The 140,061-nt window shown below is 33.5% G+C and overlaps 15 protein-coding genes and 2 non-coding genes across 18 annotated transcripts; 11 read left to right on the top strand and 6 right to left on the bottom strand.

Moving 5' to 3' along the window:
* The first annotated feature begins 9,222 nt into the window (after positions 1-9,222).
* Positions 9,223-9,307, top strand: TRNAM-CAU (transfer RNA methionine (anticodon CAU)). The gene is given in 2 exon segments: positions 9,223-9,260; positions 9,272-9,307. It is a non-coding gene; the product is annotated as a tRNA-Met (tRNA).
* Positions 9,308-13,348: 4,041 nt separating this feature from the next.
* On the top strand, positions 13,349-15,200 carry LOC118031655 (uncharacterized). The gene has a single exon (XM_035036144.2). The coding sequence runs from the start codon at positions 13,516-13,518 to the stop codon at positions 14,902-14,904; it is 1,389 nt and encodes a 462-aa protein (XP_034892035.1). The 5' UTR covers positions 13,349-13,515; the 3' UTR covers positions 14,905-15,200.
* Positions 15,201-24,758: 9,558 nt separating this feature from the next.
* Positions 24,759-29,368, top strand: LOC118031643 (uncharacterized). Its single transcript, XM_035036133.2, has 4 exons — positions 24,759-25,078; positions 25,822-26,822; positions 27,983-28,859; positions 28,950-29,368. Exons 2-4 carry the CDS (start codon positions 25,854-25,856, stop codon positions 28,994-28,996), a joined length of 1,893 nt encoding a protein of 630 aa, XP_034892024.1. The 5' UTR covers positions 24,759-25,078; positions 25,822-25,853; the 3' UTR covers positions 28,997-29,368.
* Positions 29,369-36,797: 7,429 nt separating this feature from the next.
* On the top strand, positions 36,798-51,578 carry LOC118031634 (ABC transporter D family member 1). Its single transcript, XM_035036121.2, has 25 exons — positions 36,798-37,198; positions 37,745-38,015; positions 39,116-39,340; positions 39,689-39,886; positions 40,035-40,489; positions 40,679-40,814; positions 40,906-40,984; positions 41,134-41,372; positions 41,504-41,808; positions 41,890-42,001; positions 42,103-42,240; positions 43,069-43,168; positions 43,250-43,358; positions 43,996-44,086; positions 44,378-44,502; positions 44,622-44,771; positions 44,957-45,029; positions 47,119-47,299; positions 47,372-47,530; positions 49,073-49,234; positions 49,337-49,573; positions 50,388-50,548; positions 50,661-50,713; positions 50,809-50,887; positions 51,066-51,578. Exons 1-25 carry the CDS (start codon positions 37,137-37,139, stop codon positions 51,150-51,152), a joined length of 3,987 nt encoding a protein of 1,328 aa, XP_034892012.1. The 5' UTR covers positions 36,798-37,136; the 3' UTR covers positions 51,153-51,578.
* Positions 51,579-57,361: 5,783 nt separating this feature from the next.
* On the top strand, positions 57,362-58,778 carry LOC118031625 (uncharacterized). The gene has a single exon (XM_035036110.2). The coding sequence runs from the start codon at positions 57,442-57,444 to the stop codon at positions 58,330-58,332; it is 891 nt and encodes a 296-aa protein (XP_034892001.1). The 5' UTR covers positions 57,362-57,441; the 3' UTR covers positions 58,333-58,778.
* Positions 58,779-63,457: 4,679 nt separating this feature from the next.
* LOC118031616 (uncharacterized) lies at positions 63,458-66,607 on the top strand. The gene is made up of 5 exons (XM_035036096.2): positions 63,458-63,628; positions 63,712-63,785; positions 64,770-64,893; positions 65,013-65,327; positions 66,104-66,607. Exons 1-5 carry the CDS (start codon positions 63,512-63,514, stop codon positions 66,374-66,376), a joined length of 903 nt encoding a protein of 300 aa, XP_034891987.1. The 5' UTR covers positions 63,458-63,511; the 3' UTR covers positions 66,377-66,607.
* An 857-nt stretch (positions 66,608-67,464) lies between these two features.
* On the bottom strand, positions 67,465-70,127 carry LOC118031607 (annexin D2). Its single transcript, XM_035036084.2, has 5 exons — positions 69,856-70,127; positions 69,023-69,168; positions 68,643-68,861; positions 68,201-68,413; positions 67,465-67,955 (listed from the first exon to the last, which is right to left on the bottom strand). The coding sequence occupies exons 1-5, from the start codon at positions 69,929-69,931 to the stop codon at positions 67,659-67,661; spliced, it is 951 nt and encodes a 316-aa protein (XP_034891975.1). The 5' UTR covers positions 69,932-70,127; the 3' UTR covers positions 67,465-67,658.
* Positions 70,128-72,274: 2,147 nt separating this feature from the next.
* Positions 72,275-72,347, bottom strand: TRNAR-ACG (transfer RNA arginine (anticodon ACG)). Its single transcript has one exon. It is a non-coding gene; the product is annotated as a tRNA-Arg (tRNA).
* A 156-nt stretch (positions 72,348-72,503) lies between these two features.
* Positions 72,504-76,827, top strand: LOC118031599 (uncharacterized). The gene is made up of 8 exons (XM_035036072.2): positions 72,504-72,888; positions 73,823-74,346; positions 74,477-74,549; positions 75,002-75,079; positions 75,152-75,215; positions 75,960-76,047; positions 76,136-76,220; positions 76,385-76,827. Exons 1-8 carry the CDS (start codon positions 72,760-72,762, stop codon positions 76,466-76,468), a joined length of 1,125 nt encoding a protein of 374 aa, XP_034891963.1. The 5' UTR covers positions 72,504-72,759; the 3' UTR covers positions 76,469-76,827.
* A 1,085-nt stretch (positions 76,828-77,912) lies between these two features.
* Positions 77,913-84,055, bottom strand: LOC118031588 (asparagine synthetase [glutamine-hydrolyzing] 2). Its single transcript, XM_035036052.2, has 15 exons — positions 83,838-84,055; positions 83,605-83,743; positions 83,288-83,383; positions 82,770-82,911; positions 82,410-82,505; positions 81,797-81,891; positions 80,914-81,075; positions 80,409-80,489; positions 80,106-80,327; positions 79,837-79,971; positions 79,304-79,384; positions 79,110-79,196; positions 78,766-78,873; positions 78,313-78,613; positions 77,913-78,149 (listed from the first exon to the last, which is right to left on the bottom strand). Exons 1-14 carry the CDS (start codon positions 83,915-83,917, stop codon positions 78,383-78,385), a joined length of 1,755 nt encoding a protein of 584 aa, XP_034891943.1. The 5' UTR covers positions 83,918-84,055; the 3' UTR covers positions 77,913-78,149; positions 78,313-78,382.
* A 6,169-nt stretch (positions 84,056-90,224) lies between these two features.
* Positions 90,225-95,054, top strand: LOC118031580 (UDP-N-acetylglucosamine transporter ROCK1). Its single transcript, XM_035036041.2, has 7 exons — positions 90,225-90,508; positions 91,121-91,169; positions 91,331-91,557; positions 92,181-92,379; positions 92,459-92,602; positions 93,445-93,519; positions 94,570-95,054. The coding sequence occupies exons 1-7, from the start codon at positions 90,381-90,383 to the stop codon at positions 94,729-94,731; spliced, it is 984 nt and encodes a 327-aa protein (XP_034891932.1). The 5' UTR covers positions 90,225-90,380; the 3' UTR covers positions 94,732-95,054.
* Positions 95,055-97,271: 2,217 nt separating this feature from the next.
* On the top strand, positions 97,272-98,058 carry LOC118031570 (uncharacterized). The gene has a single exon (XM_035036032.2). It carries the CDS (start codon positions 97,351-97,353, stop codon positions 97,897-97,899), a length of 549 nt encoding a protein of 182 aa, XP_034891923.1. The 5' UTR covers positions 97,272-97,350; the 3' UTR covers positions 97,900-98,058.
* Positions 98,059-98,361: 303 nt separating this feature from the next.
* Positions 98,362-102,504, bottom strand: LOC118031561 (BTB/POZ domain-containing protein DOT3). The gene is made up of 6 exons (XM_035036020.2): positions 101,941-102,504; positions 101,648-101,717; positions 100,649-101,547; positions 100,279-100,543; positions 100,067-100,195; positions 98,362-98,785 (listed from the first exon to the last, which is right to left on the bottom strand). Exons 1-6 carry the CDS (start codon positions 102,126-102,128, stop codon positions 98,411-98,413), a joined length of 1,926 nt encoding a protein of 641 aa, XP_034891911.1. The 5' UTR covers positions 102,129-102,504; the 3' UTR covers positions 98,362-98,410.
* Positions 102,505-107,226: 4,722 nt separating this feature from the next.
* Positions 107,227-110,113, top strand: LOC118031555 (ras-related protein RABH1e). Its single transcript, XM_035036007.2, has 6 exons — positions 107,227-107,524; positions 107,665-107,735; positions 108,324-108,412; positions 108,643-108,754; positions 109,347-109,437; positions 109,561-110,113. Exons 1-6 carry the CDS (start codon positions 107,408-107,410, stop codon positions 109,702-109,704), a joined length of 624 nt encoding a protein of 207 aa, XP_034891898.1. The 5' UTR covers positions 107,227-107,407; the 3' UTR covers positions 109,705-110,113.
* Positions 110,114-115,516: 5,403 nt separating this feature from the next.
* Positions 115,517-125,714, top strand: LOC118031543 (calmodulin-binding transcription activator 3). The gene is made up of 13 exons (XM_035035985.2): positions 115,517-115,875; positions 116,541-116,660; positions 117,615-117,730; positions 117,929-118,017; positions 118,807-118,849; positions 120,283-120,490; positions 120,637-120,750; positions 120,848-121,242; positions 122,119-122,631; positions 122,759-123,450; positions 123,896-124,472; positions 124,622-124,945; positions 125,378-125,714. Exons 1-13 carry the CDS (start codon positions 115,836-115,838, stop codon positions 125,483-125,485), a joined length of 3,339 nt encoding a protein of 1,112 aa, XP_034891876.1. The 5' UTR covers positions 115,517-115,835; the 3' UTR covers positions 125,486-125,714.
* A 5,552-nt stretch (positions 125,715-131,266) lies between these two features.
* LOC118031536 (uncharacterized) lies at positions 131,267-133,142 on the bottom strand. The gene has a single exon (XM_035035974.2). It carries the CDS (start codon positions 133,016-133,018, stop codon positions 131,513-131,515), a length of 1,506 nt encoding a protein of 501 aa, XP_034891865.1. The 5' UTR covers positions 133,019-133,142; the 3' UTR covers positions 131,267-131,512.
* Positions 133,143-133,660: 518 nt separating this feature from the next.
* On the bottom strand, positions 133,661-138,712 carry LOC118031526 (ubiquitin carboxyl-terminal hydrolase 4). 2 transcript variants are annotated; one of them, XM_073409093.1, is made up of 7 exons: positions 138,279-138,712; positions 137,593-137,709; positions 136,357-136,455; positions 136,060-136,248; positions 135,680-135,861; positions 134,594-135,017; positions 133,661-134,105 (listed from the first exon to the last, which is right to left on the bottom strand). In XM_073409093.1, exons 1-6 carry the CDS (start codon positions 138,393-138,395, stop codon positions 134,609-134,611), a joined length of 1,113 nt encoding a protein of 370 aa, XP_073265194.1. In that variant the 5' UTR covers positions 138,396-138,712; the 3' UTR covers positions 133,661-134,105; positions 134,594-134,608. The 2 variants fall into 2 exon arrangements, with proteins under 2 accessions (XP_073265194.1, XP_034891852.1); XM_035035961.2 differs by lacking the exon at positions 133,661-134,105 and having other exon boundaries at positions 134,301-135,017.
* Between the last annotated feature and the right edge of the window lie 1,349 nt (positions 138,713-140,061).

The raw sequence follows: 140,061 nt of genomic DNA, 5'->3' as shown, positions 1-140,061 counted from the left end.
TGAATCTTTGTGGAAAAGATATAATCAGATCAGCTTTCTTCATATATTGAAATTATTTCTTAAAAATCTTAAATACATCATCAACATCTAAAAAATATATACTTAAAAAGAAAATTATGCTTGTAGCAGCATATGAATACATTAATAAAATGCTAGGAGGTATTTTTTTTTTTTTTTTACTTTATGTGAAAAAATAAAGCTTTAAGAAACCATGGACAGGCATTAGAAATTGCATAATCTCGCTTTCCAAGTGTTCTAGTTTGCATTTGAGGAATATTTCTAATTAGATATCGGAACATATGATTTGATTATCACACCTTATAAAAGTTTACATTGAAAAATATTGGTGCATTATCAGCTAAAACCAAATTTTGTGAGATTCGCAGACAAAGAATGTGTGGACAAGAATAATATTTAGCTGCAACTTCGCTTTTAAAACACCAGTAATACGGGATATTAGTAATAGTACACGTATTTTTTAGGTGTATTACAGCTTTCTAGATACTTGATTGAAAGTAACATCATGTTCATCAAGGGAAGCAAAAATATATTTTTTTAAGGCTTCATAAAGTTTGTCGATATTGAACTTCTTGCGCACGCCCTGTTACCACCAAGATCTTCACTGATTAAATCAAACTGCAAATTTACTTGAAGGCTCTAGAAGATTTTTATTCTCTGTAATTAGTCGTTCTCATGCACAATATGTTCTGAATTCTAATAGATATTCTGTGTTTTCTCAAATAAACTACTCCATATATATTTAGAAATCCAGTGATAATTAGTTACTCTCTTTAAATGCCAAAATCCATAAAAACTTGCGAGCAATATTTCAAACATCAAATCAACCATGGGAAGGAAGATGCTAGTTTGTAAAAAAAAAAAACTCAAATATTTACCACCCGTTCAATTAAATGCAATGCATAAGCATGCAATCATGCCAAATCCACTGGTTTTGCTTCCATAACTAATACCATCATTCTTGGTTCGAGCCACCCATGCAATGGATGCGAAAGCTTAAGCAATGGCTAGGTCTACCATTTAAAGGCACTTACTATCGTATAAAACAAAATTATAAATATTTTGTCAGATCAAATTGTAATCTTATTTTTTAAAGAAAAAAAAAACCGTGTAGATGTAGTCAGAGCATGAAACCTGACGACAGATCATTCCCGAGAAACGATTTTTTTTTTTTAAATCGAGAAGAAGCACAGGGCCAAATAGTAGAATTTCTCAAAATAAAAGAAAAGGTTCACCTAGCTAATTAAGCAGGCACTCCTCTGAAACAGTTATCATGATCAAAAGGGGGCAATATCTTTTGCATGAAATGGAGATATAAAACTAAAAAGTAGATAATCTTTTTTTCATCCCATTGATTGATAGATCATGATCTTTTTCACTTCAACCATACAATATCTACCACTGCCATCTTTGGTATTTAAAATTTTGTGAATCTTTTTGCTAAAGGGGAGACATGTATGCATATGAATTATGAATGGCTAATTATAAATAGGATTCTGGCTGTAAACTTTTATAAAGGGTCCCCTTCCTTTCTCACTATTCATCCATGTTTTATTTATCCAATGCTTTCTCAAGGAAAATAAATTTCAAATGATTAGCCATGGGATTTTGGGAGTTATAAAGGGCCAGCCACAGGCAGGCATTTTGCTGATAGACGGAGAGAGAGGAGGGTGGTGTGACTTGTGACCCTTCTTTTCGCATCATGGCGTGGTCCATGCCAGTGAATTTAACCATAGCCTTTGCTCTCTAGCAATGATGGCTCCTGGCTCTCTTGCTCAGCTCTCACTCTTCACCATCTCTCAGCCCACCAAAGGCTGAGCAGTTTCACAAACTGGCAAAGACATCATTCTCTCACCCTCTTTCTCTGTACAGAAATATTAAAATGGTAGTGCCCTACATTTTCTAGCTAGCCAAGCTCAAAAAGATGTACAGCTTTTGACATCCTCGTCAAATTAATGGCTGGCTCCCTCCATTTCCTCTCTTGAAGCAATTCCCTCATTTGAAAAGGCATATATGCAAGTGCCCAATACCGGAAACTCTCAAACTTTCATATTTGAAGAATAATAGTATCATATTCGAAAGTCCACGTCTCATGTTTAATTTAGGCCAAGTTTCTTTCCTCATACTATATATTAAAAAAGAACAGAGAAGAGAAGAAACCAGTTATGGTTAGAGCTAGCCCCGGTGCGCAGATCCAATCTTACTTACCTTTTGACTTATGTGCACCTCAACTTTGTAGCATGGGTCTCCTAATCAACACATTAGCTATGCATCTATGTATGTAACACATGTCACGTCCATGCCTACTATCGTGTGTGTGTGCGTAGACTATTTAACCAAAATGCCTAATCATCTAGGAGCAAGGTCTTGCTTTTTATTGTCGTTTTACATTATGTTTGGGAATAGAATTGAGAGAGAAAGAAATTGGAAGGAAAAAAAATAAGGTGATGTGATTGATATTTTCAATCCATGCATTGTTTGGATAGAAGAGGAAAACAAAGAGCGAGAAATTAAAAAGAAATCAAATTTTTAAAAAAATAAACAAGGGGAATATTCTACAAAGATTGAAATTATTATTATATCTCAATTCCTAGATCCACCAATCACCTATAAAAGATAAAAATATTAAAGTACAAGAAGCAGCGATTGCTTGCTTTTCTTTCCTAGTGTTTAGGATACAAAAATATTATGAGATCTATAAAAAGTAAATTATGGTTTTTACTTTACCAAATAGGTTGCATTTGTGTTTTAAGTAAAACGCAAACACAACCTCTTAAACAATTACTACCTAATAAAAAATAAATTTTAAAATTTAAATCAAACCGAACATCAATTTGTCATCTACCTTTTGTGTCTTTTGCTCCATAGTCCTTTGACTTCTAGTTTTTTTTATTTTGGTAATTTTTTTTTTCTTTTAATTTCTTTCATTTCAAACCTTGATTGAATTAGAATATGTTTTCTAAATTCTCCATTTTATTCATTTCTATCATTGGTCCTTCAATTCCTCATATTTAAGCCAAATTCAAAAATAAAATTCTTTCATTAAACCCTTAAATGAATTTTAACATGACTATTTATTTCAAAATCATCCTTGAACTTCAAATTTTTTTCAATATTAGCCAAATTAAATTAAATTAAGCCCTTTTATCAATTTCTTCTTCAATTATGGCCCAAGATTTATTTTTTATATTTGTATTTTTTTATGATTTTTCATGATTTAAAAATAAAGTAAAAATAATGAAACGGTTGAAATTAACTAAACTGGTTGAAAATACATATTTTTTGAAACGTGTATAAAAATGAATTAGGTTACAACAGACATCACATATAATTTGACGTTAAAAAACCCTTTACATGTTTTATAAACTAATTCCAACAATTTAGTCCTTCAAAGATAGAAACTTGACTCTCTATCTCTTTAAGAAATTGACACGCGCGTTTGGCTCTCTTTTCACAAAACAATTTTAGTTAAATCCTTAAAAACAAATTTTAATTATTTTTTACCTATAGAGGATATACACCTTAACACATTTAAATATTTATCTGTATATTTATGTTAAAAAAAACTTCCCTTTAAACAATTGATTTTAGATTCATCTTTACTAACAAAAGAGAAACTCCACAGAGACTATAAATAAGTGAGACAGTCTAGTTGCAATTACAAATGTCAATATATAAATCAAACGACTAGCTAAGATGCCTCATTGTGTTTTTTTTTTTTTTTTTTTTGTCATTGTATTTCCCTTCTTGGATGTATCTTTAGAATGAAGATTTTATATTTTCATAATAAAACCCATTTTTGTATAATTAGTTAGGATTTTTATGAAGCTAATGTGCTTATAATGTCTTAACTCTGTTTTTTATTTTTTTTCCTGAAAGCTAGCTTGTCCCTATTCCCAACTAAAATGAATTGAAAATTCGATATTAACCTAATTATCATATGCTTAATTAGCCTCAGTTTCATCATCAAATCTCATGAAATTTATTTTTATCATGTTATCATAATTTTATTATTTAAGCCATAAATTTTATGGGTTACCTCATCTTTTATTATCTAATCCATAAATTTGCACTATTTTAGGTTCGCTCAGGCCTTTTATCATCCAATTTTGTACCTCCATGAATTTTTTTCCCCATTGCTTCATCTTTTTCATTTTAAAAAATTATTTCATTGCTATTATTACTTATTTTTTTATCATCTAATTAAAATTAAACTAACTTATTAAACTTGATTTTTAAAAAATCTTTTAAAACACTCTTTGCTGTCTAAATATTATTTCTTATATATACAAAAAAAAAAAAAAACATAGATTCACAGTGTAGCTTAAGCAACACCTAGTTTAGGACTAAAATTAGTCAAGTAGGTACGCAAACGAAGATCCATAAAATGAACTTAAAATTGATGAGGTGTCGAGGCCATCGAATTGCCTTTTGAATTCATCCCATTTATCACATCATCTATTTCATTTGATAATACCGACATTTCTACTGTCGGCTGTAGCAATATATTCCTGTGATTTAAATTATAAAAAGTTACGAAATTCATAGAAAACTAATTGGGGATAATTGGGGATAATATTTTACCGACATTTGATAAAAACTCTCACAAGTCAAATTTCTTAGCTTCTCTGGTTTGTACACCTTTTAAAAGTTTTTTTTATTTATTTATAATCAAACAAGTTTGAAAGCATGGTTAACGCTTCAATCTTTTCAAAGACAGAACAACACTTAATACTAAACTTGGTGCTAAAACTAGAAAAATTATTCTTCCTTTTCTCAGATTCGAGGATAAAATCCCAATGGCATGCACCTTTTTTGGGATTGTGTTGTGTATATTGTATACACGGTTAGAAATAATATAAATCATATTATATGACTTTACTTAACAATTTAAGCTATTGAGTTGAGATAATTCTTTAATATGATATCAGAATTTTAATGACCAAACGATTACAAGTTCGAATCTCACAATTTCTATTTATTTAATAAAAATTAAGCACAAAGTAATGTGAACATATGCAAGTTTCAAGTTTAAAAAGCTTTCACTTGAAAAAATATGTTAAAGAATAATATAAATAATATTATGAGACCTTACCTAATAACTTAAATTATTAGATTGAAATGGTTTTTTAACATACACCACTACTTCTTTCTTTGCTTTTCTTTTCTTTTCTTTTATTTTTTTGATTCGAGAATGTTTACACTACTACTTAAGACAGGACGTGAGGATTTAAATTCTTTCAAAAAGATGAACATGCTGAATTTCATTGCTTTATTTCTTTTTTCCCCCTATTCCATATGCTGATGGAGCTTATGTTCTTGGATTCGTTTCAAGCATCCGTGGTGAAATAAAGAATTATATATGAAGATACTCTTGTGCACTATCTGACAATCTAAATTTATATTGATTTTATTAATCGTCTGATTACACTACATGTTAAAACTGATGATGTGATGCCAAGAAATATTCCCCCTTTGATCAATCTAATTGCTCCGACTTCCTTCGGGAAGACTTTCGGAAGTAAAATTCAGTTTAACAGTACCTCCAACAGTGTGTTTTTTATTTTTATACTTTTTTAATTTTAAAAAAATAGAAAATAAATATTTTTAATATATCCTCCAATAATCTTAATATAATAATATGAAGAGTAAAAATAAATAATATTATTTTAATCAAAAAAAACTTTTTATAAAAACAAAATAGCATTACAACACACGGATGTGGTCCTTATTTAACATCATTGCTTGTCTGCCTTGGTGGGATCCACAATTGTCTGCCACTACCATGAAGTTAAAACGCTGCAAGCATAGTTTCCACAAAGCAAGATGTCCCTTTTTATTCCCTCCAAATCAACTAACCTCCTCGACTAGATTTAACCACCAGAGTTTAAGGTTACAAAGAGACGTTTTACATCATTCGGAAACAGATCATGATGCTACCCATGTACAAGTCTCGCAATGATTAATGACAGTTTCTGGGCCTGGTTTCTTGGGATTTTGATGGCTTTCTGCAGAATTCCACATAATAAAGCTAACTGCGATGAAAAGGGTCTGCTAGGTTTGTGGAAAATCTTGGAATCAATTCTTTGAAACTCTTCAGATTTGCTAGTGGCCCGTGTAGGTGCCTTGTGATGAGGAGATAATATAATGGCATAGGCCGGCTGGATGCTTGGAATCGAACAAGAACATGGATGTTTGCAGCTGAGCTTTACATGATCGATCACAGTTTTTCCAAGGCAATAAAGCTTTTTGTAGGGTAATGAAGGTAGAGTTCGAGGAGAAAAGAGAAGGATGGTATCGCTGGAAGAGAGAACATTTACCAGTGACGACTTTCCTACAGAATCACAGAGGCATGTCAACTTTGTAATAAATATTGGAGTGCTGTTTGGATTAGATTTGTCTGCCAGCAAAAGCCCACAGCAAGAACACATTGAGAATGCGGCACCGATCAGAGACAGAGGGTTGTGTGGACCCTTCTCAAAGCCACCCCGTCCTTTCCCTTCATCATGCCATTTCCCACAGCCCATTAATGTATCATGGCGTGTGAGTCAGCTTGGGAAGCCACGTCATTCCTGGGACCCACTCTATCCCCTTGGGGCCTGGCCACACATATATTAGGGCAAACCTGAAAAATGTCCCCGTGGTAATTATTGGGTTAATATTAATTTTAATTTCAAAAAGAATTGTATCGATTTATTTCCAGATGATTTTGATTTTTAACCGAACTTTTTCGTTAGAATTCTGACACAAAACATTTGAATGCTTTAAAAAAAAAGTCTCCAATGAAACAAGTCCACTCTTCCAATAAAAAAGAGTAGAATGTGTTGTACGTGGATATTTTAGGCATATTTTTTTTTATATAGAAAAATATGCTTAATTGAGTGCTTTAAAACCCAAACACTGATTTTAAGATAATGGATAAGAAAGATGCTTGTGTTAATAATTGAAAAAAACAATCCTCAGGTCATCCAAAATTGTCTTGCGACAAAAAGTTGTTGCAGGCTTTAGGAAATTCATTATTAAGTTATTGTTTCGTGTTATCTATGGATTAGATAAAAAACAATATTTAATATAAAAAAACTAAAATGAAAAAAAAATATGTGAGTTTGTTACATAAAATTTCAAAATAATATTTTTTTATAATAAATATCAAGACATCAATTGAATCTAAATATTCATTTTCAGCCATTTTTTCTTAAAAACAACTAAAAAAACACCATTTAAACCTTTTTAAAGCATCTAATAACCCTAAAAACCTAAAAATAAGTTAAAAAAAATAAAAAATCAATCCAAATTAAAAAAACTTTTCAAACTCAAATATATCATCCCATACAAGTTTAAAGACAAAAAACCACCGCATCCAACTTCTCTTATTAAATAAAACTCGTTGATAGCAATAATGATAATTTTCATTGCCGAAAAATAGCCAGACTAACAAATTTCTCTCTCTTTGTTATTTTCAAATGATTTTCTCTCTCCTTTCTCTAACTCGTGGACCAAAATGCAACAAAAATGGATTTTCATACCAAAATAAAATTATGAGGATTAAAAGTTTTTTTTTCTAAAAATTATAGAGTGGCCATGTTATGTCTCTTTGCTTTGCACTTCAATTCTTCTTCTTTTTTTTTTAATTTTTCTGTCCTTGAAATATTTTTACAAATTAATTACTAGTTTGGCTATTAAATACTATGATAGAAAGAAAAATATTAAGGACCGAAAAAAAATTGGTCAGTGAAGCTACTGACGTTTTAGTATGTTTAATAATTTGCCAAGTTTTTCTGGCCTTACTAGCGACTTTAGGTTATCAAGGTCATTACAAACCATTCCTAATTATTTAATTGATTTTTGGATTGGGCTTAAAGGCCCCAGCTCAACGTTCATTTCAATGACGGGCTTTGAGCCCAAATAGCATAGAAACCATTTTGTGTTTTAAGTGTGTCCGAATTTTGGAGAGCAATCCTTGGACCTCAAACCCTACTCAAGGCTCAATGGGTCTACGAGGATTCAATTGAACACAGCCCAAAAACGAGCCTTAAATGAACAATTTATATTGTAAATCTTAAAACCTCTTCAGAGACATACGATATTTTGAGTATTAAAATTAAATATAGGTTTTAAGTCAAGTGCCTTCCTATCAATCACATTCAAATTCAAATTTAAATATATCCTAAAGTCCTAGGCTCATCAGCGAGTTCAGCTCACTCCATTTTGATTACGCCTCAGGCTCAATGAGAAGGCAAAGACATAACCCACGAAGATAACCCGCGGAAGAGTACCATGAGCAAAATTACAAAAACAGTCCCTGAAGTCTTACCAACATGTCAAACATAAAATTCTATTAACACACGAACACCAAATAAGCACCTCTAGAATGGGTAAAGGTGAAAAAATTCCAAAAAAGTCCTTTAACTCCAATGACCATGTGATAATTAAATTCATGACATTTGAAGTCTTGAGAAACTTATCACAATAAATTAGGCTTTTTATGCTTGCGAAACACATATGAGCTAGGCTTTGTGGTTGGACTTGTTTATAAACTTAAGTATTTCTAAAAAATAAGTTTTATATGTAACGAAAGACTTTTCAATGCTTAAATTAAGTCTTATGTGAGAAAAAGCATCTTGCAATGTGAGAAAGAATATAAAGAAATATTTTGTGAAAACTTGCCTCAAACTAAAGTATTTAAAGATTTATGTCACATTAACTTATCTTAAATGTGAAGAGTGGCATAACAAGTACTTGGTGGAAACGTTGATATCCTATATTGATTGTAAAGTCTTGCACTATTGTTGTTGGGAATATGAGTTAATGTTAATGACATGTTGACTTAGAAATAGCTATTAGTTAAGAAATGTGTCACCTCCTTTTCATGGAAATAGATGCAAATTTCTACTTTGATTATTGGTAAAAAGTATGGGCGCTCGACCCACGAGGGAGTTTGTGCCAGCATGGAATTTGTAGAAAATGTATAAAAAGTTTGCATTTTCTACAAATTCATGTATCATGGCGTGTGAGTCAGCTCAATAGTGTGATTTAACTTGAATAAGAAATCAACTTGATGATCATTGTTTTCCAATACATGAAAGTCACCTGGTCCTGTGCACACACTATTTAAAGTGTACAAATAAATAAGAACGAGGGAGCACCTGATGCTGGAATAGATATATATTTAAATATATTTAACGGAAAACGAAGACACAAGACGGGGTGGTGGCGCAGTTGGCTAGCGCGTAGGTCTCATAGCTTCTGAGTTATCCTGAGGTCGAGAGTTCGAGCCTCTCTCACCCCAATTGTATTTTTTTCTTTGACAATAACCAAGGTTTTCTTTTTCTTGTTTAAATGGCTTATCACGAGGTTCTTCAAACCTCACAGCTCAAAATACAAGCACAAAAGGTAAGGTTGTTGCACATGTTTTAGCTATTATCCCAAAGAATAATTAATAAGCAAGTAGAAATACCTGTTCAACAAAAAAAAAAAAGACATTAAGAGGGAAAAAACCTGAGGTAGAGCCTCTCTCACCCCATTTTTTTGTTTTAATGTGCAGAAGTGTCTTTATGAATATTTCGAACTCTCTCTTTTATTCTTTTTGAGGGTCTCGATATCTAAGAACTCTTGTAAAGACCATATATGTTAGATTTCGGAGCACATAATTCCAAACTCTGTATAATTTCCTCGATTTTTTAAAAAACTGGACAGCTTCTTTAACTACGAGTAAATTGACCGAATATATCCGCCGCAGTCTCACAGCGCAGGCCCTCTTGCTATAAACTGCATCAGCACCGACACTATAAATGCTGCTATAATTTGGCAGCATTAATTGGAAGTACTTTCACTGTGCGTGGATTCAAAGTGGTATTATCATGAGGGAAATCTATCCCACTTTCACTTTTAATTTACTTATAATGAGATCACATACAGCTTAGAAGATCGGTTATGCTCCCTGGAAAAAAAATAAAGGAGGCAGTGCACAGAGGAGGCCATCACTTGGTGTCAATCGTCCTCCTCGTATTTTCATTAGCTCTCCTCGCCATAAAACGACATCGTTATATACACCTCAAACCAGTTTTCTATTCTCGGAAACCAGTAGAACCATAAGGGACGGAATTTATTAGAGGTGTAGTAGGTCCTGTCAGGAATTTATTTATTTTTCAACTTTTTGTTTCAATAAATTAGATTTTTATCTTCATAAATAAAAAAATTTAAGTCTTAACCTCCCTAAAAACAAAAACAAAAAATAATTTAGCTCTTTCAAACTAAAATTCCTAACTTCACCCCTCAAACCACCCTCCCGCCACCTACCAGCCACACAACCCTGGTCCTCTGTCTTTGAAGATCATAGCACGCAGCCTAGGCATGAACAACACATCCACTTGACAGTGCTGTTTTTGTTATTTGGGTGTTTGATTATAAATCTTTAATCTTCTCTTTGGCTTAAGATTTTTGCATTTTAGGTTAATTTTTTTGTCTTAGGTTTTGAACTGTGCTTTCTTTTGTTAAAGACCTCTTTACTGTTTGTGGTGTTTACAAGGCTGCTGGAAATTAGGTTACTAAACTGGACTGCACATAAAGAACTACAAAAAAATAGCTTTTGTTCTTGCTTCAATCGTTAGCATGTCTTGATCATGCTCCTATGTTTATGTGGTTTGGGCTTTCTATATTGATTTGATTCATTTGGATTTATGAGCTTTTAAGGACTTTAATGGAGGTCTTGAGTATAGCTTCAATTCCAATCAGAATCTGTGAAAGTTATAAACAGATTCTGATATGAAAATAAATAATCTAATGTTTTGAACGAGAACCTCGTACACTAAATAAATAACGACGCTAATAAATAAATCTCGTAAATTTAATAATTCCGTGGAAATGTTTGGTTCAAAACCTCAATGGTGAGAAATAGTAATGGGATTCACATAGATTGCATGGAGGTTTCATGGATCCTACCATACTTGAAGACGATCGATGGATGATTTATATATGGGCCACTAGACACTGGTTTTAATACTTTTCCTTTTCTTTTTCCCAACTGGGACTGCAAGTCGTCTATCAAGTAGAACTAGGCGTCCACATGTCTAACGATTTCAGCTATTTGTCTCTTACATTTCCTACATAAAAAATTCCTGGAATAAAATTTACAACACGAAACAGAAGGGGAAAAAAATAACAAAAAGAATCGTAAGAGATCTTGTGGGTGTAGATCATGCTTTGGTCTTTTAACAATGAGACCACCATCGATTCGATGTGTTTCTAATATTTTAGCTAAGGGTGATAATTTAATTTGAATAAGTTAGATATGTATTGATTTGACTTGATTTAAATAAATTAATATTTTTTAAATAGTTATTTTACCTGATAAATAATAAAAATAGTATAAATATAACCTAAAATATATATTTATATTATATAAAAGTATTTTTAAAAAGTAATTATATGTTTTTTAATTCAATAGGATATATATACATATCTTAATAATAACATAAAAAAATATTATATATTAACCATTTTATTTTTTATTGAATAATAAATAATAGTTAGATAATAAATACCAAAAATCTAATACATAATATATAATCTAATAAATAAGATATAAACATCAAGAAGTTTTACATATCCCTTAGAGGTGGTATAGAAAAAAAAAGACAAAAAACAATAAAACCTTAAATAATATCAATTTGTTTTCTAGTAATTAAAGAAAAAAGAAAAAAAGCTTATACAGTGCAATTATGTTAGTAATCATTTAGCTATCACATCAACAGGTGTGCTTAATTAAATTAATTATGTTTAAAGATTAGTTGAGCATTAATATGTAGCTGTAATTATTAAAAAAAAATTAAAAATTAGATATAAATAATTTTTTTATTTTTAAATTATAAAAACAGTGTCATTTGACATACATATGATTTCATTATGATGATTATTTTTTTTATTAAAAAATATGTTAGCAATATCTTTATATTTTTATTATGTTTTTTTATAATAAAAATTTAATCTAACTTGGAACGAAGCACAAATTAAAATATAGTTTAAATACTACTTTATATATCTATACCTAGCTTAATTATTTTCCTAATGTTTTTGTTCACAATCAATGAAATTGCTACTGGCATATAATAATTTTAATTTGAGATCAACTTGCATTTATATATATAGTTAGGTAACAAATATTTTTATAATTAATAAAATTCAAATGTCTTTCTCTTCATTTCATCATTTGAAATTATTAAATGACCAACAGTACTAAACTATTTGAAGTTTTGTTTGGAAGGATAATAATATAATTGTGTAACTGTCAATCTTCAATGATTGCATATGGTACATATATTTCATCCAAATTTTTTTCTATTATATTCACATGGTAAATAGTGTTTCATATTATTTGTATTTTTATAATTGATTGAAAAAACAAGCATTTTTTCCACACAAAAAAAGGCATTAATTAAGAAAACTGCGAGTGTTCCAAAGGAAATGAAGTTATATCTTGATCCAAGAAACTTGGATATATTTCTGTAAAAATCAAAATAAAATTGATGTTTTTTTTATATATAAAAAAAAAAAACTATAATGATCCGAAACAACACAAAGGTTTGAATACACCTAATTTCTACTAACATTGCCCACTTCCAAGAAAACAATAAATCAAAAGCATTCCTCAACTCTCACATTTCAAGATGAGATTTTCACGTGAATTCATTTTGTTTAGTCAAATCAGGTATAATAAAGAGGTATGGTGGAATTCGTAACGAATTGATGCAGTAAATTACGATAGTGGGATCCAGTTGAAATTAATAGACTCGGTTGATTTAATAATTTCTCATCATGATCAGATCTCAGCTACCCTGCCGGTGATCCATCCTGTGAGCAAATAAATTCTTTATTCTTTCAATAAATGGCAAAAAAGAGAGTCAATTCCTCACCCTGGATATTTGGTCAGATCACCCTCTTCACACTACAAAGAAAGGGTTTTGTCAAACCCAAAGAAGGAACATGATAAGCTACTGCCTGTTCTGCAGTCAGATTTATTTTATTAACGTTGAAGAAACAGATGCTGACCAATGGAAGTCATGGTCTCGCAGGTTGAGGAATTGCTTAGCCTAGAAAATTGTGACCCGTGAGTGGAAGTATGGAAAAATAACTAGGGCATTATTTCTGGGCCTACACAGTGCCAGCAGAGAAAGCAGGCAGCAGCAACACCGGGACCTGTGAAACCGCGTTTTTTAGGAAGGGAACTTTACATATTGTCACCATGTGACTGCCTGACCTCATCTTCTACTAATTTCTCATCTTAAGTCTTCACTTACTTACATGAACATAAATAATACTATATAAATCCATACTTTCACTTAATGCTCTCTCTGGCTCCCCCCATCTCCCTCTCTCTCTCTTCCTCTCCCTCTCTCTCTCTTTGAGTTTTGGATCCAGCAAATCCAAGCTCTAGTTCTTACAAGTCCGTCCCCATTAGATCTTTCAAGGCCAACACAAACCTAGGCTAGATTGCACAGAATGGCTCCACCCAAGTACTTGATCTGTTTCAGTCTCAGACAGGTACCTCTGCTTTATCTTGTTTTGTTCTTGTTTACTTCTCTTCTCCTCTGTGCCTCCTCAGACAGTGATCAACAACAGCAGCTTCAAACCGATCGATTTCTTGTTAGAAGAAGAATGTTGGGAGTGGAAACATATGAAGACCAAGTACCCAAGAAAAAAAACACCAATTTATCCACCAAGAATCAAACCAAGCTCACCGACCCTAGCCTGTCTACAAAAAACCAAACCAAACCCATCAAGACTGGCAGCCTATCCACCAAGAACCAAACCAAGATTACAAACTCAACAAAAGCAACACTCACCGCTTCCCAATCCAAGAATCAGCTTAAGAAGCTCAATTCCACTTCTCAGCTCAAAAAGCTAAACTCCACTTCGCAGCTCAATAAACTCAATTCCACCTCGAAAGCCTCCAACTCCACCAAATCCATTGCTGGTTCCACCAAGAAAACACCAGATCTACTCAAACTAGGCTCATCCACCGACAAAACAACCAAACCCACTTCCACAAAGCAAACACAATCCCTCGTAGACAAGAAAGTCGGTAACCAAGAATCCCAAAAACAAAACAAAAACCAAAAACAAACCAATGAAAAAAAGACCACTCAAACTAAAAAACAACCAAGCTGGATTGGACAAGATGATGAAGATGATTTGGTTGCTGAATTCAGAGATCTTCCATCGAAGTTTCATCAAACTCTCATACCAGACCTTGAGAGAATCTCAATAACTTCCAAGAAGTATCTTACAAAAGCCAACAATGATTTGACCAGAGGGTTCAAGCCAATTGTTGGAAACAAGTATGCACCTACCATTGCCTCTATAGTCTCTTTTGCATTCATTCTATTACCTCTACTTCTGGTTTCTCTTATCTTTAACCACATCAAAGCTTATTTCTCTATACAAAAGATCTTGATTTTCATCCAAGTTTATCTCTCAATCTACTTCACCATTCTATGCCTCTCTTCATTAGTTACTGGGCTTGAGCCCTTGAAGTTCTTCTATGCTACTTCACAGTCCACTTACGTTTGCTTAATGGTTCTTCAAACCCTTGGCTATGCACTGTACTTGTTGTTGCTATTGATGTATTTGATCCTGGTCTTTTCCACGGAGTGTGGGTTGAGCTCAAAGTTTCTGGGCCTTGGTCAGACCCTGGTGGGCTACGCAATTGGGCTGCACTACTACGTGGCAGTGTTTCATAGGGTTGTCTTGCACCAACCACCCAAGACTAATTGGAAGGTCCATGGGATTTATGCCACGTGTTTCCTCGTGATCTGTCTGTTTGCTAACGCTGAGAGGAGAAAGAAGGCTTACTTGGAAGAGGGTGGTGAAGAGGGTAAGAAGAACTAGTTCATAAAGATTATGAAGAGAATGCAATAACGCTCGTTTTCTCATCTGCTTTATTCCCTCTAAATATGTCTGAATTCTAGATAGTTTCATTTGCTTCCATCTCTTGTTATCAAGAGGGAATGGAGAACACCACCAGAATGTACGGTGGGCACATGTAACGCCACTGGCCAAGCAACCATGGTGTTACACCAGAGCCTCATAAGTAGAATAGAAGAATCTCGCAATTGTATCAAATTTCATATAATCCTTGCATTTGTATTACAAATAAGAATGAAACTAGTAATTTTACACTTTAATCTCTCCATTGTTACCATTTTGCATATGGGAAGGCAGGAGACGGTGGATTGTTTTTTCTATCTGCCGACGGTCTCGGTGTGGCCTGTCGGTGGGGCTTGAATATTCTGTATATGACACCTCGTATTTCCCTTCGACAATAGTCTCTTGCCACGTCTCTCCTCTCATGTACTTGTCGTTGCAAGTAGTTTTCCACTGAAGATAGCATTGGTAAGTAGATGGTGAGAGCCCCAGCTAAGATCGATGCCCGGCGACTCTGATGTGATGTTGACTTTTAACCCACATTTGTTGACCTTTAAAATTGGACATTTCGAGCTCTTAAGATTTGAAAGTTCATAGCACCAAGAGTTGAAAGAAACCTAACTAAAAAGATAGGATTACATTAAAATGGCGACTATGATGTGACCTTTTGAATTTGTTTTTGTTTGTGCATGGAAGTTGAATTCAGAATAATATGCTAGAATGTAAAAGATATACCTAAAAAGTGCAGCCTCTATGATTATCCTCAAGAACTGTTCTCCAAGGACTATCTTATCTCCATTGAATAACTTGATAGGGCATAAGAAGATGTGCATTATTTTTTCCTATCAGTCAAGGATTCCTGTAGAGCGGGCTCCATATTTCTTAATTCATCCTATTTGTTTTCTTTTTTTAATTTATAACATCAACACCCGTGCTTTTTAGCTGGCTGTCTCTCAATATATATATATATATATATATATATACATAGTAAATTTTTTATATAAAAAAATTATATAAAAATAAACTAAAATCTAAAAGTTAATTTTTTTGCAAAACTATTTAAGAATCTTTTTTATAATACCTGAACTAAAAGTAATATTTATAATATTAATAATAACATTAAACTTGCATGACCCTTGTAGGTCTAGCTCCAATACCAGATCCAATAGCCTTATATGCAGATCTGACTGTAAGGTCATGTCATAAAAATATGATAATTAAATAAATTAATTTTAAAAAAAACCAATAGAAAGAAAAAAATTAATGAAGAAAAAGAAAAAAAAATCTAAATTAACTCGGTTAACCCGTCAAATCTTGGATTCGTGTCGTGAAAGTTTGATAACTAAATAGAAAAAAAAAAATTTACGGATTAACCCAGAATTAACCGGACTAACCCGTCAAACCAGGTTACCTGTCAAACCCGAGATCCGTTTTATGAAAGTCTGATAACTAAATAGTAAAACAATTGAACATTAACAACCTAAATTAAATGAAAAAAAATAAATTAAAAATAATAATAAAAAAAACAAACAAACAAAAGACATAAGCCTGTTACTAATGAGGAAAAAGAAAAAAATCTGAATCAATTGAGTTAACCCTTCAAATCAGGTTAACCAGTTAAATCTGGGATTTCGCGTCATGAAAGTTTGATAACTAAATAGAAAAAAAAATCGATGGGTTAAACGAAAAAAATTAACAAACTAAACTAAACAAAAAAAAAAATCGGGTTAACTTGTCAAACCAGGTTAACTCGTCAAACCCGAGATCCATGTCATGAAAGTATAATAACTAAATAAAAAAAAAATTACATTAATAAACTAAATAAAAAAAAATCATTAAAAAAAAACACAAAGAAAAAAGTAAAAAAAAAAAAAAATCAAGTGTGAAACACTTATATCAGTTATATGTAAAAGGCATAGGGAAGTTACTATAGTTTCACACGGCTTTTAAGTATTCTATATATATATATATATATATATATATATATATAATCATGTATATTTTCTTTAAAATAAAAGGTCATAAATATTTTTTTATTATTCAAATTATCTGCTCATCTTCATTTATGCAGCTAAATCAAGTCTTCCATTCCAAAGCTAACATTGTAGTTATTAAATCCGTTCAAGTTAATTCCAGATTAATCTAAAAAAATTAAAAAATATTTTATGTGAATGTAATTTTTTTATATGTAATTATCCGATAAAAAAAATTAAAAAATTAAAAAAAAAATTATATGAATAAGATATGTATATATATACACACACTCCTCATGAAAAATTAAGAACTAATAAACTTTCCATGTAAATGGAGGTTCATATCCACCAAACCAAATTAAATTAAATACTCCTGTGATGCTATATTTTTTTTTAGAAGTGTATTACATCTCATCCATCAGATCTAATTAAGAATTTATGAACAGTTTGAAACACTATCATTAACAAGTTATTAAAATTCTAAAGACCACAAACCCTATTTCTTGCCTTTTTCGTATGTAATAACCCAAAATTTGCAATCTCATTGTTTATAAAGAACTTACATGTCAACGAGCAATGCCAGTATCTTGTTTCTTGATGATAAGAAATCAAACAAAACCCAAAATAATAAAAGATATAGTTTAATCAAAAAAAAAAAGTAAATCCCTGATAAAATTAAGAGAAACCCAGAAACAAAGGGACAACTTAAAATGCTTTGTAACAACCAAAAAACCATGAAAACATATGAAAACCAACGACTTCACAAATAAAGGAACTTCACTACTTAATGATTCTTTTAACGCTGGAAATAGAAAAAATAAGAGAAACCCAGAAAAAAGAAGAGAAGAGAAATATACAAAGTGTTCGACATAAAGCCTCTAAAAGAATAAAAGGGATTTGAGATGAGAGCGAGAGACCTATAAAAGGGTGAGAGATTTGAGACGAGAAATTAATTGTGTTTTACCTCTTAGGAGTATTGTCTGATGAACTCTATAGCACCACGGATCCTGATGAACTCTCGTGCAGGATCGCCATCGTTGAACTATTGATTGCTAGGAAAATTGAAGCCAAGAACAAAAGACAGAATCCAGATGCCATGTATAATCTCTCTTTTTCTCCCGTGACCTTCTCCTCCCTCGCGCCTTCTTTGGAAGTCAGTTGAGGAGTGCTACAGTAAGAGAGCAACAGTGCTCTTTTTTTTTATTCACTTCCACTTTGCTGTTATAGCTAAGGATTGGGCTAGGCTAGCAAGGACGTGGATTCTCTAACGAGGCTTAGAATAAAGACTAGATAGGTGGTATCCATTATGTCACATGGGCCGAGCTAACATTCTTTTAGCGCAAAAAATATGCTCGAGCGATCAAGGTGTTCTCGAAATAGATTTGTTTAATAAATTTATTAATTTAATAATATAATTAAAAAAAGATGAGTTTACCATTTTTTTTTATAATTTGTGTGGGTACGGTTAACTTACATTGCGAAATACATAATATTTTGTATCTTATAAGACAATGTTTTCATGAGCTAATTTAGCTTTTTTTTTTTCTTTTTTTTTTTATAATAATTGATATTCATTTGGCAGCAGCAAGATTCTTAGTTTATCTCCTGCAAATACAAGTTTCCATGGAAAATGGTGCATCCTTTTCTTCCATGAAATGGAGGCGCTTAAGTTTTCAGCTTTTCAGTTCTGCCATGTATGTTCGAAGGGTTTGGGCACAGTTCTACGGCCATGAAATCGAACAAAAGCACACCGATCTTTTCCATCCACGGTGAAAGTCAAGAGTGGGCGGCCCCAATTGAAATCATATGTAACACAACCACATGGGTCTGAAGACAGGCAATGAGTGGTCTGGAAATAAACGGCGACGCCCAAATCCTCTAAAAAGAGAAAAGGAAAAAAAAGAAGCCCGTCGTGGTCATGGTGGTTTCTGGCAAGTCAAGTTTGGAGTTGATGGGCTCTGTTGCTGGATGGGTCCTCCACGTTCAAAACCACCTTTCTGTTCAACGGTCAGACCTTCACTTTATCTAATAATATAAGAAAAAGTTTTCACCTCCCCGCCGATCAAGAACTCCTCTGCTATTGGAAGCACATTCAATCACTTATTATTATTATTATTATTATCATGGTTTAACAAGTTATTTGATACAAGCCTGAAACACGGGTCTTTTACTTATTTATTAACAGTAAAAATATGAGATTGCCTTATGAGTGAAAAAAAACTGAAAAATCGAAAAAATCAAGAAAAAAATAATCGAAAAAAACCGAACCGAGAAAAAAAACCGATTAAAATTTTGAAAAAAAACCGACCGGTTCGGTTCGGTTTTAAGCTTATAAAACCAAACCGAACCGGAAAAAACTGAGCCAAACCGGGAAAAAACCGAGCCAAACTAAAAAACCGAGTCAAAACCGAAAAAACCAAGCTAAACTGGAAAAAACCAAACCAAACCGGTTTTTTCCCTAAAAAACTGAACGAACCGAAACCGGTCGGTTTCGAACCTGTTTCCTGTTCCGTTTCTTTTTTTAAAAAAAAAAAAATTTTTTTTGATTTTGTTATTTTTTTAATAAAAACTAAACCAAACCAAATTTGTTCATCCCTATATTACCCTTGCAGCCAAAGGTTTGGAGCCGGCATCTAGGGGCATTCTTTACTTCTTAATTTTAAATGCACGGTAATTTCAATGGATTGCCCTTGAAATTAAAAAAATAATCACTTTTGCCCAAAAATATTTTTATTTTTTCATGTTGGTCTTTTTTTTATATAGTTTTAGTGGGTTAAGGGGTAAAATTATCTCTCACCTGGTAATAAATAACATATCCGATTATGGCCGAACAACACTTTCCAATTGACAAGATAATTATTCAATCAATTTTATTAGTGTTTTTATTTTTATTGTTATTTTATCAACTGAAAAATTAATTTTAATAAGTATAGTTATTGATATATTGTAAAATTAAATATCTTGATTTTCATTCATTTCTTGAATTTTCAAAGCACTTATTTAATTTTTTTATTGATAGACACAAATAATTTTTAATTTATTTAATTATATGTATTTATAAACTTTTTGATTCACACTTAATATTTTCTATGTAATATAAAAAAAAACTTTAATGTTTAATTTTTTTATTGAAAAAATCCAACCTGCAAGTTTCTCCTGTATATCTATCCCAGGCAGCTAACACCTGTGATGATTAATTAATAATAGTCATCAACAAGCCTTTTTTTAAAATAAAAGGTTAACATACTTCCACTTTATTTATTTATTTATTTAATTTTACTCAATGGTGCAACGAATTTCTGCAATTCCAGAGATCAACTAGACATAAACGATCAACAGTCGCCCATGCTCAGCCCCGAAGTGAATGTTCTCCAGAAACTTTGATGCATGCGTTGATATCACCGTAATTATTTTTTAGAGTCAAGTTACGATGCAGAACGTCCTGGTTCATCCATGGAGTGATTATTTCTTGTTTCCTGGCAACTTGTCAAGATGTCCAAGTGCATGCACACCGCCATAAAGTTAGGTCTGGAAGGGACAAGACAACAGAGACAAGACAGGATGGGACTACTTTGTATTTCGTCTAGTTTCTGTCTTCCTTTGATCACAAACATAAGAAGACATCGTAGAATATAGATAATGTCTAATTTATTTTTATGCACAATCTTGTGCGTGCTATGCTTTGAATATGGATCTGGAATTTTTATTTTGTTTTCACTATATTATACATTTTACATTTTTAGAATATTTTTTCATTGAATTTGATTATAAACAAATGAATTTATACTTTGTTGTTCTTATTATTTTTTCTTTGATATTTTTTTAATTTACATGAATGTTCAGGCCAGCTTATGTACCACGACTAATTCCATAGCCTCATTGAACATCCTGCAAACCTAGTGAACATCTAAGACACCGCGGAATGACAGACATGTACAATAAAATTTGAACCTTGGATGCAGAGGAAAAGGAAACAAAGCCCCTACTACCACTAGACCAAGACCTCAATTGTATTTTTTTTTTTTTTGTTATATTGATTTGATAGCATGAAGGTTTATAAATAAGATTACATTTTGTTTTTGTTGATTGAATATTAATGATAGCATAGAAATATAATAACATTAAAAAGTTGTAAAAATACTGAAAAAAGTATTATGATATGTTTCATTGGGTGCGTAACATGAATAAAAACATAAAATCAGAAACTAAAAAAAACTCAACAATGCTCCTAGACTTTGTCCAGGTGCGCACTCGGGTTCAGGTCCAAGCCGTTCATTTTCTTCAAAGAATTCCTACACGGATGACGTGCTGTACGTGCATCTTCTTCTCCACCACTCTTCGAAATTTGGGCAAGCTTCCTAGATTTTGGCGATCTGAAAATTATAATGTCAAAACTTGCAATTTTAATAACTTTTTTTTATTAAAAAAAACACATCTAAACAATCTTTAAGGGCTGTTAAAATCAAATCTAAACACAGCATATTTTTTTTAACTCATTTTTATATCAATAATAGTGATAAAAAAATTATTTTAATCTCCATCTAAAACAAATTGTACAATTCAAACCCAAGGTCTCCCCCATCACTAGGATGCAAGATGTTGATGTGCATTCATGCATTCATGTACTAGAATGTACTCGTAATAGTCGTAATGCATGGAGATGTGAGATTTTGTAAACCTCATCGATATGGACATCAAATTGGCGGATCCAAAAATGCAGAGTTCATGAGTTGTCTGTGTCGTGGTAGGGTTCCTCTCGCCCCTGTTCCTTTTCAGGGGGTCAAACTGGGACAACGGCAGCGGCGCCGCAGCGATTCATCATCGTTCCATATCAGTTGTAACTTTATAAACGCATTGCCGGTGAAAATTCCAGTAGATTAATAATATCTAACCGGTACAGTTATACCAGCACCAAAAAAAAAAAAAAAAAACTGGCAATCTTCCTCAGAATTCGAGTCCTTAAATAATACTGTAACGAAAAAACTTATACCCATCAACTAGACAAAACCTTCAAGCATGTTAGTAAATTGATGTGCATATCTAAACACCTGATCTGAACATTCTATTTACCAAGTTATATGGTTTAATTCAGTATGGCTAGCTGTTTTTGTTAATTATGGAGGTTTTATCTAGCTTATTTAACGTGGTCCTTGAAACTTCAGCGGTTTTCTCAAAGGGCAGCTCGTAATCTAAATCTAACCTGGTTTAAATATTGATCTAAACCTACTCATAAGTTGAACAAAAAGCACTTGAATCCTAGCGTAGCTCTAATTAATCACTAAGCAATGATATATTACTTCTTTTTTTTACGAGACAATAGCGCTACAGTTACTCTTTTCATCAAGAAATAATGATAATAAAAGAAGGCAACAACCACACCTGGTAGAGAGAGGCCATTAACATTCATCAATATATAACCTCAAATCAGAAGAAGTTACCAGAGGTACGTGCATGGCCTTCTTATATGTTCTTACGATGAGAGTTTTCAAGCTTTAGTGAGTTGGTAGAAATTCTGTTGTCTTTCCCATGCATCAGATACGTACACTGTTCATTAGCTGGCTTCTGTTTTCTTTAGCGGAGCTTGTGTTTTGTCTTTCACAAACAATCTATGTATAGTCGGATGTGTAATAACTTACTGAAAATCACTAGAATCTTAAAAAAATATATAATCAAATCCTATAGTGTCCTATAGTGTGAAGTGATGATGGTGAGTGAGTTTACCCGTTGAGTAAGCTAGTGATATTTTTTTTAGACACATGTACAACATATAAAAAAGTATGAGTGTGTTAGATAATATTATTAAAAAAATATTTTAATTTAAAATTTTAAAATATTATGCGAGATTTAATATATAATTTATATATATTTTTAATATATTTTTTTAAGTAAAAATATTTTGAACTTGAAACCTATACATATTTATATTAATTTGTGTTTATTTTTTATCATATAAATAGAGTGTACAATAAAATTTAAATTTACAACTACTTAGTTATTAAAATTTTGATATGATGTTTAAAAACCATATTAATATAATAACTTAAATTATTAGATATGGTTGTATAATATAATTTATATTATTTTATAATAAATACAAGGTTTAAATAAAATTCATATGTAACAATGAACATGTAATATGTTATTTCACCCAAGAACTAATAAAATAAAAATAGATTACTAGAAACTTGCATGCACCCTCTGTTTTTTTTTCTTTATATCCACACTAATATTTTCATGACAATTATTTCTCGGCATAGCGACGGAGATCCATAATCAAATTTCATGGAGGCTTACTAACTTTTCTTTAAGTTCATGTGATTTTTTTCATGATCATTTAATTAAATAAAGTACATAGTTCTTCAAAAATAAATTGTTCTATACGTGTCAAACAAATTAATCAAGGTAGACAAAAATTTTTCTTAATTTTTTTCAACTGGGCTAGTTCGTAAAAAGAATTTACCACCTCTATAGTTTCTTTGTTTTTTAAGAACGCTCACTTATTAGGAGGAAACAAAGAGGGGCATTCGTGGCATTTCAAGTTTCTGCGATTCAAAAAGGGTAAAGGAGGACTAACAAGACCAGAAAGAAAGACAGGCGTGTAAGAAATGGGACCAAAACCGAGAAAAACAAAGGCGACCACAGTGTTCTAGGTGGTGCAATTATACCTGGCCCATCCTCCAAACCTTTGCATTTCTGTTCTCACGCCTCCACGCGCCGCCACACACAACTAATTTCAACTCTGGAAAGATTGCTCATTTTTTTCAATCCAACCATAATCATCGTTGTCTCTCTGTGTGTGTGTATAATCCTGTTTCTTTTTATATTTTAAAATCATTTTTAAAAAAATTAATTTTTCATATTATTTTGAAGTATGATTATTTTTTAAAAATAAAAAAAAATAATTTTTGAAAAACTTTTAAAAAATAATTATTATTACATTCTCAAATACTCTTAATTTATTTACTCAGCATAAAATTATTTGTTTCAAATTTATGAGTTGAGATTTTATTCCAAATCTCCAACCTACTAGATATCTTACTATATTTATTTAGTTTTTAAAAAATCACCTTTCATGAACAATTTAAAAAATAAATCCAGGATACGACAACAGCAACAGCATACCATATTAAAAAAAAAAACGAGCACAGGCATGTAATTAGGAATTTTATATTGTTTGAAAAGATACACTCATGTTAACGAAACTTTTACTTTTAATTTGATAATATGACTTGTGAAAAATTTAAGCTAAAAATATTTTAGTTTCGAAGACTTGCAGGCATCACACGAATTCAAACTCTATTTAATCTTATATTATACCATATAAAAAGAAAAAAAATGATAGAAAATATTTTTAATCACACCATTAACGTCATCTTTCGTAGAAAATATGATTAATGTAATAAGTTCTATCATAAAAAAAAAATTGAAGTTCTTCCAGAGACTTAATTTCTATACATAAAAAATGACCTTAAATATTGCCTAATGGTGATATTAAATTAAAAATCTCTTGAATTTTTTTTTATTAAAATAATAATTGAAACATAAATGAGGATATAAAAAAAAATACTAAAAGTAATGTGAAATTGTGAGAGGATATATTTAGATTATGATATAGTATCGGTTATTTTTTAAAATATTTTTTATTTAAAAAATATATTAAAAAAATATATTTTTTATTTTTTAAAATTTATTTTTAGTATTATTATATTAAAAAATATATATTATTTTTTAAAATGTTTTTACAGCATTAAAATAAATGGTTCCTTAATAAATGTGGCTTGGAAAGAAATGGATGTTTGTTAATATTTATATAAGCTATTGCATTAAAACCAGGAAGTAGCAGGGCCGCTTAAAAAATAGTAGTGCTTGAGAGACTGCACTGTTTTCATTACAACAACTACAGGAGCCTCTCTCTCTCTCTCTCTCTCCCCCCGCTGTCAGAATCAAACAAATCCGAGAACACCGTTCCCCTTTTTCTCATACTCCACTTCTGTTTCTCTCTAGCCATTTCTCATTCTCTAACAAGAGCGAGCTCAAAAAAGCAGGCCTTACTTTAATCTGCTTTCAGACAACACAGGAGAAAAACACTTTTTTCTTCCTTTTGCCTGACAAATTCATTGTTGTTCTTCTCCTTGCTTATCTCTCTAAGGAACCCTCTTTCAACGGTATGCCATTTTCTAGTAGTGTGTTTGTGTGTGTGTTTTCTTTTGTGGGGTGGAGTTGGGAGGGGGGGGGTTGTAGGCTATTTGTCTATGTGATTGGGTCAGTAGATGGGTTTGGATCTTGTTTAAAGACTTGATTTTACTTTTTTGGTGTTTTTGAATCTTGGGCTTTAAAGTTTCGTTCTTGTAGATCCAATTGGTTTTAGGTTGGACTCGTGATTTTTTTATTATGAGTTCTTTGCTTGTTTGACATAATTTTTTTGTTGCCAACCAGTTAAAAAGAAAATGACCAAGTCCATCGTAATTGATTCGAACATCTAAAGGAACTGCTTTAAGCACTCAAGAGCTATAAAAGCAAGGCTCGGAGAACTTGTATAAGAAATAGTTGAAGCTTGTATTTAGAAAAAAGGGGGGAGGGATGGAGATTGATTTAGCTAGCCGTTTTCATTAGTGTGGCACTGATATTCTGAATTTCGTGGTTGAATGAATTTGGATGTGATGGAAAATATCCTAGTTGCTTCATTATATTTTTGTGTTAGTTCTCTGCATTACCGTTATGATCTTGGCTAGCAATCCCTGTGCATACACAGTAGAGGAAACTCTCTTTGGAAAAAATGGAAGTGACCACCCCCGTATGATCCTATCTTGAAATTTCATGAACTAATGTGGGAGTTATTATTGTAAGGTATGCATTTTTTAATGTATTTGTATGAATCACCATGTTCAATGACGAATTCACTTTGCAGTTTATGAATTCAGAGTAGTTGACTGTCTGAAAATGGATAAAGTATCCCCCGACTGTCCATATCCAGGATGCTTTTTTTGTGTCATGAAGGAAGGGAATCCAAGTAAGCGCAGAGCTAGTATACTGAAATTCTTCAGAGAACTTCCTTCGCAGGATGATGATGGCCAGGTTCTCCCAATCAGTGGCCTTTGGAACACTGCCATGGCACATCCAAATGACCCTGAGTTCATTGAATTGGGAATATTTGAATGCATGGTTGCTCTTATATGGAAAGGCTTAAAGAATCGCCGCTGGCTTTCTCATGATCAGAACATATACATTCCTTACTATGCAGCTCACATTATCGGATCCTACACCATGAACATGGAAGAGTTTGCAGAAAGTGCTATCCATGCTGGTGTAACTCCTCCCTTAGTTGAGCTTTTGAGGGGGAGGTTGACATGGGTTGAACAAAGAGTAGCGGTACGGGCACTAGGACACTTGGCCACATACACCAACACTTTCCCTGCTGTGGCAAGTCATGGTGAAATCCTTGAACTCGCCATCCAACTAGCAATGAGTTCACTAGAAATAGTTTACTCACATTTTTACCAAAACGCCGATAGAAGGCTTAGTTATCATTGCGATTTGCTTACCCGTGGCATGGGTGGTGTTGAAATGGAGTCCAGGAAAGCAGAGGAATGGGCTAGTCAGTTACAGTGCTGGTCACTTCAACTCATTAATTGCTTTGCTTTCAAGCCCGAATTTCTTCCTACCATATGCAAGCCTGAATTCTTGGTAAAACTGCCAGGCATGTGGGGTGGGCTTGTTAATGAAAACTCACCTGCTGGTATTGGTTTATTAAGAACAATCTGTCATCATAAGCTTGGTAGGGGACCTGTTGCTAGCTGTCCTGGTATTATTGAAGCATTGTGTAATATAGCTAGGTCATCAGATGATTGGCAGTATATGGCTATAGACTGTCTTCTTTGGTTGATCCAAGATCCAAGTACATGCCATAAGGTAATTTGAATATCTATTGATTTTTTTTTAATTATTATTATTATTATTTTACTTTGGTGCTGCATGAGATGTTCTTTCTCCATTCCAATATTATTTGGTGCGTTTAAATTTATCTTGCAATAGCATGATGGACTATGGTGTATTGACATCTTGTGTTTAAGATTTCTTTAGGCTGAATAATTACGTCCGTGGTCTGCACATGCTTCTTTTGTTAGTTCTAGTTGCAGAAACATTTTTTCTCAATTTTTGAAGATTTTTAATCTTGTTGGAAACTCCGACAAGGATGTTCTACTTCCCTGTTTGTATCATATGGTCCTATTGATAGATTGGGATGGGGACTTAATCTCATGGGATATAAGATGCATATGTTTGCACATATTTGATTTTCATTTTCCATATAGCTGACCCCACCTATTTTGCAACTGAGGCTTGTTTATTGTTATTGTTTTTGAGTGATTCTGCAGCTCCCCATCCTTTTTTTTTTCTTCTATGGATTTTGTTGATTCTTGACATCCTCAGTTTTGACTCTTCACTTGTTGAGGTTTCTCTTGTTGCATATCCAGTTCTTGGATAGTGTTCATTTGAATCTCTAACGAGTTTTTTTTTATCAAAGGAAAACAAAACTGAAAAGAAAATTATTTCTTGTCACAGAAAAGTTTAGCTCTTTAACAACCACTTAAATGAGAAGATGTTGTGGAAGATATTATTAAGTCTTTGCATTAATGGTTTTAAAAGGCAACCTCTCATCATTGGTGCGTGCCTGTGTGGTAACTATATAACCTTTGCATTTTCCTAAATTTATTAACCAGGGAACATGTCCACGCAGCTTTTCCAATTTTTTAAGTTCAGTAATCAGATTTTGTGCTTAAATGTGAACTATCACAATGCATTCTAAATATTAATGCATATTCCCATTAACTGAGATAGACTCTGCTACAGCTTAGTTTGTTTGTATTTTGCTTATGAAAATCACATGGTGTTTTCTCATGATTTAAATCTACAAATTATCCTGCTTACATTGCTTCGTGGAAATATATTTCAGATGTGTGATACAAAGTCTCTGTTGACCTATTTACTTAGTTCTTTTGTTGTAGCATGTCTTAAATTTGTAAATACAAAGTATGATATTTTTTGCTTACTTCTTCTTGACCTGTTAATAGGTCATTGATAAGGCAGTACCTGCACTTGTAGACCTAGCAGAGATTACAAATCTGGGCGATCACAAAAAACTCGGGGACTACATTGTTAATGTTCTTCAGGAATGTTTGCAATCACAAGGGACAGGGCGTAACACTATCAGTAATCATGTGAAGGAACTGATTGAGGAACTATTGAATTCCAAACAGAGATTGAAATGGGAAAAGAGCATGCCCAAGGAGGATCTCCATATTAAACAGGCAGCTGCACTGGTGGTCAAGCTTGAAGGAAATTCCCTATTCTCATCAGGAAACATAGCGGGAGCTGCATCAAAATACTCAGAAGCATTGTCATTGTGTCCAATGAGATCCAAAAAAGAGAGAGTTGTTCTGTACAGTAATCGAGCTCAGTGTCATCTTCTGTTGCAACAGCCACTGGCAGCAATAAGTGATGCTACACGTGCACTCTGTCTTCACAGCCCTCTTAACCGTCATGCCAAAAGCCTTTGGAGAAGAGCTCAAGCTTATGACATGCTTGACTTAGCAAAAGAGAGCTTGTTAGATGCCATTTTGTTCATTAATGAATGCTCTCAGTCAAATGATCCTGACCTCTCTTCGAGGCAGAACAAAGTTCCTGACTATGCTGAGCGACTAGTCAAAAAGCAGATGCGTGCAGCCTGGTTATTTAGAGAGGCAGCCATCAAACATGGGGGTGTCCATGGTGAGGGAGATGCTGGTGACATCTATGGCCAGGAAAGTGATGGTTCAGAATGGGAAACAGCGAGTGAAAGTGACATAGGAAACGATGGAAGGGCTGAAATGGGTGACGAATACGACGACGATAGTGAATGGAAGAACGAGGATAAGAGGAAAGATAAATATGATAAAGTAACATTAAAAGGTAAAATTTGATATTTCTAGTAAATTATTGGTATGGTTTGTGATGAATTTGAATATGTTTGTTCATTACCAAATACCTGATTTCATTCAGATTTAAAGCATGGGTACAATGTGCATCTTGCGGAAGATCAATCTTGAATCCGGGCCAGCTGGTGATCGCTCAAATGTTGACATAAATTCAAGCAACGATGGAGAGGCACCATGAAAATAGGTCAGCACTAGTCATTCAAAACTGCCAACAAATCCTGTATGGTTTCATGAGAAGCAATTACGATAGAAATATTTGATTGGCTATTGTGTCCGTAAGCGAACTTGTTCTCCAAGTTTTGTTCATTTCTTTAATTTTTGTTCCCTGATTCTTGTTGATTTCAACTGTAGAAATTGAACAAAAAAAGGTTTTGAGTGTAGAGCACAATTTTAGTCTAGAGAATGCGAAGCTTTTGAGTGATTTATGGAGGCTTGTGTATATAAACCATCTGCAACTCTCAATTCTTTTTTCTCGAGTGATCATTACCTGTATTTACTTTGCATTTTAGTGTTTAACTAGAACTTCTCATTCTAGACATGCTGGCAGTGAAATAACTGTATTCAAGGTTGCTACTGGAGGTGGAGATGCAGTGGTGTGTCTTTTTGCACCGTATATTTCTTTTTTGAAATGGGAATCCAATACACTGCATGGTTGCAGTGTATTGCTATTTTTCAGAATTTTTACGGATGCTTTTAGTCAGCGGGTGTGTCATGTTGAGTTTAAAAATAGTAAATTAATGTTTTAAAAGCTCATTCCCTGCAAAGAGGTCCATTCATAGGATTGGGTTATAGGTTGAGCATGTCAATGTTTGTTATTTATTTATTATTTAATAAAAAATAATATCATTTTAAATAAAATGTTGAATATGTTTTACTCGGCCAACTAGTTTTCCTAGGTCAGCTACATGACCATTAAAAAAAACTCAACCTGATCTAAGACTACCCTTGTCTCGCAAGCAATATAAAAGAATTGTTTTTAGGCAATATAAAAGAACTGTTTTTCAAACTATCTTTTACTTTTAAAAGAGTATTAAATTCATGTACTTTAGATGTTTGTTTATTTTTTTAATATACTAATATTCAAAATAAAATCTGAAAAAAAAAAATAGTATTTTAATATATTTTTATTATCATTGCTACAAGCAATACCCCAATCAAATCTCGCAGCTCATTGCAAGCTACCCTACCTTGTCTCGCAAGCAATGTAAAAGAACTGTTTGCAAGCAATGTAAAACCATAAAAATGTTATGCCCAAGTACTTCTCTTTCAGAACCGAAACCTAAAGACTATCTGCTCCCGACACCGAGGACCATTCTTAAATTGCCTAGCAAAGCTCTATTCTGATGCCTGACCCCTCCCCTTTTGCTTAGAAGATCATATGAAAAGACCAGACCAATTTACCAATGTCATCACACAGTACTGCTTCCGGGAACCATGCACAACGTTTGAATAGAGAGAAAGGGCACTCCTAGCGGGGCAGATCAAGCCAGAGTGATTCTACACGCAGAATTCAATAATTTAGCCTTCCAGCTAGACAACCTGAAGCTAATACGGTTCATATATAACATACCCGTAAGTCCGCTTAGTAACACTAGAATAAAGAAAAAGCATCCCAGGATACTTCCCAGGATCACCAGTGAATGAGAAATTACTGGTAAGTTGAATATGTTGTTTACGCCTACGGTTCACAAGAGGGGCAACATGTTAGAATAAAAAAAGAGAAAGGTCGGAAGGCGATCACGGTGGAAGACAACTCTCTTTGATTACCGGTAGCTTGTGTAGGAAGCTAGAGTAACTAGTAGATAGAGCTTAAAGTGGTTGATAACGGGTATCTAGTAAGCTAAGACAATACTCGGTGTCGTAAATTAAAGGTAGCTCGTAGTAAGTAATCGATGCCTGGTAAATCAAAATGATTGATAGTTGATATCTAGTAAATTAAAATAATTGATGTGTGACGGGTCAACCATTCATTCTGGTATAAATAGTTATTATACCATGAAAGGGATGGATTGAGATTGTTTGAGCAATTCATGCAATCATTGACCTCTTGCTAATTGATTTTAAGTAGCTTTATCAAGATCTGAAGGAATTGCACGGAAACTTGTAATTCTGCAAATTACACCAATACCAATTTTAATTTACTAGCTACTTGTTTCATAACCTTAATTTGAGCTGCGAACCCTACTCTAGAGACTGAAATACCTACATTGATAGCAAACTTGATTTTAGCATTGAATAGATTGGTAGATAAAAATATTTGTCCATCTATAATGAAAATTACATTAGTAAAATATAAACCAAAACGTCTCCCGATTGGATCTTAACTATTGGTAAAGTAGTCATACTTTTTTTATCTAAAAAAAAACTTGGTTTAGTGAGATATTCGGTAATTAGTAGGCAAAAAAGATTTTTTATGGTGTATAAGAAAATTTTAAATTTTTAAATAAATATTTTTATAGTGAGAGAGAAAGCAATGTTATGATAAAAAAAGATAATATGAAATATTTATATAGTAAAGAATAAAAATTATTAGCCTGGAATTTCGAGGATTAACAGGAAAGTCATCCCCACCCAAATGTGCCCAAACCCGAAATACACTGCAACGAACACAAAACCGCCTCCTGGTTTGGGAGAAGAAGATGCGTGAAAATTAACTGTCCAGGTCCCACAGGACAGAGTGTTCCTTCCACATGTTTTAGGTTTCTGTTAACTGCTAATGTTAATAATTGTAATATAATTATAATTTATTTGATCATTAATAACATCGTCTCTTCTAGACGAATTAATGCTATCATTTTTACCGTTTTCTTTCCTTGTATTATTATTATTTAAGACAAGGTCCGCAAGGACAAGCCTCAAACGTCACCCGCCGTGGGAAAGTAACGTAGAAGTGACAGAACGGCTTCCCCAAGCTGCCCAAATCTGTTTACGCTATTTGCTTATTTCTCTTACACGTCAACGTGATGATCCTGCCACTACATTATTTTTTTTCATTTTAGCCCGTTAACCTAAACCTATATAATAATTGCATAAACTGTAACACGCAAAAAAAATCTTTCAAGTAATACATATTTTTAAAAAAAAAAATTATAATTATATTTTTATATAAACTTTTAATAATCTTTTGATAAATCTTAGTTTTCTAATTTAGTTATTAAAAACTTTGAATAGATTTTATAACTTTTTTACTGATCATTTGTCGCAAATAGAATGAACATAAATTTATAAATGCAAAACATTATACTGTATTTTACTACCAGATAAAACATTATACTGTATTTTACTACCAGATAATCTAACACGCGTCAACATTATAGGCTAAAAGCAACATTAAACTCAACTAAAACCAAACAAGCAATTAATACAAAATCATGTCAAAGGATTGCTCGTCACGAATCCTAAATTCTGTTCGAGTATCATTGTCGTTCCATATAATGCATCTTCCCATCCGAAACCTTCACTCAAATGAGAGGCTACTGAAATGTCGATTGATAGCTTTGTTTGTTTTAACGTCTTAAAAATATTTAAAAGAATAATAATTTTTTTTTATTTTAAATTATTTTAATATATTGATATTAAAAATATATTTTTATATTTTTTTAGTGAAAACAACCACAACTAAGTCTATACTCTTAAATAAGCTTTTAAGCATATTTAAAAATATATTTTATATAAAAAATTATTTTTTTTATTTTGTAATAATTTTGATATTCTAATATTAACAATAAAAAAAAATATTTTAAAATATGCTTTAAACGCAAAAACATTATTGCGTAATACTCTGATTTTGCCGCTCTTTTATCCTCAACTAACATTTATTGCAAAATTGGACAGCCTAACCACCCCTTACCTTCCTTCCCACAAGCAAACAACGTTACGCTTATTTCTGGAGTCCACTGGAGCAAGACACAAATTCAAAACTTCACTCTCTTTAGGTTAAGAAAACAAAACTACGCCACACACCAATTAACACGAACATTGAGTGTGTGTGTGTGTGTCTCATTAAATAAACAATCGAGTATGTGAATTTTAGCAAATTAAGACAGTAATTCATCGCATTGGAAAAAAAATTGGGTTACTTGCAGATGACGCAGTATACACGCACAATAAATTTGACATGAACAAACATTACTAGCTACTATAAGAGTTTGGTCGGTTTTACTGTTTATATAAACAGTAAACTTGCTCTCCACCTATTTTTTGTCATAATTTTGTTATCCAACCTTTTTTTATTAAAATATTTTATGATCTAATACAATTAAATAAATTTTTATATTACAGTAGAAAAACAAATTAAAATATAAGAGGATCACAAGTAAAATAAAAAAAATATTGTTAATCTCAATTTTTGTTAATAAGTTTATTTTTTTTTATTCATTTTCATTCTCTAGATTTAAGTAAAGGGAGAGACAAACTCATTAATAGAGTGAAGAAAAAGCAAGTTATTGATTAATCATATTATATAATAATAAAAAAATTAATTTTAATATCAACGAGTTTCAATCAATTAAAAAACTTCTATTAAGGTGTTTCCATACCTTTGTATTGCTAGAGAAACTAGTTTGAGATTGAGAGATAATTTTTTTTCTTGCTTTTATTTTGTATTTTTTGAATAATTTAAGGGTGTTTTTAAGCTGATATATTGATTTATTGATATGCTAATAATGTTTATTAGGTTTTTTTTTATATGAAATAGATTCAAAAATAAATTTTTATGTTAAAAATTATAGTCTAATTTCTCATTCACCTTTCCTGAAAATAAGACAAACAAACAATATATCATCCACTTTTATTTATTTTAATATAATAAAAAGGCAACATGTCAAGAAAAAAAAATATCCTAATGCCGTGATTTTTTTTTAAAATAGACTAGTCATGCTGGGTCAACAAGGCCACATGCTTGGGCCATGTATATTCAACCAATTATGTTTTTTTTTTTTTTAATTAAATTTCATGAAAATAAATAATTTTAAAATATACTAAAACATATTTTTAATGAATAGAATAATAGCTTTTTTATATAAAATCATCGAGCACTTTTTATAGCCTTTTGTGATTTGTATTTTTTCTTTTTTGATTTTTTTTTCGCATGTCTTTTTTATAATAGCATGTTTATATATAAAAAATCAACTCCAGAAGTTTTCAGTATATTATTTTTATTGCTTTTTAATACATTCATGCCATATAAATGACATTCACGGTAAGAAAATGAAGACATTATTTTTTTACTGAACTTTTACTTCTTTGATTTGTGGGTTTTTTCCCCTTCAAATAATAAACATTCTTGTAAAGAAATTGCCAAAAAAGAAACCAAATTAATAGAATAAAGAGGTTTTAATTAAACAATCTTGATCTGGAATAATTTTGCTTTTGCTTCCATGATTTCTTCTTATTTTGTACTTGCGAAAACTGAAGTCGCATGGAAATATAGAGAAGTTTTAATTAAAAAAAATGTCTTCAGAGAAAAGTGCATTGCTTGAAAAAACAATATTTTTTAGTTGAGAAAAGTGGATTAGTAATAAAAAATGACCATACCAGCAAATTATTTTTTGTTTTCGATAAAAAATTAAATTTTTGATTTTTTATAAAGATAACAAATAATTAAATAAAAATTTCAAACAACACCATCTAATACGAGACATATATCTTAATTTATATTTAATTTGTAATTTTTTAATTTAATTTTTTATTTATGATAATATATCTAGACCAGGAGATACAGAGCGATGAAAGACGACAAATTTTGGACACGTTGATTTATTTGCATATGTGCGTGTATATTATATATATATATATATATCTGGCTAAACACATGCTTACAATAAAATATTTTCTTTAAGTTTCAAAACATGTTTACAGTGCTTGGAAGTTTTTTCCGTTAAAAAATAACTTTTGATTTGATTCATGACAGCATGCTAACCAATTATCTACTTGTTATTACAATATATACCAGAGACGTGGTGATTTTACTTTTCGTCCCGTTATAAAATACCATTTATTTTAATAGTGTTGTTTTAAAAAAAATTATATATTTTCAAAAATTATATATTTTTAATATTTAATTTATTAGTATCGTGATTGGTTTTATAATGGGTTATTCTAATCTTATGATCTGGGTTGATAATTTGATACATTAACCGAGTTGACTCGTGTTATTTTTTTATTTATTTTACGGAAAATTATCTTAATCTTATGACCCAAGTTACATATTTAACTTAATAACTCAAGTCAAATTTTATATATATTATTTGGTTGTTTTAGAGTCGGGTCTCATTTTTGTTTTTCTCATTTTACTTTTTATAAAGTTATTATGATTTTATTATCTAAGTTATTTTTATATTTGTTTTAAATTTATTTCTTCAATAATGAGATTGCTTGTCCCGAGTCACATATAATTCAAGTTTTTTTTTTTTAAAATATTTTTATAGTTTTTTTTCTCTGGTTTCATCCTTCAAATCTGATTGATTTGAAATTAGATTTCATATCGGTCTTGGCCATAAATTTGACTAGTTAACTTAGATTTACTCAAGTTTTTTTAATATATTTTTAAGTTGATAATTTTTTCTTTCAAACATATCATTTTAACACTGAATTTGTGAATTAAACTTCAAAATCTATTTCGACATGCTTTCTATTGATTTTATTCCAAGTTGCACGACTTTGAGTTGCAACTTTGATAATTTAACCTGAATTGAATTAAGTTGTTTGTTTTTTTTTTTCCCATGTTTTTAATTGTTTTTTTTTTAATTTCACATTTCAACATTGATTTAACTTGTAATTGAGTTTCAAATTTGGTTTTGACTTGCTTTTTACACGGTTACCCCGATTTCATTATCAGAGTCACGAATTTAACTGATTTAACTCGGGTCAACCCGAAACGATTCAATATGTTTTGATCTCAATAATTTTTTTTAAAACGTTGTTTTGATTTCTTCTAGTCAAACTATATTCTTTATCAATTCTTCAAGTTATTTTTGGACCATCAAATTAATAAGTTATACTGGATTAACCTCTATACAATTAATTTTTTTTTTTTTACAAGAAAAATATGTTAATAACACTTGGATTTTGTTATATTAAAAAAAATAATCTTACCTCAACCTATACAAGCTATAACATAATGTTGCGAAGACCAAATCATCATCTTCGTCATAAATAATCGCAACATGTTACTTCAAATAATTAGAAAAATGAAATTGGCATGATTGTTTAATTTACACGTTTCATGGTTCCCATAATTATGATAACCCCGGTCACGTTTCCTGCACAATAAATTGAGCTCAGATAATTTATCTTATCTTATTATTTTTCATACTCTAATTTATCGTCCAATTGCCTCACGCATCAAAGCTTTCATAGTAATCCTTGGTGTGGTTATATAAACATAAAAAGAAGAAGATAAGATAATCCTTATCAGCGTTCTGGTTAAAAAGGAAAATGGAAGGATGGATAAGAATGAAAAATGAAATGTTTTTGTTCTCTGGAAAAATATACAAAAACCCAAATAAAAATATTAAAATATATATTTCTTTTATTTCCAATTTCCAGTCATCATTTCAATACAAGAAGGGAGTATATTGTTTAAAGTGTTTTTGTTCTGTATAAAAAAAATATTATTGTTTTTACATGTTAATATTAAAAAAATATTTTTAATATATTTTAAAATAAAAAAACACTTTAAAAAATAACCATTACTATACTTTTTCAAACTAGTTTAATTCTATATTCGGCTGACTAGGTGGTTTATATTTTATTTGAATTTAATTTTAAAACTATGATATGAATTTGACTTAACATAAGACAATATCATGGAGAAGATTTCTCATTCATCTATGGATATGATTTTCGCTGACTAAGAATTGATCCGAGAATTCCTCAAGTGGTTAATTTTTTTCTTAGAAAAATAATCTTGACTATATGCAGAGGAAAGTCACGAAACAAACAAATAGTAAAAACCTAATAACAACAACAACAACAACAACGACAAAAAGTTTTAATCCCGGAAACTACTCCTCACTCCTTCAATAATCCTCAATCTTGTCTCTGTCTCCGTCTCTCTCCCCTTCTCGCTTCCTACTCGTCCTCCATTTATTTTCAGTGTTCGCTGAACACAAATCAAAATTCCAGGTTTTCATTCTCGATCAACAACAGCAATTATTTGATATAAGAAAAAATTGAAGAAATGAAATGAATGATCCGTGTCTTTTTTAGCGACACGTGTCCAGCTGCTGCTGCTTGATTGGTCTCAGCCATGCCTTCTCTTCAACTTTTGCAATTAACCGAGCATGGTCGAGGCCTTTTGGCCTCTAGAAGGTACTCATTTTATTCCATCCATTTATTCGGATTCTTGAACAGAGTAGAGATTATTTAGATTCTTTTAAAATTTTTTTATTAATCAATAATATTTGTAGCTTAAATTAGATAATCAAATAGAGTTTATAGTTTCGGTTTCATCATATTTGGAGGGAAGATTTTGTGGTAGGTAGATTTTTTAGTTAAGCAGTTATTGTATTATTTCGGCTTGTTTTTTGATAAACAGTAATTTATTTTTTAATTGAGGATGATTTTACATTTCTGATCCTTAGTTATAATTTAATTAATTGATAATTGATAAATCTTGTGAAGCCATGTTGTTTTCCTTTGAAGGTTGGGGGAGGGGGGGGGTGTTATTTACAATTTCGAAGGCCGGTGTGAGAAGTTGCCTGCTTAAAAGATAAAATAACTTGGAAAGAAAGATGGTCAGAAAAATCATAAACCCATTCTGGAACTGTTCATACATGCTGTTGCTCTTGATACGGTTTAATGAAGAACTTTTTTAGCAATGAAGCTTCATTCAGGTAACTTTTTTTGTCCATGCAGGAAATCTCTACTTTTCGCGGCTGGTATCTTAGCTGCTGGTGGGACTGCTGTGTATGTGCAGTCACGGATTCGGTCTAAGAAATCTGATTCTTTTCTTTATTCGAATGGGATCAAAGATGATAAAAAGATATCAGATAAGCTGGTTACTAATGGCAAGAAAACTGTACAAAAGAAAGGAGGATTAAAGGCACTGCAAATTCTAGCTTCAGTTCTTCTGTCTCATATGGGTAAAACAGGTGCCAAGGACCTTTTGGCTATGATTGCCATAGCAGTAAGTTTTTCTTTTCTGCATACTCAAATATAATTATTAAATCAATCAATATCCATATCTTTTTAAGTTCCCCATCCCCAAGGGTGTCTAAATCTGCTGCCAAATCTGTATGAGAAAGCAATATATCTGCATGGATTTCTTCTAGTTTCACAGTGTATATATAACACCGGTTTACTTTTTGTGATTTATATTCACTATAAATTTTATTTCCAGTTTATCTAGCAACAAAAATCTAAAAAAAGTTTCAAATGCAACTCGCTTATGTATAAGAATATGATTGGAAGCATTGAAACAGAGTAGCATTAGATGTGTGGTAACCAAATTGCTCCTGGGACATAGTATCACTATCTTACTCGTCAGAAATGAGCTAGGTTATGGGAAAGAAATTGACCAGGTGTCACAACTGAATATAGATGATGGTGATGAGTAGCAGCAAACTGGTGTTCTTGGTCAGTTTCCTGTTGATATGATCTCCCAATAACATTTCTCAATGTCTTTATTTAGATGAAGAGGGGTTGTTATTTTATTTAATCTGTTGATAATGGCACTAACTCGATTTATTTCATTTATAGAATCACTAGAACAACTTTGTACCTCTTTATGTGGAACCTGTTATATTCCTGATAAATCTCTTTGTAAAATGTTGGATTTTTGGATGATTTTAGTCAAGAACAAGGATTTCTTAACAGTATAATGCTAACAGTAACACAAGATGGAATTAGGATTTATGACATACTCTAGATGTCTGGTGCACTCTGTTGTTACTGTGTTTTGAACTTGCAGCTGCAGGGTGTCATCAAGCCAACTATTACAGTAAAATCTGGCACTGTAACAGTTGCCTTCTAAGATCATCTTCATGCTGTCTCCCAAATTGCAACTAAGTACCCATTATTCAACAATGAAATGAAAAAAAAAAAAAAATGGATTGCAAAATGGATCTTTTGTGGGTTTATTTGATATAGAATATTTATTCATTAATTCAAGCACCCGTTTTCCCCAAACACATGCTATCACCCTTTCAGTTTAGCTTGGCAGTATTTTCATGAACAATAATGCTCTTTGTGGCATTATCTAAGCATGTGTTTACATCATTTGTGCAGGTCTTGAAAACTACTTTGAGCAACAGATTAGCGAAAGTGCAGGGCTTTTTATTCCGTGCTGCTTTTCTCAAACGTGTACCATTATTTTTCCGGCTGATATCTGAAAATATCTTATTGTGTTTCCTTCTATCCACCATTAATTCCACTTCGAAGTATGTAACTGGGACCTTAAGTCTCTGTTTCCGAAAAATACTGACGAAAGTTATCCATGCACATTATTTTGAGGTAAAATGATCTCCTTTTAGGGCAGGATTAACTTTTCTCTGGCATGTACAATTATCTCTCTCTGCTAGTCTCCTCTTGAAGTTGCTGTGATAGCCCCACCCCCCCCCCCCCCCGCGGGGGGGGGGGGGGGGGGTTCTATCATTCATGATGGGCACTTGCAATTTAGGATTGAATATGGAAATTTTGAAATTCATTTACTGATAAAGTAAGATGCCGCTTGCAATGTACTCTTTGATGTGGTCAAAGGCAATCTTTGATGAGATGTTGCCTAATGACTATATTTTGAACTTTGCTTAGTTTTGAACATTGTTTTCTCAGTTGTTCATTAAGCTTATCTTTCTGTTTCAGAACATGGCATACTATAAAATATCACATGTTGATGGTCGGATTACTAACCCCGAACAACGAATTGCAAGTGATGTACCGAGGTTCTGTTCAGAATTGAGTGAACTTGTCCTTGATGATTTGACTGCAGTTACTGATGGTCTGCTTTATACTTGGCGCCTTTGTTCATATGCCAGCCCTAAGTATTTGTTTTGGATGGTGGTAATTATTTGACTTTTTTTTTCTAATATTTTGCATTACAGATTATTAGATTTTATGAAGACATTTTCTTGCATGACTGTTGATGATGGCCTTCTCACGTTAATAAGATTGATGTCTTATAGTTCGCTACTTTACTTGTGATATCCAGGCCTATGTATTGGGAGCGGGAACCTTGATTAGAAACTTCTCTCCTGCTTTTGGGAAGCTAATGTCTAAAGAACAGCAGTTAGAAGGTGAATATAGGCAGCTACATTCCCGTTTGAGGACCCATGCTGAAAGCATAGCATTTTATGGCGGAGAAAATAGAGAAGAATTTCATATTCAGCAGAAGTTTAAGACCCTGATTGGACACATGAGAACTGTCTTACATGACCATTGGTGGTTTGGAATGATTCAGGACTTTTTATTGAAGTATTTTGGTGCTACTGTAGCTGTTATTTTGATTATTGAGCCTTTCTTTGCTGGCCAACTTAGACCTGACGCTTCAACTTTGGGAAGGGCAGAAATGTTGAGCAATTTAAGATACCATACCAGCGTGATAATATCACTATTTCAGTCCCTGGGAACTCTTTCTATAAGTTCAAGACGACTGAATCGTCTCAGGTATATGTAACATTATGATGCTTTTAGTCATGGACTAAAACGAGACCTTTTTTTTGCATTAATATTATAATTTCTTCAACTTTATTCTTTTTAAAAAAAGCCCTGCCTACCAATTCTTTGACTACTTCCCCTGCAAAAGCTTCAAGCATGTATATCTGCAATGACAAATTTATTTGTGCTTTATCACAGTGGTTATGCTGACCGCATTCATGAATTAATAGCCGTATCGAGAGAGCTGAGCAATGATGATAAATCATCACTGCAAAGAAGTGGAAGTAGGAACTACTTCAGTGAAGCTAATTATGTTGAGTTTTTTGGTGTCAAGGTACATGTAATTTATTGATCATGATGATTGCAGACACTGTTACTCTATATTGGTTAAGATTCCATGTTCTAATACCAATAATGCTTTCCAGGTTGTCACCCCAAGTGGCAATGTTTTGGTTCAAGACCTGACTCTTAAAGTTGATTCAGGATCTAATCTATTGATTACAGGTATCCCTTTGAACTTGAGAGAGCATCTCATTCCTGCAATGTTTTTTGATGGATATTGTTACTCCGTTTCCTTGCTCTTTGATCATTGCTCTCCTTGGTTTGTTGTTTTTATGCTGCTATATAAAGTATATTGTCATTTTCTCTTGAAGGTCCAAATGGTAGTGGGAAGAGCTCACTTTTCCGAGTTCTAGGTGGCCTATGGCCATTGGTTTCTGGCCATATTGTGAAACCAGGAGTCGGTTCTGATCTTAACAAGGAGATCTTCTATGTTCCACAAAGACCATATACTGCTGTAGGCACACTCCGTGATCAATTAATTTATCCTCTTACTGCAGACCAAGAGATTGAACCACTGACCCATAGCGGAATGGTGGAGCTGTTAAAAAATGTAATTCTCATTTTTTCCCTTCTTTGTTCCTGAAATTTGCTTTCATGATCAACTATTTAACATTTTTGTAGTTGTATTGAAATTTTGTAAATGCTTTTTGCGTAATTGATGTTTCTGTGTTCATATTCTAGGTCGACCTTGAGTATCTATTAGACCGTTATCCACCTGAGAAGGAGGTTAATTGGGGTGAGGAACTGTCACTGGGGGAGCAACAAAGGTTAGGGATGGCCAGGCTGTTCTACCATAAGCCAAAATTTGCAATTCTTGATGAGTGCACTAGTGCTGTGACTACTGATATGGAGGAACGTTTTTGTGCTCAAGTACAAGCTATGGGAACATCTTGCATAACCATATCTCACCGTCCAGCTCTAGTTGCATTTCATGATGTGGTTTTGTCCTTGGATGGTGAAGGAGGCTGGCTTGTTAATTACAAAGGGTTAGTACTTCAAGTTGGTAATTTTTTTTTGTTTGCACATGTGAAACATCGATGCGTTAATTGAAACCCTTTGAACTTCAGGAAGGATTCTCCAGCCCTGACTGAAGCTGGGGGTGATCTCACAGGGGATTTTGAGACAGAACGAAAAAATGATGCCATGATAGTTCAAAAGGCATTTTCCACAAGTGATAAGGTCTTATTAATGCTCTCATGTTTTTATTGTGGACATATATTTATAGTGCCCCATTGGATTTATTTTACTTCATTTAGAACTCATTGGCGGCATTTATCCAGGCCACACACTCGTATATTTCAGAAGTGATAGCAGCATCACCCAACGGAGACCATAATGTTCTATTGCCCATTGTTCCACCACTTCAAAGGGCTCCAAGGGCATTGCCACTGAGAGTAGCTGCCATGTTTAAAATATTGGTGAGTCCATTCAAAATCAGTGGTGTAATGATACATGCTAATGGCTTGAAGATTTGTTAACTTAGTTGTCACTATTTCAAACTTGTCTTGCAACATCTTAAACTGAAGAGTGCCTTCCTTGGGTGGTGCATCATTTGCAACGTCCATTTTGGGCAAAATTCACTTTATTCCCTTAACTTTGGATATTTCAACAACTTATTCCTTAAATGATCAATTTAGTTATTCATAAAATCAATTTGGCTCTAAATTCAGTTTCGATTAATTCCCTCAAAGCTATAGTCGGTGGTAAGCAATGATGTTTCAATACAGAGACAATTACAATTTAATCTGAAAACTTTATTTATTGATGATTTAGTCTCTCATTGTTAAGTTCTTTCATTTTTTGTTAGGGTGATTTTAAACTGAATGTGAGGTAGAAAATTGGTTTGATTAGTTGAAGAGAAGATTCAGGTTGTTAATATTGCGCTGGTAATTGAATTGTTGTATGCTTTTCTTTGTAAAGTTGAAATTTAGAGGTTGCTTTATGGAACCTAAACCTTCCTTATTCTCCTGCTCCAACTTCAATTTCATCCATATTTTAGCCATTGTTATGCTGTAATCATTGTTTTGTATTGTTTTCTCTTCCTCCCATGCACCACATATGATACCTATATGTGTGCTGGACTATGAATTGTGACAAACTGCCACACTTGCATGGACCTTTGCTGGTGTGCGCTATTATTTTTTAAGACCTGCAGTGAATCTGAAGTGTCTTGTAAAACTTTTATCTGTCTCCTGTTTGTTTTAACTTTTAGTTCCTTACATATCTTTTTATTAACAATGTTTCAGGTACCAACCATACTTGACAAACAAGGGGCACACTTATTAGCAGTTGCTTTCCTTGTTATCTCAAGAACATTTGTCTCAGATCGGATTGCCTCATTGAATGGTACTAATATCCAATTTGGTTTTATGCATTTAGTGTTCTGTGGGATAACATTCTTGTTATTGAATGCATTAATTTTCGCAGGTACAACTGTAAAGTTTGTTTTGGAGCAGGACAAAGCATCTTTTGTTCGATTAATAGGTGTTAGTGTTCTTCAAAGTGCTGCGTCGTCTTTTATTGCACCTTCTTTGAGGTATTGATGATGATTAATTGACTTGCATAGAAAGTCAAACAAAACCATTGATCTAGTATTTTGGGTGCTGCCTTTTAGATTTTTTTAGACTATTTGATCCTTGCAATTTGCAAGTCTTTGGTTGTTACTCTAATTTTTTCACCTTTCACATGGAAACAAATGTTTATACTTCATGGTTTTCTTATCACTCAGCATGGCCAGTGTGAGTGGCCCTGTCATTACTGGACAGAGAGTAAAAAACAGTAAAGTTGAACGACCCTGATGTCTTTTTTCCCTTTTCCTTTGCTCATGATATATTAATGTCCAGTTAAATGTGCTTAGACAAGAGCTAGGATGGGTGACCTCCGGGGGAGTTCTTGTCTTGCATTCATCTTTCTATAAGGGAAAGAATCAGTTTGGGGGTGGTTTACAAAGCACTTGCGTCATTTTAAATCTTTCATCCCAAATTCATGGTTGAAAGTTTCATATTTTGATGCTATCAGAAAACATTTTTTGCCGCTGCATTTTAGAATACTCCAATATTATTAGGCTTGATTATGGTGTGATGGGTTGAATGGTGTGAACTTATCTTATCTTTTTGGTGCATGCTTAGTGGTGTAATCTACACTTTTGTTATAAATTATCTCTTGTTCCACAGACACTTAACAACTCGGCTGGCGCTTGGATGGAGGATTCGTTTGACTCAACATCTACTAAAGAACTATTTGAGAAACAATGCATTTTACAAGGTAATCGGATCCCATATACTTAAATTAGTTCCTTCTTGTTGGCCCTTTATTTGAATGCAGAAGTGTACTGAGCTTGTGTGCTCGGAACGCATTGTAGAATAAGTTAATTACTTGTATAATTAGCCAGCTGTCAGTGTTGAATGGAACATTTTGTTTATGCAAGTTACATGCTGCAATTTTCTCGTGTTTTTCAGAATGGTTTTCCATTTGTTGAAGCTCATGTCTATTTCTCGTGTGCTGTTTGTTGCATCTAATATTAACAGTTTTAATTCATGTCAAATATACATGTAGGTTTTCCACATGTCTAGCAAAAATATTGATGCAGATCAGAGAATAACACATGATCTGGAAAAGTTAACCACCGACTTGTCTGGACTGGTAACTGGAATGGTGAAGCCATTAGTAGATATCCTGTGGTGAGTACCTGTGTAGGCTTTATTTGATTTATTTGTACTTTCATACTTCCATAAGTTCTCGATCCCCTCCACAAAACCTTCCTCCCTCTTTAAAATAATTATTCCATTGAATTTGTAAGGTTCACCTGGAGAATGAAGCTCTTAACAGGTCGGAGGGGAGTTGCCATATTGTATACTTATATGTTGCTTGGTTTGGGTTTTCTGAGGGCTGTTACTCCTGATTTTGGTGATCTTGCTAGTGAAGAGCAACAGCTTGAAGGAACCTTTAGGTAATCTCAGATCTTGTTTCTGCCTTGCACATTTGATCTTGAAGTATTTTTTACATGTCCATTCCCTTCGAAAAAGATATCTAAGTATATCTGAATATGGAAGATACTAAGGACAGCCATGATTGGTGCTGCATTTTTTTTTTTGTGTGAAAAAACTGTCCTTACATTGTCAATGAATACTTCAGGTTCATGCATGAGAGACTGCGCACACATGCTGAATCTGTTGCTTTCTTTGGAGGTGGAAAACGAGAAAAAGCTGTAAGCTGCTTTTATTTTGTCAGTGTACTGCTTCATATGTTTAAATGTCAATTGGTGCTTTAGAGTAATATTTCTCTATGGTTTGGGCTTTAGTCTTTACATATGCATAATGCACTATAAATTGAAAGTGTGGTTCAAAGGTCAAGTCATCAAAGTCTATAATGATAGATAGAATACTGGCAATTTTTATTTTGGATTCAATGTGCAAGGGGGGGTACATCCTTGTTTTTTGGTAAATACTGCCTCATAATACTGGAGGTATGGTTGATCCAAAACTAATAGATATTATTCAAACTACTTAGTATGAATGTGTACCTTTTGTTTAGCTGCTTCTTGAATCATTGTAATGGGACAAATAAAATATGTATGCTAATCTAGTGGGAAAAAGTACGGAAAGGTTCCTTTAATAAAGTAAAAGATTAAAAAGTTATATTGTATCTTTTAAATGCCAATGAGTTCACTTTTATATTTCTTTTTTAATGAAGTTCATATTTGATTATACTACCTATATGATCCTTTTCATATATTGTAAAAAATGGCCATTCTAGCTGTTTTTCTTTTCTTTCTTTCTTTTTTCTTTGGTTCAAGAATCTTTTATGAGATTTTTTTTTAAGTTTGTAATTTTTTAATTATATATTAATTTATAATTGGAATACAATTCTTCTATCATATCATCATTGCAGATCTTGGGCAAACTCAAATGAAACTGTAATTATAAAAAATTGAAAACAAATTTCTTTCATATTTGTAAATATTTTTTTTGAAAAATAAAAAAGTAAGATTTCATTGGTATAATGAGGTACTCTAAACTTTTTATAGTTTAAAATGATCATAGCAAGAATAAAACAACAATCACATCATAATCCTCATAATCCACAAGGCTTTAATCATTACATTTATTTTTGGCTGAAAAGCTGAAAAATATTTTATTAGCAAAAAATTACATACATGTTATAGAGTATTCTAGAAAAGGTAAACAATTTATTTTTGGGGTTTCATAGGAAATATAATAAAAGGTTAACTCATTTGGAAGAAAAATTGAAAGTTAAACTTTAGGGTCGTATAAAAAGATATAGGACTTGCTTGTCATTTATTTCTCAAAAGTGAAGTACTCAGGTTATTTGCTGATACATGCTAATATAGCAGGGTCCCTGGTGTCGTTTTTGACACTACATAACATTTTGAAGCCTGATCAACATATTATCGATTGTCATCTTGCTTGTGTTAAGTGTCCGCTAGTTTCCTGAAATTTACTTTCACAGGCTAATTTATTATGGAAAATAGGTTTAACTTTACAGATTGCCGAAATTTAAGTGGCTAGTTAGTGTCAAAACCTACACCCTTTTCTTTTCTTTTCTTTTGTTCTTTTTATTTTTGGGTATATAGTCAAAATTTTATAAGTTTGAGACTGATGTGCTGCTATGGGTGTCAATTAGGTCAATTGAGGGGTGAGTAGAGAAAGAGATTATCAAAAAAACCATTTTTTCTGTTATTTGGAAGGATTGTGATAGAACAACTTTTAGGGGGGAGATAAATTCTTATTCTCTTGAATTGATTATTAGAGTAGCAATATATACTTTTGGCCTACAGGGATTTCTTTTTAAAAAACTTGTCTCTGTATTTGGGTGCATCACCTCGGTGTCTTTTCTGAAAAGCCTTTGTTTTTTGCATGTATTACATCATCTTCATTTAACCTGACATGCAAAAGTTGTATCTCAAATGGACATGGATACACGTGTATGATCTTTTAATGTGGTTATCTGTCTAGCACCCTTACCCAGTCTATTTTTTATCCTTATAAACACAAAGGATGGTTAATATGTCTAAGCTTTGAAACTCTTCATGGAGGTAGCAACTGATTTACCGTTTGTACCATGCATGTTAAAATGGTGCTGTTGATTTCTGCCCTCTATCTTTGCATCCAGAGAAGTTGATTTTTTATTGTAAATTTGTTTTCGTGTCTTCCATATAAATTGCATTTCTGTATCACCTAACTTTATTGTTGCAATGCAGCGTGGAAAATCCTTCTCTCTTTATATTTTTTTCCCCTCCATAATTCATATTGTTTGCGTTTTTTTCAATTGAGCAGATGATTGAGTCAAGATTCAGGGAACTTCTTGACCATTCCATGTTGCTTTTGAAAAAGAAATGGTCATATGGCATACTCGATGATTTTGTGACAAAGCAACTCCCACATAATGTAACTTGGGGTTTGAGCTTGTTGTATGCCATGGAACACAAGGGAGATCGAGCCATGACCTCAACTCAAGGTGAGATCAGTAGAATGCTCAACTTAAGTTGCATCTCTCACTCATTCTCTTATGCTAGCTAGTTTTTTTCAGGCGAACTGGCACATGCATTGCGGTTCTTAGCATCTGTTGTCTCTCAAAGCTTTTTAGCCTTTGGAGACATCCTTGAATTGCACAAGAAGTTTGCTGAGCTTTCTGGCAGTATAAATAGAATTTTTGAGCTTGAAGAGCTTCTGGATGCTGCTCAGTCTGGTACATCCTTATTTATTTAACTATCTATAGCACTCTTATTTCATGTGCCTTTGGTGCAGAAGAAGAGAGATGAAAAGTTTGTTCTGATGTTATTCTACAAGCAAGTTAACAAAACTAAACTGCATGTTACAGACAGCATGACAAACTGTGGAAAGAACACCCTCAGAGTTGAGCTACAAAGATAACAAAAATAATTGACAGTATTAAATGAAAATGCATGACTTGTTTGCTGAGGGAAAAAGGTTTAACATATAATTTTATCCCTGGAAACAAGTAAAACACTATTGTATGAATAAGCGATATTGTTAAAATAGACTCAATTAATAACTCTCAACGACATTGGCGAACTGGGGAAGAAAGACTTGAAGTTGAGCAACAAAAATAGGGAAAAATTATATAGGAATAAGGTAACATTTATTATCTATAACCTTATATTCCTGGGAAAATTAATTTGCTACAATGCACCAATTCTAGACAATATTTCTTGTGCCCAGGGAATGTGACGTTCCCAAAGAAATCAAATAAAATATTGCTTGGAGTCTACCATTCCAGCCTCTTGGCAATTCTACTTTCCTTCATTTAAAATCTCCCCAAATATGCTTGTTTTTTCATAGAAGAAGCTGATTTAGTGAGATTTTCTGGTCCTGCCACCGATGAAAACATGGGTGTGTGTAAGAGATGCCTTATGAAAGGGTTGAATGGTTTAATTTGGTACTTGTACTGCTGATTTCAAAAGTATCTTAATGTCACTTGACTTCTAATATATATAGAATAGCATGTAACATTAATGTATTTGCACATGTACTTCAATCCTTTTTTCCCTTCCCAAAGGTTTGGGCTTATGCAAGCACACTATAAGTGCTGCAACAGCAACAATTAGTTTTATCTAGCTTATCTTTCTCGGGGACTTCAAGCAGTACTAAGTGCTTAAAGTTCTAGAGATCTACATTATGTCTTTGAGATGTATACCTGTGTGCTTCCCAGGTGATGGTCTGGTTTTAGTGAATATCACGTTCATATCTAGAAGGATAATTCTTGCCAGAGTTCAAGCCTGCACGGGGACATTTCCATATAGATGGTGGTCACTAAAAAAGTAATTGCTGTTAAGAATTGTTGTTGTTCATATTTCATAAATGGCCAGTAGTAGTCACCAATGGTAGCAATCTAGAAGCCTAAACCTTAAAGGAGAAGAAACAAACATGTTTGAGATCATTTCCTCTTCAATGCAATGCTGGAGAGAGTTAAGCAAATCAAAGTTCTTTTAAGTGTCTCTGAAGAAGATAAATCTGGATACTGTGGGATGGAGCTGGGATTTGTTTGTAAAATGTAATGTCTCATCAGAAAGCATTTGGATCTCTCTCTCTCAGTTCTTCCAATATGACGGTTCTTGTTATACCAAGCTTATTTTTCTCTCTATATTATGCAAATAACTATTGCCGGTGCGAAGAGTCCATTACCATTGCTAGGTTTCTGTTTGGTTCTATTTCTTAAAAGGTCTACATTTACTCTTATAGTTTCCTTATAAAGTTTTTGCCTGCCCAGGGGATTCTTTGAATAGTAAACTATCTCCATCTAAGAACAGTGAACTTTACTCCAAGGATGCCATTTCCTTTATGGAGGTCGATATCATTACTCCAGCACAGAAATTGTTGGCGAGGCAGTTGACATTTGACATAGAACGAAGAAAAAGTCTGCTTCTTACTGGTTAGTGAAGTGATTTCTTATGTACCTTGTTATACTGTTATGTTATCAAACAGGCTATTGTTATTTCAATTGCACACCTGATATGCATGTCAAACTATTAAGGTCCAAACGGGAGTGGGAAAAGTTCTGTTTTTAGAGTCCTCAGAGGTCTTTGGCCCATTGCCAGTGGAAGGATTGCTAAACCATCTCAACATATTAGTAAAGAGACTGGATCAGGTTGTGCTGTCTTCTATGTTCCTCAACGACCATATACATGCTTGGGAACCTTGAGAGATCAAATTATCTATCCTCTCTCTCGTGATGAAGCAGAAGTCATGACACTAGAGTTGTATGAAAAAGGTAACATACTTGCACAAATTCCTTTTCCTTGTTTTGCTCTCTAGTTTCTATTTTCATGTCTCCTGTATGTACATGTTAAGTTGAATATGTAGCATTGCATCTGTTGTCCACCTCTTTCGAATCCATTTCATGGATGGCTAGTGGCTATAGCATTACATTTGAGTATATATAGGCACCCCTGTCTCAATTTTAACTATCCAATTTATTATGAAGGATGAATTTTTAAGTTTTATTTATATTCCCAAAGAATGGAAAAGGACAGAAATAGATGTTCCAATATCAACTTTTGAAACTCTACTTGAAATATCTAAAGGAAAGGCCCCTTTATTAAAAACATTTTTTTTTTCATTTGCTCTTATTTTCTATTTTGGCCGCTACTGGCTGACCATGAAATTATGCGAAGTCTTGACAGTTCACTCGTTCCAGACTATAAATTTGCTTAAAAGATTGAGAGGGAATACATCCTAAGCTATCCTGCATTTGAAGGTATAATTGTATATAGTGAATGCAACTGTTTCTGAATCCTTGCACTGAAAATTATGTGTGGAATTTTTGAGATATTGATCTAAAGCTCTTTGTTTCTCTACGGCTCCCTGCTATATTCATCTGATGACATCTAGACAGTGATTAAAGTTGAACGGCAGAATTAAGTGAATTTAGATTTTCTACTGGTTTTCCAATAGCTTTACAGCAGAAAGAGTTTGATTTCATTCAAGATCTATTGTAACAAATTAACAATTATTTAAATTTTCTGGATTTCTGACATTGGTAATCAATTGTATTCCTGGGGGATTATAATTGTGCAAAATCGCAGGTAAGCTATCCACCGAAATAACAAACATGCTGGACTCATGTTTGAAAAATATTCTGGAGAATGTTCGGCTAAATTATCTCTTGGAGAGAGAAGGTGGCTGGGATGCAAATATGAATTGGGAAGACACTCTGTCTCTTGGAGAACAGCAGAGATTAGGCATGGTGAGGAAGCTAATGAAGTTCAAATTTAGTTTGTTTGAATAACAGATCTCAGGATTGTTCTACTGGATCTTTAACTGTTTGACACAATTTATTTTTTTTCTTTTCTTTCTAGGCCCGCCTATTCTTTCACAAGCCTAAATTTGCCATCCTTGATGAGTGCACCAAGTATGTCATCAAACTTGGCGTTTGTTAAGCTTTAAAGAAATATTGCCAGTTACCTTGTAGTATTTAATTTATTTTTTATGTGCTTTTGGTGGCAGTGCAACAAGTGTTGATGTTGAGGAGCAACTTTATAGGCTTGCTAGTGACATGGGCATCACATTTATTACCTCCTCTCAGGTAAGTGGTGCTTTGATAATTGGTGGTAACTATTTACTGTATAATTGATCTGCTCGAGAGCACTGTTTCTGTTTTTTTTGCGAGTTATCAGTTAAGCACCCTAGCTAGCTACCGTGACTGTATTCTACTAATCAGACGACTGCTTTTCCTTCACTGATTATGCTCTCATGTGTGACAGCGTCCTGCTCTCATACCATTCCACTCCCTGGAATTGCGGCTTATTGATGGCGAGGGCCACTGGGAGCTTCGTGCAATTAAGCAATGAGTTGACAATAGCCTCTGCCATTGTGTAACTGGAGCACGCGAGATGGGCTCAGACCTCATAGACGGTGTAGAGGAACGAAGTCATTTGGGCAGTCAGCGGGCAAAGAGGAGACGCCATGTTTTTATTTTGCCTCAAAGATTTGATAATCTCGATCATATATGGCAGGTGTAGTTATTCTGCTCAAAGTGTCAACAGGGCCCACAATGAGAAGTCAATCACACAAGGTTATTGGAGAAACTGTTAGAAATCAAGTCTGAAATCGTATAGTATATAGAAATCTCCATGTACAGACCTTTTTTCTGTTTATCAAGTTAATTTCTGGGGCTATTAATTGATAAATCGCTACGCATTTATATTGTAAGAATTGAATGCCTAAATTATTAAAGTTGGCCCAGGAATGAAATCGCAGGAAAAAATTTACCAGTCTCATGTCCACCCTATGTCTTTGCAGTTTCACTTTTACTAAATTTAGGAAGGTTAAGAATGTGGTAAAGTTGTGTTTTTTTGTTTGAAATATATTAAAAATATTTTTTATATATAAAAATAAAAAAAAAATATTTAATTCTAAACAAACAAAAACAATCCAAATTTTTGCTAAACATAAATTTTTGTACGGCTTCCTTGATTAGAATGGGCAAGCAACGTTGATACCTTGATAAGCATCAGCAAATATCGTATCCATCTTCGCTTATCTATTTAATAAAATAATCAGGATTATCAATGCGGATCATGGGGCACTAAAACGCGGTACTACTCGTGCTTTTGGCAGCCAAGAAATCACTGAGCTGACTAACATCGCGCGCATGGAGGTTTTTTGGATTGGGTTGGCAGTGGATAAGCTCACGGCATTGGTGTCTTGCCAACGTGTTAATCACAAAGGGCCATTCTTCACCATTGAATCGAACTTTCTCTTTATGTAGAGGGTGGAAATTAAGAAGAAGAATTCACAGTTCTTGCACACATCGAATATTATCATAGTAATGGATATCCTTTGAGGATATCCAAGGGATGCGATCTTCTTCGCTGGACCTCCTGAGCTGTAAAGTCGAACGCCTTTGCTGTCTGATAAGCTCAAAAGAAGATTTAGCTTAAGGTTTTAAGATTCGTATTTAACTCGGGCAACAAGTACTGTCAGAAAGAGATTCCTGAGATCTCGATAGTTTTCTACACTTCTTATTTTGTGCTGACAATTAATGGTCCAGTTTTACCTAATTTTGCATTTGAAGATAATCAACTTGTTGTCAAGTGAAATCCAAGAATCTTGAGATTATATTATTTAAACTGCTTTGCTAAATTGCTAATTATACATAGTAGCAATTTTCAGTGTCTTGTAGGATCGTTTTCCAGAGATCCAGTAAACAAAGAAGAGGATCTCGACAGAGAAAAAAATTATTTTTGGATGTTTGACACTTGTCTTCTTCTTCTTCTTTCATAACTGGAAATTGAGCACTCGTGTGTTGTAAGGAAAATTATCAATGTAAGGGGAAAAAATTAGATTTGTATATTGTCCTAATTATTTCTTAGGAAAAAAAAGGATCAAAAAGATTTTATAGTCTCGTCTTTCTCCATGCCAAGTTGCCAACTATATACAGAATTAATCTATGAATGACAAAACTTCTTGTCATAATTATCAGATTTCAATGTAAAGTTCTCTGTATTTTCATTGATCCTGAAAGGAAGAATTCAATCCTATAAATACATGTAAATAATCCCTAATTTGTAGTCTATAATCCCTGATTTGTAGTCTATAATAAATACAATAAATACAATATATTCTGTTACAATTTGGTTGCCATATATTGTTGATATTCTTGCCATATACATTGACATCCCCCCTCAAATTGATGCTGGTCGATCAAGAAGCATCAATTTGTCAATCATGAGTTGATGTCGAGGCCGAGACAAGGCCTTCGTAAAGACATCAGCGGTCTGATGCTCGGTGGAAATATGAGGTAGTGTAAGAATATTATGATCAAGAGCTTCACGAATATAGTGACAATCGACTTCAATATGTTTGGTGCGTTCATGAAACACAGGATTAGTAGCAATCTGAATAGCACTTGTGTTATCAGCATGAAGAGGTGTAGGAGTGTGCTGAGGAAAACCAAGTTCACGTAGCAAACCCTGGAGCCACACAATTTCAGAACATGCGGAGGACATAGCTCGATACTCAGATTCTGTGGAAGATTTTGAGATTCGGTCTTGCTTTTTGCTTTTCCATGAAATTAAAGTATTTCCAAGAAACATACACTACCCAGTAACAGACCGACGTGTATCCATGCACCCTGCCCAATCTGCATCACTATAACCTGTTAATTGTAATGAATTATCAGCAGGAAAAAATAATCCTCGCCCAGATGTGCCTTTAAGATAGCGAAGAATTCTTCGAACAGCAGCTAAATGAGGTTGACGAGGAGCCTGTAGAAACTGACTGACTTGTTGTACTGCAAAAGAAATATCTGGCCGAGTAATGGTTAGATAATTCAAACTGCCCACTAATTGCCGATATATGGAGGGATCAGGTAACAGGTCACCATCATTCTGACAAAGCTTTAAATTAAGCTCAAGACGTGTAAGAACGCTATTCCCTGATTCAAGACCGCCCAAGAGAAGAATCTCTTGGGTGTATTTGTGCTGATGTAGAGAAATCCCATTAGACATAGAGTGCACCTGGAGACCAAGGAAATAGTGAAGATGTCCCAGATCCTTCATATGAAACTCACTATTAAGAGAACGCTGTAAATCCTCAATGAGTGGAATGTCAGATCCTGTAATGATAATATCATCCACATATACCAGAAGAGCAACAATACCAGTAGTAGTTTGCTGAAGAAACAGAGAGGAATTATATTGGCTCTGAATAAATTTAAGTTTCAGAAGAGTAGTGCGAAATTTTTCAAACCATGCCCGGGGTGCCTGTTTTAGACCATACAGGGACCGTTTCAACCAGCAGACTTTATCAGATGGGTGAGTAAACATACCAGGAGGAGGAGTCATATAAATATTCTCTTTCAGATCTCCATGTAAAAATGCATTTTTTACATCCATTTGACGAAGTGGCCATCTCTTGGAAGCAGCAATTGCCATAATGGTGCGTATGGTAGTCATTTTAGCCACAGGTGCAAAAGTCTCCTCATAATTAATACCATATGCCTGACAATTTCCAAGAGCCACCAACCGTGCTTTATATCGTTCCACAGATCCATCAGGTTGGAATTTAATAGTGTATACCCATTTGCAGCCAATAGGTTTAATACTGGTAGGACAAGAAACAATATCCCATGTGTGATTATCCTGAAGAGCCTGAAGTTCCTCTTTCATGGCCTGTTGCCAACATTCTTGGGTACAAGCCTGCGCATAAGTCTTAGGCACAAAAGTACTATCAATAGTGGTTGTTGAGTATCCATACATGTTTGGGGCACGTGAAACTCTAGTTGATCGTCTTAGTTGAGTGGAATGATCAGATGTCGGTTCCGTGTCCGGAAGGGGCAAAGTGGATGGTGGATGACGTCTTTGATATACAATTCCTGGCTTAAAACGTTCAAAGATATAAGATGGACTATCATCATCAAATGTAGGAAGTTGGATAGGAGTGGATTCTGTAGAAGGACAAGACGGGAAAAAATTCTGATTTTCAAAGAAAATCACATTTCGAGAGATACGAATTTTATGAGCATTTGCATCATAACATACAAACCCTTTATGAGAATTACTATATCATAGAAAAGCACAACGAGCAGCTTGGGCTGAGAGTTTATTACGTTCAGTAAATGGTAAGTGAACAAAACAAACACACCCAAAAACATGGAGAGAATCATACTCAGGAAGAACACCAAATAAAATAGAGTATGGAGATGCAAAGTTTAGAACTTGAGAAGGCAAACGATTGATTAGATGAACGGCTGTGGATAGAGCTTCTACCCAAAATCGAGTAGGTACTGAAGAATCAATTAATAAAGTGCGAACAACATCTAAAAGATGACGATTATTACGCTCAGCAAGTCCATTTTGTTGAGGAGTGTAAGGACAAGATCTTTGAGAGAGAATCCCTTTGTTTTTGAGATATTCTTGAAATTCTTTGGACACATATTCCCCCCCAGAGTCAGAACGAAGTATTTTAATATGAGCAGAAAATTGATTTTCAACAAATACTACGAAAGTCTGAAATGTTGAGAATACATCAGCTTTAGATCGGAGAAAATATATCCAAGTGAAACGACTGAAATCATCAATAAACGTGACAAAATATTTATACTGAGCATGAGAGATAACAGGACTTATACCCCATACATCAGTATGAATAATTTCAAAACATTTAGAAGCACGACTACCATGTGAAGGAAATGATAATGCTTTGCTTTTACCCAATTTGCAAGAACTACAGTTCAAAAATTCTGTGGAAAAAGAATTTTTATTCCCCAAATATCCATGTTTCATAAGATGAGTCAATACATTAGAATTGGGATGTCCCAATTTCTTATGCCAAAAATGAGGATTATTAATGACAGTAGAATAAGCACAAGAATTAATACTAGGAATAGAAAATTGTATTGGAAATAAACGTCCCACTTTAGGCCCCTTCGCGATCACCTTCCCCGACACTTGATCCTGCACACAACAACCATGACGATTAAAGAGAATTTCACAGTTATTTTCTACCATTTGACCAACAGAGAGTAAACTTGTTGATAATTTCGGTGACACAAAAATATTGTTGAAATAAGACCCCAAATTACCAATTGATAAAATCGGCAGATTATCACCATTTGCAACCTGTATATGTTGATTACCCATGTATTTTCGCACATTACACAAACCATTTTTACTGCTGGTCATATGATTCGACGCTGCCGAATCCATTAACCACGGTTTATTATATGCCGAATCCAAAGAAATGTTAAGTTTATTACCATAAATTTCAAGTGCAGAGAAGGCAGAGATGATCATCTGCTGCACCATCTCGGGAGTGATCGTGCCCGACGAAGAGCTCACCGACGATGAAGATTCTGGTGCCAACGGTGAGGACATGGCTGCGGCAGCCATAGAAGTAGCCCCCAATTTTAACTGCACAGTAAACCCTTGGCGATTCTGTGGTCGCAGACGACACTCCCTGATTACATGCCCCTTCTTCTTACAATAATTGCAGAATTTCTTACTGTAATTTCTGGCAATGTGCCCTAACTCCTTGCAATTGAAACACTGCACGCTCCCACCCCTCTGTCGTCCCCTTCCTTGAGCCATGTAAGCCACATTTATCTCGGTGACAGTGTCCTGGGTCAACTCGTGTTGAGTGGCGAGTCGTTGTTCTTCCCGTAACAGTTCCCCCAAACATTCATCCAAGGTGGGTACTGGACTTCGGTTGATCAAGCTAGCTCTCACAGCCTCAAATTCTGGCCGGAGCTTCATCAAGAACTGGTCCCTCTGGCTCTCGGCATAAACAAGGTATAGTGCTTCTAAACTATCCTTCGGTATTTTAGAGTAAATTATGCCAGTATATTCACTCCATAGGTTTAGAAATCCAGCATAGAATTGTTCAATTGAAAGATTACCTTGTTTGTAATTGGCAATACCCATTTCGACCTGAAATTTTTGAGCCGAATTGTTCTGGGAATAAATGCGTCTGAAATAGTCCCAAATCTCCTTCCCTGTGCTAAACGATCGAAGATTGTTGATAATATGGGGTTCAACAGACCCCAGTATCCAGGAGACAATTTTCGCATCCTTGGTAGTCCATATACCCAGCTCCTGTGGTTCGGTTGGTGCTGGTGAAGATCCATCAAGATGCCCCCATAATTCCTTCCCTTTAACAAACATACGAAACTGAAACTCCCAACTGGCATAGTTTTTGCCATTGAATCGAGTAAGAAAAGCCTCTCCAGACATCCTAGGAATCTCAAGAAAAATATCACCAAATACTGATGAATTCAGTCTATAGACTTAAGAAAAGAACAAAAGATCTAGATTAGAGAATAACCGGCTCTGATACCATGTCACAATTATCAGATTTCAATGTAAAGTTCTCTGTATTTTCATTGATCCTGAAAGGAAGAATTCAGTCCTATAAATACATGTAAATAATCCCTAATTTGTAGTCTATAATCCCTGATTTGTAGTCTATAATAAATACAATAAATACAATATATTTTGTTACAATTTGGTTGCCATATATTGTTGATATTCTTGCCATATACATTGACACTTCTGTGACCCAATACCTTTGTACTTGGAAGGGTCAAATTAAGATATATATCCACCCTTTCATGATTCACAAGAGCTTATTTTAAATTCAATGCAATCTCATGTGATTCACTTCTTATTTCATGACATTATTAAATTTCCCTTGCAAATATTGCAACTAGGGTTTTGGTGGGCTATATTCTCCGCACTGCACATTTTTTTATACATGGAAGCAGCTTCCTCGAAAGCAAATGCCACCGTCCCTCCAATATCCTTGCATGCATCTATATATACCACTCCATCACCCATAGCTTCCCCTCACCAAATAAATCAAAAACAAACCAAAGCTTCTCTTCTCAAGATAACCAATTACTCACCCTCTCTCTTTCTTAAAATGGGTGCTGCTACTGAAGGTATCGCGAGTACTTGTCTTGGCATTGAAATAGAAATCTTTCAAGCAAAAAATATAGAGCTCAAGTCCCATGGGAGCCTTTTTGTTAGATACTATCTCTCTGCAGGAAAGAACAAAAGAATCCAACTGAAGAGCCGAGATATCTCCTCGAAGTCCAACCTCTTTTGGAACGAGTCCTTCTCATTGGAGTGTATAGGCACTGAAGACTCCATCAACAACCTAAAGCAAGAGACTGTAGTTTTCGAGCTCAGATGGAGAAACACAAATCCAATCCTTGCTAAAATAGGAGGGTCACAACTCCTAGGTAGAGCTGAGGTTCCATGGAAAACAGTTCTCGAATCACCAAATTTGGAGATGGAAAGGTGGGTTATGTTGGTTCCAAAGAAGGGTAGTGTTCCTGACGACGTCAAGCCTCCTTCAGTGCAAATAGCAATGAGAGCTAGAGTTCCGGAAATGGCAGAGATGGAGAAGAAGAACAGGAGAGATGGCAGGTTGAGGAAGAGGGATGGATGTGGTTGTTGCAAGGATAGTGGGTGCAGATGTGAAGATTATGAAATTCTTGCCCTAGCGGTTGCTTTGGAAGCACTATAAGCACCAATGGTCGGCAAATTAAGTACCCACTGCTTAGCTGGCGTCGACATTTCTTCTTACTTGCTTTTCATGATTGTTTGATTGGGCATGTGGAGATTTTGTCATGCATGGTAGTCATGAATGTATGTATATGCATGATGATCAAGATATTGAAATTAAATTTATTGGACTCTTCAAAACACTTGTGCTCTTGTAATTAACTCTTTAATTATGGTCTATTAATTTGTATTTACGTAAGTGCTAACTTTACAGTACAGGAACTGCTGTATGTTGTGATGCATAATTTCTATGTGTGTATAGAAGGTGTATCTTAACTGAGAAACTTTGACCAAGAAAATTAAAAATGGTGGATATTTATAACTTCAAAACATTCAATAATCCTAATAATTTCTGTTTGGTTCTGAAAGGAAGATGAGGAGAAGGGACAAGGCAAAAAGCCAAAGACCAGCTCGAAACAAAGAACAGCATTGATTGAAAGAGACCGAGAAAATACAACTGACAAAGGCTTAATTTTTATTTTTTTTATTTTTTTATTCTTTAACTAGTCCGGTGGGGCCTACACTGCAAGTTCACCTTTTATTTTTATAAAAAAATTGGGTCCTAACACTAACGAGACCTAAAATTATTTGGAGTCCATTTTAAATCATGTACAACCAATGACTCTGTGCTATTTTGGATTCTACCCCATGCTGACCCAAAGATAATTAAGTCTTGGTCCAGGCCAAGCACCACATGTGCCCACTAAATAATATAGTTCACAATGAAAGTATTAACGATACTCGTACTTCAATATAGAACAATGCAATTCATAATAAATTCACCATAATAATCCATATTTGAATAAAATACTAATAAATTTTAGTTATAGTTAATATGACTTCAATAACTTTTTATTTCGTGATCATTTCATATATTTCCCAATTTATTCTTATTAAGTTTAAACATTATCTTTTTATTTTTCAATTAAATCCATTTCCGATCCACCGAAAACATGAAATGATGAGACGATGGACCCAAAGAATTGAATTGGAAAGAAAGAAAGAGGGTCAAACACCAACAAACACCCACACCTTCTTCTTTGTTTAATATTATATTACGTTTCATAACAAGAGTCGACCGTTGAGAACGGGTGATCAAGGGACCGATCAAGTAGGTGCGTTATTACAGGAGGATCGTTGACAAAAGGATCCATGATCGAGTCCCTTGATCCAAGGGTTCTCCTTGTTTGTCTCACCCAACTTAAGGAGAAATAGAGTTTTCCTCTTAGAAAAACATTACTTGATGGTAAAATGGCAAGTCTCTTGCATCTTGACTGTTACTACTAAGAGTTAGGAGTGTTATTCTTAAAGGAAACATTTTCAACTCAAGCAAGATAAAAACCTGTGTTCCTTTTCTCTTCAAAATAGAAGAGGAAAATAACATTTTATACGGGAGATCAATGTTGTCCAGGTACAATATAATTTGTTTTCCTAAACCACATGTATTGCACCAACTAATCATAGTTTTCAGATTTGATTTAATAGCCGGTCCAGTTCAAGACATAGATTTTAGATTTTAACTGAATTACCGGGTTTTGACCAGATCATCTGAATTAATTTTTTTAAAAATCAAAACGACGTCGTTTTAATAAAGAAAAAAACAAAAGTCATCGGGTTAACCGGATCACACCAGGTTTTTCCTTTCTCTATTTTTTTTTTTCAACTCGACCCGATTCCAGTCCAAAAAAAAAAGTCATTGGGTCAACCGGGTCACACCAGATTTTTCCTTCCTCTATTTTTTCTTCAATCCGACCTGGTTCCGATCCTGGTTAGGCCGATTCCCGGGTCGGCCCACTGAGCCAGATCGGGTTTTAAAACTATGATTCAAATTTGATCAAAAACTTCAATTATGTTTTTGAAAAACAAATAATTTTTTTTTTTTAAATTAATATTTTAGATATTTTTAAATTATTTTGATATTATGATGTTAAAATAAATTTTAAAAAATAAAATAATATTTTTAAAAACAATCCCTGTTAAAATCTCAAATACGCTGCTCTTTAGTCTTTGTAGTGGAACCTCGGATGATTATTCACAAGTACAGGCTTTAGTATTAAAAACAAGTTAAAATCGAGTAAAAAAGTATGAATACAACTAGTTAATAGTAATAGGTAACACTGTTTAAATTTTTCGAAACGTGCAAGAAGAGTCAAAGTTATAGAAGACAGCTAGTTGTCCGTCCGTTCGTGCGGGCCAAACAAATTTGTTTAATGTTAAAACAGTAATAGGTAAAAAAAATCAAGTCTTAAATCATTAGTTAAATTAATAATATAAATATTTATAAAAAATAAAAATAAAAACAACAAAAAAATCAACATGAAAAAAACCTGAAAAAAAAAATCAAACTTGAAAAAAAAACATCAGCTTAAAAAAAAAAAAAGAGAAATTAGGCAAACCTACTAAACTTAGTCTAATATAAAAAAACTTGTAACTTGTTAAATCATGAATTTATGTTCTATCAACAAGCTTAAATGTCATCTAATTTAATTTTAAAAGATAAAATTGTTTAAAAATTATTAATAAAAAAATTGCAAAAAAAAAAGAATAACAAAAAAAAAAAAGAGAAAAGAATGGGGCTAAAATATGATAGGAAAAAAAACTATTATCGCATACAAAAAAAAATCAATTAAAAAAATCATGATTAAAAATTATAGGGAGTGAAATTAAATATCATTTGTAACATGATAGATTATTTATATATTAAAAAAATAGTATTAAAACTGAAAAAAACAACAAAAAAAAGTTTAAAAAAATAAGACAACATCAATTTAGAAAAAAGAGAAAAAATAGGAAACCTCTTAAACTTGATTTAATATCTAAAATTCGTATCTCATGAAATGTTTTACCTAGATTCAATTAAGAAGCACAATTCTCAATCAATTTAATTTCAAATAATGAGATCGGAAGAAAAATATTAATAAAAAAAACTTGCAAAAATAATTAAAAAATGATGATAAAATTTGATAGAAAAAAACTCAAGGAAGATGCAATCTAATAAAATAAATAAAAAATAATTCTAAATAAAATAAATATCAATTAAAAGAATAAGCATCAAATTTTAAAGATTAAAAAATCACGAGGGGTGAAATTGGAAGCATTTGTAAAAACATGGCTAACATAGACAAGTATTTTAAAACGTGGTTAAATCTTAGAAAGCTCGCAATCCATGAAACTCTGGATCTGGGTTCTATTAAGAAAATTATTATAAGCCAGTTTAAAAATATAAATTTTAAAAACTTCTCAAGGCAAAAAAAAGGATAACTAAAAAAGCATTAAGCGAACCCGATAGCCAACCCGGATCAACAAATTAAACACATTATTTAGACATGAAATTAAGATGACTCTATAAATATGAAGAAAAAAAAACACTACCAAAATAAAATATTACAAAAAATGCTTTTAAAAATGACAAAAGTCAACTCAAGCTAAACCTAGAAAAAAAAATATTCTTATTCAAACAAATATCGAGGAGTGAAATTGAAAAAAAAATCAATCAAAAAAATAATGCAAAACAAAAAAAATTAAAAGAATCAAGACTAAATTGAACATAAAAATTAAATGAAATTAAATGTTAAGGGATAAATCAATTGAAATTAAATGTTTAGGGATTGAATTGTAAAAAAAAAATCCATTAAGAAAATAATTTTAAAAAAATAAAAATTAAAAGAATTATCACTAAATTTGACATAAAAATTAAATAAATATAAATGCCTAGGGGAGGAATTAAAAAAAAATCAATCAAGAAAAATGATTCAAAACAAAATAAAGAGTAATTAAAAGAATAAGGAGCAAATTTGAAAACAAATCCAAAAAATCAAATTACTAGGGATGAAATTGAAAATCAAATCTAATTAAAATAATCAATTTAAATAAAACAATTACAAAAAAGAAGACCGAATCAAAAGAAAAATAAATAAATTAAAAGGCTGATATGATTTCTTGCATGATCAGCATGCAATCGAAGAAAAAAAAAATGTAATTTTGTGTCAAACCACCATACACATACCACTCAGAGAAAGAGAGAATGCCGAGAAGAATCAAATGCTACGGTGGAATCATAATTACAACCACTAGAGCCAGTCGCTAGAAGGCAATGGAGCGGCTGATGCATGCGAGACACACATAAGCAACTTTTTTTTATTTATTATTTGTACAAAACCAAAAATGCCCTTAGAACTAAATAATAATAACAAACAAACCATGATGAAATTACAACTAAACTCCTGAAGTCAAGGCTAAAAAATCCAAATAATAAGGGTAATGTAGTAATTATATTGTTCTATCAAATATGAAAATACAAAAATACTCTTCTATAAAAGGTATTGAATTATTTTATTCAATGGTTATATTAGTAATTTTATTGTGTATTAAAAAATATAATTACTAAAATAACCCTGCATTGCCTTCAAACAACATTTATATCATAATGAAAAGATGATTTTACCTTAGAAATAAAGACAAAAAATAAAATGATTAATAAACAAAATAAGATAGAGGATTATTAATTATTATTTTTATAATGATTGAAGTAAGAAAGTTACGGAGTAAATAGTAAACACAATTATTGAAGTATCTATAATAATCATGATAGTTTTTTTTTTTTGAAAAAAAAGACCTATAATTATATAATTATTATAATAGCGAAAGATTATTATTTAATTAAAACAAAATACCTTATTATTACTCCTCCAATAATAATGATTATAACGTTATTATATAACGGCAATGATCGTTTTATTACAAACAACTGGTAAATAACGAATTAATAACATTTAACTTGCGAAATTGAGTTTTTTATATATTTTTATTACTGCATTCACAACAACGATAATCGTGATTATGATCGTTATTTTATATCCATGAAAGATCATGATCCACGATCCACAATCCAAGCCTCGCCAAAAAATACCTACAGACATCCACCAAATTGAGATTGAAAGGTTGAAATTGAAAAGATTTTAAGAAATAGGTACTAAAGTGGAACATTTCAAAAACCTTAGGGATATATATTTACCTCTAAAGAATTATGGATGACTTGAAAAAGAAATAAAATTTGAAATATATCTCTTAAATATCTATCAGAACAGACACATGCACTCACTCTCACTGACAGTTTGTCAAAAGAGCTAAAACAAGAATAAATGGAGAGAAATGCAGCCGTGCGGAAACCACACACTTCCACCGCCGATCTGCTGACGTGGAAGGTGTCTCCTCCTTCTGCCACTCCTCCTTCCGCCTCTTCCCACCGCCCCCACCAGGTACCACGCTATCTTTTATTATTATTACATAAAATAGTCAATTTTTCCCTCTGTATCTGAATTTGTTATGCATTATTTCACAGCCGTCTGATAAAATCAGTAAAGTGCTGTTTGGAGGTCAGGTTTCTCAAGAAGAAGCAGAGAGTCTCATGAAGAAGTAAAGATTCCCCCTTTGTCTCCTTCGATATATATATATATATATATATATATATATATATATATATATATATATATATATTTGTGTTTTAAGTTTTAAGATTTTTTAGTTTTCTGTTTTATTAAATATAAAATGTTTTGTGAAAAATTGTTCATTTTTATTATTATTATTTCCCCCCTTTCTCTATTGGAATCGGATCATGGCTGCATTTTCTGTTCTGTGGTTGTTAATGACTATAATAAGCAATTAAATTGAAAGTTTTGAAGAAAGGAAAAAAATTGATTGACAGGTTTTGAAGAGTAACTTCGTTAATGAAATGGCTTAGTTTCTTTTTGTAAAGATAGTTAATGTGATAACAGATATGGCAATTGATTTAATTTTTTATAGATAAAACTTTTTGCTTTCTGTCTAAATAGAAAAAGAAAATGGTTGGTGGTGAACTTTTGTAGGTAGTTATAGTTAATTTCTTTGTGGGGGCTCATGAACGGCTCAGATCATATGCATCCCTACACTTAGGTATGGTGGTTCTTCAATATGATATAGAGTCCTTATCAGGTTATGATCAAGTTGTTAGATACTTGAATATGGAACTCCTCGTTGTTAAAACTAATCAACTTTTAAGTTTAGGCGATTCTTCAGTGCAAACAATTTGATATTTTTACTTGTTTTAATTGAATCGTACTAAGTACTTCGATGATTGATTTCACATGTGCATTTGCAATTTGTCTAAATTGATTGGCATGGTCTTATTATTCTAGAAAGGTAGATCGGTCTGTTTTTTGGCAGACGATTTAGTTTTGACTTTCAAGCAAATTAACACCTGCCTTAACATACAGCACAACAATATTTTCCGTGCTCCTAATGGGTTTCCAACTTAGCAACCTTCAAACTTTGCATACAACGGTTATTTTATAAATCAATGTCAGTTTTTCATGGGTGCTTTCTCTGAGCCATCTGAATCATTCCCTTCATTTTTTTTTGTAGAAAGCCATGTTCAGGATATAAATTAAATGAGATGAGTGGCAGTAGCATATTTAATGGTCAAGATGGTGAATCTGAATCTGGTGGTGCTAATCCTAATAACAGAACCACAGTGCGTGTTTATCAGGTACTTATTTAGTGATCTTTATTAAGAAAATTCATTATCACCATTTGTAATCACTTGTGCAGCAAAGATCAATATTGATGGCTATTCTCCTTTTTTCTTTGCAATTATTGGATTTTCAGCAAGCAGTGACTGGAATGAGCCAAATATCATTTAGTGTTGACGAGAGCATCTCCCTTAAGAAGCCTACCTCTATCCCAGAAGTGGCAAAGCAGCGTGAGTTAAGCGGGACAATGCAAAATGATGCGGACATGAAGAGCAAGAGGCAAACATCAAATGCTAAATTCAAGGAGATTAGTGGGCATGACATTTTTTCCCCTCCTGATGAAATTGTTCCTCGGTCACTGGCTGGTGCACACTCCTTGGAAACTAAAGAAAACAAAGACATCTGGGAACCTGCACCTCAAAACATTCACACATCCATCAAAGTTTCAAATGTGAGTCTCTGCATCATGTGTTGTATAAAAAAATTTCTTGTGTTTGTTTGTTTGTTTATGGGTTGATATTCTATTTCTAGTAGGAAGGTAGTGTCATGTTGTTGCATTCTACGTACCTTTATGGGGTCTTTGAGCCAAATGTTGAGTTATGAAGTGGTCATTACCATCAGTGAGGTCCATCTATAGAAATAGTGACTTGATAGAAGCCTCCCTACCATGTGTTGATTTACAACGAACTAGTAAAATGCAAATTGTCAATAGAAGCGCAGCTCAGTTCTCTCATGCTTGTTAAATGCTGCAAGAGTTTCCCACCATGACTAGGTATGTTACCTTATAATGCATCGTTTCAAGTGTTCTTATATCATAGAAGATTTCCGATGTTTGTCATTTCTAGAGTTTTTATTCTGGCACGGAATCTATTGGATGCTAAGTTGCTCTATGTTTTATCCTTTTTTATCTCCTGTCTGAATTTTTGTTTTCTGTTGACCAATAAAACATGAATACAGTCTTCTATATACTCCGTAAATATGAATATATTCATCTCAAAAGTCCAATCATCTTCAAGCATCATGTTGGAAGGCACGTGTGCTTCTTAATTCTAATCCTAATAACTAGGGTCCCATATCTGTAGTTGTTTTATTGGTAAGTGCAAAATTCAACTTTGGTTTCCTTGATGCATGTGCTTGTTGAAACTATCCTGACTTCTCTGTGGATATGCGGTGATCTTTGGTTTTAGCTAATTAATCCCCATTGAATTTTGGCCGTAACTTCTATAGCCTGCTGGAGGTCAGAGTAATATCCTGTTTGGTGAAGAACCAGTCATGAAGACAGCAAAGAAAATACACGACCAGAAGTTTCATGAGCTGACCGGCAATGATATTTTCAAGGGAGATGTTCCTCCTGGATCTGCTGAAAAACCACTAAGCACGGCAAAACTGAAAGAAATGAGTGGCAGTGACATCTTTGCTGATGGAAAAGCAGCATCCAGAGATTATCTTGGTGGTGTCCGCAAGCCCCCTGGCGGTGAGAGCAGCATTGCGTTGGTATAATAGTGCACCAATCAAGCTGCATGATGAGAGGATTCTTATCCCTATATGAGTGCTTTGTTCTGACTGATGACGTGCCTTTTAGGGTAATGAATCAGTGTAATATAGTTTTTAACCTTAGATGGCCGATTGAGTGCTTTCAATCTTCTTCTGTCTCAACTGTGTGCTGCGTCAAGACTACTCGTCTGCCAAAATTCCCAAATAAAAATGAAGCTCACTTCCAAATTATAATCGTAGCTGAAGAAGACAATCTCTTACTGATGGCACTGTCAACAAATATAGCAGAGTAATTGTTCCATTGAAGCCTTTTTCATAGACTCGATCTATATGAATCAAAACAGTTGTACTAGCCACCTGCACTTCGTCACGGGCTGGTGGGTTCTCTTGGTTCCTGAGATTACAAGAGAACTTTTCTTACTTCTCCTTTTTTAATAATAATTAGAAACTTTATCTTTAAAATTAGTATATAATAAATCTATTTTGGTTTATCGACGATTCTAGATTTATGGGTTTGTGAACATCATAGTCAAGAAAATCATACCAGCTCAATGACTCAACCTGGAACCCGGTGGAAATAGAGTATAAGTTCGGTCAAATTGATTTAATATGTTTTGATTAAAAATTTAAATGACTTTAACTTGATCAAAAATTGACTTTAATTTAGAAAAAACCTTGTTAAAAATTATTGATTTATTTTTAAAAAAAAAAAAACTGTTATTTTGATTTTTTTAAAAAAATAAAGGTTAATCTGAAAAAAAATTTGTTATTTCTAGTATACATGTTTGTATTTCTATTTATGTTTTATTAATTTCAATAAACGAGTAGTAGACACAAACATATAAATATATCATTTTACAAGATCAAATATTTTGATTTGAATTTCTCTCTTAATTTTTTCAATGATTTTTTATTTTATTTATTTACATAAATAATTATCAATTTATTTGTTTATTTGATTAGATATGATAAACTTTTTGATATATAATAAATCATATCAAGTATACATAGGTTTATAACCCGTGACAAACCACGGGTTAAATAGCTAGTGACATGTTGTAGAAAGCAACAGTCAACACTCATATACCAAGATATGAAACACCAACCTCGTCCATTTCAAAGATTTATTAAGCCAGCAGAGATGCACAGAACATTTCAGGAAGATACTCAAAATAAGCAATACAAAGAAGTAAAGATGATAGCTCACGTCAGGAAGATGGTGTCCGGCAAAAGCAACACAAACAACATGCATACAAAGCACAACTCTTCCGCATCCACAAGAAATGGCTCAAGCATCTCCATGGCCAATCAAGGCAAGAAGCATTCGCTCATAATCTCCAGAAGCCTCTCCAGCAATGTCATGATCAAGAGTAACACTATTTCGGCGATGGTATTCCTCCTTAATACGTTCCATGTCAACCTCTGCCCTGGTGGTTACAACTCTAGTAAGAGCCCATTCATCTGTCCCTATCTTCTTGATGGCCAGCCGCAGAAGCTTCTCAAAGTATTTTTCAGGGTAGGTCAAGCACTTAATTGTTGCTCTCAGTAATTTAAGGAACTCGTTATCGGCATCTTCCTTCAAGTTCTGCATCCAGATTTGCCATTGTCAGTTCAAAGTGAAGCAAATTTCTAGAATACATTTAGAAAATTTATTACTTTAAGAGCTGGATAAAAACCTTGGCTTGTTATAGATATTCAGTACTTCATTGCAAATTTGTTATTTTTATTTGCCCCTTGAATAAACATTGAAATCATAATTGACCAACTCGAATTCTGCATTGAGAATGGTTACAAAGAATAACTGATAGAAGTCACATTAGATCACAATACCTTGTTGATGGCATTTCCAAATGAGTTGTTGTAGTGATTAAGTGTTGCATTAAGCTGTGCCTTACTTCTTGTAGTCAGAATCCTGATGATTTCATCATCACTGTAAGCTTTATCTGAGATCTTCTCATGAAGTATCTTAGCCTCTGATTTTGCCAGCATCGTGTTCACCTCTTCTCCCTCGTATCGGAATGCACTTACAAGGGGAACCAACAGCTGCTCATAACAATTATAAACACAGAACTAAGCGATTCAGAATTGTTATCGCTAATGAGGTACCACTAGTCTAAGAGGAGATCAATCAAAACTCAAGATTTATGTAAAAAGTACATTTGGATTCTAAGGCAAGAAAAATGAAATACTCGTACAGATTTGATTCAAACTAGCACAACTGACATGAGCTAAAATCTCCCTGACAGAATGCTTACGAGGTTCAAGTCATTACCTTGCGGAAGTCTCCAGTTGTGTGATATGCAACATCTTCCTCAAGAGATTTCTTGTAACGAGCATGGTATGCCTGCCTCGCCTTAAAAAGGTCATGTGAGGACCTAGTACAAGCTATTTCCATTAAAACCCAGTTGCTTGAAGTGAACCTCTTTGTGGCTTCATTGGCCAAATATGCATCACGCTCCGCAAGATCCAGTGTCCATAGCAATACGACCCTCTGCTTGAACAAAATTTGAGAAAAAAATATATTAGCAATCTCAATGTCAATGCAATTCTTTTCCATTGTTGCCACAAAAGAGACAAGGGCCTGCCATCAAATTAATTTTGCTAGAGAGGAAGTATCGCACTAATTAAAACTAACATATGATGGAGACTGACCTCGAAGTCACTAGAGAGTTCCTTGTCCAAATCTTTAAGGAGATCTTGCCCATAAGCTTCAGCATAAACCTGTCGGATTAAGTTGCGTTGTGCAGCGTTCCTATGAGCCAAGATGGAGATAATCAATCCCTCATTTGTACCCCATCCTGCAAACCAAAAAAGAAGAACGTTAGACCAATACATTTAGTGCAAGAAGAGGACAATACATCAAAGAAAAACGGATAAAGATCTGTTTTTTTATGTCCTAATTACAACATCAACATCAACATCAAATAATTTGCGAAGATTTAATTATCTTATACGATGATTGGTCGGTTCTCGACATCAACATCAAGAAAGTAGCTAGAAATATAATAAAGACAAATAATTTACCAGGCACAATTAATGTTATTCCACAGAAAATAATCTAGCTGTCATTTCTGCAGATCAAACTCAAGAACTTAAAATGGAGATCAGTATAGAGATCAAACACTGAACAAAATATCTGCAGGATCACATACCACTCATTTCATGTTAGACTCAAAAAGTCAATCTAACCCTATCTTCAAAAAAAAAAAAAACGAATCGAGATCTAAATTTCTAGCCACAGATTACCAAATTATGTAATAAAGAATGTTAGTTTACATTATGATCTGCATCTTATGGCCCATCGAGGAACACACAATCAAATCCCAACAAAGAAAGACAAAATAAACAAAGAGAAAGGATTGATCCATCATGCAAGCAAAATAACTAAGTGCAGAATTCGGAACGGAACATAAGAACCAACATGATCAAACACAAAGTATTAAAAAGAGTGATGAGTCCTTAAAGAAGAATTATAAAGGGGAGACCTTTAAAAGCTTTATTAAGCTGCTCAGCATCCTCATAGGGAGGAGGAACAGAAGCAGGAACTTTAAGGGACGCCATTGTTTTCACTCTTCACTCTGTTTTCACTCTCTGTTTTCTTGTTTGTCTAGAATCGGAAACGATGGCTGATATTATGATCTCTGAGCTTGTTTTATAGCCCATGAAAAGGAAAGAAGATTAAATAAAAGTTATTTCATTGCCAAAAATGTGGCTGAGTAAAAAAATAATCGAAATCCCCGCTCATCGTTATCTAGCTTTTCATTATTTTATCAGCGACAAAAACAATAATGAATTTGGTCACGTCATGATGATATTAGCTGGAGTAGTGCTATTATCAAGGAAAAAATGTAAAACCGATTTGTCAATTTCACCCCAAACTACAAACTGCTTTCAATTCCATCCTAATCCATCCCCAGCCACAAACAAGCTTTCAATTTCATCCTGAAATTCATCATCTCTTACAAGATGTTGCCCTTTCCTCCCCTGTGATGCACTGTATTTTGGATGAGCAAATACAACTTGATCAAACTCAATGGAGAGATAACTTGACGAGAGGAGGCATTAGACAGATGGTTACGGAACAAACTAAATTTTTATTTTTTTCTATCTTGCTTCATACTTGTAATGGACACCGTTCTAAGTGAGATTAAAATCAAAATTATCTCTTCAAGTAGCATTCCACTTTGTCTAATTCCATATGCCTAAAACTATCTTGATATTAGTTAATAAAAGTTATTAGCCTGCCCAGTTTATCCAATAAAAAGTTAATTTTAAAATTTTCAAAAATTCTCTCACAAACATCACTATTCATTATTATATGGGTGAATTCAGATCTTGGACAAATTTTGAATGATTTTTGTTGCAATTTGGATTGTTCAATGGTTGTATTAGATCTCATTTAGTAGTGTATTCGAACCTTTTTTTTTTTTTTAATTATTTTTTAATAGTTTATTTATTTTTAAATAAAAAATATTTTAAAAAAATAATCTCTATCATATTATTAAAAATGCTCTTAGTTTGATGATAATAACAATTGCATGCCATGTTATATTATGAAAAGATTTCAATTTAGGATTAAGGTGAAATTTTTTTTTTGGTTTTAGAATTGAATTGAAAAATAATACACATATATGTTTATATATTATTAAACTTGTATTGTATGTATACAAGGTTGATTCAGGACTTGATTGACTTGGAAACTTTAATCAACCTGGATTAAAAAAAAAATTAAAAAAAATTAATTGACTTGTTAACCCAGTTAAAATATCTCTCTCAATTCATTAACTTTATTTTTAAAAAAAAAATATGTAAAATAATATATTTTAATTATTTTTAAAAAAATAATTAAGATGGACTATCTTGATGTCTCAAATCTTGCTTCATCCCTGACATGTTAAACTAATGATACATTAATATCGCTTGTTGCTTTGATTTAATTTTAAATTAAATTATTTAAGAGTTAATTAGCGTGTGATCTGATTGACTCACATGTTAATCCAAAAATGAAAATTCAATTTAATTATTAAAAATTAAATGAAAATAAATTTGTTTTAATATATTTTTTAAATAATAAATTTTAAATTAACAACATTAATTCCTACTTTTTTGAACGGAAAAAAAGCAGGTGCACATGGCTATGCTATCCATCGTTGGATTGCTATCGAGTAGGTGTACTGAATTTGTCGATTCGAGTCTGTGGAGCCTTCCTTTTCATTCACATGGTTGGACGGTGGAGGCACGAAAAACGTACTCGTTGATGTCTGAATCGGCTACTCGTTCTCGACGTTTTCTTTTGTTTATTTTATTTTTTTCTTAATTTCTCTTTGTAAGTCAAAGTGCTATTCTTTTCATCAAATCCGTGTTCGCATTGATATAAAAAAATTATTTAATACCAAGATTGAGACAATCTGCAGAGTTTAATGATAACTTTAAGGTTTATATTATCAGATATTATAAAATCAGATATTATCAGATCCAAGTAAATCAGCTCTTGGAAGCTAGCTGTAAGAACGTTGGAACAAATCGAGACCAAACAGACCTGGCCCAGAAACAACCTCTGGGAGCTTGAGTGCAAGTTTCTAACCCACCGAAAGAAAAATTAAGAACTCTCGACATCAGCAGTCAAGTTCCCTCTAATCTGGCAGCAGTTACAAATCTCAGGGTTGTTAGAGGGTGGTTAGAAACTTATTAGATTGTTAATTTTAAAACCTTAAAAAATTAGTTAAAATACTTATAAGCTGCCCAAACATCATGATTAAAAAAAAAAAGGTTATCTCTAATCTTTGCTCATGAGGTAATAGATGTCCATGAGCAGTTAGACATAAGAAGGTTCTAACCAGACAGCATTCTTTAAAATAATTTTGAGGAAATGGAAAATGAAAGTTACAGCTGAAAATAAGCAGACGACTCCACTGGGGATCGAACCCAGAATCTCTGGTTCCGTAGACCAGCGCCTTATCCATTGGGCCATGGAGTCCTTTTGTTGATGGCAAACGTAATACCCTTTATAAATATAACAATGTCTTTAAAAGCGAAGTCCCACAAAGCAGTAGGTGTTACGCCATCAGTTATCGTCACCATTTTTTTAGCAAGACAAGACTTTGAACACACTCTACTCCCTTCCATCTCCTTCTTTAGCAAAAAAAAAAAAAATCCCTCCTACCTGCTTCTATGTGTAGATAGAGAAAAAACAAGGCCTTTTCTACGTGCGTCTGTTGCTGAACCCACAAAGGAAAGAAAAGTTGGGGATGCCATTGTCATGAGAATATAAAAGGAATACTATGTAAAGAGAATCTCCTTTAGCATTATTTGTCAAGCATTTAGTCTTTTTTTTTTTTGGTGTGTGGTGGAAATCCATTCTACCCATTTTGTTGTTAAAAAAAAAAAGCATGGGAAAACAGCAAAAGTCGTTAAGGAGCAAATCAGTCCACTTTGTGTCTGATCTCACCACTGTCATCCTTAACCCTATCTCTGATAAACCCTCCAAGCATTCTACTCCTCGTCCTCATCCACTTCCTGTAAGCCCATCTCTGTTCTTCTCTCTTATTTTTTTCTTTATGATCAAGTTGTCTTATATATATATATATATATATATATATAAGGCAACTTGATCGTATATATATAATTGGTTCAATACCCACTTCTAAATTTATGATAGGTTGGAAGATTTAGTTTGTTTTTGTTATTGGGACTTTGGCATTTGATCTTGTAAATCCGTCTTTTTGTTTCTTTTGTTAGTTATTTTTGCCATTAAATTGAGGTTTGGTTAATAATTTTCAAGAATTACTGTAACTGAAATATTTTTTACTAGGATTTTGATCAAGGAAAGCTCAATGCATTTTACTATCGGGGTTTAACTTAAAGGGTTATGAAATTATCTGTTTGTTTTCTTCTTGGTTTTTTAGTTAACAGAAGAGAAAAGGAACTCCCTTGGAAAGTAAAAGTAGGTTTTTTTTAACCAAGACTGAATTGAGTTCAACGATGGATAGTTGATAATCTTAACAGTGAATAGTTGATAATCTTACCAAAGTAGATGTTTTTTCTTTACTGCGTTCAGCAGCTTAATTTAACGATGATAAGTTCCAACTCTATGTTGTAATCATTTGCCTATAGAGGTTGGATGGATATTTGGTTGTTACTGTGATTGGACTGTTCTAGCTATAATTTTGACCGTGGAAGCTCATTGTGTTTCTCTACTGTGGGTTCTCATGGGATTTAGGAGAGTCAAATTCTGTTTCTTCTTGCTTGTTTTAGCTAACAGAGCAGAAAAGGAACTTCACTGAATATTAAAAGGGTGACTGATGTTAGAAACCATCACTAAAATGAACCTGATGATAGATAGGTGACATGCTTTAAGTCATATCCGAATAGGTATTTGATAACATAGCAATGTTATGTTTAGACTCTAAAACGGTTTGCGAAGTTGTAATTATTTGCTTTCTGTTTTGGTAGGAAGATGCCAGTGAGTCGAAAACGAGTCAGCTAGAGTCCATTACTGAAGAGGACACAGGGCATGTAGCTGAAGAGCCTGATACTTCATCGTTCACTGCATTCCTAGTCTCTTTGTTAACGTCCTCAGAGTCTGGAAATAATGCAAAATTGGATAAGCAAAATGATAATTCAGATCAAATGGATGACCAGTTATCTGGGAATGTAGCAAAAGAGAGTGGCACAAAAAAGGGATTGCTTTCAAGGGCCAAACATTCTCTTGGAGCTATTTACCAAGCTGCTAGAATAGACAGATATCAAAGTCAAGAACACAAGGAAAATTCAGACTTGAAAATTGCTGATGATAATGATGGTGATGCAGTTGAGATAAAAAGTATGCTGAAACAGAACATGAAAGAGCCTGTTGCTTTGGGAGATATTTCAGACATTTCTGAACCTTCATTGCTTCTTTCAGAGAAAGCAAGGAGCACCCTTTATGTTTCTCTTCCAGCACTTGTCCAAGGGAGAAAATGGTTATTGCTGTACAGGTATAAGAGTACGGGTTTTTAAAAAAATTAAGTTTTGGATTTTCAATTATATATAGTAATGCTATTGATAGCCAAGTAATAAAACAGTAGTCCTTCATTGGCTTTCTCTTTTTCTCTGGAGTTCTTGCAGTACATGGAGGCATGGGATATCGCTTTCAACCTTGTATAGAAGGAGCATGCTTTGGCCTGGACCTTGTCTGCTGGTAATGCCCATTTATTTTGGGCTAAGGGCAATTCTTTTTGTATGTATTAGATTTGTCTCCTGGAGGCTATTTTGCAAGTTGAAAACTGTGATTCCCACACACAGACTCAAACAAAAACACACATATGTTTGAATGATTGTCAAAATTGAATTCTCATACATTATATGGGTGTAATGTATTCTACGTTACATTGCACATAATTCTCATTGTAAAATAACAGAAAAAATTTCAATGATTACAAAGGAATTTTCTCTCTAGATACTTCTCCCGTGAGCATAGTAACCAAGAAGATTTGGTGAATCTGTTTTACCTTATGGCTGGTGTTTATTCGGAAGTTGAATGGCTAGATCCATCCCGGTGACTATGAGCTTTGCACAAAAGTTACCTGCCATGCATGTGGGCTTTCGATCTGGAGTTTCTCCATGTATCTCACCATGCTAATTTTCTCCTAGGCTGTTGGAGATCGCAAAGGGGCAGTATTTGGTGGCCTGGTTGAAGCTCCCCTGAGGCCAACCAACAAGAGATATCAGGTAGATTAAAACTTATTAATTCATATAGATAGTAATTTCTTTTGTGTTGTGCTGACCTTCAAGTTCGAACAGGGATCAAATAGTACATTTGTTTTTACAAATACACCTGGCCACCCTGTCATATTCCGTCCCACAGGTATCTCTTTCTCAGCTTTTTAGGCAACAACTCTTGATTCTAATTAACGTTTTACTGTTGGAAGCATATGGCTTGTCTTGTTCATGTGTCAAAGCATTATTCCTTTGCTTATGGATGTTGTTTCAAATATGTCCTGTGGGAATGGGTTAAAAAAATGTTAATCAAAATGATGTTGGTCCCCTGGAATTACAAGAAAATTGGTAGCAGCTTAGACATAATTGTTATGGTTTCTTATTCTGCCAGGTGCATTTTTCTTTCCTAAACAAAGTTTGTGTTACAGAATTTGTAACTGAGGATAAAAACTGCATTATGTATAGTGCATTTCACGTTCATTGACTTGTAGATGAAGTAATCGCAGCGCACAGCTGCAAGCAAATGCTACATACTTATTGCTATTAACACGGTATATCTGCGTGGCCATGAGAACAGTGAACTCATTAATTGCAACATAAAATGTGCTGGTCCTTCTATGCAAGGACTTTGACATGCTAAAATCCCTTTTGTTCCAAACTGTTGTTCTCGGTATTTTTCTCTGGAAGCTTTGAAATGCTTGGAGGTATAATGTTCTGGAACTTATGCCTGAAATATGAATTTCAATCGCAAGATCATGTCAAATTGCATGATGCATGGCCATTCCAGAAAGATGTTTTCTTGATACCCTACTGGGCTTCAGTTTAACATCTATTCAAACCTATTTATTTTTCACTAAAACCAATCTGTGCACTAACAGCTATGTTAAAGCAGGTGCTAATCGATATTTCACTTTGTGCTCCACCGACTTTCTTGCAATTGGTGGAGGTGGCCACTTTGCACTCTACTTGGACAGTGATCTGTAAGCCCTACCTTTGCTTCTCTGTTATTTATGTATTTATTCTGCAATATATACAGGATCTAATTTTTTTTGCTGGTTCCATGCAAAGATTAAATGGATCAAGTTCGGTCTCAGAAACTTATGGGAACCCTTGCCTTGCACACTCTGAAGACTTTGAAGTCAAGGAAGTTGAGGTACGCATGGAGCCTCTCCCTTTCTCCTTCTCTCTCTCACACACACACACTCACACACGCAGCACACAATCTACTGTGGTTCACCCAACTCCACAGGGTCAAATGCCTTTTAAGTTGGTTACAGGATAACCGACAGAAGTCACTGTCTTTTCCTTTCCTCGCAGCTATGGGGCTTTGTACATGGTTCAAAGTATGAGGAAATACTTGCTTTAAGCAGAACCGAGGCTCCTGGGATTTGTCGGTTTTGAATGTTAAAGAACAGGACAGGGCTCAATTCACTATGACATGGATCAAGTGATTCCTTTGATACTACTGAATGATGCTGAATGCCTATCGTTGTACATATCATATGGAAGTGGGCACATGGGAAGATGGCATTTACTTACTACCTTTGTACATAGATGTTCAACCTTTAGACGAGGAGTGTTTTTGTATGATATTACTTGCCAATTTTGGATGGAAGCTGGATTAGACAGTAATGCCGGTTGATCATATGACAAGAAGAATGCAGATGCTGTTGTTCACATTCATACTCAGTGATATTGCCAAGAGCTTTATGTTTAATTGCTTAACGTGTTCATGTGGTATATGACCTCCTTTTGTTGCCTGTACTCTTGTTTTCCTGTCTCAACAACCGAATGAAATTGACTTGAAACCTGGAGGTTGAACCATGCCTGAACATAACTGAGGCTGTGCTCCAGATGACTAGTAGCTTCGAATAATGATACATCACTCATCACTCTCTCTCTCTCTCTCTCTCTCTCTCTCTATATATATATATATATATATATATAGCACGATGACTCTTAGCACTCTCAGGACAATGTGCCCAAGCAGAAAAGGCTGCAAAGATGATGACCTGACCCTTCAACTAAATTAAATAGCTTTATTTTTTAAAATATTTTTCGATTCTACTACGAAACTCTTATTAACAAACATCATAGGATAATTAGAAGGTGGTGCCATATAAAACATTTTATTTTATAGATGTAAAAACTTAAAGTAACTATCTTTGTAGTGAAATAAAAGTATAATGATATTTTATAAAAATTAACTAATTATTAAGAACGAAAAGATTGTAAATCTGGAAGTTTAAAAAATTCATGAAATATTTATAATTTATAAATTTTGTTAATATTAATTAAAAAATAAATTTATCTTAGATAGTATTAATAAAAAATAAATATTAGTAAAAAATTAAAATATGATAGTCACATTAAATATGGCATGAATTAACGGGTTTAGCAAGGGTTTTTATAACAAGACCAAATATACCTCACTCACTAGTATATGAGCACTTCTTTTTCTTTTGCCTTTTCAGAACTTCCATCTTGTATCATCAAGTCAACACGTATTAGTACACAGCACCAACATTATTTGATTCCAATTTAAGATCAACGCCCAAGTGTACAAATTTTATCAATTCACCTGCCATCACTTCATTAAAAACCATGGATACAGGCAATGCCATCACTCACTTGAACCACGTTCCAGTATTTAAGCAAGAGGTTCATTGATAATATTACTATTCTTACACGAGTATTTCTTGATTTTTTTGGGGAAAAAAAATAATGCCTCTAATTAGTAATTTCTTTTTATCGCCCAAACAAAAATACTGGGAATACCCTTCCGCATTGCTGTTGGGAACATGAAATATGGGTGAACAGGAAACTCATTTAAGGTCATAGGATATGGACTCATAAAGGTGCCAAATATTAAATAAATTTGTTATCCTTCGAGTGCACAACACTCACTAGCACAACAAACCTAGGAAAACACAGGAGAGGGGCACAGATCACGAGAAGGACTACGTACCCTATCTAAAGCGAACGAAAACAACCATTGATTCAAGTATGAACAGACAGCTAGCTATTCAACATCCGTTGATGTAAATTCCAAGATCTTCCGCACAAGCTTTCGATGCAGAATCTGTGACAAAATCAGAAGATGCATGTCATGTAATATCATGGAGGAATGCAGCATAAATTAGTGCAAAACTTGATTGTGTAGGGATTTACCAAAGGAAAGAATATAATGAAAAAAGAAAAAGACTTGTTTGGCATAATATCATCCCGTTCAAGAAACCAAGTACCTTCCTCCCATGGTCACCAGCAGTTTCCCCCACAAATACGTGCCAAACAAAACCGCTGCATTGTCTTCAATCAAGCAACTGTTGCAGTTTTCTCCAGCGTGCCTTGTGTTTGCTGGGGGGACCCATTATTCTGACTGGCAGCCTTGGTGCCTGGTGTTTCCTCGTACGCAGCTGCATGGACACCAAGGGCAGCACGACCAGAAGGGTCAAGATTTTTTGACCAAGCAGCATCCCATTCCACTGCTTTTGCAGTACTGCATGCCACACTTGGACCTCCAGGAACTGTTGACCTTGCGGAATTCTGTTCAAAAATGGAAATTAGTTAGCAATAGTGCAACAGTTAAACAAAGGGTTCTCATAGGCAGCAGCCCAGTAAATGAATCCTGCTCCTTTATATTGCAGAGAAACCTTGGAGAATAAAAGATCAGATACTAGAAAAGAATAACATTGCACCTTAGGAAAGAATTTCTCAAAGATGGTTCTGTAGTAATATGCCTCTTTGGTTGTAGGAGTATTTTCTGGGTAAATGAAGCTTGCATTCGTCAGCATTGCATCTGTGACCTGCCCAGTTATAACAGAGGCTAGAAGTTGTTCATATCCTGCTAAGGCATTAAATGAAGAATTCACAGCAGCAAAAGTTTGAATCTATAACTAGATTTCTCTTAGAAAATAAAGCAAAGAAATCACTGAAATCATAAATTATAAGAAAAGCATCCATTTCCTGGGTTGTCTTCAACAAAACTGGCTGACATGTAGAATCCAAAACAAAAGCCCCTAACAATTCAAAGTATACATACTTGTTTGTTTGCATGATCCTTCAAACCATCAATCCAACTGTACCCAACTCCATCACTGAACTGTTCCTTCTGCCTGTACAATATGTGCTAAACCAAGTGGAAAAAGAAACGTTTCAAAAAATAAATTTCATGATGAGGGACTGAGAAGCAAAAGCTAACTAGAATTTTTTTATAAAAAAAAGAAGAAGAAAAACCTTCGGCAGATATGGATTCTTCTCATCATCAAAAGCATTACGTAAGACCCACTTCTCAATCCTTCCAAGATCAGGCCTGATCTGCAAGGATGAAAGCAAATAATTAGATTCTAATCTTATATAATTAAGAATTTTCACCAGCAATCTTATCCCAACAGAAATCACCAGACAAGACCTACATAACATTAAAATGTGCCTAAAGGCCCTAAACAACTACTGCAATTCTATATTATGTAGCAGGGACAACATTGAAAATAACCAAATGCAGGGAAGCATGCCTCATATTTGAAACTACATAATCTATGGCTCATTGAACAGTCAAATACAGAACAATAGCAGGAGAAAGAAGCAAATACAGCAGATCTGCATATGAAGTGTTAAACATGAAAGGGATCAGTTATCATCTTTTGTTCAGCAATTTCCTCATGCAGAGCTGGAATATGTTTGCTTCAGTTATTTTTCTCTGTGAGGGGCCACATATACTTGTATCAAATAATGAAACAGGGAGCGTAAAGCAGGGGAAAACCCTTTACCATTTTCCACTCAGGGTCTATGCTCATTGCAATGTTGATGAATTCTTTATCCAAAAAGGGAACGCGAGCCTCAACACCCCATGCTGAAGTCGATTTGTTGGCCCTCAAGCAGTCATAAAGATGAAGAGCTTTAATCTGAAAAATTATAACAATCAGAACTGCAAAAAATACTGCATGCAGTGAGATATGTTCAATCAAAATAACATTGGCGTGCAGCATAGTTTATTGATTCCTAGTTCCATTCCTCATCAAAAAGCAAAAAATAATACCTTTCGACATGTCTCTTGGTGAAACTCCTCCTTGTTAGGTGCCTTGTGGAAATACAGGTAACCTCCAAAGATTTCATCTGAACCTTCCCCGGAAATAACCATTTTCACTCCTAAAGATTTTATTTTCCGTGACATAAGAAACATTGGAGTGCTGGCTCTAACAGTGGTCACATCATATGTTTCAATATGATAAATGACTTCCTCAAGAGCATCAATCCCTTCCTGATTTAGCAACAACATGTAAGTACTGGAAATGCACAGCATAGATTCTCTCTTTGTTTTAGAATTAAAAGCAGTGTTCACCTGTACAGTGAAGTAAAATTCATGGTGGCGAGTTCGGAGATAATCTGCTACCTCCCTTGCAGCTTTCAAATCAGGGGAACCCTAAATAGCAAAAAAAGTAGAAGCATGTGCATGAATGAGGAAAGCACTATTGTACGCACCAGTGACCAATTCAATTTCTTTTGACATTACTTCGCAAGCATCTTTCAGAGAGGCCAGATAATAATGTCAACATCAATGCCTTTATTATGTGGATACTGGATAGTTAATCATCACATGCCAAGGGAATGACAACAAGGTAGCGTGGAAAGGGTACAGTTTAAAACCACAGATGAGTCTTACCACTAATCCCTTTAGAAGCGTGACATACATTAAAAACCATGTTGGAAATGGATTTTTTGAATACTTTACATTCTTTAGTCCTAAACTAATGCAATATGTTAGTCAAAATCATTATAGAACCCTCAGAGGCTAAACAGTCCAAATATTAAAAAGAGTGAAACATGTTTATTTAGCAGCAAGGCACCTTCAAACCAATACAGAAGGTATGCAATTGTGATCCCCACTGTTGAGCAGCTTGTGAGTCGGCCAAATGGCGAGAGGCCACAGCAGCAACAAGTGATGAGTCCAGTCCTCCAGACAGAAGCACACCAAAAGGTACGTCTGTCATAAGTCTCTTGACTACAGCCTACATGAAGATGGTCAGAAAAATAAAGTGAACGTAGTTAGAACCATAGGATTAAAAGGGAAATAAAGAGAATCCAAAACTACGCCCCTAAACTTCCAGATCTTAACAATGTTCTGTCTCTTCAAAAACAAGTCTTGGAAAAAGAGAAAGAAGAAAGATAATAAAACCTATAGTGACAATCTAAAGAGCCTCGATCATAATAGCCCACTAGTTCAATGATAGGAAATAACATGAACTGAACAGTTTCTGTGGTGCAAGGTCGCACAGGTAGTGCCTGCCTATAGCGTGAAAAGTACTTGCAGCAGTTAAATTGACTGCTTGCTTATGCCTAATGTTTCTCACTGGACACCTGTTTAGAATAAATATAAAGTTCCTCAAGTATAATCATGTTTGGGTTATATAGAGATAACAATGCAAAGTGTATCCAAAAAAAATCACTGTTCTGCTTTGGCATCAATGAGGCAGATCAAAAAAGGAAGACAAAAAAAAATTACCAACCGCTCATTCTACAAATAACAGCAAAACAACTGTCCGCTGTATGATGAAAGGTTAGAGATTTTATACAAGAATAACTCACAACTTAGGAAAAATTTTAAAACAGAAAGACAAACAGATAGAAAAGGACATGTTTTCACAGACAATCATTACTATTCAGTAAAATTTAATATAACAAAGATATTACATAGACTATACAAGCATATAGGGAGAATCCAGAACGTACATTCTCAAAGGCCTTCCGCAAAGCTAGGGGATCATATGGGGATGAGGGTATTTGTTCTGAAAACCATGGTGGGTTGTACCACCTTCTAAGCGCTCCTGCAGGCATGTGAGGTAAACAGCATAGTGACCTTACAAGCATGAATTTGAAAAATCTGCACAAGGATACAAGAAACTGACAAAAAACACAATTAGGAAGAAATTACTCCTTTAACCCTATGAACCATTGCAAATCCAAAATGGCCCAATATTGCACATACATACTAACTTCCTCTCAAGCTTTTTTCTTTCCCCCTTTCTGGAAGTGGCTGGTAAGTAAAGCAGGGATTTGTATAGAAAAGAGAGGGATTGCTCCCCGTGTCATAGAACTAATAATCTTTTCACTGAACCTCTATCCTCCAGTGTTAGGGTAACTAAATCTATTATTAATAAAATCTGTGCAAAGTTTATACAATATGAACCAAAAAAATTCTAGCACTGGTAAATGAAATCACAGGAAGAATAAAACAGATATAAGGTTGATAAGTGAAGACCATGCTACGGGTGATCATTTGCAATCAATCTTTAATTTAAAAGAAAGCGCACATCCATCATTCACAACATAAACAAATGGAAACCTTGTTTGCTTGAATATATATGCCCCGGCAAGAAAGACATGAATCGTTCACAATCATCACTCAATGCTTTCATTTCTGAAGCAAACCATACAGATCCTGAAAAGAATTGGTGCTTGGTTAATACTGAAGCTGGCATTTCTTTTATATAGGGAAAAAAATACAACATGAAAATGCAACCTCAAAACATCAACTTTGGAAAACTTGGGGGGATGATATTCAAATTCACCCCGAAAGGGGTGATGAAGTGAAGCTGATATGGAGCAATCATTACCATAGAATATTAAGAAAGAACATCTTCCAAATGTCTTTTAGTACTATATAGCAGATATGAAGCAAATACACCAATTCAATCTGACGTACCATCAAGACCCCAACCGATATAAAGTGGGGTAATACCAATAGCATCCCGAGCTGCAATAAAACTATTGTCACGAGTATCAAGAAGGACAAATGAGAACATGCCGTCCAACATGTCCACAAAATTTTCTCCATGTTCTTCGTACTGGAAAAAAACAAACAGCAAAATCATGTCAAGCAACTAGAAAAAAGAAATACAAAAAATGAGTTATTTAAAGGCTAAAGCTAGTAGACTCCAATTTACATGCTACAGCTCAGGAAAAGGAAAGCACATGTCGCATCCTGGTAAATTTACTCAAGTTGTATGCTAGGGATAGCATGCAGCAAGATCCGAACCATGACGAAAAAAATACATTCAACTCAAGAAGCAAACAATGTGACTGACTTTTCCGATGAGCATATAATGTAGCTTATTTGTGACTTGTGTTTATGTCATTTGTATAGCCTTAGAGCTTCATCATCGCATGCATGATAAAAATACAGGCAAATGGTAATATGTCTATAAAATCTAGAACACTTACAAGATGAGCAATGACTTCACAGTCACTACCAGTTCGGAAAGTATGAGACTTCAACTGCGCCCGCAATTCCTTGTGGTTATATATCTCTCCATTAACCTGAACCGAACACAAAAAAAAAACATCAAGGATTCCATTTTCAAATAGCCTTCATTTGAATCAAGAAATTATTCAGTCAAGAAAATAAAATAAAATGTCAAAAAAAAAAATTATCGACCCAGTTGTTAAATGCACGAATGGAAACGAAATTTGACAAGAAACCCGCAGATGAAATGAGCATGAAAAAAATAAAGAGAGAGAGAGGAAAAGAGGCAACATACGGTGACAACAACAGTCTTGTCTTGATTGTAAAGAGGCTGGTCTCCAGAAGCAGGGTCTACAATAGCCAAACGTTGGTGAGCTAGGTAACAATCTCCATGGCAATGTAATCCACTCCAATCTGGTCCTCTATGCTTCAACCTGAAAAAAAAAAAAAAAAAAAAAAAAAGAGGATTTCAATCTTTTTTGTTTTCATTTTTGAATTAGAGATTTGATTTGATTTGATTTGATTTACCGGCGAGATAATTCAATGACACGGGAACGTTTCGCTTGAGAATTGTCGGTGCAACCTAAAACAGCGAGGATGCCGCACATGATGGAGGATTGGATTGGCGGCTGCAATTTGCTTGGTCTGGTCTGGAAGTCTGTGACGGTGCAGGGGCGAAAAGAAGAGCGGAAACACTAGGAGGCTGCTTGCTGTATAGGATGGCTTTATAGGAGCCCCTTGAACTGCGGCCTTTGATTCTCTCTTTTTTAACATATATTTCAAAAGATTCCCCCAGCCCCTTTTTTTCCTTTCCTATTTTTACTGCGGAGTTTATAGAATATTAGACAAAATACTTGTAGTTTTAATCTTTTGCTCAAATGATTGGAGAGCCTGTTTAGATTTATTTTTTAAAAAAATATATTAAAATTATTTTTTTATTTTTAAAATTTATTTTTAACATTAATATAACAAAATTAAAAAACATCAATAAAAAATTAAAAAATGCTCTAGCACTGAAAAAAAACAAAAATGGTGCAAGAGTTTCTCATGGTTCATATGTGTAAGCTTGAATAAAATATCATCAATATTCAATGATATGTGCTGTTTAATTTTATGTCTTTTTAAAAAAATATATGAAAAATGAATCTTTTTCGAAATAATATTCAATAGACTTTTTGTCATGAAAAGGCTCAAAACAATATTTATTATTTTAAATACTGTTTCTTTGACATTTTTATGAAAAGCTTCTTTTTTGCCCCTTGTTTTTGAAAAAAAAAGAAAGAAAAATGTAGGAATTAAAAAATAGGAGGTTAATTACATTAATTATTTTCCATGGATTTGTAGTCCAGGAAGCCTCGCCATTCGTTACCCTCGTGGGACATGAATACATGTGCTAAATGAAGGATCTAGTGGCGTCCATCGTTGCCGTAACTTTTTTTATATATATATATGAAACCTATCAATTAAAGGAAGAAAAACACGAAATTCCTTTCGTTTTGTTGTTTGTGCTTGCGTATTTAAGATTCGTCCTCGTGGTAGGTGGGGGTGGAGCAGGGCACAGTGAGTTGATTAGAATCTGCTATAAAAAAGTTTAGATTCTGGCGCGTTAGTTGTGATTATTTTTATTAATATTTTTTTTTTATATTAAAATAATATTTTTTTATTTTTTAAAAAATAATGCATCAAAATGCCTAAAAACATAAAAAATAAAAATATTAATTTAAAACAAAAAATAAAAAAAATCAAATTTTTTCATACAAAAATAAATAGAGTCTAGTGATGATTGGTGTTTTTAAAAATATTTTTTATTTTTTTATTAGTACAATAAAATAATTGATAAAATAAAAATAATTAATTTAAAATAAAAATAATTAAAATTTTAAAAAATATGACTGAATCGTAGTGTCAATCAAAATGTAAGGCTTGGATTCTATGTTACTGTGTCTCCTTGGACTCACTGTGCGATGGATAAATAGGACAATTAGTATGGTACATTAAAAAATTTGATGAATTGATGTAGGTTTAAAAAAATTAATGAAATAGTACAATTTAACCATGTTTTGTTTTAAAATAACAATATTTAATAAATACTATACTTAAAAAAATGACATGGTCAAATTATACCATTTCTGGCTTAACCAGTTCATGACGGTCAGTGAACCTATATGTTAGTTCTAAAAATAATAAATATAATTCAAAACTATCAAAATCAAGGAGTCTCAACTAGTTTTTTATATTTAAAGATCCAATGATTCACGTAGTGATACAATAGCTACTGTAAAGAAAATGATCTTCGAAAACTTTTGTAAAAAAATAAGTGTGACCCAATAGTTGAATCAATAATTATGATCATTTTAAATTGTTATTTTGATATAGCCCAACTATATCTCCTTTTGGTCTTGGATTTATCACACTTATTTATAAATGTACTTGTCAGACTATCCATGTGATTTTTTCAAGACATATCCTTGTTTAATTACGAGAGACTAACGTCTTGCTTGGAACCATTCATTGCTATATAAAAAGCTTTTTAATATTTTAATTGAAATTTATTTTTTAGTCAATATGTTGAAAGATTATAATCTGACTCATAAAATATATTTAAAAAAAAATTATAAAATTATGGTTTTTATATAAAATAGTCAACCAGTTAATATAAATTGGATCAAATTATTTGGGATATATGACTGGAGTTTGACCATATTACATTTTTAAGGTATGACATGATAAAACTATATTATTTGGTCAAAATTTTTGAACCTGTATTAATTCATTAAATTTTTTAATTTACTGTACTAATTTAAAAAAAATCCCTAAATGACGCATTTTAAGAATTCAGTCCGCATGCATCCATGTGCGGTTGCGCAGTAAGCAGGGAGAACCTTGTGGGATCAGACAGACAAGTTGGACTTTCACTTTTCCATTTCAATCACCGAGTCGTGAGAGCTTTCCATTTAATTTCATTTTCAAACAGTGCATAAAAAGTAAGTCAATAACGGGGGCTAATAAGAAATACATTATCTTCAACCATCTAGGTAGGTAGTGATAAAAGCTTGGGATCAAGAATTTGTTTTTCTGTGATTCAGGTTTAAGCCCTAGAGTTGCTCATATGATGGCCTACTAAAGGCTTATATGATCGTTAACTTCAAACCCGTAGAATTAGTTATCGAGGTACAACGCAAGCTGGTACCGGACACCTACGTTAAACTTAAAAAAAAAAAAACATTATCTTCCATTCATCTATTGAACTTTTCAACGTGGACACGTATATTTGCATTCTCATTTTATATTTTTTTAAGTTTTAACCATTAGATTTTTTTGCTAGAAGGTCAAGGTATGTTTGACTGTCCATACTGTTTGTTTAAAATTTTTTACTTTTTTTTATTATTTATGAATTTTTTTCGTGTAAATGTTAAAAATAAAATTTTAAAAATAAAAAATTATTATTTTAATGTATTTATGAGTAAAAATCATTTTAAAATATAATATCTATATTAAACTTTAATATAGACGTTAATTTTTTTTTTTTTTGAAGAGTTGTGAAATTAATCCTGGAACTTTTGAGAGGGAGCAGGCGTTACGATTTGTAATTAAATTGGTACCATAGTGCATGCTAACTTTTGAGAATATCTGAAAAGTCAAATCGAAAAAAGTTTTAAGATATACGTATAGAAGCATAATATTAGGGAAATTATGGGGCAAAATGCACTTCATGAAAATGACAGATCAAGAGATAAATTGTATTAGATTTTTGTACGCCAGTCACACGATCCTATCCTATGCTGTCCTTTAAAGGAGACGGGCAGTCCGGATACTGTAGTGTTTGTTATCACGTTGTTATTGTTTTTTTAAAGTGATTTTTAGTTAAAAATATATTAAAATAATTTTTTTTAACATGTTACATTGAAATAATTTAAAAATATTTAAAATAAAAAAAATCGAGTTTTTTAAAAAACATGACTGCATTGTAAAATAAACGTGCTAGTATATTCAGCTTGCCCGAATTTACCCGGGACCTTGCTGATTCGCGTCTTGACTTGGACTGGGCTTAGAGTTTTTTATGAGTTGGTTTTTTCAAAGGCTGATAATAGGAAAAAAGGAACAACGTTGAGAAAGGAGACAACTTGACCTTTGACAGGCCTCGTCGGGGGCTAAGTTGATTTATTTTTCATTTTTTGACAGTAACGTCACTAAATCCTTACTATTGGTTTTTATAACATTAAAATTATTTTTTTTAATATCATCATAATAATTCTTACTATTTTTTTACCAGGATAATCGTCTCATGACAAATCAATGAGATAATATTCTTCATGAAACTTTCGCTGTTGAAATTAATTTTTTTTGAAAAAAAGTTGAATGAGAAATTAGTGGAGCTATAGATACAAATTATTATTTATTATAATGATATAATTACAAAATCACTCTTGATTAAAAAAAACCTTTCAACTAGATATTAGAGGGAAAATAATTTTTTTAACCATGATATTATTATCTTTTACAAATTATACAGAGCTAGATTAGTAATGTTATATTTTTTTACAATAAAAATAATTATTTAACCCTATAATAAAAAATATATATAATGCCTGCTACTCCATGATATTTTTGTATTTTAAATTTGTTTTTGAGTAATATAAAAATCTTGATACTTTTAAAGACAACCACAAAACTCTCATTCAAGGGTTTTTTTTCATTTTATATTATTTTTATTGTAAATTTCAAGAGCATTTAAGAGCGTTATTGTAAATTAAATTTATTAAATATAATTTAAAAACATGTCAGAGCTTGCACATATCGATGTGTAGACAACTCTTATATTATTCAAGCGGTTCATTAGAGGTCGTTCGGTCACCAAGTAAAGCCATTTAGGGTAGCGTTTAAAAGCTATCAGCACCCCTAGTACAATAAAATTGCACGTGCAAATAACATGCATTGTGTTTGACATTGACAACTATTTTTTTTTCATTTTCTCTTACCCACCCTTAAATTTCACACAAGCCCACTTCAAAAAATCATACTAGCCCCTGCAATCTATTTATCCTTTACATTCAATTCATATGTTTTTTATTAATATTTTTATTTTGAATGAGCCATGAAATTACAAATATTTCTCAATTTCATCATTTTTAATCTTAAATCTTTCAGATTTGATCATCGTTTTTTTTATTACCACTTTTTATTTTTATTTTTTAATGGGTTATAAAAGTACAATTTGATCTTTCTTTTTTTTATTGTTGTCTTTTTTCTTAAGCAAGTTTTTTTAAAAAAATTTTCTCGATTTTATCATTCAAAATTAAATTGATTGAAAATTAAGGTTTTTTATTGAACCAGTTCAAAAATTTCATGGGCTGTAAATTTCAGAGACCAGATGAAGCTGAGGAAGTTTGCCCAGATTTTTTTTTTTTTTTGCTTTTTAAAAGCTAATGTTTTTTTTTTACCCTTTTTTAAAGAGATTTGTTTTATTATTTTTTATGGTTTGCTTTCTATAGAATTAGTCTCGGGTTCATGACCAAAGTCACTAATTTCAAAGATTAACATGAGTTTGCTTTTTGTCCTTTTGAGTCTTTTTTTTATAAATTTATTTATTTTAATGTTATATTTCATAATTTAATTCATTAAAAGTGGTCATCCTACCCTTTATTTTTCTTTATATTGGGTTATCTTAGTCTTGTACCATGATCATAATATTTGCGAATTAATTTGAGTTAACTAAGATTTGTTTTCATTGCTATAAGATTAATCTTGGGTTCAAGACCAAGGTTACTGATTTTAAAGATTAGTGTGAATTGACTTTTTCTGGGATTTTTTTAAAAAATTAAACTATTTTAATTGAATTATTTAACATTTGCTTTAATGGAAATTGTTCCTTAAACTATTTTATTTTATTTTATTTATATTGGGTTATTCCAATCAATTTTTTATATATATATTTTCATAATTTTATCATTCAAAATTAAACTGGTTGGGAATTAAGTTTTTTGATTGAAATCAATTCAAGTATTTTATGATTCCATGGTCACGGAATATGCCGTTTAACCTAAATCAACTCATATGTTTTTTGTTGTTTTTTGAAATATATATATATATATTTTTTATATTTTACATTAAGTTGCTTGATGATTAGAATTCATGATACTATTCATTTTTCTTTTGAACATGTTCACCATGGTATCACAACTAGATCAAAGATTTTGCATATTGACTTAGGTAGGCTCGGATTGAGTTTTTTTTTTAACTTTTTAAATTATATTTTTTCTTTAATTTTCATATTTCAATAATTTATTTGTTAGTGATCGAGCTTCACTTTTTTTTTTTTTTTTTTGTTGAGTTATCATGTTCTCATTTGATTTATTAAGAATGATGTTCAAATTTTTTTTTATATATGTTTTTTTTCCACGAGATCATGTCGATCCCGTGTCCATAGTTGCAAAGTTTTCAAGCTAACATGATTTAACTAAATTTTATTTTTATTATTGTTTTACCTTTTTGTTATTGAGTTATTTTATAATATAGGATGACTCGAATAGAGTTCTTTTAACTTTTTTTTGATCAAATTATTTATTGCTGTGGTACTGTTTTTGTAATGTCATTTAAATTACTATTTAAACCAATAATCCAAAATCTCAATTTTTTTTATTAAAAAAAATATTATTCTACCTGCGGGTAAAACGGTGCTACAAATCTAAAAATTTATTTATATTTTTAAATTATTTTAATATACTGATATAAAAATAATAAAACTATTATTTTAATATATTTTTAAATAAACATACATTTAAAAAATAATTATTACCCTATCTTCAAACAAATATTAACACAGTACAGGACTGCAAGTCAGCAACATTCACGATAATGAGAAAATAAAAATAAAAATAAAACGTCGATGCGACGACGTAAACTCTGTGGTAAAAGATAAACAGGGAGAGAGAGAAAGAAAGAAAGAAAGAAGAAAAGGAACGTATCAATTATCATGCTCTTCTTCGTGGATTAATTTCCAGAGCTGACAACACAGGAAAAAGAAAAGGTAAGAAAACAGAGAGACTGAATCAGAAGGTCGCCTCTCCAAAAATGGCGACGACGAAGCGGAAAGGTGGAGCCTCTGGATCGGAGAGAACGAACCCAAGGGTTTGGCTATACTCCATTTTGCTCACTCTTCAATACGGAGCTCAGCCTCTAATCTCCAAACGCTTCACCGGGTACTTTCCTTTTTCTTCCCCCCTTCGATTTTATGCCTTTCCTATTTCTTATTTTTCCATGTAAATTTCGTACTGCTAGAATTCAATTCTCCTGAATGAATTTGATTTAAAATGCTGCTTTATTTATTACATCATCAAAGATTGCGACTTCTGGTCATAGTTGAGGAAGCAATGTTAGCGTTTTGCAGTACTGCAACAATCAATCAGAAGGACACCAAATATGATCCGGGTGGTTACAATCTGTATACAGAAATGCTTTTATGTTTTGACTTGACGTGGTTTATTACAAAATCATCTGGGTCTATTACAGTTGTTCCAGCTCTTCCTTTTATTTGACCCCAAGTTAAAATCAGCTACATTGGACGTATCTTATCAATATCAAGACTTCTTTCCGTGTTTGCTTTTGTTTCTTGACTCCCTGATTCTGACGCCTTGCGGTCCGGAAAATCTGTGAAATTGTGCACAATCTGGCTGTTGTTTTGGGTTCTTAATCTAGCCCAAGCTTTAATGGATCCGATGAATGTGATTTGTTATGGTCTTCTATGTTGACAAATGTTATTGGTATGTATTTCCTGTGAAATTTCAGTCGCTAATTCACTGGGTTTCATGCAGACGTGAAGTAATCGTGACTACGTCTGTTTTGACATGCGAGGTAGCTAAGGTAATTAAAGTCCCATGTACATTAATTTTAGTCTTTCTCTTCATTGATTTTTTTATAGGAGAGGACAAGGTCAAGAGCAATACCTACTTTTTTTTAAAATCTAGAATGGATACTATATTTAAACACAAATGATCATCTACTCTTTTCCTTATGTTCTCCAGGTTGTATGTGCCCTAATTCTCATGGTAAGAGATGGTAGTTTGAAGAAAGTGTTCAGTCAGTGGACTTTGGTTGGGTCGTTGACTGCATCAGGACTTCCTGCAGCTATTTATGCTCTGCAAAACAGCTTGCTGCAGATATCTTACAAGAATCTTGATTCACTCACATTTTCAATATTGAACCAGACAAAAGTATTTTTTACTGCATTCTTTACATACATAATATTGAGGTATGTTCATATATTTCTATTTTTTATTGGCACATTATTCATTGCTTTTGAACTGTATTAAGCATGCAACAATGATTCTCGAAGTTCAAGCATTTAATATCTCATAGAACATTGAAATGATTCCTTGTTTAGGTTTATTTGAGGCTTGATTCTCGTGTCTTTGCTATGCTCCACCCAATAACTGTCTCGTTGATTTGAAACTTACTGTTTTATTTTCAAACGAATTCCTTACAAGTTCATATCTTGCAGTGGCTCACTAGTCGGTGTAAGAAAGGCTTGAAGTTGTTATGTACATATTGCTCTCGGTTTATATCTTTAGTAGACTTTCATCTATTGCTCTTGATTGTTCAAGAATTATTGAAATAGCATGCGGATGAAGCTGGTATTTAAAGTCATCTTCTTTTCCAGGGCTACTATTTGATGACCTTCTCTTTTAGATATTTCATGAGTATGCAACATCTTTTAATAAGCCACCCTCTCTAATTGTAATGAGACTGAGGCAACTTCCATGCAGTAGATTATGAAAAGCCACTCAGCTATATATATTTATACGGAACCAGTTATGATAAGTTTTAGGATTGTATTGGAAACTCTTTATATTATTCTCTGGTGGGAATGTGCAGGCAGAAACAATCAATTCAACAAATCGGGGCTCTGTTCTTGCTGATAATGGCAGCAGTCCTTCTAAGCATTGGTGAGGGCTCTAGCAAAGGCTCTGGCAGTAGTGATCCTGAGCAAATTTTATTTTATGGGATCATTCCTGTCCTGGTTGCTTCAGTTCTCTCTGGTCTAGCTTCAGCTTTGTGTCAATGGGCTTCTCAGGTTTGAAACTTGTATTTAAATGATCTTACAAGTTTTTTTTCTTTTCCACCCCTTCCAATGTTATTTCTCATCATTTCAGGTTAAGAAACACTCGTCATACTTGATGACTGTAGAAATGTCAATTGTTGGAAGCTTATGCTTGTTGGCCAGCACCACTAAGTCTCCAGATGGAGAAGCTATCAGACAGCACGGATACTTTTATGGTTGGACTCCTCTAACAATGGTAATGATCTTATCCAATACTTCATGCAATTTTTCTCATTGATGACATTGGCATACTTGGCAAAATAGTTGAAGTGGCAAATGGTAGTTGGAATGGGATTGGTGAAAGTTCTCAATCCAAATCTGGCCATGAAATAGAAAACAACTCCAGTTGATTTGTGGTCATGGTTTTTCAGTTGAAGAAGTTTTCTTGCTGTATAGAGCATCTCATAATCATTAGGTGGTCCAAAGGACAGGAGAAATTGTCTTTAGATCATATTTTTCTTGCCTTGGTTATACATCTTTTGAACTGACACAATTATAGCTGGATGGTGAAGCTCATCCATACTGGGCAGCTGTTAGTGTTAGGATAGCTGCCTTGATTTGGAATGTTTTTGGTTTGCTGCCAATCTCCTGTGACTCAGAATTTTCTTCTTCTTCTGGTTACTCAAGGAACAATAGATAGCTGGTTGTCTCGTGGGCTTGTTAAAATTCCAGTTAGTAATATAATTTGAGGCCCCCAAGTGTGCATCTTGCGTTGCATATTGCTTCGGATTTGTGAAATTTATGTGCGTTATATATTTGAAGTATGTATATTTGGAAATTCAGAATCTGAGGATGGGGGGTGGGGTGGGGTGGTATTTGGTTTAGAGTAGTTGTGAGCTGATATGTTGTGTGCATGATGCTCTTTGTTCCTCCAGCTTCTTTTCTTCAAGCCTCAGCTGTATTGCATTCTAAGTTTACGAACATTGTTGCCAGTTATCTTAGGGAAAGCATTTTTAATTTTCCTTCTAATGGCATACCTGCTAACAGCTGTATCATGTGCGGTTTAACACTGACAAGCTGTGTTTGCTTATTTTTCAGATCCCAGTTGTAGCGAATGCTCTAGGTGGAATTCTCGTGGGCCTTGTCACAAGCTATGCTGGTGGCGTGAGAAAGGTAAATGCAGTGTTAAAGTGGATATTAAAAAGAAAACCAATAAAACTATCAGGAAATTGAAAAAACTGAAATAACCATCATTTTTTCCGTTTTACAACATTTTCAATTTTCTATTAAGAAATTGAAAAAACAAAATAAAAACAACAAAATATTAAAAAGAAAACCAATAAAACTAATTAGTTAGGTGAACTTTTATTTTTCTTATTCATTAGTTAGGGTTTAATTCATAGTGTTTTATATTATATCATTGTACAGTATTTAATTTTTCAATATGTACTTTTGTCAAGTTTTTTTCATCAAAATTGACATAACTATATTTTTCATTTAAAAAATATCATTTAGCTGAATGAGGATATGATAGAAAAATTGTTCAATTTTTTTTAAATGTCTTTAAAAATATAAAAAGTCAAAATTACTCGGGTCTTTTTAATAATAAAAATTTTTCATTTTAAAAAAAATTAAAATTACATCCTTGTATTTCTCATGGATATTTTTAAAATAAAAAGAATATAATTATGCCAATTTGGATGAACAAATTGGATAAAAATATATATTAGAGAAGTGGATACCATATAAGAACATACTAGACACAATTAGAAATTAGGGAGATAGTAGAGATTTGTTGAATTGGATACATAGTCATTTACTTGAGAAAAATCATGAAGTAAAGGTACTTCAAATGTCATTTATGCATGTCAGTTTCTAACACCTAGACCCATTTGACAAGGAGATAAACACTACAAAATCAATAGCTGATTGATGCATTTGATTGATCAAATTTTGCGAGTACAAGTACTCAAATAGAAAAACAAAATCAATAGCTGATGAAGTGTTAACTGTCATGTAAGCATTTTGGTAGCAAAATTAATGGAGATATGTACTTGATCAAATTGTGGGAGTACATGAAATCAAATAGACAAAAAAATCAACACACACACACACGCAACTAGAAAAAATCATAAAGTACAATTATTACTTTATAATGCAATTATCTGGTATTAAAATAAAGAAAGAACTTTTATCTCCACAAAGTTTTCTTGATGCGTGCAGGGGTTTGTCATTGTTTCTGCACTTCTTGTAACGGCCTTGCTTCAGTTCTTGTTTGAAGGGAAGCCACCTTCAATTTACAGTCTTGTGGCTCTTCCACTCGTCATGAGCAGCATTTCAATATACCAGAAATATCCATACCAAGTAAAAAAGAAGGAATCATAGTCACCTTGACAGCAAAAGGGAATTTCATTGAAGTAGCCCAGTAGATAGAGGTTACTTTTGGTTTAAAATTTAGGCATCCAAGTTGTACATGGAGAAATGCTGCTCAATACAGATTCCTACCGGTAGATAGAGGTTTCTTTTGGTTTAAAATGTAGGCAGTCTTCATTCGAGAACCTTTGAATTCAACACTGATTCCTACCAAAAGGAAGAGAACACGGTATTGATTTGATTTGTGATTCCTTTGAGATACGGATGACTAGAGTTCTTTAGAATCTCAATCTGTGTTTTGAAGCCCTTCATAATGAATATATTTTCTTGTTGCACGTGTGAACTTAGGTAAGAATGGATTTTATGTAGATAACAAAGCCATGCACAATTTTTGAAATGATGTTTGGGCCTTGATTTATCTATTTCTGAGCCTCAGATTTGGGTTTTGTGGGTTTGGTTTTCCAGTGGATGTTCATTTTTTCCCTTGATTTTTAGTTCAAGTCACCAAACTTGTTTTTCCTTTTGAATTCTAGGTTTCCTATAATTTTCAAGGTTTTTATGATGTTTGCATTTGAAATTCTTGGAATGATTTGATTTTGTTTAATTTCAATCTCGCACATATGGGGCATGTTACTGTTTCTGTCATTAAATCTCATTTTGTTGGTGATAGTAGCCTCTGTGCAAGGTTATTGTTATTTTTTTTTTATTTGCGTGAGTGTTCGGGCCAGCTTGCGCGCACCACAACTAATCCCACGGCTCACTGAACATCCTGCAAACCCAGTGAACATGTAAGGTATCGCGGGGGTGATAGGCGTGCACGGTGAGGTTTGAACCCAGGATGCAGAGGAAGGGAACAAGTCTCTTCAACTGCTGGGCCAAGACCTCAAGTGCAGGTTATTGTTATTTTTAATTTTGTGGGTGGTAGGTGGAGAAAGAAGTTGCAGTGGCGGTTGAAATGATCGTTAATTCAGCTAGAAGGGTGATGGGGATGATTGATTTTTATTTTTTAATGTGTGGATTTCAGTCTCCTCTAGACAGTGGTCACAAATTGTGTTGTGAGAGGAGATGATTGAGGCAGGTTCGGCGATGGGAAAAAAAAAAAAAAAGGCTGGTGTTGTTTGATAAAAATGATGGCTATGGATCGAGGAAGAAGATTGGTTTTGGGCGGAAGACGGGTTGTGTTTGCTTGAATGGAGAAGGAGATTATGATGTAGGTGATGAATGATTTAAGAACAATGTTGTTGTTGGTGTTTTTGATTTTCATGAATAGGGCTGAAAAAAGTCCCCGTGTTATCGGTGGAATAGAAAAGAGAGGCAGGCTAATGATCTTTAATTGGTGGATTTTTAGGGTTTATTTTTCTGATTTTTTCTAAATTTTTAATATCTCCTGCTTTTGTAATTTTAACATAGTAAGGGTTTTTTAATTATTAATTAAAATATAATGATAATCTTGTAAATAATTTGATTTCTTTTTCCTTGTATATATAGTGTTATCAAATTATAAAATATAAATGATAATTTTATTAAAAAATAATTAAGCTATAGGAGAGGGAGTAAATTTCCATAAAAACAATGAGTGTGTTTGGTATTGCGGTAACTTTTGTGGTTGTGGTTTGAAAAAAGTTGTTTTATAAAAAATATTTTTAGTTGAGGTTTGTTTGAAAAAATAGGTGTTTGGTTAAAACTGTGGTTGAAATTGAAGTTAAAGAAAAAGTAGTTTAATGTATTTGGTTAAAAAAATGCTTTTCAAATTGAGGTTATAAAATAATTTAAAAATATTTATATTAATATTGATGGTTTTAAATTTAAATATTGTAGAATTAATTACTTCTATTACATCATGAAATAAATAATATAATTCTATTACGTATAAAATTCATCCGATAAAAATTACAGTTTTCATAATTTTTTTGAGCGTGTAATAAAATTAGATAAAATATTATCAGGTATAAAATTGATATTACAATGCAAGTAAATTTAATTCACTCTATACTAGTTTTTCAAGAAAAAAAATATTGTTCTCATCATAGTACGAAAAAAATTTAATTCAATTTAAAATAGTTTTTTTTTTAAAAAAAACTATTAAAAAAATTAACAATAAAAAAAAATTCATATAATTGCACTGTTCACAGAGTGCAATTATAGTTAGCTGTTAAAAAATAACAGAAAAAAAAAAGTTGATGTAATTGCACTGTTGAACAGTGCAATTATAGTGCACAGTATACCAATCACATGAATAGAAACGAAAAGTATGAATTCATTGTTTTCTGAAAATTGAGTTTCTGCCGTAAATAAATATTGGGATACACGTTTTTTATCTTTTGATAATTTGTAACCAAATGGTTAATTAGTGTGTTTTTTAAAAAACGTAAACGCGAACACGTAGACAAACGGATTCAATATAACTAAACAGAGGACGAGGAGGGGCAAAATCAAGTCGTCACAACATCTGTTGCCTTACGAAGGAAGGGCCCAAACGCAAGCCCAATAAAGGTTTTCGAGCCCAAATCCACCAGCACAACTGTACTGACTGCACACTTGACACTACCGCTTCTCTTCCCACTCCCATCCATAATTATAAACCCTCCTAGCTCACTGCGTAGTCAGTAGCATCTTCATTTCAGCAAACAGATGGCAGGCAGATTGGGAAGAAGAGTAATAAACTTCGCAAACCTCCCCATAAAACTCCTGATGCCTACAACATACACAAATATCTCCGAAATCGCACTAAAAACAATCCCTTCAGCCTCCAAAATCGAAATCAAGCGCGTCCTCGAATCGCTCTACGGCTTCGACGTCGAAAAGGTAAGCACTCTTAACATGGAAGGAAAAAAGAAGAAACGCGGCGGATTCCTCATCGCCAAGCCAGACTATAAAAAAGCATACGTCACGCTTAAAACTCCCCTCTCGATTTCGCCCCATTTATTTCCGATTAGAGTTATTGAGGAAGAGAGGGCGAAAATGAATAAGAAGGCACCGGAGAGTAGTTTTGTTGAGGATAATAAGAATCACTGGCTTCATGAGAAGAAGAAGGAGAGTGGAGGCGGCGGTAGGGGATGGCGCGGCCGCAGCGACAGCGGTAGCGGGTGGCGCGGCGGTCGTGGTCGTGGTGATGTGGCGGCCGAGAAGGCTAAGTTTCCTTGGAGCAGCATGAGGAGCTCTACTGCTAATTCTAGGTAGTGTAGATTTTCGGGTTTTATTTTAATTGAGAAATGAGAACTGTTGGTTGATTTTGGTAAATTCTGGTTTACTATGATTATTTGTGTTGGATGTTATCGGATTTAATTTGATTGGTACTGCTGAGATATTATATAACATGGGGATAATGGTGTTCTTACATTGATGGTAGCTATCGCAGTTGCAAATTGTCATTTGAAAGATTAGGATTCATGTGCTTGTAGAATGCTAGTGCAAAACAAAGTTTTCTTTTTGGCAGTTGATTGTTATTGAAACAAAGTTGGCTTCGAATTATTGATTTGGTAATGGCTTCAGTGGGTGGGATAGTGGATACCCCTATAGGATTGATAGGAATGAGGCTGATGTGATGTACTGGAATTTATTCCTGGCAAGCTTTTTTTACATTGAATGAAACTACAACATAGTTTATTGTATGCTTTAACAAGAAAGATGCACCAAGCCCTTTTTATTTACAAGTGAACTTTCCTTAAGAAAACATGTAATTCATATAAAATCATGACATGGATAGTCTTCTTCTGAAATTCATTTTGTGGCCAAGTGAATTGGGTATCTTATGTACATGTCCACTTAAATTCCCCTCTGATTTTCTATGGAAAAGAGCTGATGTTCTGATCTTTGTCCAACCAAAATTCCAGGGCGATCTATTCATATGCTTGTTGTTTTTCTTTCCGTATTCATGTTGCAGTTCAAAATAGTCCCTCTGCAGCTCTGTCATTTGTGTCTTTACGTTCTCTAGTTCTGCTCTTAGGGTCGTGATCTCAGTTTTTGTTGATGTTTGAGTTATTTCTTGTTCTGAGCTGTTACCACTTGCTACTGGCTCTTTTCCTTGCATTGCTGCCCTTATTTTTATTTGCTCACAGAACAACACCTGCATGTCCATTTCATTAGATGAGAAATGTAAATTTTGATGAATTATAAAAGTCGTATAGTCTTTTCACTTTGTTTTTGGTGCATATTTGCACACCATGCTGTAAAGGTCTGTGATTTACACCGGGGTTTGTTTTTGAGAATACCTGTTCAAAGACAGGGAGTGTTTTAGCAGCTTTTGGTAGGAGTGGTTTTTGGATTTAACCTAATGTTTTGAAATATTGCTTATTACTGTGCTTTTTACAACATCATCAATCTCTCATGTGGCAGAGTGGGGATTAACAATAAAGCAAGCCAATTAGTCATATACAACTTCTTTCATTGTTATGTGGTTGCATCTTTTATAAAAGTTGGCATTGTCTTACAATAAAACATTCCAAAAACAACAACAGAGATGGCACACATTGCATTTAGTTTGATCGCTAGGTTCCTATGGCTGAAATGGAAGTCAGTGGTAGTAAATGGGAATGTTTTGGACACACATACACATCATGTAGCTTTGGTGTCCAAAAGTTCGTTCCTGCAGCTTTTTCTTGGTTTCTCAGAATTTTGTATTAGGGTTATTGTAGATTTTATGTAATTAGGTGTCATTCACTGCATTAATCCCCCTATCTTTTTTTTTATTCAGAGCCCCTTTTAGTTTACAGAGAGACAGAACTGGAAGGACTGTGTATTTAAGTAGATGAAGTTAGTAAAGAACAACTGGAAGATAACTTAATTAGAATATTTTTCCTTGTGCTGATGATGGTAAGGGTGGTTTGATACGGGCAGGAGTTGCAAGCTTGAGTAGAATGTAGTTCAAGGTGGTGAAAAATTTGTGTTGAGTGATATCTCAGGCAGAGTAAAGTAGAATCAGATAACAGACTGTCATGCTCTGTGGGAATAAAACTGTTGTTAGTTGGAAACCTTTTAGGGCATGTTTGATTATCTGAAGTGCATTGTGTTTTGTTGGCACTTGGAAGGTTCCTCAAAATGGGCAAATTTGATCTGATGCCATCTCTCAGATTTTACCATTTTATACTCTAGATGACATTGCAGCTTTCCTTGCCTTCTAAACAGCTAAACTACCAGTTTTCTATGTCCTAAGCATTGTAGAATCATACCACTTGATCCTCTTTTATACTTGTCATGTTGTGGCTCATGGCCGCCCTTATGGCTTTTGATTTAATGACTGAAAGAAAAGACATAAATTTACAGCACCGGCACCATGACAGGCATATTTGTTTTGATTTAGAAATGATGAGTATTTTTTATTTATAGTTGAGAATTGCTGTATGTTTACCTGAATAACTGTTCGTAGAGGCAACCTATCATTTTGTGCTGCATGCGAGCACGCATCAAGTGATAACTTCTTGCAGTTCATTATTCTGCATAGCCTTTTTCGGTCATGCTCAGAGAGCAAAGGATGAGCCTGGAAAGAATAATAGAGTTTTTAGGCTTTGTCATAATGCTTATCTAAAAGGATGAGTACTAGAAAGACAACTGAAGGCAAACCTTGAGATAGGTGTCAATGGCTCCATAAAGACAGTCATCACATGTCCGAGCTTTTTCTGGCAGGGCTTCAGCCAAAACTTGAAACTTGGTAATGGAGAGATTAGGGTCCTTTGCAACCTCAGTTAGATAACTGTCCAAAAGCTTGCTAACACTTGATTTCCCTGTTGTCTGTGGCAGTTGTTGCAGCTCTTGTTCATGCATCAGAAAATATTCAACGATTCTTTGTATCACTTCTATGTCGTGCTTTGTTCGTTGTTCAAGTGAGCTGTATGAATACATGAATCATAATTAGATATGGTGAAAAGACTTGCCACATTTTTTTAGGCAAGGTCAAGCAATCTTAAGGAGACTAAGATTGTTGAATACTCACTTCACAAATTTCCCCTGATCTTCACTTTTATAATTAGGAATCAAAAGATCATTGACATTGGCATTCTCCAACATCATCCCCACTCTTTTCTCAAGCTCTGAGATCAAAGCTTGGGATGCAGAGTAAACCATTGCCATTTTCAACATCTTCAGTAAAAACTTACATGGGACAGCTCCTGGTTGAGGAGGAAGTATGCTTACTAGGCTTTCAATAATAGATTTTTGCTCCTGGCTATGCTCAATACCCTCGTCTTCATTCCTTCCAATCAAAATACTGAACTGCAGTTCATTCTTTCCATATCCATACCCCCTTGGACCTTCTAAATCCACATCCATGCCTGGCAGCCATCTTTCTGCATATTGCATTATACATTTACCTATGATCGCTGGTTTTGTTCCCCTTGCCCTTATTGCAGTTATAATTCTCATGAAATGATCAATTCGAAGGGAAGCCACGTCATGAAACCAACATCCCTCGTCATTAACCATATCTCCTATTGTTGAATTGTCTCTAGAAGCCTTCCATGCTATTGAGTCACAACATCTTCTAACTATTTGGAGATTTTCTGCCCATGGAGATAAAGTTTCGCAGGATTTGAGAACAGTTATGGTGTCTTTCCATGATGAGAGGACTACAAATGTGAGGAAAGCTTCTGTCTTGGAGATGAGATTTCCATCATCAAGTTCTTCGCTCATTTCTAGGAATTCTGATGCACATCTTAGTGGAGCAATGTTACTAGGGTTTAAGTCTAGTGTAAGACCATAACAGAACTTTAGAATGATTTCAAATGCTTCTGGTCCACCTGGGAAGTTTTCAAGCTTGAGTTGGTACCCCAAATTTGAAATTGAAGGCTGAAGCTCCAAGCGGCCTATGTAGCTACATTTGGATACCAAGGGATACTGCATCAGGAGAAACAGTGTGGTTATCAAATGATATAAGCTCATTCACATTGAAAGTTCATTTCTTACAGACAGTGCATTAGATCCATTGGCTAGTTACCTTGTGAACAGTAAAGGTGATATCTTGAACTTGAATTGATAGATCCGTCGGGATTCGGGAATTGACAAACCTGAGCATTGGAAAACAAACAGAGAAGCATCAGTAAGAGATACAACAAGTTTGAAAACAGAAAAGGACCCAAACGATAAATATATGATTGGATATTCTAACGTTAGCTTAGTCATGATTCAGAAATAAACACACGCTAGCTGCCTTTCGACAAACTAGCAGTAATGTTGCTAGGTCTAATCGCTGGGTTGAGAATCCTGTATCATGGCTGATTTAAGTTGTACCATGAGTGATCATTCTTTTCAAAGCTATCGGTTATTGACATGGCTGTGGGAGGAGCTATGATGCTTTGGTTGTAAACTTGATCGGCACCGCCAGAATCACTCTTTGAGCTCTGTGATTGAACTGGTGGAAGGGACTTCTTCATGGTTACAGTGAAGCTGCATGACATTGTTGCTGTGAGCCTGAACATTTAATGGTGAGGACATGGAGGGAGGAGACGGTGGGGCATGGCCATAAATGTGAGATGTGAGTCTGTGGCTGGCATGGGAGCCCTGTTAGGTGAGCTGAGAATTTCAGAAAATTCTGATAGATATCTATCGAGCTCATGGGAAGAAAGAATGTCAGGCTTTGAATTGTCGATCTTCATCCACGTATGTTACTTTCTAGCATTTAATTTGTCAGAATTGCATGGCCTTCAACTCTTTACTGGTAAGAGACGAGATTGCATGTGCTTACTGTCCAAATCAAATATCTGTTAATGGGTTGCCTGATGTCATCATGGCATTGGTGCAAATTTAGTTTCTTTTCTTACAAATTCTCTGTGCATACGTTTGAACTACTCATGTCTTGCGCAACCCCATCATCCATGCACCAACTATTTGATTAGATATTATCTAGCACCGATTTTCATTTTTTTATTATTTAATTTTGTGAAAATAAGAATAAATATGTTAAAAAACTTCAACGATGAAATTATATAAAAAAAATACTTTTACTTCAAATTTTATTTTCTTGTCAATGCATTTGTTTTTTTTTTCTTAGTGAAAACATGTGTCTTTTATAAGTAATATGATTTTTTGAATAGAAACCTACCACCATTAAAATAAACATTCACAAGAAATCAAATGATTCTAATAAAGGGAACAAACATTTTTTTTTCGCAGAAATTCACTTTATTTATTTATTTTATGTTTAAAATCATGTAATGATTTTCAAGAAACAATATAAGAGAATAATTAACCTTAGAAAAGATTGTCATAAGAGAATAAAAAAATATTCTCATTGAATTTTCATAAGCAATTTTTTTAAAAACAAAATTCTATAAATCATATTCATATAGTTTTTTTTAATAAATTAATTAATACTATTACCATAAAAAACTCAAATCTTTGAAAAGCAAGGATTTTAATAGTAAAAAGAGTTAGTTTTGTTTTTTTTAATGTTAAATCTATAGACACTAAAATTAAAATTATTGGTGGTTGAAATTCGACCACCCAACCCAGGAGCTTTTTTTCTCTTCAACTTTTTCAATTATCTTTTCTTTTCTCTTTCAACCTAAAATTAGTGGGATGAAAAATGAGGAAATTAAAAATTGAGGGATCAAATGAAAATTTTACATGTCTTTTATGGAAAAGTTCTTTGTTTTTTTATATCAATTTTGATATTTTATATCTCAATTTGTTTTTTTTTAAGAAGAAAAAACTCAATTTTTGTAAAATTAATCATTAATTTAATGTGGAGACATTTAACAACACATTAGATAAGTTAGAAAAAACAAATCAAAACATAGTTAAATACATAAAACCATGAAAATTTAACTTGAAAGAATGAAATTGAAAATATATAAATTTAAGTGACTGAATAGTAAAACATGCAAAATACAGGATAGAAGTGGAAATTTGAAAAAAGCACATTTTTTTGTGAGTCACGAGTAATGAATTCTTGAACAGTAAAAAATACATTTTTTAGTTTTATTTGTTATTTATTCATTATTAATTGTTAATGCATTTTTGGTAGGCACCAAAAAAACATTTTTGGGACAAAGAAAATTACATTGGGGATGGTCAATTGCGGTCAAGGGATTGGTTAGTTATGCATAATACTACAGGGACTAGTTGATTAGGTTCAAAAAACAATTGGGTGTAATTTACAACTAACTCTATATTTGATCATCTGCAAAATAATGATCAATCTGCTGCTGGAGCGGCTTTGCCAGGATGATCAGTTTGACTTTGACCTGAAGTTCAGCTTCAGCAACCTCCCACTTTCCCCACTTGTCCTCAAGCTCTCTGGGCTCGCAGCTCCCAATACGGCTTCGTATTTCCTCCACACATCTCATTCAACCACCTGGCATTGTATCTTGGAAAAATAAACTCAAGAGCTGAGAGGATGCAATGATCCTCAGTTCCTCACGGGTTAATATATTAAATCAATGAATAGGTTACCACAAGATTAAAAAAAAAATAATAATAATTAAATCGCTTTAGTTTTTTTAACGTGGAGCCGACATTGTTTATCCACAAAGAAATATGTGAATGACACTCTGTATTTTTTAATAATTTATTTTAATTTTCAAAGTTTATTTTGGATAATTTAATTATAATACAAGTTGATTTGGAGTTTCTAGGTAAGGGTGAAATTGAAATAATAGAGTCCAAAAATAAAAAGGCATCGTATATAGGTGACGTACTAGAGATTATGTGCAAAATACACTTAGATTCTCAAATTTTAAAAAAACAACATAAATTATATAATTTTGATGCCTTAAAATTAAACAAAATCAGTTTTGGTATCAAATTTTTTTGTGTTATTTTTCAATTCTTGATTGGAAAAGAGAAAGGAGAGAAGAGTTGTTGGTTTTCAACAATGAGAGAAAAAGACATCATTTAAGCAATTTCCAACCATCAAAATGAATTGTTTTAGTGTCCATGAATTACATAAGATGAGAGGGCCTTGATGATGGTTTGTTTAGACCCCCTGCAGTGAACAAAATATTTTGATCACTTATCTCTTGATTTCTCTTATTTGATTACATATATGAGCAAAAATTAATTGAGTTGTAGTGTGACATGAGTCAAATAGCTAGTATTTTTCTATAGAATGTACACGAACATGAACATTTCCATGTGTAATTTGCATTGCCTTGTGCATATGGGAGGTAATTAGAGATTTTTTTTTTTATCTGGCTCAACCTTATGAGCATAGATCTATCATTTTTTGTTTTTGTTGGTTGCTAACTCATATTAAATTTTATTATATAAACACTAAAATAAGTTTTTATTTTTTCAACATGGATTGGAAGCTCATTTGTGTGTGTATGTGTATACAATAAAAAAATTTGATTTTTTAATATGAGATAAAAAGTATTTTAAATTTAAATAATTCAACTTAAAAGAATAAGATAATATTTTTTTAATGTGAAAATAAAAATCTCTTTGAAATAATTTTTTTAACCTTATTATTTATAACATGTACAATTTACATAGACTTAAATTATTTTTTAACTTTTTTATTTGAAATATTAAAACCTAATTTTTTTTAAAAAAAATTTCTCATATAACTTGAGACTCATTCTCTTAACCGAGTCAACACTTTAGCCGAGCTTGATAGCCATGGGTTCTACTACCATCAGCAACAACTTCTTTTAAGAGCCATGTAAAGATTTTCGAAGATTAGAGATGTTATACGTGTATACCAAATTTGATGTGTGTTTGCGCGCACGTCTACTTTAATTTATATATTCCCTTTTTCTTTTCATTTTGCATTTAGATTTCCTTTTCCTTTTTAGAGAAAGTAGAAAAATACAGTTGAGAAGATCAAGGGTGTTCGTAGAAATAAAAAAAAAAAAGAAAAAAAAAACCGAAAACACTAAATTAAGAGAAAAAAACTGATTTTAAAAACCAGTAAATAAACTTGGTTCAGCTCAATTACGATTTTAAAAAATAAAAACATCAAACTACACCGGACCTTGTAAAAAGAGCCAAATATCTTTAAAAAAAAGGGGGTATAAATTCTTACTACGCACGCTAGAGGAAAAAAACCTCTTGTAATCGGGAAGAGACGAGGTGCATCCGCACCTTGGGATTGATAACAGTTGTAAATGCGAGCATCTTTGGGCTGTGTTTGTACTTGTGTTTTTTTTTAAATTTAAATTTAAAAAAATATCATTGACATCTATTTTGGCACGAAAAGCTATTTGAAAAGTAACCGCTACCATACTACCAAACATACTCGCAGTCATTTATCTTTGCCGGAAAGGAGAAAAATGCTCAAATAAAAGAATGCTTCATCTAAAACTGAAAAAAAGAAGATCAAAATTCAATGCTTGATCTTGTCAATTGCGTGTATTAGATGATTGCTTTTGAACAGGTAATTAAACAATAAAAATCTGTGGGAGAGCTCGTCAAATTTGTGCTAAGAAGCCGATCATCCTTCCTAAAATACTATAAAATTAACGACTACTTTGCGTCCCAATAAGAAATAAGACTTTTCACAGGATTGTTTTTAGGGCGTCCGAGACGAGGAAGGAAGGAAGGAAGGAGTTCCATTCATTTAACCATACCCCTCTGAGTGCCTAGACTTGGCTCGATCTCCTGGCCATTCTGCCTTTTTTTCTTAATTTTTTTTATTCTAAAGTAAAATTATTTTTAAATAAAAAAATTACAATAATATTTTAAAAATCATACAATAACAATATACCTTTTAAATAATATTAAAGTTTTTTAATGATGATATTAACAATTATTTTACGAGTAATTATAGATGAAACTAATATGTTTATTATTCAAAAAACAAGTCATGAATATTCAATAAAAATAAAATGCCTAATTTTTTTTTACTGTGTAGTTTTATATAATTTTCTCAAATGAGTTATTCCTTTTTTTTAAAAAAATCGTAATGTTTTTGCCTTTTTACTTAACCTAGCTTTTAAAATCACAACAAGTCTTCATTAAAAGAATTATGCTATAAATAAAAATATGTTCTTATATAAGAAAGAAGAGATATTAACAAATTAAGAAGTGGGTTTTATGGAGAAAAACTTTTGAAAATGATTCATAGGAAAAAAAAAAACTATTTTCCGATATAATTGTGTCTTGACAATTTCTTTTCTGTTGAATACTCGTTGTTCAATATTTTATTATGAAAATAATTTGACCTTCGTGATGGGTTTTTTTTATATATAAATTAAATAGATTAACTTATGTGCATACATTAAGTTTTTATTTATAATATAAAATTTAAAATTAAATAATACTATTCATGAAATTTAAATAAAACTGACAGCGTAACGTGAATAATTACACTGATTTTAAATTATTCTAACAGCTATTGTTAACGCGTAAAAACAAAAGTACAAAGAGGGCACTTTAATTTATTTTAACAGAATACATTTATATTATTTATTTAGACCAACTGACGTAAGAAAGAGAGCAATACCATGAACGAGAGATCAATGGGCCCGTGGCCTAGTTGTAGCCTTGTAGGCGGGTCTTCCAAGGAGGACATAAACGTCAATTAACAAAAAAACTGAGTTTGACTGAGCCGCGTCATCCCATCCTGGATGGCGGTTTCTTTCATTCCCTTAAATGAGCCTCCCTCCTCCGTATAAACCGAAGCATCATTCTGCCATCGCTTCTGCGTAATTTCGTTGCGTTTTTCTCAACAGTTGTTTCAGGGAGAAAGATTAAATATATATCGGATGAGCCTGATCTGATATATATTGATAAATAGAAGAAAGAAGGAGAAGAAATGGCAACAGTATCCCCTCTGGCGAAATACAAGCTGGTATTCCTTGGCGATCAATCCGTTGGTAAAACCAGCATTATCACTCGCTTTATGTATGATAAATTCGACACCACTTACCAGGTTCTTCCATCTTTCCTTCCTTTTTTAATCATTATTAATTTGAATTTTTGGATTCCAAGAGCAATCTTACGTGCTGTGCACGCTAATTGGTCTTATTTTCAATTCTTGATCCCTTAATTTTTCGTTTTGTGAATTTGTAGGCTACTATTGGAATTGATTTTTTGTCCAAAACAATGTACCTTGAAGATCGGACCATTCGGCTGCAACTTTGGTGAGCCCCTTTGTCTCAATTTTATTTTTGTTAATTAAGATTATTATATATATAATCAAATTGGGGGGAAATGCATTTCATTTTACCTGTATCATAAGTCTTTAGTCGAAAGACGATGATTACGAGATCATGTCGATACCTAGCAGGCGTATAAGGTTGAGAAAATTACGTGGACGGTGATTTTGTTATGGTAATTAATTAATTAGTAGTAAGGTAATGCATATGATCGTGGAAATGGACACTCGAAATAATCAATATTGCTGTTAACAGGCTGCTGTAGTGGCTGGCATCGCTAATTAAGTGGAGAGGACCTATAACGTTGTTTCATTTTTTTTTTTAAAGAAAAAAATTTGTGCAAGATGATGCCCTTTTAAGACAGGGTTATAATTACCTTGGTCTGAATTGAGCACAATGTGTTGTGTCAGTCGAGTTTTCATGAAATACTGTGTTATAATTATACGCAACATTTCAGTTACTTTGTCAAAGAACTTGATTCATGCTGTAATGCTCTTTTATCTTGTTTCCATGGTGTATTTCTTTTTCCTTGTGGTTTCTAGTTTGTGAATCTTCGTGTATGTTAACTCACAGGGATACTGCTGGTCAAGAGAGATTTAGGAGTCTTATACCGAGCTACATCCGGGATTCTTCTGTAGCTGTAATTGTCTATGATGTAGCTAGTGAGTTATCTTAAGAACTGAATTCTGGTTTTATTGGAAATATATGTTCTAGTGTGTACATTAGAAAATAAACCTCGATCTCTTGTATAACATCTTCCCATGTGTGCTTGTACCTTCACCCTTCTTTTAGGAGGGGAAGGGAGGGGACGCTGCCTGTAAGGCGATATTTAGTGTTGTACTCCTGTAACATTAGTAATTCTTAAATTGCTTGCTAAATTGTGTCCATGCAGATAGACAATCATTCTTAAACACCTCTAAATGGATTGAGGAGGTACGGACCGAGCGAGGTGGTGATGTCATTGTTGTCCTTGTTGGAAACAAAACCGATCTTGTTGATAAGAGGTAAGATATTAACTAATGAGAATAACATGATGTATGATGTTTCTGGCTTGATATCCACATTACTTAGATAGGAGTGACCTCTCGGCTTTTGTTCTTTTAAGTGGCACCTTGCGGGTGAGATCACTCTGGTTTTTAGCTTCTAGGAATGTCATTAGAGAAGCGAGCATCATCTTCCATAAGAGAAATATGAACATCTTTATTAATTTGTATGCTCTACTCTAGTCCTTTTGTTCTCATTTTTGTTTGAGCGAGAAGACTGGGGAACTGTATCAGCAGTTCTCCATAGTACTGCTGCCTATTCGATTCATGAAGTTAATTTTGGTTTCTGTTACATTCTGTGACTGATGAGAAGTGAAAGATGAATGCCTAGCCGCGCGTCTTAAATTTTATGAGGACGAAAGCTTTTCTTTGATTCTTTTAGTCTCTTTCTCTTTTGAAAAATTAAGAACTTTGCTGGTTGCGATCCTTTGTTTTGTTTAGAACTAGGAGTTAACAGTCCTCTCTGTCAGTTGCCTTCTGTATCTAGCTTGAAACAATTCAGCACTGTTGTTATTTGTTTTTGTTTTCATTATGTTATTCGGTGATCAAACAGGCAAGTTTCAATAGAGGAAGGAGACGGCAAGGCTCGTGAATTCGGAGTTATGTTTATAGAAACCAGTGCGAAAGCAGGATTTAATATAAAGGTGAGAGTGAGACACAAGGTTTTGATATTGTCAAGCTGCTCCAATCTTAGGGGAAATATGGCCTTATGTGAACATATAATAAGTTATTGTTTGTATTCTGATTTATAAAATGAAAAAACGCAGCCTCTGTTCCGCAAGATTGCAGCTGCCTTGCCAGGGATGGAAACCCTTTCTTCCACAAAACAGGAAGACATGGTTGATGTGACCCTCAAGCCGACGGTCAATTCTTCCCAGGCAGAGCAGCAAGGAGGGGGTTGTGCATGTTAGAGAAGTGGATTTGAGGAAGATCGAGGAAAGGAAGCACCTTCAATACCAGGTTATACCAACTGAATTAAAACCCGACAAATGATTATTTTTATTTGAGCTATTTCAGATCAATAAGACGTAGTTGCAGATTCCTGCTATTTGTTGAATAGGAAAATTGACCGTTCAGATACATTCCATTTAACATCTCTCCTCTTTTCTTCTTTTTTCTTTTGTTTTTTGGAAAATCTTTGATATGTTTGTGAAAACCATTATCAGATATTAACTGCAATAGGAGGTAATCTCTAGGTTACCCATTTTGTGATTCAAGAAAATTGATGGCTGTAATTTGAAATTTTGAATTCGTTGTATAAAGTTTCTTTGGATCTTGGTGGAACAAAATTCATGACATGGATATATGTTGATACGATCATTGGAGAATTTGGTTACGAGAAAATCAGACTAGTATATTAGCCAGTTGAAATATCAAAACCAATATCTTAGGTTGATTTAGACTGAGTTTTTTTTATCTAATTTTATAATTCCAAAGGTTTTTCTTTGAAGTTATTATAGTTGTTTTTTTTTTTTTTCCAATTTTTTTTGGGTTTGGTATTAATATTTAAATTTTTATTATCTAATCAGAATAAAATCAATTTATTAAACCTAATCACGACTATAACTGGCCCAAGTCTAGTTGAGGGTAAAGGAGAAAGCACTTGCAATAAAACAGAACATCCAAGAATGTGTCAATCCGTTCTCCGTTTTTTGTGCTTCGAACATTTATATCACCAGATTAGGGTTTCGCCATAGTTTCCACCTCAATCTCTATATCCACAACGCATGGTGAATAAGAATCTGCACTTTCCATCTGTAAATCAAGGAGGTTCTGGCAAATGAATCGAGCATCCAGGCACATCTTCTTCCTTGTTGGCAGAGGAAGCTCTACAAAGCTGCTAGTTGACAAGTACATTGTGAAGTGGCGTTGCTTTCCTCGAACAACATCGGAAACTCACAGACATCTTGGCCCAAAACAAATGTGAAAAAACTTCAAAAGCTACGTACAATTTGAATAAAACACAGGCTGCTAAATGCCATTATTGACCATATCGTATAAAAGAAACAGAAGTTTCAACAGGCACAAGTTTTTTCATGAAAGAGTTGAGGGGCTAACTCAAACAGGTAAGTGTTCAGGATCACAGAACTCTTTGACTGCAGCTTACTTAGAGTTGAAATGACAGAAAAGAGCCACTGTTAGCAAAACAATTGTATAAGCACTGTTTTCTAATTCCATGCTGCCCTGGTGCAAAATCTTGCAAGACCGTACATATCCTCTGAAGCAAAGTATTTCATTGGACTTATTTTCTATAAAGATATAACTTACCTAATCAAGTTTTATATATATATTTTAAAGATTAGCAATTTAAGTTCTATAAATCTCAAGTTATTAAAAATTTATATAATTATTAATTTTAAAACTCGTAGAATTAATCAAAATACATGTAAGTTTATTGAATCATTAATAATAATAAAAAAAGGAATTTCATTTGACTTAATTGACTGGTTGTCGGTCTTTCCCGCCATGATTTGTCCTGCATTGCTCGTCAAGCTGTGGCACTGTTTGGTACTGTGTTAAGGCGTGGTAACGTTTTCCCTTCACAATATTTTTAAAAATACTTAATTTAAATTATAACAGTAAAAGCTATTATAATGACAAACACACTTATAGAAATTGATATAACCTCAACATATTGTTATAGGTTTTATACGGTACGACTTTTGCAAATTGATCTTAAGTTGTTTTTTAACTTTTGATTGATACACAGAGAAGTTTCTATGGTATTTGCCCCTACCACACGATCCTCACGACTTGGGAACTTCTGATTTGCACAATCACACGTCCTTTCAATGGATTATGCTCGGGAGTGATTAATGTCAACTGCTTTTTAGCCACACATTTACAGCTACTTTTTAAAGTTGCATTTATTTGTTTCAAATCCTTAAATGTCCATGAAGACTTCAGATTTTTTTCCCCTCGAGTCAATATAAATATTTTGATTAATTCTAAAAATATTAAAATTAATAATTATATAACTTTTTAGTACTTTTAAGATTTATAAAATTTAAATTAATGATATTTAAAAAAGCAAATCTAGAACTTGATTAATTAAGCTATATTTTTTAAAATTAAAAAATAATTTTTTATTAATACAAGTATCTGAATCAACTTACGTGCATCTCAATTAATTTCACGAGTTTCAAAGTTAATAATCATATTAACTTCTAAAATTTATAAAACTCAAATTAATAACTTTTAAAAAAATAAATTTTAAATCTAATCAATTTAACTGCACATATCGTGTTTTAGAAGACAGTTTTTAAACAATGGGAAGATGGGAATCTATGACTTGTAATTGCGTTGTGCCGAAGATAATCAGTATAGGATTTGGCTGCTGTGTGTACATAATGCACCGATTCAGGGGCACTTTTGTTTTGTGGGAGCTGGCTGCTGATGGGGATTTTTTTTCCCAATTTCTTTTTAAATGTTCTAATCTCGCTTAATTAGCTGAAGTCTGCAGTGTTTGATGAAACATTCTCTCGGGAGATAAATCTGGGACCGACCTAGAACCAGCAGGTTTTACCATCAGATGCAACAAGTTACTCTGTGTTTGAATTTAAAGAAGCCGGGAAAAGCCCGTTTGTATTTGTATTTTAAAACTATTTTTAAAAAAAATTAAAAATTTTATTTTTTTATTTGCTTGGAATTAAAAAAAATTAGTATTTTTAGATTATTTTGATGCGCAGATATAAAAATAATTTTTTAAAAAATAAAAATATTTTAATATATTTTTAAATAAAAAATAATCATAACTATATTTTAAAAAATTATTAATATGGATGGATGGGTGTTGCATAAAGTTTTTTCCTTAGATAGAGACTAATACCTAAGTACATGTGGAGATAAGCGTGGAGATGAGAGACATGGTCAAAAGCTTGGGGAATGCAAAGTCATCATGAATGTTCCTTTTAGTGCTACTTTTAGATGCTCTAATTTTAGAATAATAATTTTGGGGAGACTCCGCTCCATAAAAATTACGACTTGTTGTATTCACCTAATAATTCTAAATATTTATAAATCTTGATAACACTTTTCTCTTGGGATTTAGAGAGTTTGAGGAATGATGAATATGCTAGTGCTCATCATTGATTGTAATACTTTGCGAAAAGTGTTGTCATCCATTCATATAAAAGTATATATTTATAGAGAGTTTATCATTTCAATCATAAAAAATAATATTTTGTAAATGGACGGTGCATATCATCACAATTGAAATAATATTTAAGAGTTTATTTGGCAATGTGATTACGGTTGTTTTTTAAATAATTTTTCGTGTTAAAATACATATTAATGATTTTTTTTTTATTTTTTAAAAATTATTTTTAACACATTAAAATGATTTGAAAATATTAAAATTATATTAATTTGAAGTTAATAAAAAAATAAAAAAATTTTAATTTTTTTTTAAAAATATGTTTGAAACATAAAAATAATAGACGCAGGTGCATAATATATGTGGAAGATTCGTGAGAGATAGAAAGAGAGAGAACTTGCAAGAGAAAAAAGGTGGGAGTGGGGAGGAGGAGAAAATCTGATCATTTGGACATTGGCCCAAACACCTTTTTCTCTAGTAAAAATAACTGATCATGGATTTGGACACGATACACTATCCGTGTGTTTGTTTAAAGCAAAAGCACTAAACTCTAGTAAAAATAACTAATGACTTAGAGAACACGATACAATCCGTGTGTTTTTTAAAAATACAAGTATAAAAAATATGCTTTTAAAAACATTTACAGCAAAACTGTATTTTTAAAAAATTTATTTTTTTAGTTTTAAATTTTTTTTTATGGTTTTTAATGTTTTGATATGCTATATTAAAAATAAATTTAAATAATAATAATAATTATTATTATTTTAATATATATATTTTTAAAAAACTTTACAACTTTTAATCAAGTATATAATTTCTCTTCCCATTCCACCACACTAGTATTTTCAAGAATTTTAATCAAGCACTTCCCTCCAAACTATGTTAATTGGTCCATTTTGCTGGCATGTATTTTGACATTTACTAAAGGAAAATCGCAATGCTGGTGCACCAGCTATAGATTTTTTTTTTTTTTTTTTTCCAATAGCACACGAGCACTATATTTTCTTGTTTTGTATGCTTTTTTTTATTAATATTATTATGCCAGTCAAATACTTTTACTAAAAAAATATGTTAATAATTTTTAGATTAATATAGGTGTTCGGAACATTTTATATACATCTTGTCTAATTTTACAGGTTTTAAAATTAATAATCGTGTAAATTTCTAGTGATTTTAAAAGAACTTGAATTCATGATTATTGAGGAACAAATTCAAGACTTGACCAATTAAATTATCCTTGAAGGTTATTTATATTGCAATTACATGATATTTTTTTATCTAGTTAAAATAATAAATATTTTATTATATTAATAATTTATTTATAAGTTTTTATTAAGTATAAATAGTTTTCAGTGAAAAGAGTTTACATTTTAAAATATTTTTTCTTAAAGAATTTATTTCAATTTAAAATCTTTTCATTGATTAAAAATAATCTTATTTAAAGGGTACTTTTACTAAAAAGAAATGCATATTAAAAAAATAAAAAATTGACTGAAATATCTAATCTAAACAGTAAAAAAGTTGGTGTATCAGAATTAAAAAAAAATTAAAATTCATAGACGCCAGTGCAAACAATAAACAATTAACAGAAGGCAAATGAAAATACCCAATTGAGATTTCTTTTTTAAAAATCAATGTACTCAAATAAAAAAAATAAAAAATTCATGTGGATTGAGAAAAAATAGAGCGTCCTAATAGTGCGATTATCCTCAAAATTTTTTTAGTTTAATGTGGGTGTCCAGGCCAGTTTGTGCGTACCTCGACTAATTCCACAGGCCCTGAAGTTAACGACCATGTAAGTCTCTATGGCCATCATATGAGAACCTTAGGACTCGGAACCTGAGACAACAGAAAATGAGCAAATCTCTTGATTCCAGACTTTTATTACTAGACCACCACCTAGATAATTGCAATTATCCTCAAATTTATTTGGCAAGGTGGTCAAAACAGCTTAATAAATAAATCTACCCCAGTCAGCACCTAGCATATCGAAGTATCTTATATGGCTTCAATCCTCCTCCTCGTCGCCGGCGTTGTTATTATAAACATTAAAAACCAGGGGGTCTTAATTACAGGCAAAACAGCAACGAGGCAAAGAGTTATCACTGCTCGTATGGTGAAAAAAATAAATTCTGGTCCTGCAACTTAAGTTTTATTTATTCATGATACCTAGAGATATTCTTAATATTAAATACTTACAATCTTGGAATTTATATTATTTTTATTAGTAAAAAAATATGTATTATTGATTTTCTTTTTTTATAACCCGCTACTCCCACAAATGTTACAGTAGTGTTTAACTTTGCAGTAAAGATTGTTTTTTATTTAAAAATATATTAAAGAATATTATTGTATCAAAACAATATAAAAATATTAAAAAAATAAATTTAAAATAGACAGTAAAATTATAAATTTTTAGTAAATTTATAAACACTAATTTTTAGTTATTTTTTATTGTTAATGTTAATTGTTAATAATAACAACAATTAATGGGATGAATGGCGACATTATCCTGCCAACATCAATTACATTTGGATGAAACTGATAATAATACTAGAGGTTTAAATGTTAATTAAAGGGTAAGTCAAGCGTTGATTGTCTGTCCAGTGTTCACACTTGAAACATAAAAAGCACTATCCTGGAAATGACGTCAAAGGGAGACTCAACTCACTCAGCACTTTCGCCTTGCCCTCCTTCCCTGTCCGAAATTCCATTTTGGCTGCTACCCGATCCCTCTCCTTCTGTTCTTACCCCCTTCTTAATTTTCCAATCAGAATAAAGAAACTCACTTTCTTCAACTCTTTCCTTCAGATTTCTTCCCAGAAAATCAGATCAAAAGACAGAGCTTCCTAATTATTTGTTTTACACAGTAATTAATGTCTCTTTTCAAGATTTGACATCGCAGAGAAACAGAGATAGAGACTGAAAAGGAGGAGCTGATCAATCATGGCCGACTCTAGACGTTACCCTCTTGGTAACCAGCTAGGTAAGAGTGTTTCAACTTTTCTTTTTATTTATTTTTTATTTTGATTTTGGATTCATTTGTATAGTGTATTGTAGAACTTTTCTTTGAAGATTTCAGTTTTGTTTGATGACTGGCTTGTATATGTTTAGGAGAAGAAGATATTAATTAGTAGGACTCAGTTTGTGATCCGGGCTCAAAGCTTGGAATTTTATTAGTGGGTTTTTACTTTTAGGACGAAAGGGACAGCTTTTAAGCATTATTATTTATTTACCAGTGCAATAGTCCAGCAAAGATAATTTATTTACCGAATCTAGAGACAATCTTGATGTTCTTCTGGGGGAGGGCTTTGAGATTTTGAGGGGAATTTGTGAAAAAGAAGGAAATTTTTGGTCAAGATGTGATCATTAATTGATAGCTGGATTTCAGAGTAATGATAAAAACTGGACTGAAATTTCTGTTTTATTGTTAAGGATATAGTTTCAACATGCTATATCAGTCTCTAACTTCTTCTCTCATGCAGGCTTAAGGTGAAATAAAGTAGTTTAGCAATGGTGGCATTAGTTTTCATGCTTTATACACTCCTCTTGTCTTTCTTCTTCTTTTTTTTTAATACTTAAATGTTGTAAATTTATTGCTCATGCTGTGCTTTTAAAAAGAACAAAAAAATGTCCTATGGTGGAATGCAGATATTCAGCAGATACTGGTAGAAGCACAGAATCGATGGCTACGCCCTGCTGAAATAGTTGAAATTCTTAGCAATTATCAGAGATTTCGTATTGCCCCAGAACCTGCACATATGCCTCCAAGTAAGACTTTAACCACATTGCCTTCATTGAGAAATCATTCAATGAACCTTTTACTCCAGTTGCTTTGCATTGTCTTGAGGAGGATAACAAGAGTTCTTTTTTGTTTTTAGCTTCTTCATTCTAGTTATTTTCTATTCTTTTGTGAGAATCTACAATGAAATTTGTTTTGCATGTGTTCCATGCGGCAAGTTTCTTTAAAAATCCTAACTACCTTTGAGCCAAGGATAATGTCTTGCAAGCAACATTTCAGACCTATCTCTCATTTTATTATTTTTGCATCGCCTAATGGGTGGATCCTGAGGATAAAGGTGTCATACGGGATGGAAGACCATAGAACCGGCATATGTTTGATAGATTCATTTGCAGTAGCTTTATGTTTCTAAGATCAAAGTGATTGTCAGATCAGTAATCATGTGTTCACCTATTAGTCTCTTACTCTCTTTCGTTTGAACCTTTTCTGTCGGATATCAGATTGGACATCATTCTCACAGGTCTACACCAGTTGAAACATTAAATTGCAATCACATTTATTCTAAAACAACTATTTGATTTTGATTTTTGTTTTGTTATTTATTAATTTTTAAAGGAAATGATGAAACAGCTTGTTTAAGTTTGCTTATCCGATAAAACTCTGTTTGTTTCAACTCCAGTCGCTTTTCATATACAATTCTATTTGTTTTGAGTTCCAAGTTTCTGTGGCTTCTTTTATCTGAGGAGTTCCCACATAAGGATTCCTCCCCCTTTCTTTGTTTGAATACTAATGGGTCTAGGTAATTTACATTAGGAGAAGCTCATAGATAGCAGCCTAATCTGTAGTGCGAGTGCTTGTTTCCTATTTTAGTGTTTATTTACTTTTAGTGCAATATCTTCTCCACTATGGGCACATAGGCCTCAATTTGATTAAGTTCCTCGGGGTAATTTGCAGTCATAAGCATATCTTGGCTCTAATTTCAGGTGGTTCATTGTTCCTTTTTGATCGCAAAGTGCTCAGATACTTCAGAAAAGATGGCCATAACTGGAGAAAGAAAAAAGATGGGAAAACAGTGAAAGAAGCTCACGAGAGGCTTAAGGTAAGCATATTAGGTATTTTATCTACTGACATAAGCACTGATCAAGAATATGAGGTGAAAAATTTAATTCTAGCATCTTTGAGCCTATGCCTTTGTCTTCTAGCTAACGTATTTTACTCAGGTGCAGAGACATTATTTATATTTTACTTCTGTGTTCTTCCAAATCACAGTTACTGAAAAAAGTGTATTTTCTTCCAGTCTGGAAGCGTTGATGTGCTGCATTGTTATTATGCACATGGAGAAGACAATGAAAATTTTCAAAGGCGCAGTTATTGGATGCTTGAAGAGTGAGTTCTTTGAATCTTTTCATTTCTGATCATTCCAATCTCTTGTTTTTGGATCTAAATGATTGCATTTCAAACTATTTGTCTGGTCTCATACTTGCAATGGTTTGTAAAGTGGCATGATTGGCAAGATTTAGAAGATAGGACCGGTTCTAACTTGAATGTGTTGATATTGTGGATTCCACACTGAATTATCGCTGTCATTTTATATTATTTGGAACACTATGTAACTATATGATTTTGCTATTATTTCACTTTCTACTTTGGGGTTCCAAAAATCAGAGGCATGATAATCAAGGCTTCAAGTTTTTTGTGAAAGTAAGGAAATTATTGACCCACATGAGTTCCATGGCTATGTAATTCTTCACTATTTTTTTTTTTCTTTTGGTTAGTGTTTCTAAAAAATTATAGGCTTGGTCACAAACTTTCTTAAGAACCTTGGGCTTAATGCATATCAAGTTATCAATGCGCACAAAAAAAATAAATCTTTATTTGTGCCTGAAAGCTAAATTGGTTCTTGTTATGCTTAACTTTCACTCATCTCTCTCTCTCAGCACATATATACTGCACAACAGTGCTTTGATGCTTAAAATCTTTTTATGCTTGTGCCCTTTCATGTGAAATGTAAATTAGCTAAAGCCTTTGACAGTTTTAACCACCACCTGATCTTTTTAGCTTATCTTGTTGGTTTAAAATGCCCCCTTGAAATAATAGCTGGTTTCTTTCTTCTAGATTCCACTTTTGAGACAGATGACCTTCTACTTTTTCTTACATTGTTGACCTCTACTGCAGGGAACTTTCACACATTGTACTTGTCCATTATCGGGAAGTAAAGGTAACTCTTTATTCCCCACTCCCATATTTTCTGTCTTTTTTAGTTATTTTACCCTGTCTTCCAAAAGGTTTGGTTTTGTTGGATAGCTTTAAGGACGACTCTACTTTTTGCTGCCTTTATTCTTTGTCAAATATTTATTTGGTTGTGCTGGGAAAGATAGAATCCAATACTTCTATTACCTAGCCTTTTTTTCTTCTGTGGGTTTTTACTGAATGGGTTGGTATCTGTATTTTCCATATTATTATGTTCACTGCACCAATGCTCGAAACCCCTCTCATGCTAGAAAAAGGAATAGAAATGAAAAAGATTAAAGGAAAGGGAAAGCAATCTGTCTCCACAATTTAGAGTGTCAAGATGTATTGGATAATGGTGAACATGTATTGGCCACGCCTCTTAGGCTCCAACATCTGGCTTTAAGTTAGGAATAGGAATATAATGATGACTTTTAGCTCTGAGAGGAATATGATGGGGTTTAATCCTTTTGTTGAAAATGATGCCTTAACTGATCATTGGATTGTGAGTGTCATTTCATTAAATTAGTATCTAGTAAAATTTTTTGTGATATTGAAGCATTTTATAATGAATGGACGTCTTTTACAAACTCAATGAAAACATAACTATTTATCTGAGGATTAAGTGACTATCATGTATCTTTGGTGCACAAGCTAATAGATGAATTTTGAGTACTTAAAATTCTAAATCTATGCTTGGATTTGAGCCTTAGAGCAGGTTTTTGAAAATAGATATTTTGTTTGTGTATCTGTGAATCAGACTAAAATAGCAGTCATTGGATAAGAACAAAAATTTATGATGTATTCTTGGCATGATAAAATGATGATAAATCTGTGTAGAACTTTTGCAGTGCTGAATCTAGACCTGAAATATATGTACAATAGCCATGTATGAAAACAAGTAGATTGGTGTTTCAGACTTCAGAGCAGGAACAGTAAACAGAAATTATTTAGCAAGTTCGCATGGGATTGGAGATTTTTCCATCTCAAATAAATTATTCAATAAGATACCTTTGCATGGGATTGGAATTTTTTCCATCTCAAATAATTAAACATCAGTTCTACTGTTGAATGTCATGCTGGAAATGCTCATGAGAATCTTTTTGCACCTCTGTTCTGACAGGAGAATCTATGTGCACTTATTTATTGTCTTTGATGCTTAAAATCACGATTCAGTGTTGATATTCATGTTTTTCAGATTTTTGTTACTCTAATGTGGTACAGTTGCTTATGTTATGATTGTTGTCTTGTGGTTATTGCCTAAATGGATGTCATGAGTGTTGCATCACTTAGTCTAGAAGAGGAACAAGGTTGACCTCATCAAAGTTTCTCAATTCTCTTATTTTAGCTTGTGTTTATCTTCTATTAACTTAGCAATCTTCTTATTGGGTTTAAACTGCTTTAATTTTCATATTTCATCAGGGAACCAGGACAAATTTTAACCGCATTAAAGAGTATGAAGAGCCTATACCTTATTCCCAAGAATCCGAAGACATGATGCCAAATTCAGAGATGGATACTTCTGTTTCTTCCAGTTTCCACTCTAATGGTTACCAAGTACCCACAAGAACTACAGATTCGACAAGCATGAATAGCGCTCTGGCATCAGAATATGAAGATGCTGAATCAGGTCCTATTTTTTTTCATGTTTTGTGCATTAGTTTCTAGTAACAAGAATTTCTGGGTCAGTTTCTTTAGAAGATGTATTGCAGCTTTCTGGATGACAAATGCTTTGGCTTTCCATATTCTCATATGTGGCTATGGTATTTACTGCAGGATATAATAACCAAGCCAGTTCCAGATTTCACTCTTTTCTCGAAGTGCAAAGGCCAGCAATGGAGAAAATGGATACAGGCGCATCTATTCCTTATGATCACATGCCGTTTTCAAGTATACTGTTTCTGATGTTTTATCTTTCTAGAGTAACTGCACCAATATTTTTAGGTAATACATAAGAACTTAAACAACAATACTTGTATTTTAATAGGTGGTTATCAAGGAAAAATGCCAGCTGTTCCTGTGATGGAATTTATCTCACCTGCCCAAGTGGATACAGCTAAAGACACTATTGGTACTGAACCAGCATCCGAGCCCCAGAAAATCTTTGACTTACCATCATGGGAGGATGTATTAGAAAATTGTTCTCGTGGAATTGAATCTGTGCCTTTCCAGACAACTTTGCTGTCACAAGTGGATACGGTGGGAGTCATCCCTAAACAAGAGGATATACTGGAGAAGCTTCTTGCCAATAGCTTTGATAAAAGGCAGGGTATGGTGGGAGTCATCCCTAAGCAAGAAGATATACTGGAGAAGTTTCTTACCAATAGCTTTGATACAAGTCAGGATATTGGGAGTCACCTACTTGATCAAGAAGCATGGCAGGTTGGTGTGATCCTTGCTGTATGTTATAAATCCTTGCAGCACATATTTAATTCAGATAAAATGGTAGTTTGTGAATGCCAAACTCTTCCATGTGAATCTTCAAGGATGGAATAATGGTGGTAGCCATTTTTTTTTCATATGCTTCATGAGTGAAATTGATGAGTGGTTATATAGAAGTCTCAATCTTATTATTGCTTCTCATGCAATTGATTATAACATACACTTCAGATGTCGATACCATACACTTCAGATGTCGATACCTATAATAGATGAATTGTTGTCACATGTGTATGGCTGGGATGTGATTGTAAGATTGATGAGTCATAACGCAAGATAAGACTGAGTAAGAAATGACTAGATCTGTGGGAAGATTAGGAAGTTGAGAATGGTGGTTTCTTTTTGCCATTTCTAACTTTAACCTATGGATGTGCTGGGGAGAAAAATTGATCATATTGAAGTTTTAGGAGAAAGCAGTGGGGACTTAGACCAGATATGACGTGTGCTGATTAATAAAGAATGATCTTGTGTCGCATTAGTTTAGAGAGAGTTTATCTCGTAATAGAACTGAATGAAGGAGACAGATCCACATGGTCAAACCCAGGGGACTGATTAATAGAGGATCTAGTGTTATAATAGTTTAGAAAAAGCTTATCCCATAATAGAACTGAATGGAGACAGATCCATGTAGTCAACCTCAACTAATTTGGGATTGATACATAGTTGAGCTGAGTTGTGAATTACTTGCCTACTAAAAATCCATTAAATTATTAAATCAGTGCATTTGTGTCATTATATGTTAATTAAAGATGTGTTATCTTTTCTTTTTCCGATTCACTTATTTGTTTTAGGTGGTAATCTAACTTGCGTTTCAAACAGACTATTGAGGGTGGGTATTCGCATCGGCCAAAGTGGTCCTTGGATCAAAAGTTGCATCTGGACTCGGATCTCACTGCTAGGTTTCATGATCAACAACTTGATAGTGGCGACTTCATCAATACTCTTGAACCTTTCTGTGCACAAGAAAATGATAATCATGTCCAAAATGACCTTCAAATACAGCCTGCAAATTCAGATCATGGTATGAACCTAGAGGGGAAATCCATCTACTCTACATCTGTGAAACAGCATATTTTGGATGATTCAAGGACAGAAGGTTTGAAGAAGCTCGATAGTTTCACCCGATGGATGAGCAAAGAACTTGAAGATGTAGATCAGCCACATTTGCAATCCAGTTCTGGGACATACTGGATTACAGCTGAAAGTGAAAATGACAATCCCTCACAAGGACACCTGGACACATATACGCTTGGTCCTTCTCTCTCACAGGACCAGCTCTTTAGCATTATTGATTTCTCGCCCAACTGGGCATATGCAGGCACAGAGATCAAGGTACTGAAGTATAGAATGGAATCCTGAGATTTCTAAGCTGAGCTACCACTCCTCGCTGGAGTTTCATAAATGACTTCATTTTAATATAATAATGTTCTCCTTTTCATTTGTTGTACAATTTATACAGGTCCTAGTCATGGGAAGATTCTTGAAGAACCGAGAAGAAGCAGAAAACTTTAAATGGTCAATTATGTTTGGAGAAGTTGAAGTTCCAGCAGAGATTATAGCTGATGGTATTCTTCGTTGCACTACTCCTTCGCATAAGGCTGGAAGGGTTCCTTTTTACGTTACATGTTCGAATAGGGTAGCATGTAGTGAAGTGCGCGAATTTGAATATCAACTTAGCCATGTCCAAGATATTACCTATAACTATATTAACATTGCTACTGAGGATCTTCATATGCGATTAGCACAACTGTTGTCTTTGAGCTCTGCCTTCCCTTCAAAATATGACTCCAGTGATGTTGATGAGATTTCCCAATTGAGCAGTAAAATCAGTTCATTGCTGAAAGAGGGCAATGAAACATGGGACCAGATGCTAAAGCTTACTTCACTGGAGGGATTTTCCTCAGAAAAACTAAAGGATCAGCTTCTTCAAAAGGCACTGAAGGAACAGTTACATGAATGGCTTTTGCAGAAGGTAGCTGAAGGCGGAAAAGGCCCTAGTGTATTAGATGAGGGTGGCCAAGGGGTGCTACATTTTGCAGCTGCTCTTGGCTATGAATGGGCCCTGGAACCTACAATAGTTGCTGGTGTAAGTGTCAATTTCCGCGATGTTAATGGGTGGACTGCACTTCATTGGGCAGCATCTTATGGCAGGTGAGAGAAATGAGTTTTTTATTCATTTCCTTGTCTTCCTTTCCATTCTCAGCACTTCATGTTCCAAGCTGGGGATTAACATGGGGTACTATACCATGATAGTTTGTTGGACACAGGAATTCTTGATGAATGTACCATATTAAAACCAAATAAGCTACTGAAAAATGTTAACTAGGGTAACAAGCCACCTTCATATAAACTGGGCAGCAAACCTCCTAGAATGCACAGGGGTATATATTACTGGTGATGTTAGGATATCACCAAATATCATGTTGCAAATGACAGCATGCTATTATTAATTATAGTGGCATCAATTCTAGCTTTAAACCTAGCTGGGATCTAGTTACATCCACAGTTATTGGCTCTTACAACTTCTTGCCGGTTACCTTTTTCAAAATGCTTATTGAATTAGTACTCATTTATTGTACTTTGGCTCAAATATCAGAGAGCGAACAGTTGCTTCCCTAATCCATCTCGGCGCTGCTCCTGGAGCATTAACAGATCCAACTCCCAAATATCCCACAGGCAGAACACCTGCTGACTTAGCTTCTGCTAATGGACACAAAGGGATTTCCGGCTTTCTTGCTGAATCTGCTTTGAGTGCCCACCTATCTTCTCTGAATTTGGAAAAGCAGGATGGTGATGCTGCTGAAAGTTCTGGAATACCAGCATCACTGACAGTTTCAGACTGTAATGAAACTCGAGTCAAAGATGCTGACATACCAATTGGACTGTCCCTGAAGGATTCGTTAGCTGCTGTTTGTAATGCTACTCAAGCTGCTGCTCGTATTCATCAAGTTTTCAGAGTTCAGTCCTTCCAAAAGAAGCAGTTAAAAGAGTACGGTGATGATGAATTTGGAATGTCACATGAGCGTGCTCTTTCGCTTATAGCAGTCAAGTCACAAAAGGCAGGACAATATGATGAGCCAGTTCATGCGGCAATACGAATTCAGAACAAGTTCCGCGGTTGGAAGGGTAGAAAAGAATTTTTGATAATTCGGCAGCGAATTGTTAAAATTCAGGTGCATTTATTGCTCTTGCCCCCTTTATTTTGTAGTTTCTATTTTCTTATTTTAGAATTCCGTGTACAATCAACTTTCTCTTACAAGTTATTTCCTTGCATGAAGCATAGAACTCTTGACAACTAACCTCTAATTGCTTTATTGTGAAGGCCCATGTACGAGGCCACCAGGTCAGGAAAAACTATAGGAAGATAATCTGGTCTGTTGGCATTTTGGATAAAATTATCTTGCGTTGGAGACGAAAAGGAAGTGGTTTGCGTGGCTTCAAATCTGAAGCACTTACTGAGGGTTCTGGCATGCAAGTTGTTTCTTCAAAGGATGACGATGATGATTTCCTTAAAGAAGGCAGAAAGCAAACAGAAGAAAGATCACAAATAGCCCTTGCAAGGGTGAAATCCATGCATCAGCATCCGGAGGCAAGAGAACAATATCACAGGCTGCGCAATGTTGTTGCTGAGATCCAAGAGACCAAGGTAACGGATTGTTATTTTATTTGTTTTCCTTGCAGTTGCCTGACAGTTGTTTGCATTAGAGACAACAGTGAAGGGTAGTTGTTTCACTAAAACAACTTCTCTTCAGTATATTATGCCAAGTCAGGGTTTTACTGGTAGAAATATCTTAAACAGTTGATGGTAAGCAAACTAGGTTGGGGACCATGGGAGATGATTTGAATTTCGAGCCCACATACAGTCTGCAGAGTAAGATTCAAATGAATTGTGGACATGTAAATCAGTGGGAAAATGTTCAAAATTTCTGAATTGGTAGTTTTGTAACCTAGGAATTATCTCTAATTGAAACCTTCTTTAATGCAAGGCTTTAATGACTGGCAACCATTAGCTTTCAAGGGGATGCAGCAAACGCATTTTTGATAATCTGATTGGTTTTATGATTTGTATATCTTGCAGGCTATGTACGAATGGGCCAACAATTCAGAAGCGATGGTCGAGTTTGATGACCTGATCAATCTCGAAACATTATTGGATGGTGACACTTTCTTGCCTACAGATTCTTGAGCCAACCTCGGGTTATCCTCTTTGATTAGATGCTGAAATTGATTTGTAAATGTCCCTATTGAGTCTCCTAATTATAACTGAAGTAGGTTAGGAATGTGTCAAATGGAAGCAGTAGTGCTGTATTGTCCTAGTGATAATCTGTGCACAGTAATATGAATTATTGAGTTGTAATAAGAACTGAAGTCATAAGAGAAATGGTATATTCATAAACAAACTTAAGTTCTTAGTACTTGCAAGTGGTTGGCTTTCTTGAGTTGAGTTCTTGGGGATTTAGCATGCTTTGAAGCTTTTTCTACCATGATCGAATTGAGTTCAGGACCTTTTTGAAAAGATTTTTTCCCATGGGTGGTCAAAGGTTAGTAGGGCCTTTTTCAATGCTTCGCAACGCTTCTTGTGATCATGTCATAGTTGACGTTCTGCATTCCTGCTATGTGAAGCGTTGGATTGAAGGTCTAGGCTGGTTGAAGGTCATAAAGATGGGATGTGGAGGTTTTTTTTTGGTTAACTTAAATTAATTGTTAAACTTGTAATTTGATATATGAGATTAAAATTATTTTATAGAAAAAAAAAAAGAATATAAAAATAGCAAAGTTTAATTTTTAACAAACTTAATATTGAATGCTATAATTGAATAAAATTAATTATAAAAAATAAAAGATGATTAAAAAATTTGACAATAATAGTAAATAATTTTTTTATTTTTTTTTATAACCATGATAGCCTGGAAAAAAAAAACTTATGGAAGTATGTAATTGGATAAAAAAAAAATTATAAATTAACCCAAGTAAATTTAAGGTTGTATGATAAACATGTGAGTTAGCCTACAAAAATTATGGTCTATATATAATGAGATTGGGATAATCTAACATATCACTATTTTAAAATATAACCTAATACGATAGTTTTAAAACATGTAATCTTTTGTGCGTTCTAGGGCCGAGTTCCAAAAAATAATAGGGGAGCAATTGACCTAGTATAAAAGGACTGAAAAGAAAAGTTATAAATAAAAAAATAAGAAATAAAATTAAAAATCAAAACAAAAAAGAACAAACTTATATATTTTTTTGGATAGGTGAGAAAAAAAAAGTCTACTGGCAACAAACAACTTCACTACCGAATATATGTGTCATCATACGCTTTACTTGAAGGGTATGTACATCTCTCATGAGCTAGCATATTGTAATCACATGACCACAACTTTACTGTTTTAAAAAGTAATAATATAGGCTAAAATGATCAAAATTACCCTCCATGTTTCATAGATTAACCATAAAACCTGTTTGAAAACACCAAAAAGATGTTAGGTCCATGGTTTATTTTTCCTTCATTGCAAGGGTAAAGTTGATGTTTCACTGTATTTTAAAAAATAAATAAATCCAAATACACTTGATCAACAACTTTTTTTTTTAAGTTAAAGGTAATTAAGTTATTTAGCTATTTAAAAATTATAGAAAAGATACTATTGATTATTTTTGAAACTGTAAAACCATAAATCCACCAGTGTATCCAATAATAAAATGTGCGTGGATGTAAGTCTTAATCTGACTTTGGAAAGCCATCGCATCACGAAAGGCCGGGGAAAAGCTAAAATCAGTATGTTTAGTTTCTGTTTTTTTTTTTTTTTTTAAAAAAAAAACATTTTTAAAAAATTAAAATAGTTTTATTTTATTTTTATTTTAAATTAATATATATTTTTTTATAATTTTAGATCATTTGATACTAATATTAAAAATAATTTTTAAAAATTAAAAATATATTATTTTAATATATTTTCAATTACAAATCATTTTAAAAAACAAGTATAACCACATTCCCAAATAAACCACATTCTCAAATAAACCATTTACAAACCGTGTTTTTACAGCATTTCATTAAATTTTTTAAAAAAATTTATTTAAAATTAATATTTTTATATTGTTTTAATATGTTAATATAAAAATAATAAAACATGAAGAAAAAAAATTACAGTCGAACACTACCGTACGCTTTTCCTTTTTCTTGCGTTTAGTTGTCGAACAGTACTGGCCAAAGCTGGTTTGGAGCGTCATAAATTTTTAAATTATAAGATAATTAATTAAAATAATCAGTAGCTATAATTATATTCCATGTTTTAAATATTGTTTTTCCTTCAAAAGAAACCAAATAAAATCATTTGATTATTAATATATTAAAAGAATAGTTTCGTTATTAAAAGCCTTAAAAAATAACGGTTACTGGAAAGAAAGATGTTTTTAGACTACCGAACGAAAAATATTTATTGAACCATACCTCTTACTTAGAGTGCGAGGAGGCGCCTTTTGCGGAACAAAGCTTGATATCTAATCCCTGTGGAGAAATTGCTCTGGACAAAGAGGACGAAGCACAGATTCTTGAGGAAACAATAACGAAGACTGAAGAGATTTAAAAACAGGAGAATGTTGGACCTGCTTCTCAATGTCCAAAGCTTCAGGTTCTTTAAATGGAGGAATTGTTGAAAGTCCACGGGTTTCTCTAAATCAAAACATGTGTCTAATGTTCATCTTAGCTCTCTTTTTCATCGTTTCAAATCTATCCTCTTGTTGAAAAAAGAGAGAGAATTGCAGGTGGGCTCCTGCGGCTTTGTGAAGGATGGCATTCCTGTGGCTTTGTGAAGGATGGCATTTTCATTATTTTTATTATACATCAAAGTTTTGATCATCTCTTGAGAACATGAATTACCAGGAGGAACTCTAGGGAAATGAATCTGATGAGGGTACGATTCTGATATGAATTAATAATGAAAATTAACAATCAAAGATCATTGGATCAGAAAAACGGTTTATGAATTAATAATTAAAATCAACAATAAAATGTCATTAGATCAGAGAAACAGTGGCTAATACTATTAGCTGAAGCACATGAGAAAGGTTACCTGGTGAAAACATTGGTAGAATTGGCCTAGCGAAGCTGATGATTTTATTACCTTGCCGCAGCAAAGTGATGATCTGAGCTTATGTTCCTTGTCACAATGAGTCACGAGCTCTTTAAAAGCTGAAATAGCAGCTTTATATCATTAAGTTGATCGTTAAAAAGCATATCAAAAGGCATTCAACCACAAAAAGCACTTGCACGAAAACCAGGCCACCTATTTGACTAAAATAATGATTGAACAACAAACATGTGGGCACATTTTCATGCCTTGATCCAAACTAACAAACAAATTCGGAAGATGCTTCCAAACTAAACTTCAAAAATACCAAGCTCGTAACAGAAATGAGAACTTAAGGCAATCAAATCATGCCAAAATCTCAAGTTCACACTATGATCATCTTCAATGAAGCTCATGTCTTTATGCCAGTATATGTTCGCACACTGACTTCAAAAAGAGACAAGAAGAAGCTCTGTACTTGTTCCAGAAATACAGATCTCAGCTCATAGACAAAACAAAAACTAAAATACACAGGAGGCTTCGGCAAGATGCAACCTAGGCATGCTGAAGAATTCGACCCACAAAAAGATCTATCCTCGCTCTAAATACTTCAGATAAAGAGTCATGGCATCTCATATACATCAAAATCAGTAGTTAACCCCTGACAGACCTTTAAATCTGCATGCATGAAGTAAACCCTAAATCCATAATCCTTTATTGATAAGCAATGATGTCATACTTAACAAATATAATTTTGACGAAACAAAACAAGCATACCAAGAATTACTAAGACTTGAAAATAAAATTCAAGAGGAATCATTTTCATGATTTATACTTTAAAAATAAAAGCGGACATACCAACACATGCACTTTGCAAGTTTACTAACACAAAGCGAACAAGTCATGTTTCACAGAAAACCTCAAGCAAACACATCTCTACTCACATTCTGAATAAAAAAGAGATAGGAGTGGCTGTTATTCCTAATGCTTTATAACATCTATGGTGTTTTCTCGTTATATGTCTTGGTACTTGCAATATTGCTTGACCATATTTGAAAACATTTCTCATCCAGTAATCAGTGTATAAAGAATTCACAAAATACTCTATGAATTGTGTGCATTTGATTCCATCAAAATACAGTTTAAACAATAAGTATACTGCCTTAAAAGATCATTTACATTGCACTCATAATAGCATGTTGAGAATCAAAGAAATAACAAACCATCACACTGAAACTATTCCATACTTTGATGGACTTACAATTGACAGCTTGCTGTCATAGCTTTGACATCTCCCAAACCTGTGGTGGCACAAATCCGAATTAGCAACAGCAGTGGCTAACATGATAGCTACCCAGTTAGGTATGCGATGAGAACCTTTAGTGAGGGGTCTGAAAATCCACCAGCAACCAAAGCGGGGCAGGGATCTGACACGGGATACTGATGAACAGTTTACGGAGCATGTTCCAAAGTGGTATGTTTTCTTGTGACCCGCACTCAGCAATATATCTCAATTTATTAAATATGTTTTGAACTTCTAATTCTCTTCTATAATCAAAGTCAATAAGTTATAGTAGATGTCCTCTAACACCCTTGATATTCTATCTAGATGTGTCAAAGGTCATTCTTAACTTAATATATAGGCACTGATTAAGTTTTTTACCATAACTTTATTCTTGATCTACACCATATAGGAAATCGCGTACTCGATAGATGTTTTAGTACTATCTCATTTCTTTTCCCGAGTCTTTGAACAGTCATCTGTTACACTTAAACAAGGACACATCACTTCACTAGAGAAAATACTAATCCATTTCACACATATAGCTTTTAGCTTATTACATAACAGTGGTGAAAGAGATTTATTTTAAAGCAATCCAAGATTGCTAAAGTCTTAAACTTGTTGATTTCAAAGTGCTTGTGTGGTTCCCCTATTAGGAATTGCATTATACGTGTCATTCAGTTCCAAGCATGTCTATCTTGTCCGCTTCATGTGCTACAATGCATAAGAAACTCACCGAGTTTGATTTTAATAAATTGCTCAACAGCATACGTTACCTTAAAATGGAGCAAAGAGTGCAATCCTTTCACTCGGAGATGACCTCCACAGATGCAGTCCTGAACGGCTGTAGTCAAATAAATGCTTATAAAAAGAATTTATCACGCTGCAATCAACCACGCCCAAAATACAACCCATTTAAATTACTCAATTTCTCAGACCACCTTCCTTCCTTCATAATTGGGTTTAAACCCTTTGTTTTACATTTATCACTATCATTTAACCTTGAGAAAACAAATTATTCTTACCGACCACTAAGGCACTAACTCTTGTAACAGAAATTGGACTGGCATCCTCAAATACACATCAAAATTTAATACAAGTGCACAAACAATTTCCAAGCAAGGACAGGGGGGGCAGCCTTACCCTTCTTGAGATTTCTTTTTAACGCAATGTTGCATGTTGCTTAGCTTCCTAACAAGTCATCCCCATAGAGGAAGACTTTTCAGCAACTGAGTACTTCGTTTGCAACCACAATTCTCTAAAACCCAGCAGAACAGATTCAAAGATGCATGCACAGTGCAACCAAACACAGATTCAAAGATCCATGTTCAAATAAAAAAAAAAAACAAAACAAACTGTCCTGGAGAGATAGAGGAAGACTCAAATAAGAAATTAGGCTTCCTCAAATTCACTCCTTCAGTCACAAGTCCTAAAAGTGAGTTTCACAATAAAATGTCAAAATTCATAAAGGAAAAAAAAAAAAAAAAAAAAAAAATTATGGTCATTACCGTAAGGGTTTGATTTCCTTCATAAATACAATTGATGTCTCCCTTGAAACATCGAAAAAAAAAAAACACGTTCTAAGAAAAATAATATATTGCCAGAAACGCAATGCAAGCTGAAAGACTATTGTTATATTGATATCAACTGAAAAGAGAACAGGGCCCGACTTCAAAAACCAAAGTTCCATGAAACTTAACAAAAGAAAACCATGCATGTTGAAGAATCAAAAAGACCAGTCTGCATCTCCATCTAACCCATCATATATAACCCAAAGAAACAAAACAAAACATTTTCAAGGTCCATCAAAACTAGTCCACCGCCTAAAATAGGTTCTCCTTTCTATGCAAAAACCATCCTAATAATCTTGAGACTTTAAAGCATCTAAAGCTAGCTTCATCTGTTTTGCAATCAAATCATTTTCCATCATGAAAACTTCCAACTTAGCGTTCATCAAACTCCTCCACTCCCTTTCCAACTCCAACAACTTTTCCTCTGGAACCTTCCCCAGCATCATCATTGCTCTCTCCTTCACATCCTCAGGCAAATCTTCAGCCAGTAACGATGAACGCAAATACGGATACTTATCCCACAAATCCTCACTCCCCTCACCTCCCTCCACTTCCTCATTTTCCACTGCCTTTTGCATCTTCATACTTGATTCCTTCCATTCTCCATTCACGACCCTCTTTTGCTTCTTCACATTCGCATCCTCTCCTCCACTCAGATCATTGTTAGCAGCCTGCTTCTCCTTTTTTCCACCCTTTCCCTTCCTTTCTCCAATGACTTCCTCGCTCAAAACCCTCTTCCCCCTCTCCTTTTTCCCATCCTTTCCCTTCCCTTCTCCATCAGCTTCCTCACTCAAACCCCTCTTCCCCTTCTTCACATTCCCCTCCTCTCCCCCATCACCTTCCTCACTCAAAACCCGCTTTTGCTTCTTCAAATTCCCTTGCTTTCCTTCTCCGCTCACTTCCTCACTCGAACCCCTCTTCCCCCTCTTCACACTCGCCTCCTTTCCCTTCCCATTCACTTCCCCACTCCCCAATTTCGCCAACGCCAAAATAATCCTTCGTCCACCACCACTAACATTTTTCCCACTGTTTTTACTAGCATTACTCTCATTTCCCATGACAATACCACCAGCACCCCATATTTTTTTTGCAAGCTCTACGCACTCCAAATCATGCGGTTTACTAAAAGTCTCATATTTCCCACTCTCATTCTTCTCCACATCAGTAAAATACTTCTTCTTCAACATCCTGATTTTATTAACAAACTGATTATTGGAGGCATTAAAACAGAGTGATTCCTTCACAAATCCATAAAAATCACCAGTATCTGCAGAAGAGTTTTTTCCCTTTTCATTTTGTAACTCAATCATGCCATTCAATATCACAATCTCATCCTCATCACTCCATATACGCTGAGACCCTCCGGTCCCAGGTCCGGCTCCCTTCTTTGCTTTCTTGTCATCAACGTCCTTCTCCTTCTTGGGCTGCTCTGGTTTTGGGTCAGGTTTGCGCTTCGGCGAGATGGGCTTGATAGTGAAACCAGAAAGAGATGGCGACGGTGGTTGAGTTGACTCGGTGTCTTCTGAGTCAGCGTCCGAGTCGAACTCCGAGTTTGGCTTTGAAGGTTTGGAAGACAGTTCGGGTTTCTTTTTCTCCACTTCTTCATCATCATCTTCTTTGTCTTCGTCGTCGTCTTCATTTCCATCATCGTCATCTTTTGATTTCTCACCGGCAGCGTTTTGCTGAGTTTTGACGGTGCCGTTTTGAGGTTCTTCTTCTTTTTCATCGGTTTCTTCTTCTTCGGAAGATGAAACAGCGGGTGGGGGCTCTTCGATCAGGCGTTTCCGAGCCATTTAGGGTTTTTCCTTTTTCTTTTTGGATTTTTTTTTGGAGGTGTGAGAAACTGCGAGTGACTGATACACTGACTGCTCTGCTCTGCGACTGCGAGTGGGATCTTATTATTATTTTTTGTAGCTTTTTTTATTTTATTTTTTATTTTTTTTGTTATTTTGATAAAAATGTTAAATTTTCATTTAAAGTGTTAGCTACAGAGAGAGAGAGAGAGAGAGAGTTCTTTGTTTACTCTCTGGGAATTTGACACCGCTAGATTTAATTTTATTGTTATTTTCAGAATTATAATTTCGTAACTAATATTATCATCTTTCTTAACATTTAATTAATGAAAGAGGCACCCAAGATTGTGTTTTTAGCCTGTATGCCTTGTGAATCCAAGGAATATAAAATTAATGAGAATTGCTTTTAAAAAAAAATTATAAAAAAAACTATTAAATTAATAAAAAAAAAACCTTTGAGGAAAACCCACCTGTAATTATTAAATTATAAATGGTTAACGAGTTAATTTAGTGATTCATCTATAAACAAAATTGAAATTGCCTTCAAATTGGATTAAAAGTTAATCTGTTTCTATAGCAAAATTAACTTTAAGAATTTATTTTTACTTTTATCTAAAATAACATCATTTTAGTTTTTCTATAAAAAAAATTGTTTAAACAAAGTTTTATTAAACGAGCTGCTTTGAAATAAACCCAGATTGTCCTCGCTAAGCCATGACTATGAACGCAACTGCTGGCTCAACAATCTGGATTCTGCACCTTCGAAATACAGGGTATTCTCAACGAGATCAGACGACTTACAGTTGAGCTTTTTGCTTGTTTGCTTTCCTCATTTTTCTAAGAGAGAAGCAAAATACATCGTGGACCATCTTGCCAGACAGAGATTCATTAATACACCATCTAATACGCAGCACTCCCTTGCATCTTTTTCGTTGCTCCAAGCTTCTTCTAAATTATAGAAAAGCTTTATTGCTTCTTCTTTTCTTTTCTTTTATCTCGGGATCGGGCTGGGGTCGGATTGCGTTATGCGTCTTGTACAAAGACGATCAGTAAAAATTCACCGGCCCTGCCTCAGTGAATCCAGCAACTGTTACATCAAAATCAAAGCATGAAAAGGGAGGATCCGTGGAAAGAGAGCCTGGATTAACAGTACATTAGAAGCTTGTTAAGAATACTATAGCATGCATGCATGCTAAATGTGATGAATGCATGATCAATGACCAATATCAAACCTAACAAGATCTACGAAGCTGTAGAACAAGTTCAGTAGTATGAGGATAGCTCCGACCAAATTCCCAATTGGATTGGATTTCTGCTGTTGAAATATTCTCAACCATGAACAATAGAAACCATATACACTGCTCTTTTATCCTCTTATTCTGGAAAAACACAAGGATGGTGTGCTTCCACCTGTACATGGAAATAACCCAAGTATACATTTGTTGTTCTCGTCATCATCTTCTCAAGTGTGGATATTTGAGAGCTCTTCCCAGTGGTTGATGGACAAAAGGGAAAGAAAAACAACTAACAGATTAAACAAAAGGCGAGTCCAGTCTCAATCATTTAAATACCTACTTGTAAAACCACCTCTCAACTCTTGTTGTTACTAGCACCAATGCTCTCATAAAATAAGATATACCCATGATCCGTATTACTTGAATATTCCTGCGCTGACCCAAAAAATGTCTGCACAGCAGACTCGTCAATCATCTCGACATTTTCATCATCAAAAAATAACCAGTGGTTGTGGCTTTTCACAAGGCTCACATAGTGCCCATGATTAGGTCCACTTCCCACATGGACTACAACGGCAAATAGCGAGTATTCGATATCTGCATCTTCAACGGTATTGCTCAACTTCAGCTCAAGTGGGAAGACAACTCTGTAAGAAAGCTTTTTGTACCGACCAAGCTGCTCAATATATTTAAACCTCTTCAGATGGATGACCAAGATGTGAGGAGGCTTCTTTATCTTCATCCTCTTTTGGGCTTCTTGCAAACTGCATACAATGGAAAAAATACAGAAGATTTACTGCATAATTACTTGACTAGAAATGTTCAATCACTTGAATGCTCTAAAACATAAGAGGTGGACGGACCAATCATCCAAATTAACAATCAAAAGTTCAATCAGCCCATGAAAAGTTGAAAAAGAATCACAAAAACATTGTTCAGCCAGTAAAAACGAGTGCTGAGTAATATAAAATATCAGTTAAGATCGCCCTGTTGATTCAAATTGTAGTTCAGCAACCTTTCAGGAAATCAAACCAAACTACTACTCAATCTAATTGTTTAATTTTTCCACATCTGGTTTTACAAGGGGGGAACAAAGCCTTTAACCTATAAAACAACAAAAATAAATCATTTATCACGATCCTTTACATGAAATAAAATATAATTTGTATGTTAGTTCAAGCGATTTCTGAATGCTTTAGTGTCACTGTTATCTCTTAGCTAGGCTCTGAGCAGGGAATAATTTTCCAGAGTAAGTGATCATATCCCGTATAATTCCAGAAGAAACATTGACTAAACTTCACCATACAGACTACTCGGAAACAAATACTGGAACAGAAAGTGATTTCAAATATTGAACAAATATGAAGGGGTTATCCAGAATTGATACAAGTCAATGCCAGGAAATAATTGAGCAAAAAGCACCTACCTGCAGCACTTGTCACAGAAAAACTTATCCTCTGCATTCAACGTCTCTGTGGAACTAAAATTCTTCAAGCAGCTTGTAATGGAACTGTTTTGTTCAATATCAAGGCTCAGGTCAAAAAACGTTTCATCTCTTTCTGTCACAGTCTCACATTGCAAGCACCTTGTCTCATTGGTAAGTATTCCCTGATGTATATACACATAAGAGATGATGAGAACTCTACCCTAAAAGAAGAGAAGAAAAAGGAAAATTCCATCTCCATACAACAATGCATGCGTGAGGAACTAAAATACAAAAACACATTAAGATCAATCAACTACATTAACGATTCACAACATAGAAAATGTCAATTTAGAATGAATGGATTGGCTGCTTAAAGTCACCTGAAAATTTTTGTGCACCCAAGTAACCAAAGGCTCTTTTGAAACACCATTTGCCTGAGCATGCTTTGGTCCATTTGCAATTTTTTCAGGTGGGGAAGAAGTTTCAGGATCACTTTTTACAGCGTGGGCCTCTTTCTCCAGAATGTCAACCAGTTCATTTAGCAAAAAATTCAAAAACTCATGAGCATCCTACATGAAAAACAGAGATAGTGCTCACTCCTATTGTATTGTTTTATTATATCATTTCACATTTTGTGTCTGACCAATCCCTGGACTCACAATTAAATGAACAATTACCTGGTGCATATAGCTTCGGAAAAGCTCATTTTGTTTTTTCAATCTCTGTACGAAACGCTTTGGAGCAATGACACCTGTTTTCTTCTTCTGTGAACTTATCTATGCAAAAGAAATAACAACAGTTAGCTCCAGCACCATGGCTAAACTACTAAATAAGTAACACATATATGTTATGTACAGGGAACTCTTTCTTTCCCCTCATTTCTCTGTACTTTAGTGAAAATGCACAGAGCACACAAGCATGCAGAAAGTACACAAGTACCAAGAAATATCTTGCTCATGAAGAATTGGAGACCTAGTTACACTTGTTGAAAAAGATTATCAATCAATAACAGAGAGAGCAGCTTCGGATTTAAAAATGTCCAAAAATATTCCCAAGCGCACCACTTAAGTGCACAAGAATCTGAAAAGTGTAGTGCAAGGATGCTATCAAAGCTATTGACAAAATCAAATAAGAAATATCAACAAACAGTTAGGTCTAGGCTTGTTCTACGACACTTGAAGGAAAAGAATTGAGAATAATGGCTAAGGAATGTAGTTCTAACAAGAGGGGAAAATAGATTTAGAACCCAATGACTGGTTTAATTACGTTCCTTATGTAGATCCAAAAAACCTGTGAAATTGTCTGATTTGATCTTAGCAGGAGATAAAACTCCAGAAAAGCATATCGAACAAAGAATATTCTGCCTTCAACTACAGGTATTGCATGAATAAAGGAAACAATTAACAGAAGATGTAGATATCATGCATCCCAATATGGCATATTGATAAGATTTGTTTTTCCCTTTATCAGCAGACCAAGTAAAAAGGCATTTAGAGAAAGATTTGCAGCTAAAATGGGTTAAAAGGAACAATAATGACACCTCAGTTCTCTTCTTCTAATAAGTATCACTTTATACTTCTACATGCATTTATTTCCTCTCTTTTTGACAAGAAAACTCGTATGAAGGAGATGGTCAAGCGGAGCACAAGCACCAAAATGATACAGAAAGAGCATAAGCTGACATGCAGAAAAGGAGAAAACAAAGAATAAAAATAAATAGCAGTGAAGATGTGGAGATTGGAAATCCTACTAGTCCAAGCAACCATGCTGTAAGACCATCTAGTAAAGGAATAAACTTATGGGGTGAGGTGCTGCAAACACTTGAAAGGACAAAAACAATTTCCACGTGGTATCTCACAAGAACTGTTACCAGAAAAGTAACACAAAAACACCAATCATGGAGTTATTACTACCTGAGTAAATAGATCTGCCAAGCAAGTCAAGAGATTCTCTTCCGCGTCACCAATACTTTTACCATTACCATAATATTCTAACAAGTGTTCTCGAAATGGTACACAGAAGTAAAGCGCCTGCATAACAAAGAAACAAACATAGATAAGACACAGACGGAGAGCTATAAAGCACAATAGTGCATCCCCCTCCGCTATCATTATAAACCAAATACAATGCCTTAAAATCACATTCAAATACACTTTTCAAGAAGACCTGCATGGATTACAATAAAATGCAGCCATGATTCTCCAAAGAATCAAACTAACAACGTAATAATTATCAGCTACAAGTAAAATTTTTCAACTTGATAAACGCAACCACTTGCAGCAGAAAGCATACAGAATATCATTTCTATGAACAAAAAATATGCATTTAAATTTTCAATCCCAAACCTTACAAAAAAAAAAAAACCAATTTAATATTATTGAATAAAATTTAAGGCTAAAACAAAAAAGCTTCGCGTCTAACCTGACTGAAACACTAAATTAGAAATCAAAATATCACTTCAAGGACGGGATAAAAAAAGTCAAATAATCGACACAATACAAGAGTAGCGAGGTAAAATAAACTAAGGTAGAAAATGATTAAATCGAGAGAAAATAAAAATCGAAAGATGATGATTGAAATTGAAGAGAGAATAAGAGACCTGTAAAACACTATTACAGTAACAAGTGTTGCCGAAATTCTCGAGGCCAAAGTATCGTTCGCCTTCAGGAAACTGGTCGCCTAAAGCTTTCTCGAGTTTAGAACCTGCTGCACCCATTACTGCATCGATTGATTCAACCCAGATCCCGATTTAACTCACCGATTCAACAATCCTCGTTAACGAGCAATTCTCCCTGTCTTTGTTTGGATTTAGATAGTTAGTTTGTTAGGGTTTGTTTGGGAAATGAGAATTTTGTTTATGATTTTGTTGGTTGTGAAAGGAAAGGAAAGGAACGAGGGTTTGTGTTTGCCTGGTATGGTTTTCTGAGAGAGAGGAGACTGGTAATATTTATTAGTGTTTGTTCTCCTTTTCTTTTCCTTTTATCCTAAATGAGACAGGGAAGAAAAGGAAAATACCATGAGATGAGCCTTTGATTTACGGCTGGTTTTAAGTATAGTTGAAATTGGTTTTTAAAGTTTTAGTTTTTTTTTTTTTTTTTTGAATAATATTAAAATAATATTTTATTTTTCAAAATTTATTTTCAGCATATTTTTTTAAAAATAATCTAAAAATAAAAAATAAAATAAATTATTTTTTTTTGCTAAAACTACTGTACAAACAAAGCTCCAAACAAGTCCTTCGTAATTACATATATCAATCCGTTTAGTTTTCCAAAACTAAATACCAAACAGCAGCTGCTTGTAATCTCTCCAGGTTTTTCTTATGCTTCTCTCCTAACTTATGTTGATCAAATACATCACATGTTGTTTTTCGGGGACTCTTTCGATAATACTTGAATAAATTTTGCAGTTCAAAAATTATATAATTTAAATAAAAAATATTTCAGTTTAATATTATTTTTATGATGAGTGATTAAAGTTGTTGGTGGAGTTCATCGGGGCTTTTGATGCTTGAAATTCTCTATAAAAGAGGACCGAAAAAAACATTCAGGTTAGTAAATTCTGTACTATTTTTATAGAATTTAACATTTTAATTTATCTAATTTTTTAGCATTGTTTTTCTAGTTTTAAAGCTTTGTTTTATTTTTTTTAAATATCCTTCACATTTATAGCTTAAAATAAACAGAGATAATGGAGTAATATTTGGTTATTTTGTTAGACTTTATTTATGAATGCTTTTAAACAAGGCGGTGGTGTTGAAATTCTAAGAAACTTATTAAAAAATATTTTTTTTATATGAAGAGTGGAGTAATAAAAATTTAAGGATAATTAACCATAACAAAACTTGATTAATTTTAAAGTATTTTAACAAAAAAAATATTTATTTGATTTTGTTTTAATTTATACAGATATATGATTAGGAAGCATCCTATGATCTTATTTTGATTTCATTTTTAAGTTTGCATGTGTGTGTGTGTGTGTGTGTGTGTGTATTAAACTAGCACGTTTTTCATTTGTCTGATTTTATTTGTGAATTTTGGACAACTTGTGTGCTTGAAAGAAATATTACTGGCTCATTGTGCTTCCCTGGACATGGCATCCGAACATTTGGAAAGCAATATTATTGTGCGTGGTGAAGTCAGCAAGGCTACTCGAGAGCCTTGAAGATGATGAATAAGCTAAAACATTTCCCCTCGAAGGTGCCTCTCTGACCGAAATAAGCAAAAAGGTTACATATTACCACAAAGCCACCCAAAAGGAAAGTACTGGGTGTGCCCAGTCTTTCATTCCGACTGTCTTATATTCATGTGTCGTGATTAAACTATAACAAAATAAAAATTAAATAAAACAATGTAATTTTATAGAAATTAAAAAACAAAAAT

The sequence above is a fragment of the Populus alba genome, chromosome 5 (genome assembly GCF_005239225.2).
Source record: "Populus alba chromosome 5, ASM523922v2, whole genome shotgun sequence".
NCBI classification, from domain to species: domain Eukaryota; kingdom Viridiplantae; phylum Streptophyta; class Magnoliopsida; order Malpighiales; family Salicaceae; genus Populus; species Populus alba.
The sequence above is the reverse complement of the archived record's forward strand: the minus strand, read 5'-3'. Positions and strand labels throughout refer to the sequence as shown.

Coding starts and splice junctions, on each gene's coding strand:
- LOC118031526 (XM_073409093.1), bottom strand. CDS start 138,395: ATGGGTGCAGCAGGTTCTAAACTCGAGAAAGCTTTAGGCGACCAGTTT. Junction 137,710..138,278: donor ACTGTAATAGTGTTTTACAG/GTCTCTTATTCT, acceptor TTTGTTATGCAG/GCGCTTTACTTCTGTGTACC. Junction 135,862..136,059: donor GGGTGCACAAAAATTTTCAG/GTGACTTTAAGC, acceptor TATATACATCAG/GGAATACTTACCAATGAGAC.
- LOC118031561 (XM_035036020.2), bottom strand. CDS start 102,128: ATGTTCAGGCTCACAGCAACAATGTCATGCAGCTTCACTGTAACCATG. Junction 101,718..101,940: donor GAAAAGAATGATCACTCATG/GTACAACTTAAA, acceptor TCCAATGCTCAG/GTTTGTCAATTCCCGAATCC. Junction 98,786..100,066: donor CTCTACGAACAGTTATTCAG/GTAAACATACAG, acceptor ATGGACATGCAG/GTGTTGTTCTGTGAGCAAAT.
- LOC118031625 (XM_035036110.2), top strand. CDS start 57,442: ATGCAATCTCATGTGATTCACTTCTTATTTCATGACATTATTAAATTT.
- LOC118031655 (XM_035036144.2), top strand. CDS start 13,516: ATGGCTCCACCCAAGTACTTGATCTGTTTCAGTCTCAGACAGGTACCT.
- LOC118031543 (XM_035035985.2), top strand. CDS start 115,836: ATGGCCGACTCTAGACGTTACCCTCTTGGTAACCAGCTAG. Junction 118,850..120,282: donor TCCATTATCGGGAAGTAAAG/GTAACTCTTTAT, acceptor ATATTTCATCAG/GGAACCAGGACAAATTTTAA. Junction 120,491..120,636: donor ATATGAAGATGCTGAATCAG/GTCCTATTTTTT, acceptor TATTTACTGCAG/GATATAATAACCAAGCCAGT.
- LOC118031634 (XM_035036121.2), top strand. CDS start 37,137: ATGCCTTCTCTTCAACTTTTGCAATTAACCGAGCATGGTCGAGGCCTT. Junction 38,016..39,115: donor TGGCTATGATTGCCATAGCA/GTAAGTTTTTCT, acceptor TCATTTGTGCAG/GTCTTGAAAACTACTTTGAG. Junction 40,490..40,678: donor AGACGACTGAATCGTCTCAG/GTATATGTAACA, acceptor GCTTTATCACAG/TGGTTATGCTGACCGCATTC.
- LOC118031643 (XM_035036133.2), top strand. CDS start 25,854: ATGGATAAAGTATCCCCCGACTGTCCATATCCAGGATGCTTTTTTTGT. Junction 26,823..27,982: donor ATCCAAGTACATGCCATAAG/GTAATTTGAATA, acceptor ACCTGTTAATAG/GTCATTGATAAGGCAGTACC. Junction 28,860..28,949: donor TGATAAAGTAACATTAAAAG/GTAAAATTTGAT, acceptor GATTTCATTCAG/ATTTAAAGCATGGGTACAAT.
- LOC118031616 (XM_035036096.2), top strand. CDS start 63,512: ATGGAGAGAAATGCAGCCGTGCGGAAACCACACACTTCCACCGCCGAT. Junction 63,629..63,711: donor CTTCCCACCGCCCCCACCAG/GTACCACGCTAT, acceptor ATTATTTCACAG/CCGTCTGATAAAATCAGTAA. Junction 63,786..64,769: donor GCAGAGAGTCTCATGAAGAA/GTAAAGATTCCC, acceptor TTTTTTTTGTAG/AAAGCCATGTTCAGGATATA.
- LOC118031570 (XM_035036032.2), top strand. CDS start 97,351: ATGGCAGGCAGATTGGGAAGAAGAGTAATAAACTTCGCAAACCTCCCC.
- LOC118031588 (XM_035036052.2), bottom strand. CDS start 83,917: ATGTGCGGCATCCTCGCTGTTTTAGGTTGCACCGACAATTCTCAAGCG. Junction 80,328..80,408: donor AATTTTACTTCACTGTACAG/GTGAACACTGCT, acceptor TTGCTAAATCAG/GAAGGGATTGATGCTCTTGA. Junction 79,385..79,836: donor TAGACCCTGAGTGGAAAATG/GTAAAGGGTTTT, acceptor TCATCCTTGCAG/ATCAGGCCTGATCTTGGAAG.
- LOC118031580 (XM_035036041.2), top strand. CDS start 90,381: ATGGCGACGACGAAGCGGAAAGGTGGAGCCTCTGGATCGGAGAGAACG. Junction 90,509..91,120: donor ATCTCCAAACGCTTCACCGG/GTACTTTCCTTT, acceptor GGTTTCATGCAG/ACGTGAAGTAATCGTGACTA. Junction 91,170..91,330: donor TGACATGCGAGGTAGCTAAG/GTAATTAAAGTC, acceptor TATGTTCTCCAG/GTTGTATGTGCCCTAATTCT.
- LOC118031607 (XM_035036084.2), bottom strand. CDS start 69,931: ATGGCGTCCCTTAAAGTTCCTGCTTCTGTTCCTCCTCCCTATGAGGAT. Junction 69,169..69,855: donor GCTTAATAAAGCTTTTAAAG/GTCTCCCCTTTA, acceptor TTTGGTTTGCAG/GATGGGGTACAAATGAGGGA. Junction 68,862..69,022: donor AACTCTCTAGTGACTTCGAG/GTCAGTCTCCAT, acceptor TTGTTCAAGCAG/AGGGTCGTATTGCTATGGAC.
- LOC118031555 (XM_035036007.2), top strand. CDS start 107,408: ATGGCAACAGTATCCCCTCTGGCGAAATACAAGCTGGTATTCCTTGGC. Junction 107,525..107,664: donor AATTCGACACCACTTACCAG/GTTCTTCCATCT, acceptor GTGAATTTGTAG/GCTACTATTGGAATTGATTT. Junction 108,755..109,346: donor ACCGATCTTGTTGATAAGAG/GTAAGATATTAA, acceptor GTGATCAAACAG/GCAAGTTTCAATAGAGGAAG.
- LOC118031599 (XM_035036072.2), top strand. CDS start 72,760: ATGGGAAAACAGCAAAAGTCGTTAAGGAGCAAATCAGTCCACTTTGTG. Junction 74,347..74,476: donor AAATGGTTATTGCTGTACAG/GTATAAGAGTAC, acceptor GAGTTCTTGCAG/TACATGGAGGCATGGGATAT. Junction 76,221..76,384: donor TTGAAGTCAAGGAAGTTGAG/GTACGCATGGAG, acceptor CTTTCCTCGCAG/CTATGGGGCTTTGTACATGG.
- LOC118031536 (XM_035035974.2), bottom strand. CDS start 133,018: ATGGCTCGGAAACGCCTGATCGAAGAGCCCCCACCCGCTGTTTCATCT.